At 45.5% G+C, this 144,179-nt stretch overlaps 8 protein-coding genes across 11 annotated transcripts in view; 4 read left to right on the top strand and 4 right to left on the bottom strand.

Annotated features, from left to right (window-relative positions):
* Window positions 1–12,514: 12,514 nt before the first annotated feature.
* On the top strand, window positions 12,515–28,079 carry pdgfba (platelet-derived growth factor beta polypeptide a). The gene is made up of 7 exons (XM_061231685.1): window positions 12,515–13,483; window positions 18,853–18,949; window positions 20,585–20,659; window positions 21,697–21,890; window positions 23,219–24,221; window positions 24,552–24,718; window positions 25,465–28,079. Exons 1-6 carry the CDS (start codon window positions 13,421–13,423, stop codon window positions 24,701–24,703), a joined length of 1,584 nt encoding a protein of 527 aa, XP_061087669.1. The 5' UTR covers window positions 12,515–13,420; the 3' UTR covers window positions 24,704–24,718; window positions 25,465–28,079.
* A 12,831-nt stretch (window positions 28,080–40,910) lies between these two features.
* LOC133122991 (cytokine receptor common subunit beta-like) lies at window positions 40,911–57,575 on the bottom strand. Its single transcript, XM_061233323.1, has 16 exons — window positions 57,422–57,575; window positions 54,394–54,580; window positions 53,117–53,246; window positions 52,623–52,798; window positions 52,263–52,417; window positions 50,670–50,817; window positions 49,704–49,839; window positions 48,978–49,126; window positions 48,441–48,571; window positions 47,785–47,959; window positions 47,234–47,324; window positions 46,883–46,952; window positions 46,495–46,598; window positions 43,571–43,640; window positions 43,173–43,276; window positions 40,911–41,848 (listed from the first exon to the last, which is right to left on the bottom strand). Exons 1-16 carry the CDS (start codon window positions 57,422–57,424, stop codon window positions 41,221–41,223), a joined length of 2,457 nt encoding a protein of 818 aa, XP_061089307.1. The 5' UTR covers window positions 57,425–57,575; the 3' UTR covers window positions 40,911–41,220.
* A 4,756-nt stretch (window positions 57,576–62,331) lies between these two features.
* ncf4 (neutrophil cytosolic factor 4) lies at window positions 62,332–84,445 on the bottom strand. The gene is made up of 10 exons (XM_061222985.1): window positions 84,097–84,445; window positions 83,518–83,602; window positions 82,916–83,069; window positions 78,334–78,404; window positions 77,421–77,548; window positions 76,457–76,505; window positions 66,394–66,492; window positions 64,870–65,033; window positions 64,221–64,286; window positions 62,332–63,690 (listed from the first exon to the last, which is right to left on the bottom strand). The coding sequence occupies exons 1-10, from the start codon at window positions 84,126–84,128 to the stop codon at window positions 63,483–63,485; spliced, it is 1,056 nt and encodes a 351-aa protein (XP_061078969.1). The 5' UTR covers window positions 84,129–84,445; the 3' UTR covers window positions 62,332–63,482.
* On the top strand, window positions 66,346–93,535 carry pvalb7 (parvalbumin 7). The gene is made up of 6 exons (XM_061222986.1): window positions 66,346–66,523; window positions 88,325–88,368; window positions 90,220–90,288; window positions 90,784–90,916; window positions 92,201–92,310; window positions 93,003–93,535. Exons 3-6 carry the CDS (start codon window positions 90,228–90,230, stop codon window positions 93,026–93,028), a joined length of 330 nt encoding a protein of 109 aa, XP_061078970.1. The 5' UTR covers window positions 66,346–66,523; window positions 88,325–88,368; window positions 90,220–90,227; the 3' UTR covers window positions 93,029–93,535.
* An 884-nt stretch (window positions 93,536–94,419) lies between these two features.
* baiap2l2b (BAR/IMD domain containing adaptor protein 2 like 2b) lies at window positions 94,420–105,438 on the bottom strand. Its single transcript, XM_061222983.1, has 16 exons — window positions 105,385–105,438; window positions 104,238–104,313; window positions 103,672–103,758; window positions 102,839–102,900; window positions 102,498–102,569; window positions 101,638–101,727; window positions 101,386–101,517; window positions 100,711–100,815; window positions 98,888–98,996; window positions 97,821–98,028; window positions 97,211–97,276; window positions 96,567–96,852; window positions 96,050–96,163; window positions 95,652–95,692; window positions 95,409–95,523; window positions 94,420–94,659 (listed from the first exon to the last, which is right to left on the bottom strand). The coding sequence occupies exons 1-15, from the start codon at window positions 105,436–105,438 to the stop codon at window positions 95,448–95,450; spliced, it is 1,578 nt and encodes a 525-aa protein (XP_061078967.1). The 3' UTR covers window positions 94,420–94,659; window positions 95,409–95,447.
* A 1,260-nt stretch (window positions 105,439–106,698) lies between these two features.
* Window positions 106,699–124,355, bottom strand: pla2g6 (phospholipase A2, group VI (cytosolic, calcium-independent)). 4 transcript variants are annotated; one of them, XM_061230916.1, is made up of 18 exons: window positions 124,275–124,355; window positions 122,847–123,053; window positions 121,861–122,076; window positions 121,263–121,443; window positions 120,008–120,195; window positions 119,625–119,721; window positions 118,351–118,533; window positions 118,042–118,150; window positions 116,239–116,355; window positions 114,950–115,040; window positions 114,413–114,576; window positions 113,249–113,399; window positions 111,447–111,583; window positions 110,867–110,944; window positions 110,160–110,314; window positions 109,456–109,623; window positions 108,928–109,001; window positions 106,699–107,823 (listed from the first exon to the last, which is right to left on the bottom strand). In XM_061230916.1, exons 1-18 carry the CDS (start codon window positions 124,331–124,333, stop codon window positions 107,679–107,681), a joined length of 2,520 nt encoding a protein of 839 aa, XP_061086900.1. In that variant the 5' UTR covers window positions 124,334–124,355; the 3' UTR covers window positions 106,699–107,678. The 4 variants fall into 4 exon arrangements, with proteins under 4 accessions (XP_061086900.1, XP_061086901.1, XP_061086902.1 ...); XM_061230917.1 differs by having other exon boundaries at window positions 122,847–123,049; window positions 124,275–124,323; XM_061230918.1 differs by lacking the exon at window positions 110,867–110,944.
* Window positions 124,356–125,016: 661 nt separating this feature from the next.
* On the top strand, window positions 125,017–130,702 carry cbx6a (chromobox homolog 6a). Its single transcript, XM_061232456.1, has 5 exons — window positions 125,017–125,185; window positions 125,918–125,961; window positions 126,093–126,158; window positions 127,637–127,703; window positions 128,207–130,702. The coding sequence occupies exons 1-5, from the start codon at window positions 125,117–125,119 to the stop codon at window positions 129,488–129,490; spliced, it is 1,530 nt and encodes a 509-aa protein (XP_061088440.1). The 5' UTR covers window positions 125,017–125,116; the 3' UTR covers window positions 129,491–130,702.
* Window positions 130,703–137,411: 6,709 nt separating this feature from the next.
* The window catches only part of nptxrb (neuronal pentraxin receptor b), an 8,606-nt gene continuing 1,838 nt past the window's right edge, over window positions 137,412–144,179 (top strand). Inside the window, exons 1-5 of the mRNA XM_061232454.1 lie at window positions 137,412–138,536; window positions 139,857–140,109; window positions 141,310–141,551; window positions 142,317–142,496; window positions 143,787–144,179. The exon at window positions 143,787–144,179 is cut by the window's right edge and continues 1,838 nt beyond it. Of these exons, the coding sequence (XP_061088438.1) occupies window positions 137,853–138,536; window positions 139,857–140,109; window positions 141,310–141,551; window positions 142,317–142,496; window positions 143,787–144,017 (1,590 nt within the window). The 5' untranslated portion in view covers window positions 137,412–137,852 and the 3' untranslated portion in view covers window positions 144,018–144,179. The remainder of the gene's footprint in view (window positions 138,537–139,856; window positions 140,110–141,309; window positions 141,552–142,316; window positions 142,497–143,786) is intronic.

Raw genomic sequence — 144,179 nt, 5'->3', positions numbered from 1 at the left:
ACAGCTACAGGGCGGAGAGGGAAGCAAGAGAAGCACAATACTGTCTGCATGGTTCCCCTGCGGCAGGATCACACGGGGAAGGAGACTCAATCTCGCTTCCAATATTTAAATCACTGCCACAAGGATGCCTTAACAAGGGATTTAGTCTTGTAACGAGACTTCAAATCTTCTTTTATTCTCTCAAGTGGAAAATATTCGCTTGTTTTAAGTTTTCTTGCCCCATTGGCAGATGTTGAAATGAGTCAAACTGTCTCACCTCATTCGTAATATTTTTGTCTTATTTAACAAAAAAAAGTGGTATGAATACAATTTTAAGTCTAAATATAAGACTAATATACTTGTTTAGATCGGGTTATTTATTAATATTTTTTGCAGTGCTTCCCCACATTGTTTATGAATAAAAGGATAAAAATTAGTCTGCTCCCTGATGACTGCACAGGGCCTTGTGTGACCAAGCCAAACCTCTCCCTGGACTTGGTTTCCTCACAAAACCACCCCGGGCACTTCATAAGTCACTTTCCTTCAGCCTAATATGTGCACCTTATTTACTATGTTTCTCAGTGTGTGTCTTTGTTTTTATCTGCCCTTCCTCCCACTGTCGCCAGCTCCCTGGGTCTACATTACTGAACACACGGCACATTCCAGGAATGCCTCTCCCTCTCCGTCGCTCCCTCCCTCTCCCTGTCGCTCCCTCTCTCCGGCCGTGATCTGAATTTGTTGACAGGGTCGCAGGGAAGCCCGAAGGGAGAACAGCGCTCACCGCGCACCTCACCCCTCACACCACTCACCGCACACAGCACACCTCACACAGCACACCTCACACAGCACACAGCACACCTCACACACCTCACACAGCACACCTCACACAGCACACACCTCACACAGCACACCTCACACACCTCACCTCACACACCTCACACAGCACACCCCTCACCGCACACAGCACACCTCACACACCTCACACAGCACACCTCACACCCCTCACACAGCACACAGCACACCTCACACAGCACACCTCACACACCTCACACAGCACACCCCTCACACCACTCACCGCACACCTCACACACAGCACACCTCACACAGCACACCTCACACACCTCACACAGCACACCCCTCACCGCACACAGCACACCTCACACAGCACACCTCACACACCACACCCCTCACCGCACACAGCACACCTCACACAGCACACCTCACACACCTCACACAGCACACCTCACAGCACACCTCGCACACCTCACACAGCACACACACCTCACACAGCACACACACCTCACACAGCACACCTCACACACCTCACACACCACACAGCACACCTCACACAGCACACACACCTCACACAGCACACACACCTCACACAGCACACCTCACACCCCTCACACAGCACACAGCACACACCTCACACAGCACACCTCACACACCTCACACAGCACACCTCACACAGCACACAGCACACACCTCACCTCACACACCTCACACAGCACACCTCACACACCTCACACAGCACACCTCACACACCTCACACAGCACACCTCACACAGCACACCTCACACACCTCACACAGCACACCTCACACACCTCACACAGCACACCTCACACAGCACACCTCACACCTCACACACCACACCTCACACACCTCACACAGCACACACACCTCACACAGCACACCTCACACCCCTCACACAGCACAAAGCACACACAGCACACACCTCACACACAACACACCGCACAGAGGCTGCTGCTCCTCCGCACTGCCATCACGCGGAGCCGGAGTCCAGCTCCTCGCTCTCCTCCCTGCTGCAGACTGGGTTAAAGGCTGCAGTCTCGCTCTCCTCTGGGTTAAACTCTGCTGTAAAATCCAGCTATGACCAGCTTAAATTACCAGCTACCAGCTGTTTCAAAACATAACGCTGGAGCTGGTCAAACCATTTGAGTATAGAGCTGGTCTGAACTGGTCAACCAGCTACCAGTTATTTCAAAAGCTGTTTTCTTCAGCAGGGAAGGACCAGGTTAAAACCTGCGTTTGGGAAGTGTGGTGCAGATTTTAATAATTTGGTCTTGCAAGGCAGTCGTTAAAGTGTACCGCTGTACTCAACCGACCAGCGTTATCCTGCAACATGTATATATAAGGTTAGATTGTACCTCAGCAAAACTGCTGCAATTACAATAATTTTCACACCTGTCTCAATACCATGTTCACTTTTTAAAAACTCTTCACACAGTGTGCTTTTGAAACACACAGCAAATCAGTTAACCTTTGGTGCAAAATGCACTTCAACCACCAAAACACTTAATATTTCACCCAAAAGTGACTCATGCTGCCATAACTATAGCATATGCTTTCTCCCATAAGACTACTTTGTCACTCAATGTTCAATGAACTACAAAACATCAACAACTTGGAGCATTGCTAAATACATATATTATGTGTTTCCCTTTCCTCTATTTTTGAGGTTTACAGTATTTTCACATTTGTTCTCACAGTGCAATATACTGTAATTCAGAAAAGAAAAATACAATACAATCAATTACTCAAAATACATTACAATCAATAACAAATACATCCCAAAAAGCAATGTTTTCACTATATACAGTAATTCGCACATATACTGTCTGCCTACCTGAATCAGAAGTCTACTGTTGGCCTGGCCCATCCATCCTCTGCATTTGGCCATAGATTTTCATCAACATCACTCCAAATGTTATCTCTTGCTATACACTGAGGAAAACATCTCTTTGTGTGCCTTTTCCAGCCCTGGATGTGTTCCACTGTTATGTCCATACACCCAGCAGCCATTGCATCTAGAAGTGACATCTGTTCATGTGGGTGGTGGTCCTAAACCTTCACATATACCTTCATAAACTTCATATTGGTATCTGGGTTCCTTGATACCCTCAGAGTTCCTGTCAAAGGGGACAGTGTACAACTGTTTCATCCTGATCTGATGTTTCTGTAGCACTCTTGAAATGGTTGTAGTGCTTACACTGTCAGTGTTTGAAAATGTGTTGTTGTCTGCGATTATGTTGTTGCATATTTCTCTTAGCCTGATGCTGTTGTTGACAATGACCATCCCAACTATTGTATCCTCCTGTTGAGGCGTAAACATTCTTCCCCTTCCCCCCTGTGTGACTGTATGAGGTAACCGCTGGGTCCTGTAGTGTGTCAAAGACAAATGTGCACTGATACATCTGCTTTTTCTGGAGACTTCTCAAATCACAGTACTGCTGTAATATACACATCAATTGAACTCCTTCAGTCAGAATGCTGCAAATACTGTATAGTACCTGTTAGTTTGCCTGAAAATCCTCACTATTGAAGCCACTGTGGATCTAGGCAAGTTTGGTTGAACCCTCAACCTGCTTGCCTCAGGGACAATCATGATTTACCAATGACTGTGGCTCTGATCTCATCAGACACAACTGTTCTTGCTCTTTCGCAAGGTCTTCTTCCTCTGCCTGCATCCATTTTCCCTACCAAGGCTAAAGAATTCAAATGCCAATCCAAAGATGGCCCCTTTTGTATATGTGGTAACGGGGCACAAACAACAAACACCTGGGCAGGTTGTTCACTGAAATGACAGCCAAGTGTTTCAGCAGTACATATACAGCAGTAATAGCGGAAAAATCTCTTCAGTGACAACTACATCTATATTTACCCTATATACGTGCACATTTCAATGCAAGTATGATCACTTTTGCATAGATGGTAACAAGGCTGCAAACAATTTTTCATTTTTCTGCCAAAATGCAGCATATTTCCTTCCACAATGATCAGAATTTTATTGGGTTTTGAACTGAAAGTTAACTGTTTTGAACAGAGTATCTAAATGTCTGCAAAATTTGCTGTATTTGTACAAACTTTTGCTGGTAGTGAATATTGACTGATTGAATTGATTGATTCAGTATGAAAGCAATGCAAAAATATCCACAGTTTAGTTCACATAGTCTAATGATATGGTGAATGTGTTAAGTGTTTTGAAAAAGTGGACATGGTATTGAGACAAGTGTGAAAACGATTGTGAAAAACTGTAAATGTCCCACATTTTTGGTGTGAACGCGCCTACACTTCCCATACCAGCATACGTAGAGGGAGAAATGACAAATGTGATGAAATAGAAGCACTATAAAAGGGCTTGGCTCACACACACATACGCCCTGTGCTTGTTTGTATTCACACTACCCACGCAGACAACTATCATTGGAAAATTAGTGGTCGCTAACACTGAACTCTAAATCATTCAAAATAACCACATTTCTTAGAATTCAACCATAACCCCATTTCCTGGAAGCGCGCTTAAGGAAGTAAGCATCACCAAAGAGGCAAAGCTGTGACCTGGTGATATTAGTTGTGAAACGCCCCTGCTCACTGCAAAAGTACCCTTTCGTCTCCATTTTGACAATTTTCAATTGTGTATATCAAAGGAGAATAAATATATGCAGTGATATGATATTAATCTCTCTTTTAAACCTCTCTTTGAGGACAGACAGCCTAGCTTTCCTCCCCAACCACAGGAGACACCTACTCTCCCTCTAATGGAGGAGTTTTGGATTCCTCATTTTCTGTATTTGTGGGATAATCTTTAATGAGGTGTACATGTTTTAGAACTCAATTTCCGAAGCAATGGCATGGCAGTCAGACCAGGAGCAGCTCTCTCTGTTGCCGGTGCCATCCACAGTAAAGTTTTACTGGAGGTCCACAGCCGGTGGTGGAAAGCGTGGAAAAGCTGGAGGGGCTTGTTGGAGGGCGGGCAGGGTTTCGAGGGCTGGGGGGAGGATCCAACACAGATGCTCGTACTGCAAGTAATAATTTGCGCTAACGACGGAAAGTGGCATAAAAGCGCACTAATTTGCGAGGGGACAGCCCCTCTTTCCTCAGCTTTCCCTCTCTTCCACTGGCACATGAAAGATCAGGGTGAAAGATGGAGGGATGGGGAGGAGAGGTGGGGGAAGAGAAGACGCATCCAGCGGTATGGAGCTAGATGTCCACAGAATCCAGAGTCGCTCTGGAAATAGACGAGCACAGTCACACACTACAAACAAAGTCTGTCTCACAAGTGTTTTAGTCACAGGCCAGTTTTGCAGACGCAGATTAGGCCTAGTTCTACACTAAATTCCATTTTGAAGATTCTCCATACAGAACTGGATTTAGTCCAGGACTAATCTTAATCTGTGTCTGTGAAATGGGCCCAAAATCTGAATTTTTCTGTTTTTTTCTTCATAAAGCACATTTAAGACAACAATAGTTGCACCAAAGTGCTGCACATGTATGTAAAAAATACATATATGCAAACATGAAATTTTACATTATGTAAAATTAAAGGTATTTAGCAGACGACGTACAATGAAGTGCAAATCAAACCCAGGGACAAGTACGTTGAGGACCTTAGAGGAAAGTACGGTTCCGAGTCTTAGCAGTTCCTAGCATGATCACATAGATACAACTTGAACCCTTGAAGAATACATCACCTTACCAATGCAATGAAATGCACTGAACAAATATAAACAATAAAACACCATAAAATTAGAAACACTCAGCCAAAGAGGTGTGTTTTGAGTCAAAGGGGAGATGGATGGGGAAACCCAATGTTCAATTGTAGGCCTTTCCCCAGCCTTGGGGCAAATTCCAAAAATGCAAGGCTGCCCTTTAACTTGAACCGGGACCGTCAGAGCGCCAGGAGTCAGAGAACACACGATTTCTACACCGTGTCACAAGCAACTACAATGCAGTACGTTCATTTTAAGTGGAGGAGCGCTTTTAAGAGCGCTGGCATGCCGGAAAAGGTGATCAGATGTGTGTGTATTTGTGTTGGTGGGAGATCAGTCTACTGCGGGACAGGCCACATGTGAACGCCTCGACACGAACCTTCCCGGGGTTCAGAAAAAAGAAAAGAAACGGATGCTTTCAAATTTTCTATTATTATTTCAGAGAGGGAATAAGAAAGAGAGGAACACTGCCGTGGCGTTCGGCGGGGAAATTCCCACAGAGTAGAGAAGGAGATCAAACGGGACCGCACGCTCGCCTCCCCTCCCGGGACACCTGCGACGGTAATGGCCTGTATCAAAACCGGGGGGAGAGGGGAATTAAAGCATAACCCATGAATCATTTCTCCATAAACCCGACGCACTAATGCTGCGATTCTCCACACATACACGCCACAGCATTCATCAAACAGTCGGGGCTTTATCTTCTGGCTCTTAAGGGAAGTCGAGAAAGAGATTCTCTATAAATCTGACAGAATCTTCAGCCTGACAGGGGCCTTTAGCTTTTAGAGGCCCTTTGTTCCATCCATTACAGTTTGATTTCGACTCTGGTGGGGCCAAAAACGTTCCCCATGATCTTAGACTCTGTGTTGATTCTTCTGGATTTTTAACAAATGCACCAACAAAGATAAGCCCTTTGCACCGTGTACCCTGGGTACCATCAAATGGCATTAAAAACCTAGAGATCTGCCTGTATCATATCCTAATCTTGTCTTAATATCAGACTTTTTTGGCATAACTCAAACGTTTGCGGGATATGAAGAGTGGTTAGATAGATAATGCCGCTGTATTAGAGGACGCAAAGCAGTAGACGGGTGGGTTATAAACCTTATAAAGACACTATTGTTCACCTCGCAAAGCAGTCAAAGGTTCAGGATCGAGTGTTAGCATGAATGCCTCATCTGCTCTGTTTGAAGAGTGCAGGTCTTCCAGAGGATCCATCATTGTGATCCATTTTTAAACAGCTTATGCAGTGGCTTACGCAGAAAATACTGTAAACAGTAGTTATTTAAAAAAAACCCACTTTGATGTATATAAAGTTTATACACGTAAATGAATAACCTGCTGGTTACTGTATGTGGTGGTCAGGCATGCCAGAGTGCTGAATTCCCAAAATGGTCAGTGTACAGGCTTTTTAGAATACCAATTCATTAATAATCAATTTAGTCATGAAGAGTGCAAGAAATTTCAAATGAAAATGGCTGCAATTGGCCACATTCACTTGACATGGGTTGACATTGTGAAGTATAATTGGGGTAACGATCTTTAGATCATTTTTATATAAACGAGACCCCAGTACTTACGGGCCCGGAACCTCCGTTCCTTTGCAAACAATGTTCCTTAGCCACTGAGCCACAATAACCTTCCAGTTTACTTACATTTCACATTTTTCAATAACCTTTTTCTCCATGGCCATATTTCACGACCGTCTTCTAGAATATTCTTCCAACAGCTGTCAGATGCAGACCCAGCTGTACCTTTGGCACACGCTCATGACACAAGGCCTCCCGTGAGCAGGTGAGGCTGTATCTGGCTATCGGCAGGACGGGGTTATAACTCTCAGGAAGGAGAAACCCAAGGTCACAGCGCTGCCTCGGAAAACAAGGTACTTTTAGTTTGTCATTGAATTTCCTGGCGAGTGCATGATTGTTTTTAGCTGGAAATGTTAATGCACCCAGCATAAGGGGAATCCAGTATTCAGTTAGCTGGAATGGAAAATGAGATTAATTCGATGACGTGGATCATAATTTATGTTCATGACCGTCCTAATTATATTTTTGCTAGTGGGTGTGTTGGGAGGGGTGGGAAGTGTTTGCCGATTATGTTTGTTTGAATAAAGATTAGAAAGACAGGGAGGGGGCTTGTTACCAACTGGTCTGGACAAAATTTAAAAGAGCACCCAGATCAATTACGGAAACCCGCGGTGGACGGATGTTGGTTAGTGGAAAAAGGGAGGCTATCTGATAAAACAGCGCAATATCTGATGGACAGGGAGGTGGCTGTGGTGTGAATCTGCGGGGGACTACTGAGCCGCAGTGGCAGGGGCCTCTAACAAGGCCATATGAAGTCATGATGACTGCATCCGCTACTGCTGCAAGGAAAACCTGCCACTACTTCCTGTTTTTGCCATTGAAACAAGTATTCCCCTGCGACTCCTCTGTTTCTCTATTCAAACTGAAACAAACACACACACACATAAACACACACACACACACACATACTGTACATACACATTTAAACAAACACACACACAAACATACGGTACATACACAAACACACGTACATACACACACAAACATATACACACACATGCGGACACACACACACACACATACACGACTGGGACAAGCAAGGTCGGTGGTTCAATCCCCGGAGTGGCCAGAATAAAATCCACACAGCCGTTGGGCACTTGAGCAAGGCCCTTAACCCTGCATTGCTCCAGGGGAGGATTGTCTCCTGCTTAGTCTAATCAACTGTACGTCGCTCTGGATAAGAGCATCTGCCAAATGCCATTAAAGTAATGTAATGTAAACGACAGGGAGTGGAAAGGAGTCACTGTCGCAGAGATTCCAGCCCTTACTTTGGTCAATGAGTCGACTTCGTAAGCCACGAACGAATCCTCTCCTGAACTTCCATTCCCTCCTCTCTCCCTGGCCGTCCGCCATTTTGTTTCCCGTTGTCTGCACACGTGATTCACTCCGGTTCCCTTCTCCCTTCCTCAGGACTCCCCCACATACTGTACCCGTGCCTCAGTATCCGCCGTAGCCGCCGCGCATTGTGTGAGTCCTCCACACCACCATCTGCCCCCCGTCCATCCATTGTACTGTATATATTTAGCGCAATGTCTTCATTTCCTCTGGTGTCGGCTCAGGAGCACAAACAATGCAGTTTCTGTTATTTTCCCCTTCACTGGCTTCAGCCCACCGCCCATGATACAGACCCCCCCATTCATCCGCGAGCGCTGGTGGAATGATGTCCAGTGATTCACGGCACGATAATATGGTCAAACCTGACTCTCGCCCCTTGACATTCCTGACCCTGACATGACCGAAACTTGTAACTCAGCGGCGTAGATTCCCCCTTCCCCTTTCCTAATAACTGGCGGGGCTGGTGGGGTTTCCATTCCCTGTTTGGCTTTCGCCATAGCAACAACTCCCGCTCCCACTGGAGTGCCAGCACAGGATCCCATTCACACATTTCCACACTCGTTCCCATTCCCCCAGAGTTCCTGCTCTCTCGGCTGTGTTTTACTTCCTCTGCCCTGTCTGATATGCTGCATAACTTCTGGGGAAACATGGCCTCCCCAAAAATCAAGCGCCAAATGTCAACCTTCTTTTTTTAACCCTTCATTTAACCAGGGGCGGTCCGTTGAGAACATTTCTCCTTTTCAAGAATGCCCTGGGAGAAATGGCAGAGAGAACAGTGGCAAAAGGGGAAAGTGAGAGAGAGAAATGGGTTAAGGGCTTTGCCATAGGCCCAATGGTGAAGCTCTTTCTGTTTTCGTTTAGGGACCCTGCTTCATTTCTTCAGATGCAAGTCTTGTCCGGCAGCCTGAATGGCTTCCTTTCTTGGTCAGGATTTGGATCCAGTGAAGCGATCTGAGAATGGGCGTGACTGAGAGCTGAGAAAAATCTCTTGCCCTAAACCAGGGTTCACCTGTAGCAGTGTTGACCTGACAGACAGGGGGTTGAGGTGGCAGTGTTTTAGGACTCTTTTTTCGAGGGGTCTTTTCTTGTTTCTTGGCAGTTTGTAAGCAGGATTGTTTTTGGCAGATGTTAAATGAGTGTGCAATGGAAACGCTGGCCAGGGTTTTGCTGTGAAAGACAGGCTTGGAGGGCTATGACGAAACTGTGCAGGAGTCCATTAATTAAAGTGCTTCATTTTGACCCCACGGCTTTCAGTGACCACATTAAGAGCCCACCTCTTCTCTCAGGGCCCACTGGCAGGAAAAACTGATTAAGTACACAGTGGGCGGGCGTGCGCTGAGGTGTGTATTCGCCTACTAGGGCCTACGCTGGCAATTGTCTGAATAAAGACCTTGGAGAAACGTTTGTAGTCATGCTAACACTGTAGGACACTGCCACAATTTCCATTCAGAGGGAGGTGAGGGGGTGACAGAGACGAATGGCGGAAGGAAGAGAGACGGAATGAAAGAGAAACGGAGGGGGGGGGGATCGGGGGTTGGCTTCAACCAGACTTGACCCCTTCTCAACTCTCCAGACTGCATACCTCATCTCTTCCTTGCTTTTGTACAGATTTAATTGTTGCAAATTCAAAGCCACCCATTGGCTGGTCCCGCGCACCAGCCCCGTATCTTAGGCGGGAAGCAGAGTAAATGCATTAAAGGGCTCAAGGACCGGATCACGTCTTTGACCACACCACCTCAATTATAGGACCCTGAAGAGTCCAGACGCCATTATGATGCACAATACAGCAGCACAACACAACACATACATACCACATACACACAACACATACACAACACATACACAACACACATCACAACACATACACAACGCATAGCACAGCATTACAACACAAAACATACACTAACTCCCACCAGACCCACTGGGAGTCGCTTCTATATGGAAACCTGAACACAGTTCATCGTAGCCAGACTGGAACGAGAACCCGGGTGTTGATCAACTGAACTGAAACGAACGCAACTGCAGATGCAGAAACGGCTGCATTGTAGCCTACTGTGATCCATTAGAATTAGTCTCAAAACCCATAAAGACAAGCGTGAATAAGTACGCTAATAAAACAGATAACAGAAAAGAGTGCGCCGATTGACGACCACCTGATCTCAACTGTACGACAAAAAGGAATTTGGCAGTTTACCTAGGCTACATTTTACTGTGTAATTGGGGAAAATCGTCATATTGAATTCTGCAATCCGGACTACTAATATTCGTCAAGTTCAACATAATTAAAGAAAAAAAAAATTTCTTTTTTTTTTTCTTTTCATAAAATTAAGCCGTTAATGAAGACCACGCTGTTGTATTTCTAAGACGCACATTCCGAAGAAAAGTAACAACATCCTCACAAAGTGGAACATTGGGCACTTTCGATAATGCATTTATAGTTCATTAGCAGAACGTAAATTAAGTCTTTACTGCAGGTGCAAAAATGACCCACCTTCATTAAACCCCTAAAATAAAGCAGTTTAATTTAATTTAATTCTATTTTCCATGAAGAAACAACCTGTCAAACTTTGTCATCAAATTTCAAATTGAAAAAAGATAATTTAGGTGGTTTCCTCTGCTGTTAAACATAGCCAACACAAGGGTTAATTAATCTTTGTTAATTAATCTTTGACTCCTTTCTTGTTTTAGACTTCAACCTGGCTGTACAGATGTACAGAGATGTATCATTCATGTCCCCATTTGATAACCTCCCCTGCTTTTCATATCCTTCTTTATAGCCCAGGTTTTTATACTTACACTGCAAATCCTACTACAGTCTAATTAGTCTTCATTCTTAATACACATCACAATTCGACTCATCTGCCATGTTGGAGGACAACTGGGTGTTTCCCCACATAATTATTTAATGTTATCTCGGTTCATCTATAGTATATAAATACAGCAATAACCTTGCATTTCCTTACACTGGGATATTTATCAACGTTTAACTTGTTCTGTCAACAATTGTTTTTTTCAGTATCTCTTTCATTTGCTTCACCCTCCAACATGGTAGAGAAGTTTGTTATCAAGGAAATTGTCACGTGATTAAGCATGAAGAATTGTCCCCATTTTTGACCTCAAGTGGGTGATGATGTTAAATATATTGTGCAGTAACAACCTTTCTTGCCGCATGTCAATAAAGCTTCAGTATGCTCAACCAGAGTTACTCAGAACAGCTACAAATCGGTCATATTTGCAGTTATTTGTAGTTAGATTATATAACTAGCTACATTTCCACAGGGCATCAAGGCCACTGGCCACAGGCATACAAGTGTAAGTGAGAATCATATTTCCCATCAAGCCAGATTTGGAAACATTAACAGGCTGAAAGCAAAAAAATGGTAGCAAGTCATACAAGAACACCACATGAAGCAAATGTAGGAACAAAGGGAGTCAAATGTGGTGTTTTCCTACAGAATTACTCACGCTAAGCCTATGCATTCCTTAAGATTGTATTTTACCCAAAGACACATTTTAAGCTGTTTAGTGGTTAGTCTGGATTCCATTCATTTTTTCCAAATTCAATTTCCACTGTCAAGGTCTCACTGTCAGCATTTCAGGTTCGCACGAGATTTCCTCGGCAACAATTTAAAGTGGAAATCATAAATCTTGTAATACTTATTTTACGCTTATGCTGGCAATTATTTTAGAGGGAAATTCCATGACATGATATCTTAGTGTGGTGATTCAATCGACCCCTCTTAATCTTAATTGCACAAAAAAGTTCTGGGCCAAATGACACACAGTTTGCATCACCCACCCAGTAGTACAAATTATAAACACTAAGTCACAGTGCGCTTTGCGTCGCCTACGCCTGTCCAAAAGTCCCAGTCGACCGCAAACGACGCTAAAGCGTAGATTCGTATCTTTTCAATGGTTATAATTGGGATATCATAGTAAATACCTTTCCACGGAGGCTGTCCTGCTGCCTTACAACCGCCCCCAAAGAGAATCCTAATATGGATACTGGCATCCAGCCTTGAAGGGGCGGGGTGAAAGGCCGAATACTAACTCCCACCAGACCCACTGGGAGTCGCTTCTATATGGAAACCTGAACACAGTTCATCGTAGCCAGACTGGAACGAGAACCCGGGTGTTGATCAACTGAACTGAAACGAACGCAACTGTCGCTCAGAGGAACGGCTGCATTGTAGCCTACTGTGATCCGTTAGAATTAGTCTCAAAACCCATAGAGACAATCGTGAATAAGTACGTTAATAAAACAGATAACAGAAAAGAGTGCGCCGATTGACGACCACCTGATCTCAACTGTACGACAAAAAGGAATTTGGCAGTTTACCTAGGCTACATTTTACTGTGTAATTGGAGAAAATCGTCATATTGAATTCTGCAATCCGGACTACTAATATTCAAGTTCAACATAATTAAAGAAAATTAATTTTTCTTTTTTTTTCTTTTCATAAAATGAAGCTGTAAATGAAGACCACGCTGTTGTATTTCTAAGACGCACATTCCGAAGAAAAGTAGCAACATCCTCACAAAGTGGAACATTGGGCACTTTCGATAATGCATTTATAGTTCATAAACTGAACGTAAATTAAGTCTTTACTGCATGTTAAACCTCGTTATCCAGTGTTTTTCTTCAATTTGAAGCTTTTGCAACGCCGGTAGTCCACTTGGTCGTTTATTTACGGAGGCTCGAAGAAAAAAAGGAGGTCAACAGGTTTCCCACGAAAACTGCGTCGAAATACTTTTTAACTACAGACGTGGATTTCCTGGAATTCTTCACGGATTAATTCCTAGGATATAAAAGACGGTTATTTTGAAAAGACACTTGCTAAAATTAAGCACATTATTTGGATGTTTGCAGGGGACTAACGCGCGCGTGCCTTTGCGTGAGAGGTCCGCAGAGCGCCGCTGTCCTCGTGCTGAAGTGCTGCGCAGCGCCCGCCTCGCGCCTCCATAAATGCACAGTCCGTCGCGGAGTCTCGAGGCTGGGCGGCACGATGAGCTCCTGGGTTCTGCTGCTCTGGACGCTTGCGGCATGTGTGCGGTTCGCTTGCACCGAGGTAAGAATACCTAAGCCATTGCTTATTTTTCTGACCGTTTCCGCTCAGTTCCAATTCACTTAAGTTTGTTTTTTGAACACTTTGAGTTGGCGCGTGCGATTCGAGTGTGCTCATTCTAAGAGGCGTTTCACCTGTTTGACATCAGGTTGGGTTTGATTCTGTCTCTTTCCTGGCTGAAGTTAAGACTGGACTTCAAGTGAAATATATGTGTGTGCTCTGTAAATAAAGGCGTGTGTAGTAGCCTACTCTGAGTGAGTTTACTTTGTGTTAATTGATTACATTAGCAAGAGTTTAGAAATGTGAATCACCTGTCACAGGTGTGTCAGTGCTGTATTTTGTCTACATTGCACAGCATGGTTGCTGACTGCTGTGCAATTGAGTCCCCACTCCCATATCCGTTGATTACTATTGTTGAGTGCTATAATTATGCATAATGGCGAAGAAAATGATGGTGGTTTTTCAGGGTAAGTTAAAGCCCTGCTGTGGGTAACTACAAACATCACACTTTGCCACAATGACTTGAAGAAGGTCCTATTTTTCTGTCTTAACAGTTTCACACCTGTTAAGCTGACTGCTTGGCTGAAAAGGTGACATTTTCATTTCATGTCAGCAGTTATATCAACTGTGACCCAATCTCACTTAGAAAATTATTATTAGGGTTTGCTCACAGAGGATACATATGGGTCATCATGGCAAAAGGGAAGTACGTTTCAAAGACGCATCGCTGATGACGTGACCTCCGTTTCATCCGTCATTGAATGATTGACCCCCCCTCCCCAATCATTAAGCAACCCCCCCCCCCCACACACACACACACACGTTATTGAATCTACACCAATATGTGAGATGTCACACAATGCATGCACAGAACCTGTTTTTAGTTTATAATGCTTGTTCTGCGATGCTTTTCTAATCAACCTTTTCACTGAGACATATGGAGCAATAATGGGTGTCGTGATCCCCGAATGATTAAATTGAATGTATTAAATAGGCTCAGATTTTGTTTGTTGAATGAGTTCTGCATTTAGGACTGTCATTTTATCCAGAGCAAGATTAATAAGCGATGTCCGTTATCACAGATGTTGGAGACAGAATGTAGGCACGAAGAGCAGTGGCTGGAGAGACAGTGGAAGGTACTTCCAGGAGTGACATAATGTGAGCCTCCATGTTAAACTGAGGCAGAACCGTGGAATAAAAGGAACTTTTCCCACGGGCCTCCCGGCCCCCTGCTGCGAGTGTTAGCTCTCCGCGCTGCTGCTGCTGAAAGCCGTGTGTGGGGACACAGTCTCCAGCTGACTGCAGCTGAATGCCCAAGCACGCAGTCTGTGTGTACCCGGGGTGAAAGTGCCCATCAACGACTCTCTTCAAGAACACCTTCATTAATAACCTAATCTTGAACTTGGTGTAATTATGACACAGAGGAGGCAGCTATCAACCGTCTTGTGACTGTCTCCCCAGAACAGGCCCAGTCAAAGAACGATCCCTACGTGTCCATCACAGGCTATGTAAAATAGTATCCTGGAGCGGTGTATTTTGTAATGTTATAGCTACAATGTCCGCCCATCTACTCACACATCTTTGAGTGAGGGGGCTGTAATATGTCTCCTTGTGCGATATAATCTTTCCACGGTTGTAAGAAGACTCAAAGCAGTGCATGGGAGTCCAAGGCCCAGCAGGTCTGAGAATTAAAATGATTAATGTTGAGCCAGAGGACTGAATTAGCACCGACTGCTGATGATGTCACACCCGTGTTAGAGCTCGGGTGATAAGTTCTTGGCGTGGCGCACATAATCAAGGCTAACCCGTGAGAAAGCAGCTATCCAACAAGTGAAACGCAGCTTCGCTATTTCTGAAAAGAGCGAGGTTGAACGGCGGTAAAAATCCAAAGTGTGTGTGCTCTGTGGCCCTCACTGCCTGTGGGGAGAACATACAGGGTGAAGTCAGAACAAGCTGTGACAGATGGCCCTGAGCAATGCATTAAATCAAAACCTTTCTGTTCGGCCCTCTTTCATTTAGCTACACATCCATCATCCGCCTATCTCTCCATGTGGCGTTTGGAATCTGTGCTTGTCGTGCGTGTTCTGTTTGTTTTCGCGAGTGCATGTCTGTATGTGCGCGCGTGTGTGCGTGTGTGTGTGTATGTGCGGGTGCGTGGGTATGCGCGTGCGTGTGTGCCAGTGCGTGTGTGTGTGTGCGCACGCGTGTCTGTGTGTGTCTGTACGGGTGCGCGTCTGTGTGTGCGCGAATGCGTGTGTGTATGTCTCTGTGGGTGTGTGTGTGCGTGCATGTCTGTGTGTATGTGTGTGTGCAGGTGTATGTGTCTGTGTGTGCGTGTCTGTGTGCGGGTGCGTGTCTGTCTGTGTGTGTGTGCATGTCTGTGTGTGCGTGCGCACGTGTGTGTGTCTATGTGTGCGCGTGCGTGCATGTCTGTATATGTGTTTGTGTGTGTGTATGTGTGTGTAGGCAGTGTGTGTGACTGTGTGTGTGTGCGTGCATGTCTGTATATGTGTTTCTGTGTGTGACAGTGTGTGTGTGTGTAGGCAGTGTGTGTGACTGTGTGTGTGTGCATACGTGCCTGTATATGCGTTTCTGTGTGTGTGTGTGTGTGTGTGTGTGTAGGCAGTGAGCCAGTCCTGTAATAGTGTATCATTACAGCTCACATTTCTGTCCTTCAAACCTGTACCTGACATTCCACAGCTGCTTCGTCTGCCAATAATCTGCTCTAACCCCGCCCACAGGCAGGGAGGAGGAAGTGATGTCAGCGCAGTGGAAGTTCTGTATCTGTGGAATCAGTGCACAGCACCTGACATCAGCTGACCCAGTCTGCATGGTTGACACACTAATTGCCAGGAACATTGATGTATTTTCTGGCTGGCCACCTGTCTCCTTGCCAGGGTGACCTGCCTTCTGGCACGCTGACTGACTGATCGGTCCGATGTTTCTGAGAAAATGCGGGAGGAATTCGGTCGTTTAAGCAGAGGCAGATGAAAGGGTGGAAGAAGGACCTTTCATTTAGAGGAAATTATTGCTTTTAATTATAAAAAAAGGTGCATTGAGGTTTGGCAAAGAAAAATAAGAAGGTATTTATCATCCCTTCCCTTCAGTGAGGAGTGGTGGCAGTGCAGACAGAAGAATGCAGACTGAGCAGTCAGATACAAACACAGGTGTCCAGTGTGCCTGACCACCTAGTGTACTAGACCAGAGCTTATCTAGGAGACGGAAGCTGAGCATGTGCTGACAGAAACTGAAGAGAGGGAAAACAGCACACTGTGTTCCCATAAGTATCTAATGTACACACACACACTCACACACACACGTAGACACACACATACAAACATGCTCACACATGCACACACACACACACACACGGGCACACACATGCACACACACGGACACACACAGACACACACACGGGCACACACATGCACACACACGGACGCACACATGCACACACACGGACACACACAGACACACACACGGACACACACATGCACACACACGGACACACACAGACACACACACGGACACACACATGCACACACACGGACGCACACATGCACACACACGGGGACACACAGACACACACACGGACACACACATGCACACACACGGACACACACAGACACACACACGGACACACACAGACACACGCAGGACGCACACATGCACACACACGGACACACACAGACACACACACGGACACACACATGCACACACACGGACACACACAGACACACACACATACACACATGCACACACACAGACACACACAGACACACACACGGACACACACATGCACACACACGGACACACGCAGACACACAGAAGCGGCACGCCGTTTTCTTTGAAAGCACAAGCCACAGGTCCCCAGGGCCTTCATGTGACTGCAGTAGCATGACTCTGACTGATACAGTCCCTCTGAAGTACCGATGTGTCACTGTGTCCCGGGGGAACAACGATAATGACTGACTACCACAAAGATAGCCTATAATAATATCTAATCAATCTGACCCAACTTTCTCGCACAGTAATTTCATCCTCCGCGTGTAAACGCGTTTGTCTGGGTGCACGCATGCTCGCATGCGTGTGTGTGTGTGAGTGCGTGTGCATGCACTGGTTTGTTGTGCGGACTTGCGTATTTGTGCCCGGAGTATTTACCGGTTGCTAGGGCCGCGTGTTTGTTGCATTGCTCCTGTGGAGACGCACAGACACATGATGATGAGCGCACAGTGAGGGGGACATCTTAGCGGGGAACAAACATCAAACGGTTTCTCTGAAAAGAGCTGGGACCGGGATGATCATGACTAACCCAGGGCATCGCGAACAGACGCCCTTTCACGGCCGTTCCTCTTTTCCTCAGTCCCTTTCTACTTTTCTATCCTTTCAGCTTGCCTTTGGGCTCATCCTTCTTTCTCAACTCGCCCGTTTCAGTCTCTCCTCCTCCAGCTCAGGCCACCTCTGTATGACCACTTCCTGTACACCACGGTAGCTCTTCCTGTTTGCTCTGTGCCTCGCTGGGCCCCTCGCTGTCTTCCCCGTCCTGCTGACGGACAGCGTCCATCATAGTTCCCCACCTGCCTCCCCCACACGTCTCTCTCTTCCTTCGTCCGCTCGGACACTGAAGATCTGTGTTGTGTGCTGGGCTGCAGCTGCCTGAATGGTGGTGATGGGCCCTGGTCAGTGTGGGGGCGGTGGGAGCCCTGCAGTAAGAGCCTGTCTGAACAAGCGTCTGAGTCTCATAATGATCTAGAGTAGAGAATATCAGCCTGCTTTAAGTTACGGTTAGCTTGATAACTGAAATGAGCGTACCCCGTTGGCAAATCTTTAAATGACTTGTTTATGTCTTATTTACCACAAAAAGTAATAAAAACAAGATTTTAAGTGTAATTACATGAGACTTGAGATTTACCTATTTCTTGCTTTTTGCTGTGTGAGTAAATAGCTCAATGGTGCAGTGTGTGCAGAGCAGCACAGTGTGGGTAATGCAGTGAATGGTGCAGTGTGTGCAGAGCAGCACAGTGTGGGTAATGCAGTGAATGGTGCAGTGTGTGCAGAGCAGCACAGTGTGAGAAGTGCAGTGAATGGTGCCGTGTGTATAGGAGCACATTGTGGGTAATGCAGTGAATGGTGCAGTGTGTGCAGAGCAGCACAGTGTGAGTAATGCAGTGAATGGTGCAGTGTGTGTAGAGCAGCACAGTGTGGGTAATGCAGTGAATGGTGCAGTGTGTGTAGAGCAGCACAGTGTGGGTAATGCAGTGAATGGTGCAGTGTGTGCAGAGCAGCACAGTGTGGGTAATGCAGTGAATGGTGTGTGAACAGTCAGTATAACAGCGGGGCTCTCTCTCTCTCTCTCTCTCTCTCTCTCTCAGGGGGACCCTCTGCCTCCTGCCCTGGTGGAACTGGTGAGGACCAGTTCCATCTCCTCCATTCAGGACCTGCAGCTGCTGCTGGAGCCTGACTCCGTAGGTAAATCTGCACCCCTACACTGCACTCATATGCACAGAGAGGCACCTGCCAGACTGCAGCACACACTGCTCCCACCAAAGTTAACACCTTCACACAACCGAAATACTCCACCTCCCTACAACGCACTAATCTGTACCGCTGAGCTACTGTTACACGCCCTGCGTAACGCGCGAAGGCGTTCTGCACTGTGGCCTAAATTTAACCGTCTGTGAGAAAGGATCTCACCGACCAACACGGATTCATGGGATTGATGGAAGCAGGAAGTGGCTTTGATTGGAAGGCTGTGGGAGGAGGCCGGGGCTGGGAGCCGTTCCCATGGCTACTGTACGTGGGAGAGAGTGGCACGAGGAAGCGCTGGCACAATGCGGCCAGCCTTGAGGACTCTCATGTGGAGCTTTTACAGAGAGGCGCAAGGCAAGGCCACGCCATTGTTCTCCCCCGAAGAACCACACCCCGCCCGCACAATGGCCAGCTCGGTCATATCCACGTCTTCACTGTCCCACAATGTACAGTGCGGGCATGGACAGACAGACAGACAGAGGGACTAATAGAGACGGACAAACTGACAGGGAATTCTGCGGTACGGACCTGCGGATACACGCACATTCTAACACAAGCATTACATTACATTACATTACATTACATTACATTACGACTTATATCCCGAGCGACGTACAATGAAGTGCCAATCAAACCCAGGGAGAAGTGCGATGAGGACCCTAGAGGAAAGCACAGTTCTGAGTCCTAGCGTGATCACACAGATACAACTTGAACCCTTGAGGAATACATCGACTTACCAGCTAGGCTACCACATCTGGCAGCTAGAATGAGAGCAGTGTGAGAAATGCAGTTAACGGTGCAGTGAGTTTTCTGTTGTACGTGTTTTCTGGTGGTAACTAGCTGTCTGTTGTACGTGTTTTCTGGTGGTAACTAGCTGTCTGTTGTACGTGTTTTCTGGTGGTAACTAGCTGTCTGTTGTACGTGTTTTCTGGTGGTAACTAGTCGACAAAAATTGTATAGCATCGGCAGCAAAGCTGTCCATTATGTTAGGACTGTCCTGAATTTACTTGCTCTGCACTACTACTGTACTTGTTCAGAACATATAAGTACGTACCACCCATTAGCAGATGACTCTATTTTTGAAAACTACAGCTGCCAATAAAAGTTTAATCCCTCCTTTGCTTTTAAAAAAAAATAATTGAATGCAGTCAGGGCCCTGACTTTTAATGAAAAGTTTTAATGAGAATTGCACAATGTTAATTTGGCCCTGTTGGACACCATTAAGGAAAAATGAATCAGCTGCTAATGGGTGAGTCACCGAAAGCAATTGAAACAGCCTCCCTGCCCTGTTTCTTTCTCATAGGGCCACGGCTACAATTATCCTCTCATTTATCCCCAGTCAGCCACGTTTCTGACGGCTCAGACAGAGGGCTAAAAATAGCACTGATTGTTCAAATAAGAGTTTCCTTTGTGTCCCGAACAATGTTTCAATGCCACTCACACTCACTGAACAAAAAGTAGTTTTTTTAGTGCTTGTTATTATGTTGATAGCCTTGTTTGAAATGAAGTTATCAGATAGTATATTAACGATATCTAAATGACACCACCCGCCCTGTCTCTCTCTGTTTCCTCCAGACGAGGACCCAGACAGTCAGACATCCAAGCGTCGCCACGCCAACGGCACTTCCAAGCGCCTTCCCAGAAGCCTCGGTGAGCCCTCCTTCCCCTACTCGCTCACTCTTTCCTTCTCTCTCTCTCTCTCCCCTCGTCTCTTCTTCCTCCCTCCCTCTGTCTCTCTCATGCCCCCCTTACTGTAATATTAATCAGTATGGAAATGACCTATCACGGTTCCTTCTGCTATAATATATCATGGTTACATACAGTATAAATATTACATGTACAGTGTTTATTTATTAACGATGGGTATGAGTAATTTGTCAATCGATTACTCAGCTTATTTTCTCCTCAGGCTTATCAATGTACTATAGGCCTATGTAAAAAAAAGAAAAAAGAAACACTAAAATACAGGATATTTCTTCATCCAATATGATTAGAAAAAGTACACTGTGTGTGTTCAGTGTGTGTAGTGTGTGTGTGTACAGTGTGCAGCGTGTATGTGTGCGCAGTGTGTGTGTAGTGTGTGTACAGCGTGCAGTGTGTGTAGTGTGTACAGAGTGTAGTGTCTGTGTGTACAGTGTGCAGTGTGTGTAGTGTGTAGTGTGTGTGTGTGTGTGTGTGTGTGTGTGTGTGTGTGCGCGCAATGTGTGCAGTGTGTGTGTGTGTGTGTGTGTGTAGTGTGTGTGTGTGTGTGCGCGCGCAGTGTGTGCAGTGTGTGTGTGTGTGTGTGTGTGTGTGTGCAGAGTGTGTGCAGAGTGTGTGTGTGTGTGCAGAGTGTGTGTGCGCTCAGTGTGTGCAGTGTGTGCAGTGTGTGTGTGTGTGTGTGTGTGTGTGTGTATAGTGTGCAGTGTGTGTGTGTGTGTGTGTGTGTGTAGTGTTCAGTGTGTGCAGTTTGTGTGTGTATAGTGTGCAGTGTGTGTGTGTGCGCAGTGTGTGTGTGTGTGTGTAGTGTTCAGTGTGTGTGTGTGTGTGTGTGTGTGTGTGTGTGTGTGACAGTGTGTGCAGTGTGTACAGTGTGTGTATAGTGTGTGTGTGTGTATAGTGTGCAGTGTGTGACAGTATGTGACAGTGTGTGACAGTATGTGACAGTGTGTGACAGTGTGTGACAGTATGTCTCTCCCCTCTCCCAGTGGCGGAGGAGGCGCAGCAGGCCCGCTGTAAGGTGCGCACGGAGGTGCTGGAGGTGACGCGGGACATGCTGGACCGGCGGAACGCTAACTTCATGCTGTGGCCCCCCTGCGTGGAGGTGCAGCGCTGCTCCGGCTGCTGCAACTCCAGGACCGTGCATTGTGTCCCCATCGTCACTCGCACCCGATACCTGCAGGTACACCCCTCTCCCACTGAACACGCACTCTCTATGGGTGCTGAACACACCCTCCCACTCTCTCTGTGGGTGCTGAACACACACCCTCCAGCACTCTCTATGGGTGCTGAACACACATCCTCCAGCTCTCTCTGTGGGTGCTGAACACACACTCTTCAGCTCTCTCTGTGGGTGCTGAACACACACCCTCCAGCACTCTCTATGGGTGCTGAACACACATCCTCCAGCTCTCTCTGTGGGTGCTGAACACACACTCTTCAGCTCTCTCTGTGGGTGCTGAACACACACCCTCCAGCTCTCTCTGTGGGTGCTGAACACACACTCTTCAGCTCTCTCTGTGGGTGCTGAACACACACCCTCCAGCTCTCTCTGTGGGTGCTGAACACACACCCTCCAGCTCTCTCTGTGGGTGCTGAACACACACCCTCCAGCTCTCTCTGTGGGTGCTGAACACACACTCTCCAGCTCTCTCTGTGGGTGCTGAACACACACCCTCCAGCACTCTCTGTGGGTGCTGAACACACACCCTCCAGCTCTCTCTATGGGTGCTGAACACACATCCTCCAGCTCTCTCTATGGGTGCTGAACATATACCCTCTGGCACTCTCTATGGGTGCTGAACACACACCCTCCAGCTCTCTCTATGGGTGCTGAACACACAGCCTCCAGCTCTCTCTATGGGTGCTGAACACACACCCTCTAGCTCTCTCTATGGGTGCTGAACATATACCCTCCGGCACTCTCTATAGGTAGAGGACATATACCACCGCTGTTGGTAGTAAGTGTATGCCATCACTCACATCAGATGCAAGCTGTAACAGCGGTGCTCAGTCGACCTGTATCTGTTGGTATATGGGCCATATAGTACACACAGCGCTTCCAGTTTGCTCGTCATTTTCATAATTTATTTTTCTTGGGCGGATGCCCTCTTTCTGGAATGCTGGCAGCGCATAGCAAGGATATTCCATATCGCCTATTTTTACCGGTGGTTATTTGACACTCAAAATCTGATATTTTGATGACAGTTCCAATCAGTCACTTCGCTCAAGTGTACGACAGCGAGGACCCTGCCGAATCCGACCTGTAGCTCCTTCTGCAGGGCTGCCAGACCCCGGTCCCGGAGGTCTACCGTCCTGTGGGTTTTCACTTCAACCCGAACAAAGCACACCTCATTCAACAGCTAGAGAATGAGTAGAATCGGGTGTGCCAAAATTAATGTCGAAATGAAAACCTACAGGACAGTAGATCAGTAGGTCTCCAGGAGCAGGGTTGGGCAGCCCTGCCCTCATGTAAGAAGCTGTACTAATGGCAGCTCTGTTGTCTGACAGGTGATGAAGATCCAGTACATCAATAGGAACCCTCACTACGAGAAGGCCATCATCTCCGTCCAGGACCACATGGACTGTCGCTGCCAGACCACGGCCCCGCCCCCGGCCCCGCGGACCACGCCCAGGAAGCCCCAGCATGCAGTGCAGCCCCAGCGGCCGGCCCCCAAAGCCCCGCCCCTCAAAACGCTCTCCAAGGAGGAGCTGCACCGGGAGGACGAGCTGAAACAGAACCAGAACCGCAACCAGAACCCCAGCCTCCGGCCGGCCAATCGCGTCCCGCCGCGCCCGCCCACCGCACAGACGCACGCGCACACCAGCCCCTCGCCCGTCAGCGAGGAGAGGGCCCCCACGGAGCCGCCGCGGGGCGAGGAGGGGAGGGAGCCCCGGCCCACACAGGACGCGCTCCAGGGGGACAGGACCCCGGGCCATCGCCGCGGAGACGGCAGCGCAGTGCGGCCCCACGGGGAGCACAGGCCACACACGCACCCCCACGGGCTGAACCCCCACGGGCTGAACCCCAATATCACCTCCCATCACAGCGCCCCACAGAGACCCACAGAGGGGGAGCACAGGCCACACACACACCACACACAGGCCGTGTCTCCTCCCCAGCAGGGCGGCGTGCCGCACAACCACGATAACAGCCATAATGATAGCCATAACCACAACCACAATCAAAACCACAACCACAATCATAGCCACAGCCACAGCCACAGTCACAGTCATGACCATAACCACGACTGCAAACACAACCAAACAGAGGCGACGGAGCAAAGGCAACCGGCAGTCGGGCCGCACAGAGACAGAGAGCTTCCTGGAACAGAGGGAGGCCGAGAACAGCGGCTGAACATACAGGAGGAACAAGAACTTTTACTGCTCCAAAGAAAACTGGACCAGGAAAAAGAACAATTAAAGCAACAAGAAGAGTTACAGCGACATCATCATCAACAACAACATCATTTACATCATCGAGGGCAGGTCCACACAACCACACAAAGACCAGGTGATTAGAAAATTCAGTATGAATATGTAATACTATGTGTATGTGTGTGCCCATGTCTTTGTCTGTGTGTGTGTGTGTGTGTGTGTGTGTGCATGCGTGTATATGTATGTGTGCATTTGTGCGTGCGTGTGTGTGTGTGTGTGTTTTCTTTCGGGGCTGCTTCCTCTCCGTTGATCATATAAACGTATGTGTCCTGCGATTCTTCTTCAGTTCCCCGGACATTAGAAAGGCACGGGAAATGGAAATGCATTGTCAGAGCCGCCGATGGGGAAACGGGCGAGCCGGTTCCGACACCGCTCTCTGACCCATGTGCTTTTCTCATCTTCCCAGTGACCACGACGGCGGCGCTGACCGCGGCGCTGACCACGGAGCGCCCGCCCCCGACCCGGCGGCCCCCCGCGCGCCGCGGAGGGACGCGCCGCAGGCCGCGCAAGAACCGCCGGAGGATCAGCAAGGCCACCATGAGGGCCATGCTGATGTAGAGAGGGCGGGCACGGGTGAGACGCGCGCAGGCACTTCTAATTCTCACGCGTGTAAATGGTTGCCAAATGGTTGGCGTGTGAGGAGCGGCCTGTAGCGTAGTGGTTAAGGTAAATGGCTGGGACACGCGAGGTCGGTGGTTCTAATACCCGGTGTAGCCACAATAGGATCTGCAAAGCCGTTGGGCCCTTGAGCAAGGTCCTTAACCCTGCATTGCTCCAGGGGAGGATTGTCTCCTGCTTAGTCTAATCAACCGTATGTCGCTCTGGATAAGAGCGTCTGCCAAATGCCAATAACGTAATGTAATGTAATGCATGTAATTATGATAATATAATTAGTTCAATGAGCTGACGCTTTTATCCAAAGCGACTTACAGTTGATTAGACGAAGCATGGGGACAATGCCCCCTGGGGCAATGTAGGGGTTAAAGGTCTTGCTCAAGGTTCCCAGCAGCTGGGCGGATGTTATCGTGGCTACACCAGGGCTGGAACCGCCAAGCTTCTGGGTCCCAGTCGTGTAACTTAGCAACTAGGCCACAGGCTGACCCGCAGCATGCATAAAGGATAATGGGCGGATGTCAATCTTCCTTAGCAAAGCACTGTGATTGGTTGAAATCACTCCAAAGGTAGTGGAAGATACTGTCGCTCCACTCTCATAAACCGTCATATTTACACAAAAGATCAAATTTACATAAACTAGCAGTTCATTTGTGTGCTTTAATTAACTGGATACATTTGTCTCTTTTTTCTCCTCTCTTCCATAGGGTGATAATATGGACCTTTCTCCTTGTTGCACATCCAAAAGTGACCCTGAAATATAAAAAAAAATTGTCTTGTGGATGGACAATAGCCTCTCCATTTCTCTGCAATTGCGGTTGTTGATATTCAGAACCTATTTTCAATGGTTTACATCTTCGGATTATAGATTGTACGCTCTGACACATGCGACGACAACAGCAATAAGAGCCCCAATAACTGTCTGACCAAGAAACAAGCGCGCCTGAGAGGAAAAATTGATTTTCAAACTGCACTAAAATACTGTCAATTAATGTAAGGCGCATGTCTTTGATAAAGGAGTAGCACAGAACTACAGCCCCCATCAGCCACTGCGCTTTTGAGCCGCTGGACTCTCGGAAGCTGATTGGACGCGGGGCTTTCGGACGTCCCGTAGGACTGGGCAGCCTGTGCTTTGCGGCCTTCACTGGAGGAAGAAATGAGGCGATGAGGAGAGGCTGATAAACTCATTGGGGGTTGTCCCACCCAGCTGCCGTCCTGATCCGACCCCCACGGAGGACCTCAGACTTCTATGGTGCCTGGATATGAAGCTCGCCGTTGTGCTGCAAACAAAGGAGGCCTCTAACTCCCACACCTCATGACTGTGCTGGCCTTTGACTGGGTTTGCAAAAGAGGTGGTTTCCTCAGCCCCCTACACGCCATACACTGAACAATCCGTCACTGAGCGATATCAGTTGGATGTGGAACATCGAGAGTCATGCGATGTCACGCGGGTGACCATGCATCCTTGTGGGACTTGCGTCAATCACAAGTGGCCGGACTGAACTGGACTGGACTGGTTTGGGCCGGATCGGGCTGGAATGAGCAGAACTGTCCTACTCACGGGTAGATGAGCTATGCCCATGTGGGGAGTCAGAGAAAGTCAAACCTGCTGAATCACAGGGCCTGGGAGCGAGAGTGACCCAGGCTAAAAGCACTGAAAACCAAAACTCAGGACTGAAAAGAGCAAGAGCCCACACATGTACATAACCACACGCATCATTTGCTCAATAATGTATAGTGATATATATATATTTTTTGGTTAATATATTTTTTATTTAATTTAAGCTCGACACTGGATCTCCCAAGGATTGCATTCTAACAGTTCAAAATGAGAGGAAAAAGAAGATTAGAGGGTGATTGCACTGGTCTAATTAGTGAACACGTTTGCCAAACTTTTAAAGTCGACACAGTATTAAATGCAGCACTGGATGCCACGGTGGACAGTGTGATTGAGGGCAAATCACAGGTGTGCGCTTAGTAAGAGTGCAACTGTACATTAGCATCTGCCTTCATCAGGGTCTTTGACCCATAACGTATTCGGAGAAGGAATGTCTCAGCTGAATTAAGCTTGAATATGCGTTTGAAATGACTGCACCTTTTTGCTGCTGACTATGCAGTACAATGTCTTTACATGAACCCCAATAAAACAAAAAAAGGAAGTAAGGAAGTTACAGCCGAAGAAGTAGTCACGATAGCAGTGCTTTCTGTAGAATTATTGATATTTCCTGGTTACCACAGAAGTAGGACAAAGCTCAGTGTTTTCCAAATCGACCCATTTTCTGAGGGACCAGGAAAGAGTCTAAAATTCAGCACACTGGATCCAACAGCAAAAGGCAGACTACTAATGTACAGCCCTGTGTCAGTGATGGCCATCGCCAAGCAACACACTTTACAGCAGGGATATTCAAACCTGACCCTTTAGGTCAGTAGTACGACTGGTTTCCTCATCTGCCTGATAGTCCTGTGATCCAATAATGCCACTGATTGGCCAGAGATTCAGATTACACGTACCTGCTGCATCAGGTTTAAATAAATCTGATAAGAGGAAAGAATGAAAACCAGCAGCACTACAGTTTTGAGTATGCCTGCTCTACAGCATCCGTGACAGTATGATGATATATTAATAAACTCACTGTTTAGAAGAGGGGGAAAAAAACACAGCTGGAAGCCGTGTAATATTCCTGCTGCTGTACACCGCAGTAAGGCAGGGACTGGAGCCCTGTCAGTTTTCAAACTGTGGGTCCAGTGCGGAAGCTCTCACCTAACGAGGCTGCGATGTTCTGTCCTGCGCTGCCGTAAACGCCGTGAGAGAACTGGGAATGAGCCGATTTATATTTTTAAACTCCGCGAAAGGTCACATACTACTGAAGCGCCGCTGCGGTACCGCGGCAGTAGCACTCGGAGTCTCGCGCGACTCTTTCCCGTCCTTTACGGGTTTCTGCTCGGGGAAGACGGAGGCGCCGGGGCAACCAGTTGGAACTAAACACCAGACAGTGCTGATTGTCTGAAATCGCCACGGCGGTTAGTGTCTTACCGCCGGGTTGGGAGCCCTCTCTAAGCCGATCAGAAAAGCAAGGGGGCTGGAATCTCAACCGTTTGAGCTGAGAGCAACCATAAGGTCAAAACAGTTAGCTAGCCTAGCACTGTATGTAAATGTTACAGAATATTTTCTCTGCATATTTTCTTAAGTTATTTAAAAGGTGGTCACTGTATCTCCTGTCGCGACTGTAATTAATTGTTGTCTTTTGATTAATGTATTGTTTTTATTACAATGAATGATATTTTTAATGTTATCATAAAGCCAGACAAATATTAATATAAATATGTTGTGTCAGATGTCTTTATTTAAATTGCCAGTCCGGGTTTTGTAACACTGAAGTCTAAACTCCCATACCCGGAGCATACACACAATTTTTACATTTACACCACACACAGACCTACAAATACACAAAGACTAGATGTATGTACTGTTCTTGTTCACATTCAGAATTTATTTCACACACGTATATTTCTTTGTGGGAGATTTTCAACTACCCTGCTCTTGCCGAAAAAGTTCCACTTCTTTAAGAGTTAATGTACAAGTCCCTCTGATTTCATACATATTTAAAAACATAATTAAGCCATTTTTAAAAATGTGGTTAGCCATGTGCAAAAAGAGATAGCGATAAAAATAGCAGCCAAAAAAAAAAGATGACAGGCCCGAGGTCTTTATCGGGATATTAATTATTAATGGAACCATGTTGTGTAGACCTGTTTCCTTCCTTTTCATGAAGTATTTCCTGTTTTGAGTCTGGATGGAGGCTGCTGATAGGATGTTTTTACTCCAAATTATGACCATAGATAGGTCTACTCAGCTGTGTGTACATGACCTGTTTGTATGCTGTACATGGGACAATTTACCAGGGCATTAGGTTATAAAATGTCTCCATATTCATATAGAGTATGCACATAAACAACTACTGTATGATATATGTGGATGGGAGTCTGTGTTTGTGTATGTGTGTGTGTGTGTGTGTGTGTGTTCTGCTCTAGTTGCTGTCTCTGAGCATGGCTGTTGTTGCTACTTCACTGTAGGTTGTTGTGTAGCCCCATTACATACAGCTATGAAGTCATGGTCGGTTGCCACAGCACAAGCTGGGCCTTCAGCACACAGACCTATCGGGTGGTGAAACGGAAAAAGAGAGATGGAGGGATAGGAGTGGAAGCCAAAACTTGTGGAGGGTGGGGTGTGACGATCTCATCAAGGAATGATAGAAGTGCATGTACTAACAGAGAGATAGTGAGAGATAGAGAGCGGAGGGGGAGAGAGGGTGATACAGAATCCACAGAGCTGTAAATGGTTTACCCGTGGTGTTTACTGTACTGTATAAATTGCACTCAGATTTTTTGGCTGGGTTACACAGTGAGTTCAGTGCTCATTCAGGCTTGAAACTGGAGCAGAGGCCTGGAATTCAGACACAGCTGGTGAGCGGATCGTTACTGCTCAGCAAGCAAAACCCTTCTCCAAACGAAACGAACCGGCTTCAACTCGACCAAACCCGGGTAAAATATGTAGTTCTTTTGGATTCAAATACCTTTCTCTGCTCGAGGGTCTGTCTTGAGGGTGATGACTTTTTCAAAAACATTTTCCCAGATGAAAACAAATTCTCAGACGAAAAGTATTTCTGAGTCATTTGAGCCTTATTTGAAAACTAACCCTGAATATTGCACTTGTGTTTGAAAAGGGACTTTTATTAACCACATAAACCATTGTGTTTTATTATCAGACCTATAAACCCAACTCTCACGCAGGGATTGGACCAGGGAGGACACTGAAATGCTTGATAGGCCCAAGCAGTTTTCCATGAAACTTAACTTTGGAATGGGCCCGCCCTATTTACACCGCAAGGACGTTGCGTAATGTTTGGAAAGCAAGGTTTATTTGTGAGCTTTATTTTGATCACACAGTGGCTATGGGTCTAATACTGCATGACTGAACAAGTCCACGCATTTTCTCTCAAGGATTTTTGATCATGCAGAAATTCTGATAGAAACAACTAGTGCAGGGAACATTCTCTGCCGACCTCACACACCAGTGCAAAATCTGAAAAACACGCTCACTCCGAATTCAGCACGGGACTGGCATACGGGAAAGGGAAGCTTTTCTGTCTGCCCTCCAAAATAAAATGGTCGAAAATTTCAAACAAAATGTTACATTTTAGTAGACGCTCTTATTCAGCTTCATTATTTGTCTTTACTTATAATCCAAAGAAAGCAGGTGGAAACAAACTGAAGAAATCCAGGTTATGAACCTTGCTCTGGGGTACACCTGGGAATTGAACCTGTAATCGCTGAAGTACAAGCTTCACCCCATTCCACCCCATTTTTGTCTGTTGCCAGCTCAGCGAATCACTGTGAGACAGGTGAGTCTACGGCTGCATCTGAAACCGCACACTACTCATACTAAATCTCTGATTTTGGATGGAGCCTAGGTCTGTGCTCAGGTGTGGACCCACGCATTCCTCAGTGCGGTGGGGGGGGGGGGGGGGGTTAAGTAATCAGGGTTTAGGTCATCAGTGAATTAGTACAAGACGACCCCAGACTGCCCAGGACTCACTGAAAGTGACTCAGCGACTCAGCGACTCAGTGACTCAGTGTCAGGTCAGAGCACCTGTGCAGCCTGTCCTAGTTACCACACGCACACTCACACACACACACACACACACACACACACACTCTCCTTACGTCACCTTATATCTCTTTCTCACTGTCTCTTAGCTTTTCAGTCTCCTTGTGTGTCTGAAAATAGGCTTTCTCTCTTTCTAATGGAATGCACCCTTCATTACTCCCTCTCTCTCTCCCTCCCTCTCTCTCTCCTGCTCTCTCTCCCTCTCGTTCTCTTTCCCTCTCTCCTGCTCTCTCTCCCTCTCTTTCCCTCTCTCTCCTGCTCTCTCTCTCCCTCTCTTTTTTCTCTCTCTCTCCTGCTCTCTCCCTCTCTCTGTCCTGCTCTCTCCCTCTATCTCTCCTGCTCTCTCTCCCTCTCTCTCTCCTGCTCTCTCTCACTCTCCCTCTCTTTCTCCTGCTCTCTCTCCCTCTCTCTCTACTGCTCTCTCTCTCACTCTCTCCCTCTCTACTGCTCTCCCTCTCCCTTTCCCTCTCTCTCCTGCTCTCTCTCCCTCTCTCTCTCTCTCTCTCTCTCTCTCTCTCTCTCTCTCTCTCTTCTCTCAGTTTGGAGGTAATCCTTAGGCTGGGTTGATTGCGTACAGAGATCATCAAACCTGCGGCCCTTTGAGGCTTATTCTCCCAGTTTTCAGCGCTGCCTTTGTCTCTAAGCGTCTTTGTTGTGTCAATATCATCTGTCTCTGTTTGTCTCTGACCCTGCAGCAGTTTCTGTCTCTTTCTTTGGAGCAAAACTTGAGCTACACCCAGTTGTGACAAAAGCAACAACATTGATTTTGTTTAGGGGGATTCCTCCTCTTCAGTGACATTGTCTTCTGGATTGTGATTGCCAAAATTGGGATAGTCTTAATTTTGGCAGTGCATCTGATATTCCAATTGCAATCCCCCCCCCCCCCCCCCCCCTCTCTGCTGGGTGCCTGTCCCAGAAATACACTCTCTATCACTGTCTGCACATTTTCAGCAGTGTAGACAGTGTAGCAGTGTTAGTCTGTTACAAAACAATCTGGTCCCATTCTTTCTCTCATTCCCACTCCCATTCGCTCTCTCTCTTTGTCTTACACCCAGACACACACACACACACACACCAAATGTATGATCTCTATCTCTCCTAGAAGCATACAGAATGTTTTCCTGTTATGATATTTTTGATTTGATTCATCTCTCACTGTGTGTAGTATGTGGGAGAGGGAGAGGGAGAGAGAGAAAGAGAGACCGACAGAAAGAGAGAGAAAGATAGAGAGAAGGGGGGCAAGTCAAGGGCCGATTTGAAACTTATTAATCGGTGTTGATCATTACATTATTATATTACATTATTGGCATTTGGCAGACGCTCTTATCCAGAGCAATATGCAGTTGGTTAGAATAAGCAGGAGACAATCCTCCCCTGGAGCAATGCAGGGTTAAGGGCCTTGCTCAAGGGCCCAACGGCTGTGCGGATGTTATTGTGGCTACACCGGGATTAGAACCACCGACCTTGCATGTCCCAGTCATTTACCTTAACCACTACACTACAGGCCACCCACTGATCAGGGGGAAAACCCATGGCGAAACATCACTCTTGTGTTCTCATCCAAGATGTGCTGAGCTTGCAGCGCGGAGGGTGATGCAAGGCTGGAAACAGAACATGCATGGGCCTTCTGTGTGGCTCTCCTGCAGAACCACCACCTCTCAAAGTGCTTAGCTCATATAAATGTGTTTTGCGCACAACATTAGGCAAGCGCGCCATTCGAGAAACGAAAGCAGAAACCAGTGTCACTCATTTCCTCAATGTTTTGGTTTGGAGAAATGAGAAGTTTCTACGCTCCACCCCTTTCCGAGAAATCCGGAGTGACAATCACATAACTGTCCTCTTCTGCTTCACAAAAAAGCGGCAGGCTGACAACAAACACGATGAGCACGAGTGGCCTGGTTCCCCTTTTCCTGCGTCTAAATTTACACCCACTGCCATATTGAAAAGGGACACCGAAATTGCGAAAGATTTCCGCTCTTGTCCCTCACTCGTCTCCCCACATCCGCTCTCCTCCACCACGGACCGGACTGTTCTTCTCATCCCTCAATAACAGCAGCGAGTGTTGGTGTATACAGCCAATTACTTACTCAGGTATCTGGAGTAAATAAAAAACCTGTGTATACACCAACCCTCCAGGATCAGAAATGCCCATCTCTGGCTTAAAGGTATCCAAATGTGTTATGTCAAGCAAATGACAACATGTCCCTTTCGGCTAGATGACAGAATGCCAGGGGCAGGTTTGAGTTCCTGAAATGAGAGGATACCGTGCTGATATTAAAAAAAGCTGAAGCTAGGTGAAAAAGCTGGTGGCTGGTTGACCAGTTCAGACCGGCTCAAGCTATGTTTTGAACAGACACGCTACCAGCACTAGCTGGTTGACAAGCTCATACCCAGCTTGACCAGCTTTATGACCACCTTGGCCGTGCTGGTTGACCAGCTCATAACCAACGAGACCAGCTTATGACCAGCTTGACCAGCTAAATTTTCTAGCAGGTCAAGCTGCCATAGCTGGATTTTACACCAGGGTGTGCTGTATTTAAACATTGTTATTAGTATTAATCATTTGTTCTAGAATGTCAGTTGCATTTAAACTGAGGACTGCTGACCAGTGAGGAGAATCACAAATTCAAAATGGGCGTCAGTGTGATTTACTCTCCGCCTGCCCCTGGTGAGTTATGGGGGAAGTGGGCATTTGGGGGAAGGAAAGCAGGCACACATCATGCCTCCACATCCCCTCCCTGACGTTTCAGATCCCTGGAAAAGCAAAAACCCCTGAGGGGTTATAGTATATAATTAGTTGATCTTCTCACAAGGTGCGTAAGATGCACAGGAGATATAAATATGAGTTCCATTTTCCTGTACCTTTCATTCCAGGATTGCTGCTTGCACTAGATCGGGTCAAAGCCATGCTATTGTTAACCCAAAACCTATTGTAAATAGGGGGGAAAACTGTATGTGTTGCATAAGTATTCTGTGTTTTATAATCCCATTCAATGTGACAATGTGTCCACAAATAGCAGCAGGACTGTGTTCAGCAATTAGTGGGTGGTTTTATTTTTAAATTCATTTCAGCCTTGGCCAAAATAACCTTGACTGAGGTCACTGAACAGAAACAATGTGAGTTACAGTCTGTCATGCTGGAGTCGCCAGTATGCTATTGCAGACGTCCAGCTGCAGTTCTCTTTCAATGTATGACTCAGTCTTCTCTCCTTATTTCTCACTCAATCACTCCATCATTGGTGATGGTGGCTGAACCCCTGCTCTGTGTCTTTCATCACGGACAGACTGGACAGTGCTCCTGCATCTCGCCCTCACTCTCGCTCTTAAACCCTGTCTCACCACTTTCTCCAGTCCTCCAGTAACCCATCTGCCCAAGGCCCATGACACCATTACAACCCCCTCTCCCTCTATGGTTTTCCCATCTTCTGCTGAGCTTATTCACTCCAATTCAACCTCCTAGCCAGATTTAACTCTTTCCACAATTCAGTCCACCACATCACTCTCTGCATTCCTTTCATCTCTCCTCCTCTCTGTGCCCCTCGCTCTACTTCATTTTTAATGCCCCTCCATCTACAACTCCTTCCCTCCTTTCTTTAACTCTATCCGTTTCTCTCCCTCCCTTTCTGTACCATAAGACTAATTCAGATGGTACGCCCTGGCCAATAGAAATATTTAATTCTGTATCCACTAATTTCTGTCTGCTATGGCACACAGACTACACTCACGCATGTACAGTAATGCTAACAGCTCTACACTCACGCATGTACAATAATGCTAAATAATGCTAACAGCGCTACACTCACGCATGTACAATGATGCTAACAGCTCTACACTCACGTATGTACAGCAATGCTAACAGTTCTCTACAGTGTCCCAGATTAGTGTAGCTCTCCATTTACATCATCAGTCTATCCATCTACATTACCTTCAAATGCAGATCCATCCGTTCCTTTCCTTGATCCACATGTCGGTGAGTTAATATTGGGGCGGCCTGTAGCATAGTGGTTAAGGTAAATGACTGGGAGACACATGGTCAGTGGTTCTAATCCCGGCGTAGCCACAATAAGATCCGCACAGCCGTTGGGCCCTTGACAAAGGCCCTTAACCCTGCATTGCTCCAGGGGAGGATTGTCTCCAGCTTAATCTAATCAACTGTATATTGCTCTGGATAAGAGCATCTGCCAAATGGCAATAATGTAATGTAATGTAATGTAATGGGGCAGGTAGGTACACAATGTAATGGTATGAGGCTACACATTTACCCTTGGGTACTACTAAAGAAACCGCAAAGGTTCAGGATTCGATATTACATATTTTTGTATTGCATATGCACAATACTTTGGCAGCTTTGGCAGTATTTTCTTGCCAAACACGTTGAGAACTGTTGCACAACCTTATGGGTAGAGCGGTGTGCAAACAATTAAATTACATTTTAATAATTGGACTCACATCCGAAAGTATTAATTTATAAAATAAAAATCCGTGCATTGCTGGGGCAAATAATACGTCAGCGGCTAATCTTGCTGATGAAGGACAAACAGTAAGTCACGGAAAATGTTACATAAGCTCCAGGTGTTACTGCGTACTGTTTTTCCCCTTTAATGTTCACCTTTTTAATTTATTTATTTACCACAGACCGAAGGGACAGCCTGTCCACAATAGCCCCGACTTGCCCCCCTGTCCCACCACGAACAATGGCATTTCTGCAAGTGAGTAAGAGGTCAGGAATGCAAGTGTTGTTGGGCAGTGTGTCAGTATTCTGAGATTCTAAGGGCTGAAGATCAAGGGCAGAGAAGAAAAGGGGCCTTTTCACTGTGTCCGTCGAGCTCGTGTTGTTAGTCATGAAAAATGCTGAACCGAGCGTGTTTGTGTGCAATTGGCCACGTCTGTCTCCTCGTGCAGCGGACGTCGCTGATGTGCGGCAGAGCTGCCTGTTTTCAGACAGGAAGTGGTACCTAGCAACGGGATGAAAACACAGGAAGTCCAAGCTGCGTGCTTGGAATTCCAGCATTGTCTTGCCGCACTGACACACACGCTATGGTGGACAATGACCGGCACACACTCTGACACTGCGCTGACACAGACACACACACATACACAAACTCACACAATAACATGCGCACATTCTCTCCCTCTCTCACACACACTGGCACACACACACACACTTCTGTGATCCTAATTGGTGAGGAGTGAACAGATGACAGCTGTGAGCCGTAATACTCGACAACAACTTCTGAACAATAACACTCTCTCAACCTCTTAAAAAGATCCTTTTATTCTTCTTAAACAATTTCTGAACAATAACACATCCTGTAAGGGTGTGGCACTTCTGAGTTTGTCAATAAATATGTGTAGGCCAGACTGTATCAACAAACCTGTGTTACTTGTCAAAATGCCATGTCCTGTACCTAAATTACAATTACTAATCATAATGGTTTTGAAACTACTAATAATCCACTGGATCATAGTGTGTCCTGCATTTTAACCTCTCATTGACTTAAGCATTTCTTTGGCAAGTTTTACAAAGACACTATTTCTGGCCCATGCATTCAGTCACTTCATCAACACACATTGTGTTTCAGTCCCACAGAAGGATGTCAGGTTTCTGCGTGAACATTACGATGCATATTGTAAAATGCGCTATAACACAAGCTTTGTATGTGAGAATGTGACTCCTCCTGGAGAGTATTATAAAGATGAATTCTAAAGCAGGTAGTTACTGTCATTCTTTTATTCCTGGGCATATTCATTTATTATTCTGTCACGTCATAACGCCCTCCTTCCAAAAAAAGGTACTGAACCACTATCTCACCCAATATGGACCTTCATTCTTTCTTGCAAAATGTCATAATACCATATGTCTGCCCCCCCCCCCGAACACAACCTCTCTCCTCTCCAAAGATGAATCTCCATTACCCTACCGGTTTTTACTTAGTCACTGTGACACCAGCCTGAGCCCCAGACTGATTAATGTGCCATTACCAGAGCAGCCCTATAACCACACCACGGGCAGTGTCGCTCCGATGATCAACCACACCACCAGAATCTCTGAGGACTCTGCTCTGCTCACCGAGACTACATCTAGGGCAGCGGTGGGTGAACCTATGCGATACGAGCTCCTGTCGTCGCTATTGCTGTTCCGCTCATGTTATCCGTCAACGTGACGATTTGATTTGTAAATTACATTACATTACATTACATTATTGGCATTTGGCAGACGCTCTTATCCAGAGCGACGTACAACAAAGTGCATACCCATAACCAGGGATAAGTTCGCTGAAAGACACTAGAGGTAAGTACAATTTCAACTGCTACCTGTACAACAAAGATAAGGACAAGGGCCATTTTTTTTTTTTTTTTTTTTTTTTTTTTTTTTTGAACAAACAAACAAACAGAGCAAAAGTCACCAAAGTTAACTATCCAAACACTGCTTACCTAGCCAACTAAAATACTGATACACAAGTCACAGAGACAACAATTAAGGTTCACAGGGAGGTAGGGAGGGATGGGGAGAGGTGCTGTTTGAAGAGGTGTGTCTTCAGCTTGCGCTTGAAGGTGGGGAGGGATTCTATAGTTCTGACCTCAACGGGGAGTTCGTTCCACCACCGTGGAGCCAGAACAGACAGTAGTCGTGAGCGTGAGGTGGAGGTTCTGAGAGGGGGAGGTGCCAAGCGGCCTGTGGAGGCTGAACGAAGAGGTCTGGCAGGGGTGTAGGGTCTGATGATTTTTTGCAGATAAGCTGGGGAAGACCCTTTAACTGCTTGGAAGGCTAGCACCAATGTTTTGAATTTGATGCGAGCCATGACAGGCAGCCAGTGGAGGGAAGTAAGCAGGGGGGTGACGTGTGAGTATTTGGGAAGGTTGAAGACCAGACGAGCTGCTGCATTCTGGATGAGTTGGAGGGGTCTGATGGCAGACGCTGGGAGGCCAGCCAAGAGGGAATTGCAGTAGTCCAGGCGGGACAGAACCATCGCTTGGACCAGGAGCTGGGTCGAGTAGGGGGTGAGAAAGGGGCGGATTCTCCGTATGTTGTATAGGAAGAACCTGCAAGACCGGGTCACCGCCGCAATGTTCTCGGAAAGGGACAGTCTGCTGTCCATCACCACGCCGAGGTTCCTTGCACTGGGTGACGGCGTGAGTGTGGTATCCCCGAGGGAAATGGAGAGATCCAGATGGGGAGAGGTATTAGCAGGGATGAATATCATTTCAGTTTTACCTGGGTTGAGCTTTAGATGGTGGTTGTCCATCCAGCTCTGGATGTCCCTCAGGCAAGCAGAGATACGGGCTGAAACCTGCGTATCAGACGGCGGGAACGAGACGAAGAGTTGGGTATCGTCCGCATAGCAGTGGTAGGATAGCCCATGTGCAGTGATCACAGGGCCAAGGGAGCGAGTGTAGAGAGAAAAAAGAAGCGGGCCAAGGACTGAGCCCTGGGGAACTCCTGTGGCGAGGGGCCGAGGTGTCGATACCGAACCAGCCCAGGCAACCTGGAAGGAGCGACCAGAGAGGTAGGACTCAATCCAGTCCAGGGCTGTGCCACAGATGCCCGTTGCTGACAGGGCAGACAGGAGGATGGAGTGATCCACAGTGTCGAAGGCAGCAGAGAGATCTAGAAGAATGAGGACAGAGGAGAGGGAGGCTGCTCGTGCGGCATGAAGTGACTCACTGACGGAGAGGAGCGCAGTCTCTGTCGAGTGGCCCGATCTGAAGCCAGACTGATGGGGGTCTAGCAGGTTGTTGTTAGAAAAGAAGGAAGAAAGTTGAGTAGAAGCGGCTCGTTCTATAGTTTTAGAAAGGAAAGGAAGAAGAGATACCGGGCGGTAGTTCTGGATGATGGAGGGATCCAGGGTAGGCTTTTTTAGCAGCGGAGTGATGTGGGCCCTCTTGGAGGATGCCGGAAAACAGCCGGAAGACAGGGAGGAGTTGACAAGGGAGGTGACAAATGGGAGAATGTCAGGTGTGATAGTTTGGAGAAGAGAAGAGGGGATAGGGTCAAGGGCACAGGTTGTAGGGCGGTGGCAGAGCAGGAGTTGAGAAACAATCTTGCTGACACAAGGAGAAAAGTATTACAATAATTTCATTTTTCTTCCTGAATGTTTTCGTGTTTCCGCCTAAACCCTGGAAATAAAAAGACAAACAGGAAAAGCTGAGGGGCTTCTGTGTTCGGAATCTTAATGCCGTTAATCCCACAGAAAGCTCAGCCACAAAGCCCTGTTATGACAGACACACCCCTCCTCCCCCTGAAAAAGACAGTAAGACCCCCGGTTCCCTCTGTCACACCTCTCTTAAGAGCTCGATCCCCCAAGCAATTCCTTGAGAAAACAGTGAGGAGATTACAGCACTCAGCTCTGACTTGTTGCCAGGGCAGTGGGTAGAGGTTTGGGGGGGGGGGGGGGGGGGGTACCTCAGCCCTGGCCCTGGGCGCTGCCCTTCCCTCCCACACGGGCGGGATTGCACACTGGATGTCCCCCAGTGCCAGCGAGGCTCTGCCTAAGGGGACGTATCGGAGAGGCGGTATACCCCGAGGCAGTCGAGCAGCTGTTTGCTCCCGCGCCAGATGTGGGCGTGCGGAGAGCAGCCCAGCGCACGCAGGCATGCACAGACACACACAGCCGGTTAAACACAACGCCACATTCAGGGGAAAACACACACGTTCTCATGGGGAGAGACGCACAGTGCCACAGGCACAAATGCGCGCAAGAATACACACACGCTCACACACACACACACAGAACCGGCCTTTTTTTTTTTTTTTCAAAGAGCAAAACAGCCATAAAGATGTCAAATTCTTTCTGAGCAAAAAGTCATGAATGCATAACACATTACACAGTTGATGGAAAAAGGGAAAGTCACAATGAGATCACATTCACTGAGAAATGCAGAGAGATGAAGACACACAAGTGGTCCAAACTCCGAAGAATATATTCTCTGTCTGCTCCTTTCTCTGTTCTTCCCTTTTTCCCTCTCTCCCATCTCTGTTGGAGCTGGAAAAGCAACCACACAGCTCACACACAGTCACGCACACACATACGCACATGTGGCAATATGCACACACACACACACACACACACACACACACACACACAGTGGGGTCCAAAGGTCTGAGACCATTAGTGAAAATGCTTCTATTTAGCATTGTTTTCTAATTTAATACAACATTTTCATTACTAATTATAATATCAGTATAACAATGAAAAGTTGAATCTTGAAAAGATTTAATAATTTCTTAGTATTTGGTATGTCTATCTTTTGCTTTAATGGCAACATGCATTCAAGCTGGCATGGACTCCACAAATTTGTGCAAAACCTGATTATTATCCCAGCATTATTTGACAATATTCCAAAGAGCATTTTGTGATGTTCCTGAATGCTTGGCTTTTGTCAGTCTTCAGTCTCCCATAAATGTTCAATGCGGTTGAGTTCATGTGGTTGTGAATTCTGCAGTACTCCCAGCTCTTCTTTGGTCTTTGAGTAGTTCTTCCAAAGCTTTGCAGTGACTTTATGACTTTTAGGACAGTTTTAAAATGCAAAAACTTTCTGTTTATTTCCAGGATTACATGGACCCCACTGTACTTGCGCACACACATACATATGCAGACACACGTGCATGCACACACACATTCAGGTGAATGTGCACACAACACACACTGAAATAAGCTAATTTGGAGTTTATTGTAATAGAGTCTAGCACTGGTATTAAGTTCTACCAGTACACAGAGCTCAGACCAATATAGTGAAGTAACACCACCAGCTTCTACAGACGGAACAGCGAGTCTTGTGACATTGTCCAGGCAATAATGACACCTGGAAAGTGTAAGCTGCCAATTTGACACATACTACTCCCATCTAGGGGTAATGGTTTACGTTTAAATACACTAAATACATTCACTGAGGAACAGCGCCACCTGCAGACACAGCTTTGTAATTACCCAACATTCCAATGGAGTGCCTGAGAGCACCAAGTGACACTGAGAGCAACAAGTGACACAACTGCGGCTAAATAAGGTTCAGCCAACACTGTTTTTACTTAAAAATATATATATATAAGTTTGGCCGGCTCATGTGGAGCAGCATAATTGGCTCGCTGCTCCAGGGGGAGGGACTTGGCAGGGTTAGTAGATCGCCGCACAAAAAGCACCTCGGGCGCCTCGGAATCACGGTTACCAGCATGTGGCGAGACGGCTTGAAGAAGGTGTGTCGCTCTTGTAGGGCCGCCGAGGGACGGGGGGTGGGCGGTGTATCTAATACTAGCTCTAATTGAATTAGACGGGGTACAATTGGCTACCAAATTTGGAGAAAAAAAGGAAAAAAATCAGAAAAAAAAAATATATATATATATATTAGCGATAGCATTTTGTGAAAGAAAAAAACAGAAACTATGACAGTCATACTTATCAATTTTTCATTTCTTTTTGTAAAATCTGTTCAAGTATAAAATGTATGTTTGTTACTGGGTGCTTCTTTTTATTTTATTTTTATTTTACCTTTATTTTACCACAAAGTAGTCCCATTGAGATTTACATATTTTTTATAAGGGAGTCCTGGCCAAAATGGCTTAAAATATAACAAATAATCACAAATTTATGTCTGTCATCATCACGTAATTTAAAGAAACTTAGTGGTTTTGCTGAGCACATACGGAAGTATATTCCTCAGGAAGTAAACAACCATTTTAGTCCCATAAATCAATTGACTAGCCAGGATGGTTCACCCACACTGTTCTGTACTGCCCTCTTCAGGCGAGGAGGTGACTGACAGCTCTCTGTGTGCCATAGCACAGGAAGTTCCATCCAAGTTACACCTGAGAGAGGTTCGCATAGGTGTAATCCTCTTTCATGTACTCCATCCAGCCCTCTCCATTCTCTCCCAGACCCCCAGGACAGCACCATGCAGGGGGCTCAGTGGTGGTCGCAGTGCCCCTATCGTCCGTCCCTACATCTGGTAGTGGGCAGCAGTCGGGACTTTGCTGGATAACCATGGAGTGAATCTTAAAGGGGATGGGTATATATGCGTAAGGGTCCAGATCCAGTGACTCGGGGGCTGAACGCAGCTCTGTCTCTGAGTCAGCAGGTCCCAACAGAGGACACTCATGAACAATGTCCTGTACCTCCATTCCCCCCTTCCACCACATCGAGGATACGTCCCGGAGCAATGTGCCTTCAGGGGGAGGTACCTCCACGTACTCGAGAGCCATTTCCTGGTTAGTGGGCAAAGACGAGAGGGAGGCGGTATCCGGCATGCAGGGTCCACTGACAGCACCCGCATTCTGGGGCCCCAAAGCAGCAGAGTGTGAAAGGCTAGGGCCACTCAAGCTAGCATTAGCGGCTACTCCTGAGCCCCGCTCGGGAACCTGTTGGTACGGTCCAACTTCCTGGGAGGCAGTCAGCAATAGTCGGTGCCTGGGGTCTTCTGATGCACTGAACCTGAAATACATCGAGTAAAAACACCCGGCCATTATACAGGTAGTAATTATTAATTTGTCTGTATTATTTACTTTTACATTTTAATGAATTGATTACTAGAAGTACCATGAACTTTCTGATTCTCACTCACTCACAGAAGTGAGTTTTACTGGGGTTACTGTGGTAAAAGGGTGGAGTATGCAGACATTTTCTGTTTGAACCCACAAATCATAATACATCACAACATACTGTATGACAGCATGCATCCAGATTAAAAAGCTCCCTCTGTTTTAGTTATTAGAGTGGAAATCAAAAAAAATTTCATATGAACAAATACCATATTCCCACAATGACCAATGTGGACATTTACATTCTTGAATTTCATTCCTAGATATAAAAATCTGAAGTTGGTGGCAGACGCTCCACTCCCGCCCTGTATGCAAATATATGCATGGAAACCACGGAAACGCATCCACGGGAGGGAGGAGTTTGACCAAAGTTGACGTAGTTTGCCGTAACTGTACGACAATGGATGAAAGTACAGTGACTTAAAAAAGGAAACCGAAGAAAGAAAAGGTATGAGAAAGCTGCATGTCACCGGGAACTATGTGAACTAAGTGAAGTGCAGAATAGACCTGTTATGACTGCCAGTCACCACGGGTGGCCGCTAAAACCACTCAAACTGAGGACATCGTAGACTGACACCTTAAGAACTGTTAAGAAAGACCTCTCGGTTCTTAAACCTCCTACAAATCCCAGAATGCACTGTACCTCCTCTCCTTCTCACCGTAAATCACATTTGTCACTGTTCATTGTTTTAAACAAAAGTTGATCTGTTAAATGCCCACAAAATAACTGATTTTTACATCAGTCAGTGAATTCATTGGTTGTTTTGAGATGAAGCATACTGCACTTGTAAGTCGCTTTGGATTAAAAGCGTCTGCCAAATGACTAAAATGTAAAATGTACACGATTGTGTCTTAACTGTGAACGGTGGTCTTTAACCGAGCAGCCAAACGGGGGAAAACAGAGTTTCTGAAAACCATGGGCAAGCTCAACTGCACATCTTTGAGTTGCTCACTAACTTCATCTTCTTTGAGCGCTAGTGTCCAACCATCCTTTAGGGAGTGAAAATAATAGTGGGAGACATTCAAGTGGACAGGACTTCTCCATTGTTAACCAAATTCTAGATTTGATTTTCCTATGTTTCTTTTCAGGATGTATGCCTGCTAAGCGGAATAAAACGGAATATCACATAAAGCATATCGAAGATTAGACTTTTAGTCAAGCTTCATCCACACAGGCCAACAGTACAAACAGAGTATATATGAACTCAGAAGCTTACTGTGGAAAGTACTGAACTTCCTGGACCATGTCCAGCACTTCAGTCTCACTGACAGGAGCTCTCTCAACCTCATTCTCATAGGCGGAGCTGTCATTCGTAGACTTCTGCAAAGAGAGCCACACACATAACAAGACATGCCCACAAACACTATACAGGGTTTTCATGATTATTTTAATTGTTGTGAATGTTTTGCAGTCCATTCCCAATGGTAATTTCCAGTGGAAATACAGTGTTGAATTATATTCTGTCATTGGCAGTCTCATATAGTCTCATGTTCAGAAAAGACAGGGAGTAGAAGAAAGGATGAGGGCAGAAGAAATAAACATGGAGGGGGAAGGAGAGAAGTTAAAAATGATTTGGATAGCGAGGTGGAGCAGCAGCAGAGAAGCAAAACTCACCTTCCTGAACTCCTCCAGCACCTTACTCTTGAAAGGGGAAAGACTGGACATCTTCCACATGCTCACCCCCCTGAGAGGTGAGATAAAAGCTCATTTGTGGCTAATCGTCACAATCACCCTGCTCTCAGTGAAGGCTAACGTGTGGCTAATTAACGTGTGGCTAATCGTCACAATCACCCCGCTCTCAGTGAAGGCTACCGTGTGGCTAATTAACGTGTGGCTAATCGTCACAATTAGCCCGCTCTCAGTGAAGGCTAACGTGTGGGTAATCATCACAATCACCCTGCTCTCAGTGAAGGCTAACATGTGGCTAATTAACGTGTGGCTAATCGTCACAATCACCCTGCTCTCAGTGAAGGCTAACATGTGGCTAATTAACGTGTGGCTAATCGTCACAATCACCCTGCTCTCAGTGAAGGCTAACGTGTGGCTAATTAACGTGTGGCTAATCGTCACAATTAGCCCGCTCTCAGTGAAGGCTAACGTGTGGGTAATCATCACAATCACCCTGCTCTCAGTGAAGGCTAACATGTGGCTAATTAACGTGTGGCTAATCGTCACAATCACCCTGCTCTCAGTGAAGGCTAACGTGTCGCTAATTAACGTGTGGCTAATCATCACAATCACCCTGCTCTCAGTGAAGGCTACCGTGTGGCTAATTAACGTGTGGCTAATCGTCACAATCACCCTGCTCTCAGTGAAGGCTACCGTGTGGCTAATTAACGTGTGACTAATCGTCACAATGACCCTGCTCTCAGTGAAGGCTACCGTGTGGCTAATTAACGTGTGGCTAATCGTCACAATCACCCCGCTCTCAGTGAAGGCTACCGTGTGGCTAATTAACGTGTGGCTAATCGTCACAATCACCCTGCTCTCAGTGAAGGCTACCGTGTGGCTAATTAATGTGTGGCTAATCGTCACAATTAGCCCGCTCTCATTGAAGGCTAACGTGTGGGTAATCATCACAATCACCCTGCTCTCAGTGAAGGCTAACGTGTGGCTAATTAACGTGTGGCTAATTGTCACAATTACCCCGCTCTCATTGAAGGCTAACGTGTGGCTAATCATCACAATCACCCCACTCTCAGTGAAGGCTAACGTGTGGGTAATCATCACAATCACCCCACTCTCAGTGAAGGCTAACGTGTGGGTAAACATCACAATTACCCCACTCTCAGTGATAGTTCTCATAATCACCCTGCTCTCAGTGAAGGTTAACATGTGGCTAATCATCACAGTCACCCAGCTGTTAGTGCAGGCCAACATGTGGCTAATCACATGTGAAGCTTACGGTGGAAAGTACTGAACTGCCTGGACCATGTCCAGCACTTCAGTCTCACTGACAGGAGCTCTCCCAACCTCATTCTCATAGGCGGAGCTGTCATTCGTAGACTTCTGCAAAGAGATCCACACACATAACAAGACATGCCCACAAACACTATACAGGGTTTTCATGATTATTTTAATTGTTGCGAATGTTTTGCAGTCCATTTCCAATGGTAATTTCCAGTGGAAATACAGTGTTGAATTATATTCTGTCATTGGCAGTCTCATGTTCAGAAAAGACAGGGAGTAGAAGAATGGATGAGGGCAGAATAAATAAACATGGAGGGGGAGGAGAGAAGTTAAAAATTATTTGGATAGCGAGGTGGAGCAGCAGCAGAGAAGCAAAACGCACCTTCCTGAACTCCTCCAGCACCGTACTCTTGAAAGGGGAAGGAATGGACATCTTCCACATGTTCACCCGCCTGAGAGGTGAGATAAAAGCTAATTTGTGGCTAATCGTCACAATCACTCCGCTCTCAGTGAAGGCTACCGTGTGGCTAATTAACGTGTGGCTAATCGTCACAATTAGCCCGCTCTCAGTGAAGGCTAACGTGTGGGTAATCATCACAATCACCCTGCTCTCAGTGAAGGCTAACATGTGGCTAATTAACGTGTGGCTAATCGTCACAATCACCCTGCTCTCAGTGAAGGCTAACGTGTGGCTAATTAACGTGTGGCTAATCGTCACAATTAGCCCGCTCTCAGTGAAGGCTAACGTGTGGGTAATCATCACAATCACCCTGCTCTCAGTGAAGGCTAACATGTGGCTAATTAACGTGTGGCTAATCGTCACAATCACCCTGCTCTCAGTGAAGGCTAATGTGTGGCTAATTAACGTGTGGCTAATCGTCACAATTAGCCCGCTCTCAGTGAAGGCTAACGTGTGGGTAATCATCACAATCACCCTGCTCTCAGTGAAGGCTAACATGTGGCTAATTAACGTGTGGCTAATCGTCACAATCACCCTGCTCTCAGTGAAGGCTAACGTGTGGCTAATTAACGTGTGGCTAATCATCACAATCACCCTGCTCTCAGTGAAGGCTACCGTGTGGCTAATTAACGTGTGGCTAATCGTCACAATCACCCTGCTCTCAGTGAAGGCTACCGTGTGGCTAATTAACGTGTGACTAATCGTCACAATGACCCCGCTCTCAGTGAAGGCTACCGTGTGGCTAATTAACGTGTTGGTAATCGTCACAATCACCCCGCTCTCAGTGAAGGCTACCGTGTGGCTAATTAACGTGTGGCTAATCGTCACAATCACCCTGCTCTCAGTGAAGGCTACCGTGTGGCTAATTAACGTGTGGCTAATCGTCACAATCACCCTGCTCTCAGTGAAGGCTAACGTGTGGCTAATTAACGTGTGGCTAATTGTCACAATCACCCCACTCTCAGTGAAGGCTAACGTGTGGGTAATCATCACAATCACCCCACTCTCAGTGAAGGCTAACGTGTGGGTAAACATCACAATTACCCCACTCTCAGTGATAGTTCTCATAATCACCCTGCTCTCAGTGAAGGTTAACATGTGGCTAATCATCACAGTCACCCAACTGTTAGTGCAGGCCAACATGTGGCTAATCACATGTGAAGCTTACGGTGGAAAGTACTGAACTGCCTGGACCATGTCCAGCACTTCAGTCTCACTGACAGGAGCTCTCTCAACCTCATTCTCATAGGCGGAGCTGTCATTCGTAGACTTCTGCAAAGAGATCCACACACATAACAAGACATGCCCACAAACACTATACAGGGTTTTCATGATTATTTTAATTGTTGCGAATGTTTTGCAGTCCATTCCCAATGGTAATTTCCAGTGGAAATACAGTGTTGAATTATATTCTGTCATTGGCAGTCTCATGTTCAGAAAAGACAGGGAGTAGAAGAATGGATGAGGGCAGAATAAATAAACATGGAGGGGGGAGGAGAGAAGTTAAAAATTATTTGGATAGCGAGGTGGAGCAGCAGCAGAGAAGCAAAACACACCTTCCTGAACTCCTCCAGCACCTTACTCTTGAAAGGGGAAGGAATGGACATCTTCCACATGTTCACCCGCCTGAGAGGTGAGATAAAAGCTAATTTGTGGCTAATCGTCACAATCACCCTGCTCTCAGTGAAGGCTAACGTGTGGCTAATTAACGTTTGGCTAATCGTCACAATCACCCTGCTCTCAGTGAAGGCTAACGTGTGGCTAATTAACGTGTGGCTAATCGTCACAATTACCCCACTCTCAGTGAGGGCTAACGTGTGGGTAATCACACAGTCACAATTACCCCACTGTGAGTAAATGACTGCAAAGGTAACGGGAACATATGTTAGCCGTGGTGGGCCGGGTACCTTCGACATGCAGGAATGGCGAACCACAGGAAGAGGACTGCCACACACACCGATATGACAGGGACCAGGATATTGACGAGGGACCAGCGAGCTGTCAGACAGACAAGCACACATTAGCATATGCCACATTCCACTGCTACACAATGCTACACAATGACACACACACACACACACACACACACACACACAGAATATTGTGACTGATAGGAGCCTGGACACGAGAGCATTACTTGTGCTCACCTGCAGATGCCGCGGACTCAGATCTGGGCCGTTTCCCAAAGCAAGATCACTAAGTCAGCTGGATGACCCAGAACAGCTCTTTTTACTTTAGTCCATGCTCCAGATTTGGGAGGGGCCCGGGTTAGGGTTAGGCAGTTATCCAGAGAACTCAGTAATCCTGCTTTGTGGAACAGGCCCCTGGTTCCTTTGGTTGGACTTTTGGACTTTTACGGTGAGAACAAACCCCTGTGGCCATGCAGGACGAGAGTTCTCTTCTGACTTTTCACCGTAAAAACCCAGACAGACCAAGCAGACTGGGGGCGGGACGTCACCTGGTGGGGTGGTCCAGTGCACGTGCTCTGTCCAGTCGGAGGGGAGTCCATCATACGTGCTCCTGTTGGGGGTGATCACGGAACACACCTGGGCTGTGTATCTCGTGAATGGGAGCAGAGAAGATTCACGGATGAGGTGCGACAAACCACTTTCAGAAATATTGATCTTCTCCTCCTGTATTGGGGGGGGGGAATAAAGAATTTCATAAGTAATATGGAGAGGAAAAGTGTTTTATCTCTCCATCTCTCACTCTTTTTCAGAGCTGTCATGCCGGTTTTCACCACAACCCTAACAAAGCTCACCTCATTCATCAGCTAGAGCAGGGCTGCCCAACCCTGTTCCTGGAGATCTACCATCCTGAAGGTTTTCACCACAACCCTAACAAAGCTCACCTCATTCAACAGCTAGAGTAGGGCTGCCCAATGAGGTGAGCTTTGTTAGGGTTGGAGTATAACATATATTTGCCATAAATAATAATAATAATAATAATAATAATAATGAGGGTTATTATTACTTAGGGGCTTGTGTGAGGCAGAGTAAATCTGAGGAAAGTGGGCAGTGATTGGTTGGACTGAGGAATAAACTTTAACCTGACAGACTGACATTTAGTTCTGAATTTAGTCCAAAAGGTAGGAGGGGCAGACAGATCACTCACCGGTGACTGTGACCTCCAGTACTGAACCTCGAAGGAGATTGGAACTGTGGAGGATTTTTGGGCGGTCCAGCTCAGCACCCAGTTTCCCTCCTTCTCCTGGACTTTAATATTGCCCGGGGGGGTTGGGCGGACTGGTTGAAATCGAGAAAAAAGGTGACACTTCAGAAAGTCCTCTCCCCTGACCACACAGTTCTTCCTTTAGCCATACTAACACTAACACAGCTGGACACTAGGTGGCAGCACTGATACGTCGCTAAATCTTCATGCAGGGTGGAGAAGTGGATGCTGCTCGCAAGACTAACACCCTACAGCTATAGCATCTCTTGCATACTGCTCTTCAAAATGCAGATAATGTCTTCCGTTCCACTATTTCTTGCCTTCAGGGGAAATAAATGCAATACTGCACCTGAAATGAGCCAGTAAAGAGCCGTGACCATCTCCCTACAGGACCACAAGCGAACACAGCCCCGGGGCGAGGGCAGGAGGGAGGGAGGGAGGGAGAGGGTGAATGACGGATGAGGAAAGTGCAGCACTCACTGTGTTTAGACGACTGGATCTGTCTGGTGTTGCGAGAGGGAACGAGCTCAACCACCACCTGCTCTTGCTGCGAGATGGAGAAATTACAGTTTTGCACCAAGACACTGGTATCTACCCTGACAGGAGTGTCGAAACAGCACCTTATAGCCCTGAGAGAGAGACGGAGCGGGAGAGAGAGGGAGAGAGACAGCTGTAATGGTTGGGTGGACGGACACACTAAATAATAAAATATTTGATATTTTACATAGCTAACATAACATAATATAATGCTGAAAACAGGCCATTCAGCCCAGCGACACTCACCATTTCTTGCCACTATGGTCTACCCACTGCTTAGTTTACATAAAAACTAGATAGTATTTAGTATTGTATCAAGCTTGGTCTTGAAAACCTCCAGCATTTCTGCCAGACATAACCTCTTATGCCATCTTGTGCCATATGCTATGTCATGTGTATGACAGTGTTATGTCAGCCTCATGGCACGGGGTTTAAGTAAAGTGTTGCCGTGATTTCCAATTATAACCCCTTGTTAACCTGCTAACAAAACTCAACCTGAAGAATCTCCAGTAGTTAACGTTGCTAGTCCCTTATTAAATAATTAATTTAAAAACCTCAATAAAATCTCCCCTGCTGTACTCTTTTATACCAGAAACCTCCAGTATACTTCAAACAATGCACACATGCACACAAGCCCACACACACACACACACTGACAGTTAGACTTACGGTGCAGTGGGAGGGGAGCGGTAAAAGAGGTTGTAGGTGACAAACTGGGCGAGCTCTGACTTCACCTCCCAACTGCAGTTCATCGTTGCCACTCCATCAAACACACACTGCAGGTTATAGGGACCTGGCACTGAGACTGAAACACACACACACTGCAGGTTATAGGCACTGAGACTGAAACACAGACTGCAGGTTATAGGCACTGAGACTGAAACACACACTGCAGGTTATAGGCACTGAGACTGAAACACAGACTGCAGGTTATAGGCACTGAGACTGAAACACACACTGCAGGCTATAGGCACTGAGACTGAAACACACACTGCAGGCTATAGGCACTGAGACTGAAACACACACTGTAGGCTCTAGGCACTGAAACAAAATTATATTATTATATCATTCCAGTTCACAGACCATTGGACCCCGCCCCCCACCCCACCCCCACCCCCCCAGACGCAGGGTCTGACTAAAATACAAAGCACACTGGAGAGGCTCTAATGGTCTTGGACCAAAGACCATTCAGTCACTGATGTGGAAGCACATCAGCGTGTAAATGTCATGAGCTAAGGAACGGGAGGCACCCATTGATGGACTCCATCAGAGGGGGAGGCACTGTCACAAGAGGATGTGCACTCATTTGCCAAGATAAGGGGTACAGGAATCAAAGCAAGGCTGCACAGCAGGGACACAAACACTGCTGTGGAATTACCCAAAAGTCGGCATCCACCACAAAGCGACCTCAAATGACGGCTGTGTCGAGTGAAAAAATGAGGAAACGTGAACTAGATACGTGATTTCAACCATATATGTGGTGTGACACAGCAGCCGCAGGGTGTAACTCTTAAAGTGTCACCAACTTCCTCCTTCTGTCTCCCATTCCCTCCATTCCACGAAATGGTAATGAATAACAGACAGCAGGTATTGGCACGGTATTGCCTGTATTTGACGTTCATGAAATGAGCTCACCCTCTTCAGTCCTCCAAGTCACCAGGGGGCTCCAGTCACTCCACAGCCCCCGTCCACCTCTGCACCTCACCCTGGCCTCATACACACAGCCAGGCACCAACCGGTCCCATTCAATGACCCAAGATTCGTTCTGAGAGACCTCCAAAACCTGACGAGAGATTACAGACAAACAAACAGACAGACAGACAGACCGACCGACAGACGGATACTGTCAGCTCCACAATTATTGGCACCCATGATAAAAATGAAGAAAAAAGGCTGCATATAATAATTAATACCGATAATGATCTATATGCGTGTTATGTTCAAGCATACGGGAAACCTATATGCTTTTATTTAAATGTTTTTTATTTATTCATTAAGTATTCCCATTTTTTTCTGAAAACCGTAGGTATCAAAATGATTGGCAACAAGTATGGCAAATAAAATCAAACAAAGTTAAATTGGCAGCAGTGTACCTGCATGGTGTAATCACAATAGCATGCTAAAACCCCGTGTCATCCATCAGCTTGAGAAAAGAGACAGATGGTAGTTCCCAAGTCTAATAATAGGAACAAAATCACAAGCACTGTAAGCAATAATAAAAAATGTAACGCATAACTTGCCAGAAGAGGACTTGTGACAATCCTTGTGACAAGTGCACTTGTGACAGTGGGGAAGATAGTGAAAACCTATCGTCAGAAATGGAGGTGGGTCATTCAAGTTTTTGGGATGTTTTTCAGTGGTCCAGGGGCACTATTTACAGTTTTATACAATCACTTTGACCCTAATCTCGCAGGCTTGAGCCCAATTTTCAAAACCGTAGACACAACACTCAAAATGGTAAGCACTTGTAACACAGCCTGTTCGCCTGTCCAAAACATGCATTGTGCATTCATATCTTTGAAGAAATCTTGCACTTCCAAACTCATTGGTTCAAATTCCTAATTTTTCATGAAATACTACAGGAACATTTGTTTAGATCGGCCAAACAAAAGATACCTATAGATTCACTGTTTAGTTGTTTTTACAATACTTTACTATAGCATGACAAAATACTTGATACATGTTTCAATATGGTCTTTTTCTGGTTCTAAAAAAAGGGAATAGTGGAAACAGTGGAATCATTGAAAAAAATCTGAATACTGTGAAAAAAAAAAATATATATAATTATAATATACTGTGCGTTTGTTTCACTTTCTTTTTTTACAATAGCAAACAAGAATTTTTTTATATTGTATTTTATGTATATTGTATTTTGTGTATATTGTATCCAAGAAACTGAAAAAACTTTTTTGGAAAATGCATTTTGATTATCCGTTTTGAGTTTTATCTCTACGGTTTAGAAAAATTACCTCAAGGTTCTGAAATGAGTGTCCAAGTTATTGAAAAAAAAAAACTGTAATTTGCAGGGTTTTTGTGCATATTCATCAAGGATGCCAATAATTCTGGACCTGAGGATGGAGGCATAGATAAATGGATAGAGAGATAGATAGATAGAGAGAGATAGAGATCGATAGATCGATAGATAGATAGATAGATAGAGATAGAGATCGATAGATCGATAGATAGATAGATAGATAGATAGATAGATAGACCAATCATAATATTTACCACCCAGTCCTGGTCCAGCCTCCTGTAGGCCAGTTCGTAGTTGAGCGTTGGGTAGATGGGCGAGGTGGGGTGGTAGTAGCTCCTCCAGCGTAACTCCCTGCCCCCTCCCTTCGTAAGTCCTTGGGACAGGCTCTTGGGGGGGCGCACTCTCACTGCTGCACAAAGAGCAAAACCCAGAGAGCTGATGACAGCAGCAAGGGCACTTTAGCCAAGGAGCCAGTCTCAATGACACGTACATCACATCAACCCTCTCCAATGCCACGTCTTTATGCTTCCCAACAAAGGCCGGATTAGTCACAGGGCGAAAGCACGTAAGGGAGCGGGACAATGGAAATTTCCGCGGAGCCGTCCGGCACTGACCGAGCTGGGACACGTTGAGTGTTTTGGAGAGGCCAGGGGAGTGAGGGGTCTTGAAGAAGTAGCTGTCCTTATTTAGGACGAAGAAGGCCGTGGTGTTGTATTGACATTGACGGCGGACCTCCAGCCCGCCCGCAGGCGGCGAATCGGTGGGGCCAATGGGCTTGCACTGCGACTCGCTGAGGATGAAATTTTACACAAAAGGTTCAGTGTCGAGCTTTCAGGTCTAATCTGAGTGTTCTGCCTTGATGAGCACCCACCTCCCCCCAAATCCACTCTTTACTTCTGCCCTCCTCTTCATCTCATCTTTTTCTTTTCAGCCCTTAAGACCCTGTCTTCCATTAACTGCCCCCGCCTTTCAAACCCATAAACCAAACGAGCCGATTGTTTCTATTCTTGCCTCTGAGTAACACACACACACACACACACACACACTGCCACTCAACCCCTCCAAAACTCCACAACTATATCCGCTAAACACTATATCTTCCCCCCACCTGTCATTCACACCCAGGTGAAAGAGAGACAGAGGGGCTTGTGAGAGATTCAGCTTGCTCTCTCTCCAGCTGCAGCGAATGTGGGTACTGTAGTCATTGTAGCACTCCAAGGACTCCAGCGCAGAGGAATCTACACAGGAAAAATGATCAGCATTAACCCTTTGTTAAATCAGCATTAGAATGTTCAGTTAAGAGCAAGAACCTTCTCTTCACATTATTTGGGATCTTCAATTAATTAAATCAATTAAGTACAATGAACTTAATTACATTCGAGTACATTTCACTCCAGTCTGTACATTTTATACTGCTTGCCTGGAGTAGATTGAACTTGTGAACATATGATCCCTGACTAATATAGCCTTCGTCAGAGTTGAGTCAAAGGAAAACACCAACATTTTGGGAAATATACCTTTTTTTCCGACTTACCCAGAATAAGACGAGATGTTCGAATTAAAATTTTTGTGCATTCACTGCCTCAATTTCCATGTTAGCAAAACGTGTTAGCATGAAGACTTGAAGCCTATCAGTCAGAAGCCAAATCCATTTTACAGAAACTCCACAGCTGTCTTATTTACACAAGGTATTGTGTATTTGAAATACACATGCCGGAAAAAATGGTAAAAACGAGAGACGTTTGTAGTTCTACCTTTAAAAACTACCTCACTGGACTCAACCAGCAGGAGACAGAAGAGGATATGAATTCAGTGTGTTCAGTGGTTATAGTTCCAACCGTCTAACTTCTCTGAAAAACGTCTCTTGTTTAAATTTTTTCCCCACGAGTGTATTTCAAATATAAGGTGTATTTCTTCACTTTGACTCCGATAGGCTTCAAGTCTTCGTGCTAAGCCAGGGGTCGGCAACCCTGGTCCTGGAGAGCCGCAGAGTGTGCTGGCTTTTGTTGTTACTTGGCATTAATTGATCAATGAAAGCCGTTGATTGCACAGTTAACTCACCTCACCTGGTTTCTAGGGTCTGAATCGGTTGCTTATTTTAAGGTGGACACGAAAGCCAGCACACCCTGCGGCTCTCCGGGACCAGGGTTGCCGACCCCTGTGCTAAGCTAACACGTTTTGCTCACATGGAAATTGAGCCAGTGAATGCACAAAAATGAAAATTAAATCGCTACGGCTGGGTAAGTCAGAGAAATTGAATATTTCCCAAAATGTTTGTGTTTTCCTTTAACAGTGAATACACTTTACTGTACAGAGAGATGAGGACGGGGTGGGGAGGTTGGTGTGGTGGGGATCTGAGTGGCAGTACGTGGTGAGAATCCTCACAGTGCGCGGCAGGGCAGGGCTGTGATCCAGAGGCCAGCACCAGGGCGGGGAGAAGAGAGGCAGAAAGGGCCCAGAAGATCAGCATCCCGTCTGGGGACAAGGTGGGAGCCCGACCCCTCTGGGGACAGAGCTCCAGCCGAGGCCTGGAATGTTCTGTGGGACCAAGCCCGCAGGACAGGCGCGCCGCCTGGAAGACAACACCTTTGATCACTTCTCTGCCTGCCGTGTATTGTTTGTTTAAGCCTGCAGGACTTAAAAGGTACATAAGGTACAATATGACCCATGCAGCTGTGGGGCCCTTGAGCAAGGCCTTTAACCTCAGGGGGGGATAAAGTCTAATATACAGTCTAATCAACTGTAAGTCACTTTGGAATAAAAGCGTCAGCGAAATAAGTGTAATGTATTGTACCGTAAACAGTCCTGGGATTGTAAATAAACAGCAGAATGCAGTGTGAAATGGGCTTTGACACGATGACATTTTATTGATAATGACTGCAGCACTATGTACTCAAAACACGCTGCAAATTTTTTTACAAATATTTTCACTGCAACATGTTTTTTATTAATTAATTTGACACTTGTACGATGTCAAATTAATAATTTAGGCAGTGTCACGACTACCTAGCTCACAGTAGCAATGAATGAGAGAGAGCCATGGAGGAACTGGTATTAAACTCCCCCCCAATCATTAGTCAATTAGCCACAATGGCTATCCAGCACAGCTCCCCCTGCAGACCGGTAGGGAGAGACTCCGAAATGTATTATGTGAAGTCAGGTAGAGTGAGGCGGACCCAGCATGGCAAAGCCGGGCGTGACAGCAGGAACAGTACATTAGCTATAATTTCCCCAAATAAGTCAGGTGTTTTTCATGTTTTCGTATTTTGCACAGCACTTTGGTACAACTATTGATGTTTTCAACGTGCTTTTATAAATAAAATATACTTACTGCTTAGTTTTTACTTTTTAGTTTTTTTTCTGATTTTTCCCTTTTTCGTAGCCAATTGTACCCCCCTCTAATTCAATTCGAATTAGTATTAGACACACCGTGGCGGGTGTGTCTAACACCCTGGCGGGGCGAGGAAGAGCGACACGCCTTCTTCAAGACGTCTTATCTCTCTAATCGTGTCCGTGGTTCCAAGGTGTCCGAGGCGCTTATTGTGCGGCGATCAGCTAACCCTGCCAAGACCCTCCCTCTGGAGCGCCGAGCCAATTATGGCGCTCCACGTGAGCCGGCCAAACTTGGCTTTTGGGAATCGAACCCCGGTCCCCGGTCTGCAACTGCAGCGACCTGCAACTGCAAGTCTTAGCCTGAACCAAATCATTTCTTCACAATGACACCGAAGTATTCCCATTTCAAAATGAAATACATACATTACATTTGGAAATACTGTGTTTTCATTCATTACAACGCATCTAACTATAAATGTATCCCACTACTCAAGATGGTAAGTAACTGCAACATTACTCCTAAAGCATACTTTTATGGAAATTGAATACTTGTAACAACATTCCAACATTTTTAGATCATGAATGTTTTAGGATACATAAATCAATTGACATCAATTACTGTGGAACAGGATCAATTTTTACCACCCTATGACTATAACTGTTTTCTCACTATCCTTTGTCACAGCACAGGCCCCCTAGTTTGGTGCTCAAATAACTAATGATTGATTTGACATGGCGCTCAGAGCAGTGGTAGGGACGTGTATCCACCTGCAACAACAACATAGCAACAACATGGAGCGGTCAGATGATGCAGATTCTGGTGGTTCAGAAGTGTACAGATTTTGGTGGTTCAGCCTGATATTTTGTAAACGCAATGAAAAAATCATTCACACATAATCATCCACATGAGTAAACTCTGTATCAAAAAATGCTTGTTTGCAACTGTAAACAAAAACTTTGAACTTTTTTACAGTATTCTGATTTTGTTCAATGATTCCACTTCTACTATTCCCTTTATTTATAACCACAAGAATAACCATTTTCAAGCATGTATCAAGTATTTTTTCCTGCTGTAGTAAAGTATTGTAAAAACAACTAAACAGTGAAGCTATATGTATCTTTTGTGTGGGCGATCTAAACAAATATTCCTATAGTATTTCATGAAAAACTAGGACTTTGAACCAATGAGTTTGGAAGTGCAAGATTTCTTCAATGATATGAATGCACAATGCAGGCTGTGTTACAAGTGCTTACCAATTTGAGTGTTGTGTCTAAGGTTTTGAAAATTTAGCACAAGCTTGCGAGATTAGCGTCGAAGTGATTGTAAAAAAAAACTGCAAAATAGATAAAAACATTTGTAATTTTACAGTTTCCTTGATTGCAAAAACATTGAAGCTCAATCAAACCACTGTTTATGCTTATGTAATGCATTATATGAATGTCTATTAATGTAGACATACATATAGCTGACATGTGAGACACTTAATTTGTATTGAACTGTATATCGACCTATAAAGTCGCAATTTCAAATATTTCATAAAATTCGGCGGTACTGCAGGACAATGGACGGGAAAGGGAAATAACAAGATGAGTTGAGCGTCCCCTGTGTATTTTCTTTCCCCTTTGTTTATTCCTATTCAATGAATCACCAGACGAGCGGCGCACAAGAAAAAATGCCGTCGAAAAAGTTACATGTATTTGTAATGTGAACAACAACCGCGAAGAGCTATCAGAAATTTTCACCAAAATTAGGCTGCAGCCTACAAATTGTGTTTACGGTCAAGTTACTGTTAACTTGTCGACGGACCCGATAGTGTAGTTAAATACAGTGATGAATAGCCTATACATGCGATATTCAAAGGCAACACTACGTAGCCTACTGTAGCAGAATGCCATAAATATAGCCAATTGGTAAAATAATAATAATAATAATAATAATAATAATAATAATAATAATAATAATAGCCTCAAGTTTTAAATAGTACCGTACCCATTGTTGCATTTTGACAGTGATTTCTAAAACAGTCAGTTGACAGCAATAGACTATGTTCAAAGAAATCTCGCAAGACGGTATACTAACCATGCCACACGGCGATGTCCAAAAGTGACCGTCTTCTCCGGTTCCTCCACTTGTCTTGTTTTTTGTTTTTTGTTTTTTTAATTCACCAACAACCCCATGCTATGTGTCTTAATGATGAACTCGTTAAAACTGAGTGTTCATAGACAACGCGTTAGCTGACATTGGCTGAAATGCTACTTCCGGACTTTCTTTAAACCTCCTGACTCGACCGTTTTTTTTCCTTTTATTTTTGGTTTCGAAAATAGTTTCAACACTGTTGCAAAAATAGGCTTATTTACACGAAATCAAATTGAACAACAAGGATAGGGGTAATGTGATCACCTTTGTCTAGACTCTAGACACATTCCGCTTTCAGCGGAAAGGTTTTACTTTTTATTAGTTTTATTGAAGATAATGTACTTTAAAGTTCTTGTGTAAATGTAATAATGTGGGTCTGGAACTCCTTGTATTTGGGTAGCTTATATCAAAGTTTGAGAGCTCCAGTGTAAACACTCATTGAGTAATACATGTTGGAGCAAAACCTGTTACAATCGTCCCTGGCCTCCCCTATAGCACTTCTGTAAGGGATGTGACAGAAAGAAACTCGGCATATTGGTTTCTCTGCAGTCTAATGCAGATACTGTAAAACAGGCTATATGATCAGTGTTGTAGCCTAGCCTATATGAGGGTCCTGTTGGATACAAATCCAATTATACTTTGTTACAGCTTATATACACATTCTGTTGCTGGAGGGAGTGGGGCAGTCCCTGTCTCCCTCCAGTCAGTAGTCAACACATGCACCAAGAAAAACAATTCTAAGCTCTGGGGTCAATCCAGTGTTGCCCCCGCCTTCGTGGTTAGGTGGGCTCCTGTTTTTCTGCAAGCTCATGATGATATTTGAAACACATGTTTCTGATTTCTTATCTTACTAGTATTCATGCCCTATGACACACATTTGCTCACGTTGCTACAGTTCAGTGGAAATTTTCACTTCTCTCTACACATTAGTAGAAGTTGGCACATATTAATGCTTTGCTCAAATTACACAGTCAATGCCATATCAGCAATATTTCGTGAGGCAATTAAAATTTTCCTACAGTCCTTGTGTGCCAACTTCTCAAATAAGAAAATCCAGCATCAAAGATATTTATATAAATACACATGCATTCATTTGAACAAATAATGAAATGGACACAAATAAATACATCCATCCATCCATCCATTATCTTAACCCGCTTATCCTGAACAGGGTCGCAGGGGGGCTGGAGCCTATCCCAGCATACATTGGGCGAAAGGCAGGAATACACCCTGGACAGGTCGCCAGTCCATCGCAGGGCACACACACCATTCACTCACACACTCATACCTACGGGCAATTTAGACTCTCCAATCAGCCTAACCTGCATGTCTTTGGACTGTGGGAGGAAACCGGAGTTCCCGGAGGAAACCCACGCAGACACAGGGAGAACATGCAAACTCCACACAGAGAGGCCCCGGCCGACAGGGATTCGAACCCAGGACCTCCTTGCTGTGAGGCGGCAGTGCTACCCACTGCACCATTCGTGCCGCCACCAAATAAATACATGTTCATATAATTTACATTTTATACAGCGAGCTCCACAAGTCTTATACAGTGGTGTGAAAAAGTGTTTGCCCCCTTCCTGATTTCTTATTTTTTTGCATGTTTGTCACACTTAAATGTTTCAGATCATCAAGTAAATTTAAATATTAGTCAAAGACAAGACAAGTAAACACAAAATGCAGTTTTTAAATGAAGGTTTTTATTATTAAGGGAGAAAAAAAACCAAACCTACATGGCCCTGTGTGAAAAAGTGATTGCCCCCTAAACCTAATAACTGGTTGGGCCACCCTTAGCAGCAACAACTGCAATCAAGCGTTTGCGATAACTTGCAATGAGTCTCTTACAGCGCTGTGGAGGAATTTTGGCCCACTCATCTTTGCAGAATTGTTGTAATTCAGCCACATTGGAGGGTTTTCGAGCATGAACCGCCTTTTTAAGGTCATGCCACAGCATCTCAATAGGATGCAGGTCAGGACTTTGACTAGGCCACTCCAAAGTCTTTATTTTGTTTTTCTTCAGCCATTCAGAGGTGGACTTGCTGGTGTGTTTTGGATCATTGTCCTGCTGCAGAACCCAAGTTGAGGTCACGAACAGATGGCCGGACATTCTCCTTCAGGATTTTTTTGTAGACAGCAGAATTCATGGTTCCATTTATCACAGCAAGTCTTCCAGGTCCTGAAGCAGCAAAACAGCCCCAGACCGTCACACTACCACCACCATATTTTACTGTTGGTATGATGTTCTTTTTCTGAAATGTGGTGTTACTTTTACGCCAGATGTAATGGGACACACACCTTTTTGAGACGAAAATCGAGACGAGCCTTAATGTTCTTTTTGCTCAGCAGTGGTTTTCGTCTTGGAACTCTGCCATGCAGGCCATTTTTGCCCAGTCTCTTTCTTATGGTGGAGTCATGAACACTGACCTTAACTGAGGCAAGTGAGGCCTGCAGTTCTTTGGATGTTGTTGTGGGGTCTTTTGTGACCTCTTGGATGAGTCGTCGCTGCGCTCTTGGGGTAATTTTGGTCGGCCGGCCACTCCTGGGAAGGTTCGCTGGAGTCCCAAAGCTTTAGAAATGGCTTTATAACCTTTTCCAGACTGATAGATCTCAATTACTTTCTTTCTCATTTGTTCCTGAATTTCTTTAGATCTCGGCATGATGTGTAACTTTTGAGGATCATTTGGTCTACTTCACTTTGTCAGGCAGGTCCTATTTAAGTGATTTCTTGATTGAGAACATGTATGGCAGTAATCAGGCCTGGGTGTGGCTAGAGAAATTGAACTCAGGTTTGATAAACCACAGTTATGTTTTAACAGGGGGGGCAATCACTTTTTCACACAGGGCCATGTAGGTTTGGATTTTTTTTCTCCCTTAATAATAAAAACCTTCATTTAAAAACTGCATTTTGTGTTTACTTGTGTTGTCTTTGACTAATATTTAAATTTGTTTGATGATCTGAAACATTTAAGTGTGACAAACATGCAAAAAAATAAGAAATCAGGAAGGGGGCAAACACTTTTTCATACCACTGTAAATACATATTGCAGCACTGCGCCTGAATATTAGGCAATAATTCCCAGAATTGCACTATTGTCAATGGACTTTTCTACTGTAAATATTTAATGTACCCGTGGTTATTCTGTTGTGTGATTGTGTTGTGTAAGTTATTCAGTTTAATTCCATGCGTCATTTGTTAGTGTTTTTGGGAAACCATTCTGGTGCTTGCTGTCTCTGTTCATATCCTCCTGTTCTGTTCCCCCTTTGAAATACACTTTCCAGCACTTGCTCTGCAGGCTGATTTGAGAATGGCATTAAGGCCAGTGTATTGTAATAAAAAATAAAGAAATCACTAAACTCTTCCAACTATTTGTTCATTGTGGCTTTGGGTTTCATCATGTAGAAATTACAACACTTTTTATCCATACATTATACTTTCAGGGCACAATAATATTTTGGACAAATGGCTTTCTGATTAGTAAGATCTGTTCAATTGTACTCTTAGTGCAGATACAAGAGAGCATCCAGTATCTCGTCTTGATTCTAGGTCATTATTGGTGTTTGTCACATAAACCATCAGGAAGGGGAAAAGATGTGATCCAAGTAACTTTGACTGTGGAATGATTGTTGATGCCAGAGAGGGTGGTTTGAGTATCTCAGAAACTGCTGATCACCTAGGATATTCACATCAGTCTCTAGAGTTTGCTGTTTTTTTTGTATATATAAAAATGTTAAAAATCCAGTGAGCAGCACAAATGCCTTGTTAATGAGAAAGGTCAGAGGAGAATGGCCAGACTAGTTCAAACTGACAGGAAGGCTACAGCTCAACTAACCATGTTACAACAGTGGTATGCAGAAGAGCATCTCTGAACACACAACATGTCAACCTTGAAGTGGATGGGCTATAGAAGCAAAAGACCATGGCTTTTACCTAGGTTTTATAGCACTGCTTTTATCCGTATTTTATTTTATACGCATGCATATATATTTATTTTATTTATTTTAATTATTACTATTACCACTTGTATTATTACTTTTATTATTGTTGTTATTTATTTTATTTCTTTACAATTATTGGTCTTTACCTGGTTTTAGCCTTGTGCTTACCCTCCTTGATTTAACTTTTATACGTATTTGTGCTACTTCAGCTTTAATACATTTGAATTTTATTTTAACTATTTTCACTGCTATGTATCCGATCTTGTTTGTCGGCTGTGTTTGTTATTGAACCACTTTTTCAGTGTAAATTTGTTGCAAGTGTAAGTACAGAAAAAAAGGAGTGGGAACGCCTTTAAATCACCTCGATCACTGTTTCCTGTGGTTAGTGGTGGGAAAGTGTTTTTAATCTTTACACCATAAAGAGGTTTACCTTAACCTTAATAGCACATCAGCTTGAATCTAATAACCCAGCTAAAAGACCAGTTAGTAAACATTGCATGTGGGCTATCGACAATTTGAATAACAAGCTCTGCCTGTCAGGCTACAGCAACTGGCTGCCATGCAAGGCACTGGCCAACTCATCAGGAGCATTAGGTGTCTTGCTCACGGACACTTCCACACACCCAGGGTGGAAACGAACCAGCGATCCTACGACTGCTCCTACCGCCTGAGCCAATGTCGCCCCACCGACCTTGCAGGTCCAAGTCATGTACCTTAACCGCTACGCTACAGGCCGTTCATAATTTACCCCCTTAAGTAACCCCCTTCTACAGAACTACATGCATAATATTCAGCATATTCTGCAGAGGTCTATTCTGAGGGGTAATCATTGGGTGTTTGTTTTTCAAGAGACAATTACTCTAAATAATACTGAAGCAAAGTTACAGAAGCTCAAAAGCAGTGGAAGTGGAAGCTTTTTTTCAAACCGGTAATATTTTATTGTTTTTGAGGGCTGGACACATGCCAGGTGGGCTTAGAAACACAATGGAACCACAACATGAACCAAATCCATTTGATGACATTATCACCAAAAGTGAGCATTCTCCATTGCTTTTTCTAAGCTAAGCTTGGCGGGTTTCCAAAAAGGCCATTTGAAGACTCCAAAAGGACACATGGTATTATGGTGTAACGTACAATATATAGTACACAAAATTATACGGGAAGTACTTCAGCATTTTCCTGAAATACTCCTGAATCAGTCATAAAAAAACAGAGAAAAAATGACTACTTTGAACAGTGACCTGATTTATATTGCTGAAGTAGCTGTAATGGTTGTGTTCAGAGCAGATGGCCGAGGGCACTACAAATTGTGATGCAAATGTGCAAAAGTGATTTGCCTTCATATCTTGAGCAACTGTGGACTTACATACAGTGGGGTGCAAAAATGCAGGCACTCGTTTAAATGTCTGTTACAATGAATCTGTATGTGATCAAAAGAAAACCTGAACTCTAATGGTAGGACAACAAACAAGAGACCTTTCTGCAAATTTTAAAGCAAGATTGTAAAAAGTGTGCAATCACAGGTCTAGCTGTTCACATGACAGCAATACAACATACTTTAAACAACAAAGACCTACATGACATCGCCATAGGTCAGTCCAGACACTGAAGTTGCAGAGAGGTTGGATATTCCAGCAAGACAATGATCCAAAGCACAACTCAAAATCAACCATGAAGTACCTCCAGGAAAGATGGATGAAGGTCTTGGAATGGCTTAAATACTATTGAAAATCTTTGGCGAGATCTCAAACCTGCCATACATGCAAGGAGGCCGAAGAATATTTCTGAGCGAGAGTTCCGCCAGGAAGCCAAAAGCGAGAATTTAAAGACTCTTAGCTGGCTACAGGAAGTGTCAGAAATGTGTCATGTTTAACACTGTACTAGCTAGATGTCAGGTTTTCTTCTCTTCACTTAAATATTAATTGTAAAAGGCTTTTTGAGCAGTGGTTCTCACATTTTTGCACGGTACTGTATGGTTACCGTAAAATGTGAATACTGTGAAGTTGAAGTCTCACTGAGAGCAGTGTGGGGTCCACCTTTCTCCCACAGTCATTTAGGTGTACACTTAGAATTCTGTATTATACACAGACAGGTCAGAGGCCAGCGTGATGTACAGTTCCCATGGGAACTGGTTGACAGGCCGCTTAACCGCCATTCCGTGGAGCCTGCCTTCCGTTAACATCAGTCCGATGTCCACGTCATCCAAAATACGAATGAGGTCTCCTTCCGGGTCGCGATAGTTCAGCGCTATGTCTTCCAACTTGAACACCTCCCTGAGAGAGAGAGAGAGAGAGAGAGAGAGAGAGGGAGAGAGATGGGAATGAAAGGGGAACCCAGGACACTAATGTGTGTAGAAGACACAGCTGATTAACAAAGCGTTCTTCCTTCAGAAACATAACAACAGCTTTATGAGAGAGAGAGAGAGAGAGAGAGAGAGAGAGAGCGATGATAACTGACAGTGGCTTTCCATAGCATAATAGTTACTTATTCTATACTGTGGACCAGGAACTCCAGGAAGCACCAGTGCTTTTCCACTGCATTTTTAAGGCAGGAACTCTGCACTGTCGTCACTCTCGATCCCGGCTCCTCAAATCAAGGTCCTCAAGGGCAGTGGAGTGGAGGCACCTTGGATTCGCAAGCCCTATTTCCCTACCCATAGCGCCAGTCCGTCATGGAACAGTAATTTCAGTGGGGTGTGGAAACCGTTGATGGTGGTGCATTGTGGGAAAAGGTTCCAGTAGTGAGCAGAGCAGCCAGCAATGGCAGCGCTGGGGCGAAGATATTGGACAAAGTCGTTCTGTACCTCATAAGAGTGAGGAGCTCGCTGTAGGCAGGCTGGGTGGAGAGGTCTTCTTCTACACAGACGTCCCTGTGGCAAAACACAAACCTCTTCTTCAATGGTTTCACGCGCCTCTAAACATTTCTGTGTAAACCCGGGGCACTTTGAGCTAAGGAACCACACAAGATGTATTGTTATATAGGCCGTATTTCAGGATGGCCAAAAGTAACCAACCCTGTTACTGGAGATCTACCATCCCATACAGTATGGTAAGGATGTGAAAATTCATTCCAACCCCAATTTGCTACTCCTGACTAGCAGCTCAACACAGCCTCTAGCTCAGGGGTGGCCAACCTGGTCCTGGTGAGCCACAGGGACTGCTGGTTTTTGTTGTTTCCCAGCACTAATCGATCCATTAAAGCAGTCCATTGCACGGTTAACTCGGCTCACCTGGTTTCTTGGGGCTAAAGTGTTTTTTGTTGTTCAGGTGGAAACAAAAGCCAGCAGCCCCCCCAGGACCAGGATTGGCCACCTCTGCTCTAGCTGTTGAATGAGGTCTTGGGAGTGAAAACCTACAGGATGTTAGATCACTGCAGCCACTGCTGTAGAGGAAGACTAAAGGTTGAGAGCAGGTCCATCCATTGGCCTACCTCTCTGTGTTTGCCACACTCACCTGGTCTCCACGTCCGGGCCCTGTTGGAGGTAGCAGCGGAGGCAGCTGTAGGAGCCTGCCGCGCCCTTCTCCTGCCCCTCCCCTTCAGAGTCACTGTCTGGGAGGGGCTTAATGATCTTCACAAAGGACTTAGGGAAAATGCCTGTCCTGTCCCTCACAGTCCCCTGCGGGTAAGAATGGGGGGGGGGGGGGGGTCTTTATAGCTCCATTATAATCATTCCTAAGGCTCTGCAACATAGCAAACAGTCAAACGAGGAAGTGCAAATAACACAAAAACAGTAACATAAAAACACACACACACCGCACATGCACACACACGCACACAACACACACACAAACACATTTGAGAACAATTTCAAATAGGCTAATGGATTTTAAAACATTACGAACAAAACGACACACGAATCAGTAACTTCAAAAGATGAAATGTACCGAGAGTGTTGCCTGCCTGATGCTATATTTATGCACGAGCATGACTGCATCAACACTGGCCTCTAGTATTTGTGTGCAATCCCCCATCTCCTCCACCCTGGAGTATATTACCCTGTTACCCTGCTGTAATGTGCCACAGCTGAGCCAGAGCAAGCCAACCATACCACTCCTAGGTGGAGAAAATGGACACTGTTCGCTGTGAAACATGTTCCCCCCCTTCCCATCCCTCCCCGGATGCCTCACCTTCATTCTTTCCCATCCTCCTTTCTGCCTTTTTTGCTTTTGTACTTTTTTGTAAAAATTTTGTGCAGCATGAAACCAGGGCAGCCTTGATGAGTTTTTTTGGATATGATTGACTGGCCCTGCTAGAGTTGTGGGCACACCATATTTCTATTCCCCACCCTTTCACTTTTCTCTGCCTTCCATTCCACACTGGTCTCACCTCATCTCCATCTAATTCTCCCTCCTTCCTTTTTGACCCATTACTCTTATCTCTTCTTCTACCACTTCTTGACTTTTGATTCATTTGTGTCCCATACCCTTTTGGCAAGAGTACGGCATAACCGTTTCACTACTTATTAGTTGACAGGGAGGTTAAACTAGAATGCGATTTAACGGTCAAATTGAAAGAGCCAGATTAAAATTTTTACCAGGACACCAGGAAACCCTATTTTCAAAATCCCAGAGCATCCTTTTTTAGCCCGGTGAATGATGACACAGATTTAACAAGACAGCATCTCCTACAGCACAGTGTCCCCATCACTGCACTAAGACAAGTACTGTTACACTTGGTCCAGAGGGAAGACAGGCGAAACAACATGTCTTATGTTTAGAATAGAGGGTGGTTTGGCTTCTGGCTGCTTCTTTGCTCCATCTGTTCTCTACCTTCACTCTCTCCATTTCTCCCTCCCTCTTCATCCTCCACTTCTCCCACTTGCATCTCCTCCTCCTGTGTCCTGCAATCCCTCCCACTCTACATCACTGCATCCCTTCCTATCCCAGCCCAGTGGCCCTCCCTCCCTCCCTCCCTCCCTCTATCCATCTCTCCCTTTCATTCTTCTCTCCATCCCTCTCTCTTTCTCCCTCTCTCACCTCCAGCCAGTCGGCGTTGACTCTCTTGAGCAGAAAGATCACCTCTCCGGCCCGCAGGCTGAGCTCCAGCTTCCCGCTCCCGCTGAAGTCGAACATCGCCTGGGACACACACACACAGACGCGCACGCAGGTAAGAGACGCGCTCCGCAGGGCAGGGGGGGAGAGCGGGCAGGCACCGCGGGGGGAGAGCAGGAGAACAGTGAGGCAGTGAGGAGGTGGTGCTGTTAGCAGGAGAGAGATAGGCTCCCAGGAACTAAGGAAGGACAGAGAGAGAGAGCGAGAGAGAGAGAAAAAAAAGAGCAAAAACTGCTTAATACAGCAACAGAGATGCTGCAGACCAGAGAGAGAGTGAGAGAGGTAAAAGTTTGGTCTTCCATCAACAGAAATAACAGTCTGTTGCCTGGTTATTGATATTATTGCCATTGCTTCGCCACAAAATCTAAGTGCTAACAGCGTGCAAGTGAGAGAAAGAGAGACAGGGAGAAGGGGGGGGAGGGAGAGAGAAAGAGAGAGAGAGAGAGAGAGTTGTGCTGAAACACAGCTGAGCTAGTCACTGCTTGGAGCATGGGATTTAAAGTACAGGGAAGACAGAGTGAGTGGGATGTTACAGCTATTCTTACAGTAAGTGAGGGGAAATGCGTGACAGAGCAAAAAGAAAGTAGAAAATGTGAACGCTTCATCGAAATGCGGTTCGCTAATGGAGTTTGAAAATGACAGCTCTTGTGTCAATTATTGTCCTTCCATGAAATTCCCCTTTCCTAATGCTACATTACTGCTTAACGCTGCATTTTAAGTACAACTGTGAAAACATTAAGGAACCATAAACCCTTACGAATATGCATGTTGAGTCTCAGACAGGTATTGTGTGTGAGGGAGATTTTGAAGGAAGGTTTGTGTGTGTGTGTGTGTGTGTGTGTGTGTGGGAGGGTAGGGGGACATAAGGCACCGGGACAAGAGTTGGTGAGACAGTTTAGCATTAAAAACGCATGACAGAGAGATATGGGGGCAGACATAGACCCTGTTAAAAAGAGCACAGTAATGTAGCCTAGAGGAACAGTGAAGAACCCCAAGCTGCACACTCCACACACACAGGCTTCACTGTGACTCATTAGTTACTAGTACGATAGCATGACGTGCATGTGCGTGTGTGTGAGAGAGAGAGATGGAGATGGAGATAGAGATTAAGAGAAACTGACAGAGTGTGCTGGACGTGTTGTTCTGTGGTATACTTCATGTACATACACGTATGAAGTAACAAGCCCAGTGGTGAGCGTGAAACCGCACGGAACATCGCTCTATGTAGACCTTCAATGAGGACAGAACTTTAGGCAGTTTCTCTTCTAATCTGGTGCCTCTCTCTCTCTCTCTTCTCTCTCCGCCCTCTCTCCACCCCCTTTCTCTCACTCACTCTCTCTTGCTCACTCCCCCCCCACTCTAGCTCTCTTGCTCACTCTCTGTCTCTCTCCCCCCCACTCCAGCTCTCTCGCTCTCTAGCTCCCCCCTCTCTCTCTCTGTGATTGTGCGCGTGGGTGCTTCTGTGCTGCCTCTATTCAGCATCTCTGTCCATCCCCCCACACACACGCACACACCCCCCTCACATATGCACATAGACAGACTCACACTCACTCTCTCTTTCACACACACACACACACACACACACTCACACTCACACTGTCACACACCCACACACACTCACACTGTCACACACCCACACACACTCATACTGTCACACACACACACACACACTCACACTGTCACACCGTCACACACACACTCACACTGTCACACACACGCACACACACTCACACTGTCACACACACACAACCCTGCCCCTCGGAGCCACTGTGTCCCTGCAGCCCTTCCTGGCTGGAGTTAATGAAGCGAGTCCCAGCCTGCAGTCAGATGGGGCAGGTTAATGAGAGCAGGAACAGGGGGAACTGACTGGATTACCAGTCCCAGTCCACCAGAGATCAGCCCGAGATCCTCAGAGCTGCCCACCCAGTGCTACCTCAGCAGGCCCCGATGTATCTGGACCAGTGTGTGTGTGTGTGTGTGTGTGTGTGTACACATGTGGGAGGGACGTATTGCTACAGTATGTACAGAGGATAGTTTGTACGAACTCATGTGTGTGTGTGTGTGTATGTGTGTGTGCACATGTGTGGGAGGGACGTATTGCGACAGTATGTACAGAGGATAGTTTGTACGTACTTGTGTCTGTGTGTGTGTGTGTGTGTGTGTGTAGGTGTACGCACATGTGGGAGGCATGCATCGTGACAGTATGTACAGAGGATAGTTTAAGTACTGTGTGTGTGTGTGTGTGTGCCCATGTGTTGGATGGATGCACCACTATGTACAGAGCATAGTTTGTAAGTAGGCAACTGTGCATGTATGTGTATGTGTAGATGCATTATTTCCATGTGTGGGATGCATAGCTTTGGGCAGATGATAGTACTGTGTGTATGTGTGTGTGTGTGTGTGTGCATGCATATGCCTGTGCGAGCGTGCAGTTTTTTTTTGTACGTTCGTGTGCCCTGTGTGTAGGTATAATCATGCATTTGGAAAGAGTTCACTTGTTTGTGTGGGAGTGTGTAGGTGAGATAGTGAGATGCTATCTAATTATGGTGTGGGAGATGCGATGTGTGTATTTGAATGTGATGCCTTGTGGGCAGCCCTTTTAATAAAGCAAAAGAAAGCACCGCTCTCCTCCTGACGAAAAGGCTACACCAGCAAGGTGAAAAGACTTATTTTCCTGGAGATCAAAAAGATAAGAAGTCAGGACGGAGATGGGCTGGGCTGCATACTGTAATTCCGATTTCAGAGTATGAGTCCTGTCCAACTAACTAGTGGTGTGTGTGTGTGTGTGTGTGTGTGTGTGTGTGTGTGTGTGTGTGTGTGTGTAAACGTGCACTGCAGTGTGTGTGCTGGTGTGTGTTTGTCTGCGTGTAAGCCTATGCGTGTCTGTGTGAGAGAATGTGTGTGTACGTGTGTGTGTGTGTTGATTATAAAAGAATAAAAGCATTTTTAAATGCTAACAACTTTGGCAGAGCAACTGCAACCTCCCAACTCATTTTCATTAAAGTGCAGGTCAGAGTGCAAAAGCACAAGACACCATCTCTACACCCCCACCACATTCCAGCAAGAGTCAGGCCCCTGCAAAAAGACACAATCTCTACACCCCCACCACATTTCAGCAAGTCAGGCCCCTGCAAAAAGACACCATCTCTACACTCCCACCACATTTCAGCAAGAGTCAGGCCCCTGCAAAAAGACACCATCTCTAAACCCCCACCACATTTCAGCAAGAGTCAGGCCCCTGGAAAAAGACACCATCTCTAAACCCCCACCACATTTCAGCAAGAGTCAGTGGGAGGGGACCTGACCATCTCTACACTCCCACCACATTTCAGCAAGAGTCAGTGGGAGGGGACCTGACCATCGCTACACCCCCACCACATTTCAAGAGTCAAGCCCCTGCAAAAACATTCAACGACAAACACATATTTTACAGTCAACTTGATTTTTATACATGCAGCAAACACGTGCGCATGCACACACGTGCACACACAGACACACACACGTGTGTGCACACATAATGCAGAAATAGAACTCTCTACATACTGTATGATCAATACTGGTAGCTTTTACAATATGACAATTAATCCCTCAATAAAAATATTTTCCGAGTACTTAAATCCATTTAGAATAAATTGACAGTGAATTTAGCCAAACTTCTAGCCTCTAGCCATGAGTAGTGCATATATTTTCCCACAATGGCTTCTCAAAAAGGTGAGCTTTAGTTTAAACTGGGTAATTTTCCATGTGGAACTTTATTTCTGCAAATTCTCTGCTAGTGTGGGTTTGTGTGTTTTTATTCACCTTTCGGCCAACTGATAAGCCCCAGTGCTGAGGAAGGGCCTGCCTGGGGAGGCTCTTCAGCTGATAAGGCTCTTGCTGTTTTCTTGTATAGCACATTTTCATACAATGAACGTCAGCCCACATGCCTGAGGAAGGACACTGGCACTTAAAGTCTAGGTGCAACGGTTCCAAGCAGCAGAACAAAGGCCAAGGCAAATTGGTGGTGGTGGAACTTCAGAACTTTGACATTAAACCTTTCACTGCGCATAGCCGCCACAGTGCTAAATAATGCAGGATCTTTTGCAAGACCTTTCGTAACCTATTTCAGCGAAGCATGAGCAATATTGGCACATGCATACGCTTTATCTGAAGATCAAAAATGGCCCTGGTCCTATGGCTATACACTTTGCCCTGGATAAGAGCGTCTACCAAATGCCATTAATGTAACGCAATGTAATTGGGCTGTTAAACACAAAGGTAACGAATAACACTATTGTGTTCATTTAAACATAAAATGCTCATTCAGAAGCTGATTCTAAGTTAACTAAAATGGCGTCCACGCCATTGGAGCTCCACTGCTGAGAGAGGGTGTGGTAAATTCCACCTTCATGCCAGATCTGCAGGTCAGGCTTAGAAACCCCCTGCATTGCTGCCTGATGTCAAATTGGGCACAAGTTACTCTCTTTTCACAAATAAAACACACAACTTTACCTCTACAAAATCCCACGTTTTCACTAATTATCAACATTAAAACATATATATTTGAAACTTTATTCCATAGCAGTATCACTGCCCACCGCTCTGTTGCGTAATTAACCTTGTGTAATAATCCTTCATTAGTCAACACCATTACTGAAACTACTACACTGGTTCCTTTTAACCCTGGCGCTGGAATAATCCTGTGTGCGTTGATTTTTGTTCCAACTAATCTCATGTTATTGAGAACTGGTGTCATGCACACAGATTAAGTTTAGTGCCAGGCTAAACTACACTTTTTCAAAATCATTCTTTTACCGCAGCACGTAATAGAAAGCTGTCCTTAAATTAATATAATTATATACTTATTTTAAGATGTCGTAATAATAATATTTATATAATATAATATATAATATTGCGTAACATGTGGTGGGGGACCTCAACTACTCTATATTTTGGAAATCTACTACAAGAAATAAGGTTTCCATTTTATTTTGGATATGTAATACTTCAGCTAATGTCAAGAAAAGGAAACTCTTGGAATAAAGGTTTGATCAAAAACCAGCATAAGAAGAGGTACTCCAGGACCAGGCTAGAAACCCACTGAGTGAGACCATATACCCCTCTGTGCCATACAAACATACGCGAATATACACAGGCATGAACAACAAGCATGCATGAGAGCATGCCTGCAAAACCCAAACACACGCACACGCACACGCACAGACATGCTTGCTTTCCAGAAAAAATGAATAGAAATAGTCACTAAACTGAAAGTAAAAAGTTCACTAATCTACGCATCTATATACGTTTTGAGGCCAGGTATTTTAAGCCAGGACCAGAAGTCAGAAAGAGTAAACCTAAGTATAGACCGACTCCAGGTCACGTAACTGCAGCAAGAGCCAGAGATTCCAATTAGAGAGTAAACGACCTCTTAAATGAGATTGTTCGCGTACAGTAAGTCAATTGGGAAGCCCAAGAAAGTGGATTGAGACTTCTTTTTTTGTTCATTAAAGTTTTTTAAATGGGATAAAGTGACCCACTTCAGAAGAAGGCTTGTTCTGAGTCTTTAGGGACAAATTACACATGGATAGATTACAGGGATGACAGGCCCCATCTGCTAGAGATGAGCACCTATCTGCAGTATGAGCACCTATGCTGCCACTTATAATGAGCGAACCACAGATATGTGGACAATTCAGGGTCCAGGGCAGGAATACATTGCGATTTTAGCATGCGTGAGATGCAAATGACATAGTTCAGCCTCAATGATCGATTCATGGGAACTCGATGGGCGGGCTTTTCCCAATGGCTCATTTTTACCTCCTTGCTCCTTTCCTTGCTCCACCCACGGAGGACGGAAGAATGGAGGAAACGCTCGTCAGGCAAACGGAATGTCCTTGCCCTTCCAGGCAGCAGGCAGAAGGGAAGAGGTGGATCTACAGGTCGATCGTTTTTATACGTCATTTCTGAAACAATACCTCTGTTTCCTCTGAGCTCACCGCTCCATCAAGGAGAATTTAACGGGTTGGAACGCCCTTAGAGAGACGGCCGACCTCGATGGATTACTGGGTCAGTTGAGGAACGAGGAGACCAGGAAGGGTAAAACAAGCGAGTGGAATAAGCTCAGAATCGCTTGTGAAGGCTTCATTACAGAGGGTCCACTCTAGAGCACCCCCTGGTGGTGGTTCTGTTTGACACACAAAAGAGCCGCACTATGGATATAATACGCGCCTCTGCAGCAGAGAATTGGACCATCTCGCACAGGAAAAGGCCCTATGACAAGCTTATTCACAGTTTGTTTATGGTCAGATGTCAATGGGTAGCGATTCCTCTCCAGAAAATCTTTAATGGTCTTTTTTTCAGATAATGACTTTGCAGTTTGTAACGACTGAAGCCATAATGAAGAATTTACTCTACATTAGGCTTCTTTACTTTCGGCTGTGTGCAGTCAGGCATGCACTGCAAATGGATGAGTTCACTGAATTAGGCCAGAGTAGATTTTTCTGATAATCTTACATTACATTATGGGCCATCTTTAATGTTTTCTTCTTTTACAGAACCTCTACTAACTGAGAGAGCTAGGGTGCAGCCCATGTTACAGTCCCTTAATGAAATGTGTTTCCTGTATATGGCCATATTTCCCTGCACAATATTAATGGTCTAAATTGAATCAAAGCCACTTCCTTTCCATAAAGCCTCTCTTGAAACACCTTTAGTAGATGTCCATGCTCTGCCAAGTATTTTAGGCTGTTCCGGGAAGCACAAATATTCTCAATTTTCTTTTTCTTTTGTAGTCAGGCAGAGACATCAATCCCAAAGACAGCCTGCATGTAATTTGGCGGCATTCCACATGAACCGTTCTTGCACTTCACGCAGTAAAACATAAGATATATAGACGCAAATTAAAGGAAAATCCTGAATAAACGAGTGGAGAAACCTAATGAATGCAGATGCTTCCATACATCATCCACGTGATTCACTCTGGCCTGATCCACAGCACCATGTGAGACCACGGTGTAATGTCACGTACAAGCACTGAGCTCACACATACATAAATACGCCTCCTGAACGCCAATCATTTCAAGCTGAATCCAGCTATTCCAGAATGAGACATCTTTATTTACACTTGCTGACAAAGAACAATGAAAAATGAGAAAAAAGGAAGAAGGTGAAATAAAAGAACAAGAAGTAACGCAGCCGGCTTGCTACAGTTCTTTTCTGGACGTGTGAATAAAATAGTTTGGATTCCAACCAACAACAAGTAACAATACTGCCTTTTTCGTGATGCTGCTGAGCTGGGCCCAAAGACCTACCCAGCAAGCTAAAGCTGTCCTGCATAGACACACCTTCACACAGGCAGACCAGCCGCAATCATCCGTAACACTATAATGAGCTCGCTACTTATGCTACAGCACTCTCTGAGCCACACAGTTCTCTGACAGACTCCTCCCAGCTGGACTCAGTTTCACACTGTGAAATGGGAGACCAAATCAGGCCATCGTACTCTAGTCACTGGCTTCATATGGAAGTATTGCGTGTGTGTGTGTGTGTGTTTGTTTGTTTGCGTGTGTGTGTGTCTTGTGTGTCTGTGCATGCATGAGTGAAATACATGAGTGTATGTGTCTATTTATTTGTGTATTTGTGTATGTGTGTGTGTGTGTGTGAGAGAGAGAGTATATTGTGAGTATATTAGTATGTGTGAGCATGTAATTATTACTCGAAGGCACCATCATGCGCACTTGGTTGGTGTGTGTCGGCGTGTATACAAGCACAGGGGCTGTGTGTGTGTGTGTGTGTGTGTGTGTGCGTGTGTGTGAGAATGAGCAGTGAGGCAGTGCGCATGTCTGTGTGTGTGAGTAGATCCCCTGAGCAGGTGCAAGCAGTCGGTTCCGCTCTGTGTAACTGCAGGCGTGGGGAGAGGCAGACGGCACGATTCCTCTTTATGCTGCAAGGTCACCGCAGGTTTATGTACTGCTGCAGGACGACCTGTCCAACTACTGCGAGTCTGAGTCTGCCACTTCTGTGAGTGGGGTACACCAACTCCCTCTCACAGCACACATATACAACTGCACACACACACAGTCACAAATGCACTCACACACACACACACACACACACACACACAGGCATACACACAGTCACAAACGCACCCACACATACAGTGGAAAAGAGATTTGTCTTTAGCCAAAAACAATAACATTTCTTCATCTTTAAAGCAGTGTTAGCTGTGGGTGATTTTAGTACCTTTAAAAGCAATAGAATTCACACTTACAGTGTGAATTAAAGGTATGCCAATTCACAGGCGTTAGACTACTCTTAGAAATTAGCTTTAATTGATGTGCTTTGTGTCTAAATGGCAAGCAAGAGCAAGTTGCTTCTAAAACACACAAACTCTGCTGACACTGCAAAAGCAAAATACATTTTCGTTTCAAGGATTTTTTTAAATGGCCAATGACCATGGCTTTAAAACTGGTCTCCAACATTCCACTCCCACCCCAACCCCCAAACCCCCCATTCCAGCAAGAACACCTTGAGAATACAAATGGTCTTTCTCCTCTATTTTTATGCAGAGAGCGGTAACTGCGAAAAGCCGACACCAGGAAGAGAGGAATGCACAGTATAGACAGTAGAATACAGTAGAAAATACGGAGAAAAAAAAAGGAAGGGAATAGGTCAAGGCAGCATATTGCCTAATGTCACAGAAAGAAAGGGAGATACTGTTAAAGAAGACGTGTCCCATTAAGAAGCAGGCAGAACAGGAACCTGTAACAGGAAAGTGTCCACATTTCGGGCCTCATTCATCGGAAATTCGTGCGCAAATTTATGTGTGACTGGAAACAAACTAACAACTTCCGCCAGGTTTATGAAACACGACTTTTCTTTGTACCCACGTGTGTATGTTGACAAATACCATAAAAAAAAAAAAAAACATATCTGAAGTGGAGATTTAAGTTCTGTTAATAGAAGTACAACAAGCCAAAAACATACACTGATCAGCCACAACATTAAAACCACCTGCTTAAACCAGTTTTTTCACGATTAAAAATGTCTATCTTAACAGGTGCTCCAGGACCTGTAGAATCTTTCATATAAAGAAATGTCAGATTTGTCATATTTAAAAATGCATGAGATCTAATCCAACATAAATTTAATCACATGCAGTATAATGTAATTTCAATGGCGAGAAGAAGGGTGAAACTGGTGTAGGCGTATGGTGATGCCATGTATTTTTAAATATGGCGGGTGGTCTTTATTTCTTGTTAAAGATGAAAAATTCTACAGGTCCTGGAGTGTCTATTATTAAGATAGACGTCATCATGAACACCAGTCCTTACCAAGATATTAAAATAACAAAACACTGCACCACCCCCCCCCCCCCCCCCCGAACTTGAACTCGCCATTATTGTTTGTTGCTTCTTTTGTGAGCCTCACCAAATAAATCGGCTAGGTCTTTGAAGATGTGCTCTTTCCGAAGTAGGCTACGCCATGCCCCATACGTGTTTTTTGGAATTTATATTCAACTCCACTTAAGCATGAATTAATCAGGATTACCGGAATAAAACATCCTGTTGCGTTTTTATAGGATACGAATAATTGTAATATCCAATTGGCATATTAAAATTATTTATTTTACTGAAAATTAAATATTAATTAATGGAATTATGAAATAACAAAACACGCTTTACAACCATGCGCTTTCATCTTAGCGCACAATACGAACAGCTGAGACCACTCGTGATGTTCAGTCGGCTTCTACAAAAAAACTGACACCTGAAAACTTTGATAAATCCCACATTATTTGTGCAAATGTATTTCCGATTGATTTACGTAGTATTTCATTCGGCTCACGTTTGATATATGACTCCACTCGTGTTTAAGCGCAGTCAGCAGGCGTTTGACAGCCCCCTGCTGGTCACACTGTGTCACTGCACCCATTAGCACTAACTCTAGCTGAGATCGGAAACCATCTAAGCCGGCATAGGTCAGGCTGTCACGTGGAACCGTTTACCTCAGCTCTGGGGGAGGAGAGCAGGTCAGGCTTGGTTTTGACAGTCTTCCTGTGGAGAGAGAGAGAGGAGGGAAGATGGGCGCTTCACAAGCAGATGAGGAAGTTGCGGAAGGCACCAGGACCTCCCAGCACTTCCTGTGGAGAATGGCAGTGCAGAAACCAGGGGAACTCTCAAGTCTGCAACATCAGCTTTCAACGTCAGGGCAGTGCACAGCGGTATACGCTATTTTTAACACAGGGAAGGGCAGGTGCCCTGGAAGTAGTATGCAGATAGAGAGAGTGTGTGGAGCATGCAGGGTGGGGTTGTGCAGTAGTAGAGTGTGATTGGTGGAGAGCAGTGTGGGGGCTGTGCAGTAGTAGAGTGTGATTGGTGGAGAGCAGTGTGGGGGTTGTGCAGTAGTAGAGTGTGATTGGTGGAGAGCAGTGTGGGGGTTGTGCAGTAGTAGAGTGTGATTGGTGGAGAGCAGTGTGGGGGTTGTGCAGTAGTAGAGTGTGATTGGTGGAGAGCAGTGTGGGGTTGTGCAGTAGTAGAGTGTGATTGGTGGAGAGCAGTGGGTTTGTGCAGTAGTAGAATGTGATTGGTGGAGAGCACAGTGTGGGGTTGTGCAGTAGTAGAATGTGATTGGTGGAGAGCAGTGTGGGGTTGTGCAGTAGTAGAGTGTGATTGGTGGAGAGCAGTGGGGTTGTGCAGTAGTAGAATGTGATTGGTGGAGAACAGTGGGGTTGTGCAGTAGTAGAGTGTGATTGGTGGAGAACAGTGTGGGGTCGTGCAGTAGAAGAATGTGATTGGTAGAGAGCAGTGGGGTTGTGCAGTAGTAGAGTGTGATTGGTAGAGAGCAGTGGGGTTGTGCAGTAGTAGAATGTGATTGGTGGAGAGCAGTGGGGTCGAGCAATAGTAGAACGTGATTGGTGTAGAGCAGTGTCAGGTCGAGCAGTAGTAGAATGTGATTGGCAGATGGCCTACACTCTGCGTGTGGGGGGGCGGAGCCGGCGTAGGGTCCTGGGGATCTGCTTGCTGTCTGAATTGCTCTGGTAGAAGAACATCCGCACCACGTCCTCCAGTAGAACATACGTGGGGAGGCTCAACAGCTTCTGCCTCAGCGAGAGAGAGACAGAGATAGAGAGAGATAGAGACAGAGAGAGACAGAGAGAGACAGAAAGAGAGATAGAGAGAGGGAGAGACAGAGAGAGAGTGAGAGAGCCGTCAGCATACAAGTTGCAATGCTCTTATTTACACACACACAATACAAGACTGAAATACTTGTGGAAACTGACATTTATTGGATTTTGCAGTGCAGACACACAAGCCCACACAATCAGACACAAATACACATGCACATAATCTCAGTAAAGTGCATGCAGACGCACACCCAATATCGTACACCCTCCGTGACTCTAGAAACATGTATGTTACTGCACCATCTTCCATTAGCAGGAAGGTGGCTGGCTGCCCACAGACTTACACAAGCAGAGAGAAAGCGCGTCCGCGGGCAGGCCCAGGGAGGGGAGACGCAGTGAGGAAAGTAACAGAGAAAAGAGAAGTGAGAGAGAACTCACAGCAGCTGCTGTCAAACTCAAGAGTTTCAGCACCAGGGCCGCTGGCACACAGGCATGATGCAGATAATTTATCTCTATTTATCTTTAACACGCTACTTTTTCTGCCTTTTGAAATATTCTCAATTACACTTCAGTGAAGTGCGATACACACATCAGTGTAATGGCAGCCTGGGAAGAACACGTTATGGTCTTGGACTTGGTTAAGATGAGGAACTGACTGTGCAGCCCTGACCACAATGGCAGAAAGGCAGAAGAGGAACGAGAATGATCAATGGCGAAATCAACAAGACACACATTTAACTTTTCCTCTTTTGCCTTACCTTCATGTAGACGTTGAGTTCTGGGATTCTGCTTTCTGCTATCTCCTGTTTTTTCCCCATAAACACCTTGCCTATAAAAAAGAACACACATATGCTGACCCGTTTTCTCTCCTGTTTGGCAGAGCAGCTGTAGAACAGATGGTCTTGTTTTAGGATACAGTTTTTTTCATAAGAAAGGTCAAAAAGCATGGGTTCATGCCTACTCGCGTCCGGTTTGTCCTTTCGTGAAAGGCTGAACTAATTAAAACAGGCAGATATAGACGAATACAATGCAGTACACTATAATAGCAAAGTCTCATATGTAAAGAAAAGACTTGCTACATGTAGTTGAATTTGTTTGTTTGTGCATACATTTATTGTGGTACTGCATAAAGGGGAGACCAGGGAACAACCAAACACTTGTAGGTTTCCGCTTAATTAATTAAAAAGATATATAAACAAATATTTTTAATCCAGAAAGAAGATACATGTCTTTGCTATGACTACAGACCACCGGTACACTAGTTCTCGGACATTCCTGCCAATTACAGCCCAGTTGAAAGCAGCGGGAGTCAAACTGCAGCAACATGGCCATGGCGCAAGTTGAAGCGGCTCTGGGGCACATTGAAACAGCATACGAAATGTCAGAAAATTGACTGGAAAATGCTTCGTTTTACTGAGTAAAAGGCAGTGATTTAAATTACATATTTCAAGTCTGTGGCGTTCACACGTCGTCAGTTAGTCTAAAAATATTTTGGTGCAAAAACATTTCATGGTGCAATAAAGCAGAGATTTAATAACTCTTAATAACTCTTCACAAACTTGTCCTGCCACTCACACGAGAAGCCCAATGCAACCTACCTGAAAAATACCGATGTTTCAACATGCCCCGTGTCAGTTTGTGGCCCAGTCTCCCCTAAAAGTCTCAACATGAATCACCGTATTTAAAATACACTGCTGGCGGGGCACACACATGAGACACTGTGAATATGGACCTTATTAACTGCCAAGAGATTCAAACCTCAAGCCAGTTACTAGTTACTATGGCAAGTTCTTTTCTGGTTACAAAACTCCACGGCCAAAATGTGCGTGATATTTAAGAAAGTAGCTTTATTCACACCTTTTTTGTTTCACATTCTTCACTCCAGCCCGTTAAACAGCATTCGCCACAAATGACTGTGCAAGTAGATTTATAGCAGTTTAAATGTTGCTGCATTGTTGGTAGCCACCAGCTGTTACTTTCTGCATCATTCCAACACATTTCTCCAGTGTTGCTGTAGGTACATCACTACAATGTACTGTAAACTGACACTGTAGGAGCACCAGCACTAGAAAATAAAGTTGTAGGTACTGTACTAAAATGTACTGTAAAATAACACTCATTGCTTAGACTTCTGCTACTGTAGCTCATCCACTTCAAGGTTCAACATGTTGTGTTTTCAGAGTGAAGAACAATTTTGTAATGCGTGATTATTTGAGTTACTGTCGCCTTCCTGTCTGCTTGAACCAGTCTGGTTATGCTCCTCTGGCCTTTTTCCTTAACAAGGCATTTTTACCCACAGACAGTAGATGTTTTTCGTTTTTAACACCATTCTCTGTAAATTGTACATTCTCGTGTCAGTAGATCTGTGTTTCGAGATACTCAAACCACCCTGTCTGGTCCCAATAATGGTCAAAGTTATGCATAGAGTTGCTCCCACATGCTAAGCGGATTAGTTACTTGCATTAAGAAGCTGATGTACAGGTCTACATAGTACAGCCGTCTCAGAGTGTATTTTTTAAATGTTGCCAATTACAGTTCAGTTGAAACCAGCGGGAGTAAAACTGCAGCAACCTGGCCACGGCGCAAGTTGAAGCAGCTCTGGGGCACATTGAAACAGCATCCGAAATGTCAGAAAATTGACTGGAAAATGCTTTGTTTTAATGAGTAAAAGGCAGCCATTATGTTGAGTAGCCTTGAACAGCCTCAGTTCACTTAATGCAATACAAAGGCTTACAACTTTATATCTTTATATTCCATCCATCCATCATCTTAACCCGCTTATACTGAACAAGGTCGCAAGGGGGCTGGAGCCTATCCCAGCATACATTGGGTGAAAGGACAGGTCGCCAGTCCGTCGCAGGGCACACACACCATTCACTCACACACTCATACCCATGGGCAATTTAGACTCTTTGGACTGTGGGAGGAAACCGGAGTACCCGGAGGAAACCCACACGAACACAGGGAGAACATGAAGCCGACCAGGCTTCGAACCCAGGACCTCCTTGCTGTGAGGCGGCAGTGCTACCCACTGCACCAGCCGTGCCGCCCAACTTTATATTCTAAGATTATATTCAATACTACGATCGGCTGCGATCGCTCATCGCTCCACAGCGCCTCCTCTGGCGAGCTGAGTCCCTGCGATTTGCTTATGTAAGCTGTACCAGCAACTCGCAGTGGCAAAACGGGCTGATTGCGAGCTTTCCTGCTTGCTTGCTGCATTCGCCCTCGTAAACTGACAGAGGACACTGCGGCGTTGGGACGGCCTGCAGTAACACAGGGCCTGAGGAGGACCCATGGGCTCCTAACGCGTCCGCTATTCCCACTTCATCTCATTTTAATATTCCAGCGTGTTCCTGTGCCTTTTAAGTGTCCTTGGACACCTAGAAAACAAGTTCTATCATTCGAATCTTTTTCACATTTTTTTTTTCTTTTTTTTTTTTTTTTCTACCGGTGAGTTCCGGACTCCCCCTCACTTGCTTTTGCCTACAGTAAGAACCGGGCAGTCGAAAACAGAGGAAGATTCCTCAGGCGCTGTGTCACAACTCAGAAGGACGAGGCAGCACCGCGCCAGAAGCGGTCCTCATTATTCTGCTACTGCTGAATCTGCCGTTCCGAGACTGCCAGGGACATGACAGGGACGAAACGAGAAGAGAGAGAGAGAGAGAGAGAGGAAGACTCAGTGGGGAAGATAGAGGCGTATGGCTGGTGCGGTCAGGTCAGACGGCTAAATTACACGTAAACGACGTTTATTTGATGAAGTTTGGTGAGCCCTTTCACAGGAGGCGCGCCATAACTTCTGTTCCTTGGCGGGCCTTCTGTGAACGGAAGTTATGGCGGAAAAAAGTCAAAGACAACACACAAGGGAGCACAATGCAAATAGACTGCCATGAGACAGGGGAGAGAGACAGAGAGAGAGAGACAGAGAGAGAGAAAGAGAGAGAGAAAGGGGGAGAGTAAGAGCGAGAACAGCCCTCTGTCGGGTTTTTTGGCAGTCTTGGTGGTGGAAATGCACCTGTTCGCTGTGTCCTGTGGTCTGAATAGCAGGTATGCAGGACTGTAGTGCAGCATTCCACCTGCACTGAATGGGGGGGGGGGGGGGGGTCCAAAGAACCACACCACTCCCTGACTCCATTAAACCAGTTCCTTTCATATTTGTTGAATGGGGCGGCACGGATGGTACAGTGGGTAGCACTGCCGCCTCACAGCAAGGAGGTCCTGGGTTTGAATCTTGGTCAGCCGGGGCCTCTCTGTGTGGAGTTTGCATGTTCTCCCCGTGTCTGCGTGGGTTTCCTCCGGGTACTCCGGTTTCCTCCCACAGTCCAAAGACAGGCTGATTGGAGAGTCTAAATTGCCCGTGGGTATGAGTGTGTGAGTGAATGGTGTGTGTGTGCCCTGCGATGGACTGGCGACCTGTCCAGGGTGTATTCCTGCCTTTCGCCCAATGTATGCTGGGATAGGCTCCAGCCCCCCTGCGACCCTGTTCAGGATAAGCAGGTTAAGCAGGAATGAATGTATTTCTTGAATGTGCTCACAACACACAAACACATGTAGGCAAATACCATTTACGCACATACTGCATACACATACACAAGTACAAACATACACACCAAGCACTTTATTAGGTATTTTAGACTTATTTTTTATTTGCTGTGGTTATTTGCTACTGGCACCTTCCGGTCAGCTTTGACCAGTCTGGCCATTCTCCTCTGATGTCTAATTAACGAGGCGTTTCGGTCTACAGAACTGGGTTTTTCGTTTTGTTTTTGCACTAGTCCCTAGAGACTAGTGTTCGTGAAAATCCCAGGAGATCAGCAGTTTCTGAGATACTCAAACCACCCTGTCTGCCAGCAACAATCATAACACGATCCAAGTCACTTCGATAAAAAATGTTCCCCATTCTGATGGTTCATGTGAACATTAACTGAAGCTCCTGACCTATATCTACGTGATTGTATGCATTGCACTGCTTGCTACACAATTGGATGATTAGATAATCACATGAATAAGTAGGTGCAATAAAGTAAAAATGTTCATAATAAAGTGCTCAGTGAGTATATATGCGTGAACTTATACACACATACACACACATACCATTTATGCACAATCACATGTGCACACATATGCATGGACTTATGCACGTAGCCACACATATGTGCACACACACACATACATACATACAAACAAAAACATACACATAGGCGCGCTCACACAAACACACACGAACACAAACACACACACGCGTACACACAACACAGACAAACAAACAGAAACACACACACACACACACACACACACGAACACAAACACACACAGAAAGCCTGTCCCAGGGATGCTCACCCGGTAGTGAGGGTAAGGTGCAGGAGTAGGTGGCGGTCTGAGTCTCAGGGGAGAACTTGTGCTCCAAGCTCTGATGAAGTGCGAGGAACTGTCGGTAACGCCGGTATATGAGGTATTTAGAGCCGCCTTTGGTCTTCACTTCGATCACAAACCGCTACAAGGCAGAGAAGCACATGCCATTTTCACTCCGCTTCACCGGCACCAGTGCATTTTACTCAGCTTGTCCTCCATTTCCAAACGTATTCATTAGCTGCGCCATTCTAACATTCAAATTAGCCATATAAACAGCACTGAGCCATCAATTTATTCAAGCACTGTGCACCACGTGATCGTTGCGCAGTGTTCGTTTACATTATTGTAAATCGCCAGGGCGGATTCTCTTATCACAAACGATAGAAAGGTTGCGCACACGTGTACATAGTACGTATAGATTGATACAGTAATATTTTCACGGGGCACCTGTTCCCCGGGATCGGGGGCCCTATGTCAAATTACCTCTCCAGTACCGCTGTCACTAATGTAATTACCTACTACGGTTGTGTATATGCAGTTATTCAATCCTTTTTTTGATGATGATTTTGGAAGTATGCAGTGCATCTCACATAATAGACGATGAACCCTTTCTTCTCCTCGATGTCAGCAATGGTGGCCGATATTGGGATATCGTCGGGAAGCTGGTCAAAGTCACTGAGAGACAGAGTGAGATCAAAAGGGTTAATGCATTGCCCAAAGTCGAATCATGCATGAACTCGTAAGCCCTGATGCCCACAAAGAGAACACACGCTGAAAGGCTGCACGCTGCTAATGCCAATGAAACGCCACAACAGCGACAGGCGTTTGAACGGTCAAGCACAATAAGACTGATTGAATCTTATTTCACTGCAGGACGAGGCAATACTGTCAGAACAACATAAACTAAAAATTAACGTATGGGGTTTGCATTCGATCATACAAGTAAATAGCCTACTTTTTCTAGCACGTGCGAACAGTTTTAATTCGACTCGTTTTGTATCAAATTTCACGACGCGATTAAGTTACAAGCTTAGATAAAGCAATGTAGCAACCTGTGAGTATACAGCAGTTTTTGAAGATCAGTATGAATTCTCGTGTAAATTTAGTTTTAACTTGGCTGCTTTCCACATTTCCCTCCATTAAGTAAACCAAGTAACGTCTCGTTTTACCTCTCGTCTCTCAGCTGTCTTGGCAGCGACATCCTGCAGACCAGCAAGTCGATGAGCAATATTAGGCAGCTGTAGTTATCTTGAAGAGTAGCCTACAGTAGAGTCTTCAGTGATCCGTAACGAAGATCTAAAACTCGAGAGACAGTTTGGGGCGGTAACCAGGGTGTTACTAACTTTCAGAACACAGGAAGCAAGATTCTTTCTTTCCCAAGAGTCGGACAAAATGTTAATAATTAAACCTGCTCTTTCATCAGATTGTGGTTTCCATTTATTCAGAATTTATACTCCACACCAAACTCTTCCTCCCGGCTGTGAGATGGTTAAGGGGCATGTCTCTGACAGTATCTGGGTGGGGCGAGTCCTTCCAACGCCACTTAATAGGATATAATTGTATAGTGTGCCTCCGTTTGTGTTCAAACTATTCCCTGGTCTAAAGTCCAGTTATGACCATCTTGAAATTACCAGCTACCAGCTGTTTAAAAAACAAGCTTGAGGTGTTTGTGTTCAGCAGGGTTTTGTATTTTTTTTATGGTCGAGTCATTTTGACTCTCAAAAAAGAGGAAGCTTAAAGTCGGCCTACACATCTGAAAAAAGTTTACACACACGCACAACTGTACATCTGTAACCCAACCCAACCCAGAGTTCAAATCGGATACCAACACCAATGCTCTTGCGTGACCAGCAAGCTGCAGTAATAAAATTCGGTTTTAAATGTATGGTTAAAATTCTTTTCATCCCCAAACTAACCCAGCACTTTGACTAAAAAAGCTTTCGGCTACCCATACAGCTAATCACTTAAATAATGTGCGGTTGGTAACATTCATGTGATACCTATACAGCTAGGCCAGGGGAGACCGGGGCATTACATTTTCGCTTAATTAAAATATATATACACATATTAGAGAAAATAATGGGGCTATGGGGCCAATTTAAACAACTCTGGGGCAAGTTTAAACGGCTTCCGAAGTCGGAAAACGGACTGGGAAATAATACGAGTCAAAGGTTGGTGAATCCAACATTTCTTACCGTTTACATTTTTCTATAGATATGGTCTATACTTTGTGTAGACTAACCGCATATGGCAACATTAATATGCAATTAATGCCTGGGTATGGATAAGTGCGATTGTCCCGGTCTTCCCTACCTTAAAAAATACCAAATTAAGAATTAGATCGAATTATAATATATATCATATCAACACTTAAATAATAATATGCTATTGAGTGGTTGGAACCTTCAAACTATGTCTATGTCTACTGTAATCCCACCAGTTCTAATTGTCACAGTGAAATCCCCTGCAATTTGTCCGAGGACATATTTCGCCTCACTGCAGAGCGACTCTGTCGCCACAAGATGTCGCCACACTAATTTAACGATGGCCTTTCACTTGAGTGCTTGCCACTAATCTTTACTGAATGTGTGATGTCGCTTGAAAGCTGACAGAACATCAGCTGACAGAACCATCTCTCTAGCACGTTTTACAATAGGCAGTCCATCGCAATATTTGATGAATGGAACCTTACGCCAAGATAGTGCAGCATGAGATAGCACACCTGTATAATAGTTAAGCAAACGTTTGTTACTGTGTCACTTGAAAATGCATTCCACTGTTAATTGCCGTCTGCGTGCCGTCAACGAACCATTCAGCCAGCCTGTCTGACTGGCTTCAAAGTGAACACATGACGCAACACAAAGTACGCTGTTCCTCAGGTTAAGCACCCTTTTTGAGTAAAATGAGTGTGACTCATGCGGCCGCGCGCACGGGCACCTCTAAAAGTCATAACATTCGGCTGTTACGTGTGTATATGCCAGATTGATGATGTCGATTGGAGCGACTTGCGCATCTGAGGGAAAAAAACCAAAACTGAACTTCATTTATTCATCCACTTTTAATCAATGAATGCAGCCTTATGTAACGTTATTCTTTTGGCAGTCCATACCATGTGCAACCCTTAACCCCTTGAAGAGTAGGCCTTTTGGAATGTTTTTTTCCCCAACGTTCTAGGCCAGTGTTCTAGAACTCCACTGCTACAGTACAGTATTGATTGTTACATCAGCATTAGAATGATGCGTTAAGAACACAATAATCACATATTTGATGTAGAAATGCAGATGTGTTCTCTAACATGCTCAAAAATTCTCCTCCTCTCTCCTCCAGTACTGTGAAAGTATTTTGTTCTACAGGGCCCCAAGAGATAACATCTATTTCAGCCCAGCTCAGAGGCTTATTATATCACTTTTTTTCATGCCCTCGCTCTTATTCACCATTCTCCTTTATTTTTTCTATACCTCCACCCCTGCCCCCCCAACAAAGTAGAATTAAATGCTGCTGCTGACATTTTGGACTGAAACAATTACTATTTCAGAGCTGATCAACAAGATTAACCCATAAATAATACATAACACCTTTATTATACAGTACTGCATTAAAAATGGCCACAGAAATGGTTTTGTTGGTGTGATGTACTGGTAGCAGACCTGTTCCTGTGAATGAATGTTATACATAGAGAACAGCCCTTCTTATTACACCTAATTCTGTGCACATCATATAATATAACAGCCCTGAAGGTGTGCTAATTCTCTGTTTTACTTTTGACTGTATTTTTTAAACGTGGAGCAGAACTCTCTGGGTGACCCTCACACTTTTGTCTAATCAGAAACTGAAGCAGAAATAAAGTGTAAAAGGTGCTGGCCTGGATTACGAGCTCAATGTGCATATTATCACCTCCGCTGCATGTCACACACACACACACACACACACACACACATACACACACACACACACAAACACACAGACACATACACACACACACACAGACACATACACATACACACAGACACATACACATACACACATACACACACACACACACACACACAGAGACACACACACAGACACATACACATACACATACACACAGACACATACACACACACACACACATACACATACACATACACATACACACAGACACATACACATACACATACACACATACACACACACAGAGAGACACACATGCTCACACACACACACACACACACAAACACACACATACACACACACACACGCACACACACACACATACACTTACACACAGACACAGACACACACACATACACTTACACACAGACACATACACACACAGACACACACACACATACACACACAAACACACACACACACACACACATACACTTACACACAGACACGTACACACACGCACACACACACACATACACTTACACACAGACACACACACACAAACACACACATACACACACACACACATTCACACACATACACACACACAGACACACACACACACACACATACACTTACACACAGACACATACACACACGCACACACACACACACACACACACATACTTACACACAGAGACACACATGCACACACATCTGTAACAGGAGCCTTTATTGGTAGGAGAATGAAAAGCAAGAGGAGTAAAGCAGGAATGGGAGACGGCCATAAAAGGAGGCTCCTGGCTCTTCTGACAGAGACTATACGAGAGGGAGGGGGAGAACAGAATTAGAGGTGGATCGAGGGGCGAGATCATGAGATTAGGCAGGAGAACGATCTCAAGATCTAAAGGGAGGGGCTCCTGCAGCATGTGTGTGTGTGTGTGTGTGTGTGCGCACGTGTGTGTGTGTGTGTGTGTGTGTGTGTGTGTGTGTGTGTGTGTGTCTGTGTGTTTGCGCACATGTGTGTGTGTGCCTGAGGCACCGAGCATAAGGGCTTTCAGCCTGATTGTGTTTTTGTAAGGTGCTCTGCAGTAGATTGCCTGTGAATGAGTAAATGTAGGTATGGATGGCTGTGGTAGGTGCAGACCTTACACAGTGTGTGAGCACCCTGCTTTGAGTGCACACAGAGAGTGGGAGGGAGCAGAACTGATGCTGCCAAGATGAAAGGGGGGGAAGAGAATGAGATAAGTAATGGATAGGTGGGGGTGGCCATGAGAGAGAGAGAGAGAGAAAGAGAGAGAGCGAGAGAGATGGAAAGAGATGGACAGCATAAATGAATGACAACAGAGAGGGGTTTGATTATTAATAGTGCTGGATGATTAGCTTGTGCAGTGGAGTTAGTGATACGACATTTGGGCCACATAGCAGCCTGCCACTGTAAACCGGGTTCCCATTTGCTGTCCTAATATAGACTATAAAACAGAGACAGTGACATCTCTTCTGCTCACCTTTCGTCTCCTCCAGCTACCCGCTCCCCCTCGTCTGACGGATACCTCAGCACCGCACAGGTAAGACCACATCCATTCCAGGGGCAGACGGGAAAGAAACAACTCATAAAATGAGCTCTGTTTTTGAAATGTGATAGACAGCCACAGAATGCTAAAGAAATGAAATGCAATTGAACACTCCAGCTTGCTGCTGGCTGAATCAGGTATCTGCCATTTAGGAGAAAGTGCTGGGAGTCATAAAGTTGCCTGAGAAGTTGAGGGGAGTGGGAGATGTTTTCGGGGGGGAGCTTAGGAACAGCGAATATTGAAAACACATTTCTGCACCAATCGATTCACGGAGAATCCGGACGCATCACTGCAATTTAGAATGAAATTCAATATAAATTGGCTGTGGTGTCTTGGTGATAGATTGGTAGAAACAAAGATGCTGACATTTAGACCATTTTTGTTTCTAAGTCACCGGGGAGTTAACATGGCCACATCAGGGACCAAACCACCAACCTTGCGGGGCCCAGTCATGTACCTTAACACGAGTAACGTGTGTGTGGAGTGATGGGCATCTGCAGATCTTATTGGTGGAGGATTGACCATGATGAGGACGATTGTATGGCTGAATGGACTACCTCTAGGTGGTGCTTGGTTACAGTGCAATGCAACGCAGTCTAAAGTCGACACGTTAGCAATGATGGGACAGCTCTGTGGGATACCTGCCTTGGTCATGCTTCAGTTTTTGAAAGTTTGATTTGTCAGTTTGTTAGTTCTGGGTTGTTTGCAGTAGTCACACCATCCAACCTTCGCAGCTGTATTTTTCTAGCATAATATCAGTATATGGACACTTCTTTCCTGAAGTGAGGATATTCATAAGCAGCACAAATGATATCTATAACTATGTTGTATGCTTCATGCCTATATTATGCATTATAGTTACAAAAAAAATAAAGAACAAACATAGAGAGTTATCACTGTTGTCCCTAAAATAAAATGAATCATACAAACTTGTCTTAACATGTGCTCATGTATTTTAGTATGCACAGTTGTATTATAGTATGTACAGACGTTTATAAAAAAAAGATTGCAACTTCATTTTGCCTCACTGAGCTGGCAGCATGGTCCATGCCTCATTAGTTTGGTATGTAACACATAGAACCGTAAGCCAAATTGAATGCATCTAATAAAAATATGCTTCAATACTGAATATGACCAGCGAGGTTTATATGCTGTATTGGTGTCCAATGACTCAGTCCTGTTCCCTACCGTATTGGATTTATCCTCAAGCTTACAAACTACAAAGTGCATCACATACAGTCTCTCACATGGCTGAAACAGCTCACAGAGGGCAGGAAAACCTGAAAATCACCTTGATTACTGACTGGTGGGCCGATTTTGGCAGCAGAACCAGGTGTTGATTGTGTCCAATATGTTGCCAAGATACTCAGGGTGGCTTGCGTTAGCGCCATGTTTTAGGTAATGCATGTGCGTTCTGAGCCAAGTTAACCTGGCAAGACAAACAGGATCATGGCATCACCTATGTAACAAACAGAGTGAAAGATTATACTCTCCAAGAGAACATAGCAGGCTGTAGCTTGAACAGTGGCCACATACTCACACACACACATACACATACATGCATGCACACGCACACACACACACATACACACACACGCAGTCACACACACACACACGTTCCTGTAGCCTATAGTAGATCTCGTATACTCTGTTACCCATTATCTGACCTCTGCTAGTACACTTTCTAACATTTGCAGGAACCTTCAACCATTTCATCTGATTGTGATGTTTTTCTCTTTGCTTTCTTTCTTTTCTCTCCCTCCTCACCACCACTCATGCTCATTCAATCCTCTCCTTCCTTTTCTTCACCTTCAACTTTCTCTCCATTTTTCTTCATCCATACAGCTGCCAAGATGGCAATGAAAGACATTCTCAAAGCTGATGACATCAAGAAGGCCCTGGATGCTTTCAAAGGTGAGGAGGAGGATTCTTCCCTTGCTTTTTCCCACAGACAATTTAGCAATGGTAGCAGTGTAGTACAATGATTAAGGAGCTGTGTTTATAAAGGTTGCCAGTCCAGCAAGCACACTGCTGTTATACTCTAGAATATGGCACTTAAAAGCATCTGCTTCAGTGTATGTCCAGCTATATAAATGGGTATTATATTTAAAAAATGTAGCCGCTCTGTAATTTGCTCTGGATAAGAGCATCCGCCCTCATAACACCTGTAATGCAAAGAGGGTAATGTACTCTTATGTAAAGTAAATTGACCAGTGTAGTATAATGCTTATTAAATCAAGGTGCAAAATAAAATGTTATTTTAACATATGAGTTGCCAAAATCAAAGCCTATTTGAAATTTCTTCATGAAGCACCTTGTTTGTTAGTTTGTTTTTGAATGAAAATACTGCAGTGTGTGGGTCGGTTTGATATTCCCAGCGCCTTACTGCTGTCCATGTCCTCTCCACAGCTGCCGACTCCTTTAACCACAAGAAGTTCTTTGAGATGACTGGTCTGAAAGCAAAGTCAGCTGAAGACGTGAAGAAGGTTTTCAAAGTTCTGGACGTAGACAATAGTGGCTACATCGAGGAGGAAGAACTCAAGTGAGAGGCGCGCCAAGCATGTAGATCTCCCACAGCAGGACTAACCACCATAGACACACACCATCACCATGACTAACCACCATAGACACACACCATCACCATGACTAACCACCATAGACAGACACCATCACCATTACTAACCACCATAGACACACACCATCACCATGACTGACATAGATACACACCATCAACATGACTGGCCACCATAGATACACACCATCACCATCACCATGACTGACCACCATAGATACACACCATTACCATGACTGACCACCATAGACACACACCATCACCATGACTAACCACCATAGACAGACACCATCACCATTACTAACCACCATAGACACACACCATCACCATGACTAACCACCATAGACAGACACCATCACCATTACTAACCACCATAGACACACACCATCACCATGACTGACCATCATAGATACACACCATCACCATGACTGACCACCATAGATACACACCATCACCATGACTGACCACCATACATATACACTATCACCTCCAACACAATCACAAATAGCCATACATACACTCCAAAACATCCCAGAGAACAACAAACCACCATACATAACCACAATTTCACAAAATTATCGCCCCATACAAACCATCAGCTATCAAAGGATAACTTTAATACACACCAATTCCTCCCACACTATGACTAATGTTCTCACACACTATAACCTCCCACTGCATTACTGTCATATTTACACATTCTTTTACACAGCACCTCAAGCAAAAATAGACACAAAATCCTCACACAGCATGACTACCCTCCTTACACTCTATAGCAGAACACAGTACCTATATGCAACATACATACCAATCCCAGAGAGCATAGCTAACCATCATACAGGGCAACCTTTACGGAGCATGAATAACTCGCCTATGAACCAAACCCCGACACAACAAGAGTAAATAGTTCTGATAATGTTTGACAGACATACCAGTGCAATTCGATTCATGTTCCAAATGATCCTGTGCAATAGAAATGAAGTGCTTGAAGTGAATTGTTTAATTGAATTGAGATTGCCCTGACTTGCAGGGTAATCATATTAGCCCCACTGTCTGAAGATGAAATATTTTATGTTCAAGGCACTCACACACTCAGTCTATTCAAACAATTCCCGGTTGACCAGCTACAAGCTCAGACAAGCTGCCAGCACTAGCTGGTTAACCAGCTCATATTCCGATATACCAGCTTGAAAATGGATCTGGCCAAGCTGCCATAGCCGGGTTTCACAGCAGAGTCCTCTCCCCTCCTGTCAGATTCGTGTTGAAAGGGTTCGCCTCGGACGGCAGGGACCTCACAGATACAGAAACCAAAGCGTTCCTGGCAGCGGCAGACAGGGATGGAGATGGGAAAATCGGGATGGACGGTAAGAGTGTGCCGGAAGCCGACTGCAGGGAAACTCTGATCCGGCCCACAGGCCTGCAGACCTGCTGGTTCTCACTCCTCCCCACTAATCAGGGACCGGGTTAACCCGGACACAGCAGCCGAGTGTAATCTCTGGTCAATAAGTAACATTACTGGTGTATGTACTATGTACAGCAGTACGACTGACCTTGGGGAAGGGATTTGGGCATCTCCTGCCTACGGGTTCCCACGGTAGTGGGTGGTGCATTTGGAAAGGGACCAAGACACACATCTTAGTGTTTCCTTTACACACTAAGTCACTATGCCAAAACATACACTCAAAACATACAATCCAAAAAGATACATGATCTACCAGTATTTTAATAACACACATAGTATATACATAGTATAGTTTTCTTTATTTAACATTCTGGGTGACAGATTGAAGGCGGGACACTCATTTGCAGTGGTGCTGAGGTACAATACAATCAGTGACATTGTAGTAGCGCCAGAGATCCTCGGGGTGTTGAAGTACAGGTTTGATGCAGTCCAGGCTCGATACAGTACAGGACTCATTTCTCAGTAAATAGTGAGTGCAAATAGGATGAATGACATGTTCTCCTCATTATCGTTAAGTGTTCTTACAAATACTGAAAATATGAATCCAGTTTTGCACACATTTTGGAACCTACTTGTGACTGTGTTTCCTTTCAGAATTTGAAGCCTTGGTCCATGAATAAATAGCTACGCCTGTGACTAGATCCTGGTCTGCCGTCTCCTCCTCCTTGCGCCCCCATCTTTGACTGCAGCACTCCGTACTCCCCACCGCCACCCCACCCCCAGTACCCCCCTCCCACCAAAGCCAGGCTCTCTCCACCCGAACACACTAGACTAGAGGTAGGATCTCATAGAGAGGGGGGGGAACCCAGAGGGGGCACCCACCATGGTAGCACACCAACACTATTTATTTTCCTTTTTTATACCAATATAGTGTGCTGTATATGTTTCTGTTTACTTTTAAATATCAATTCATATTAAGATCATTGTAGATATGTAAACAGCACTTCCATCACCTCTATTTATTTTACATTTAATATCTCTTTATCATCCATACTTAGTTTACCCCCACCATTCCTGCTCCCTCCCTCCTCTCCTAATGAGTCATGAAAAACACTGAAAGAGGAATCATGTCAAGCTGTGAAGAGAGAAAGCAACAAAACAAAGAAATAAAAAACATATTACATTTAGGTTGCAATTTCTTTCTGTCGCCTCAGTTACTTGTGTTTGTGGCATTTACCTTCAACACAAATATATAGTTTATATATACATACTGTACTCACGTATATACAGTCAGCTCCAGAATTATTGGCACCCTTAATGAAAAATTAAGAAGAAAGGCTGTATATAATAAACGACACACATAATAATCTATATGTTGTGTCCAAACATATGGGGAAAATTTTATTTCAATACATTTACTCTCATTACATTATTATTTTTCCCATCCGACTCTTCGCAAAGAGTAGGGGGTTCCCCAATGTCCTCGCTACATTCCCAACCTGGCTCTTTTCAACCTGCCACTAAAATCATCCTGGTTTCGAAATGGTTCTCTCCCTCTCCACCACAGCTAATGTGTGGTGAGCATTCTGGTGCAAAATGGCTGCCGTTGCATCACCCAGGTGGGTGTTGCACATTGGTGGTGGTTGAGGTGAGTTATGATGAGAAAAGTGCTAAAATAAATAAATATTATAAATGTAAGAATCTATCTATCAATCTATATCTATCTGTATGTTGCGTTCAAACATATGGGGAAACTACTTTATTTCAATAAATTTACTCTCATTACAGAATTACCTACACATATTTATCAAGGATGCCAATAATTTGGGACCTGTCCGTATACACTCCAGAAATATGGTTGTGAAACTTGTCATTTTTGCTATATACTTAAGGCATTTGGATTTGAGATCAAAAGATGCAGATGACACAAATGAACGGACTATCAGCTATTATTTAATGGTACTTACATGTGTATATGTTTTACCATTTTGCAGAAACCATTTTAAGTTGAGTCCCCCCATTTTCAAAATGAAGTTAACAGATGACTAACAGGTGTTATCTGTTGCTCTTGTGTTTCCTTTTGCATGGACTGTTCACACATAAAATAACACTGAATGTATAGTCATGGTTTTACTCTGTTTTCATCTGTGGATGAAACACAACACACATAGAGAAGTGCCTTTTCACTAGAGGCAGAGAAAAAAGCAGTTCAGAAAATCAGTAAGTTTGTACAGTTGTAAGTTTGTCCACATCCAAGCGCTTGATGTAGCCAGGTAAGAGCAGGACTGTCCCAGAGATGAAAACACACAACCTGAGAAAGAAAGCAGAGTGTGGTCACTCAAAAGAGGTCCCGTTTCCCAGCGTGAAAGATGTGCTGGCCTGCAAGAAGGCTGGAGCCACTGCAGTAATACGCCTAAAATGAATGACAACATCAAATTGCAGTCATGAAAGCCCTCAAAAGTGATACACAAAAATGACTACGGTAAAAAAGCCAAAATACAAATAAGAATGCCATTTCCAGTGAAACACTGTAATACAGTTTAACATTGTTAGATAGACAGCCTGCTACGGTATGCTTAACATATTGTCACCAGTATGCATATGCTTGCTAGTATTTTATTATTTTGTTACAGTGTGCGCTCATTTAGACAAGGTTGCCTATTTATGTACATTCACAAAAAAGTGCAATTCTTTTTTAAAAAGTGTGGTCTTAAAAAAAACCCTATTGTTCTCATTCATTTTGTTGATGAGATTCAATAAGACAATTTTTTTTTTAAATGAGCCAGTTTCGCTGACACAGATTAAGCCCAGTGCTAGACTAAATTCAATTTAGATTCTTCACATAAAACTGAATTTAATCCAGGACTAAACCTAATCTGTGTCTGTGAAACCAGCCCAATATAATTTTTTGTTGCTCAAGTTATTAAATATGTTCATATGTGAGCCGACAGGACTACACCAGTACAATCATGGTAATCCAGAAAAATGATATGTGTTTGAATATCTAATTCAGCTTCAAGGTTATCCAGACTCTATACCTTTCTAAGAATACGACCTTACTATTTTAACAGCACAGCAATGTTGTGGCTGTGGCCAACGTCAGTGAATCCGAGGGGCTGATCTGTCATTGGTTGTCGTAGGCCGAAGTTTCACTGTCGCAAAAGGATTCGTCCCCCTGTAAAGCAGAGGGGGGCGGAGTTTAAGTTCACTGACTGTTGCATAACATTCATAAATTATAAAAGGCCGGTAATTATATTGAATAACAGAAGGAATGGCTGCACTCTTTAAAGACTGCGTCCGTACCTCGGGAAGAGTTCTGGTCGGCCGTCCAGATGCATCATGGACTGGAAAGGACATAAAAACACAGCATATGAACATTTGCTCAGAAGAGATATGATCACCAGACTTAACTTCATTATCCCTCGCACAGAGAGGGCAGTAAATCCACCACGGTGGTGTCCTCTGGAAGACCCTATGACCGCGTATCTCACTCTGCAGATGGTGCATTTACAGCTGTTTGCTCAAGACCTCTATACCCAAGCAAGGGCACACAGCCCTCTTGGAGGCAACAAAAACTACCCTCCATACATTCCTGCCTCTCCATCTATGGAGAATACCATGCACATGGGTAACGGTCAAATAACACCGATGGGCTCAAAAGAACTTGCGATCTTTTACCCATCATGCACCACCCTGCCCACCTTGCTGTCAGCGGACCCAGGGGTGGGCGTGATTGGACGGAGATCTGCCGATCCCCTCCTCAAGGGCGGAGCCGGGGGCGGGATCTCGCTGTAGCTCTTGCTGTCAGACTGCGGCTGTGAGAACATCGTTTTTATTACATGGAGAAAACACAGAATTTAGATGGAAACTGATTTTTCTATTGTTATATTCAGAAAACAACTGAATTTTCATTATAGAAATAGCTGTTCAGGCCATTCTGCATGGCTTACGACCGGTGGAATTGACACCACAGTGACTGGCCAATTCCGGACAACTTATTTAGACTGTAGCATCGCAGACTCCAAATCAGGTAAAAACCTGCTGTTACATCCGTCGTGAGGGATTGAAGTCAATCTATAAAACAGGATTGTGGTCATAGGTAGGAACTGTTTTCACTCTATGCCCCCTGGCTGGAAATGTACTTCCTGTTTGACACAAATGCTGGGCTTTACCTTTAATAAATATTTTCCCTTTTTACCAACAATGCACTCTGCCCACCTTGCTGTCAGCGGAAGATTCTGTTCGTCTCTCCGGGGTGGGCGTGATTGGACGGAAATCAGTCGATGCCCTGCGTGCGGGCGGGGTCTCGTTGTAGCCATACTGCACATTGGCCACTTTGCCATTGGAGGAAGATTCGGTCCGTCTCTCTGGGGTGGGTGTGATTGGACGCAGGTCAGCCGACCCCCGACGAGAGGCCGGAGCTGGGGGAGGGATCTCGCTGTAGCCTCTGCTGTCCAGCTTGTTTAGCCGCTCCGTGAGTTCGGGCTCCAGGAGGTTGTTTGTGCTGAGGGTGAGAACAGGGGAGCAGGGATTGACATTCTCCCAGAAGCTCGCGGACTCCAGTGGTTACCGGAGGTATTGCAGCTCATTAAGCCTCTGGTGCCAAAACGCAAGTTTCCCCATTGAAGTTACCCTGGCAAATTAATACTATTTTGGACAGTGCTATTTGGACAGAAACAGTCTCCAGGTCTTTTACATCTTGATGTGGCAAACCACTATGAGCTTAAATGTCATTGGTGCAAAGATGAAGAATAACAGAAATCCACTTTATTTTATTTGCAGTAGATTTAATGCAATTCAATACTTTTCCTTAAGGGACACCTGCATGCTGACACTAGTGGCCTTGTGCTATTATGTGTTACCTGGGTACAGTGGATCTAGGGGGGTCCTCTATGGGTCCGACATAAGCAGCAGGGAACCAGCCGTGACTGTGGAGACCAGCACAGAAGAGAAAAGAGAGAGAGAGAGAAAGAAGAGTTATGGAGGAAAAAAGATCCTTTACACGACAACAGTAAAGGCACACAAACACAAGCACACGCACACACACACACACACACACCGGCGCACACAGAGACACACACATGCACACACACGCACACAGACACACACACACACACACACACACACACGCGCACACGCACACACAGACACACACAGACACGCACACACACACACACACACACACGCAGACACACACAGACACACACACACACACACACACACGCACACACACAGACACACACACACACGCACACACATGCACACACACGCACACAGACACACACACACACACACACACACACACACACACACACGCGCACACGCACACACAGACACACACAGACACGCACACACACACACACACACACACGCAGACACACACAGACACACACACACACACACACACACACATCGGTGCACACACACACACAGACACAGACAGACACACACACACACACACACACCGCTCACCGCGAGCTGCCCTCCACGCTGCCGTAGAGCCAGCCGTTGCGCGGCTCCTGCAGCTGCACGCTCAGCACCTCGTCGCGGGAGAAGGGCAGCAGGGTGGGGCTGGAGGTGGCGGGGTGGGACACCAGCGCCCGCATGTGCCTGACCCCACCCAGCCCCAGAGACTCGCCCACAGAGCTAGAGCGCGAACGAGCCGGGAGGGGAGAGGGAGCTGCAGCGAGAGAGAGAGAGAGAGAGAGAGAGAGAGAGAGAGAGAGAGAGAGAGAGAGAGAGAGAGAGAGAGAGAGAGAGCGGGAGAGAGAGGGAGAGAGAGGGAGGGAGAGAGAGAGAGGGAGAGTGGGAGAGAGGGAGAGAGAGGGTGGGGGGAGAGAGAGGGAGAGAGAGAGAGAAGAGAGAGAGAGAGAGAAGAGAGAGAGAGAGAGAGAGAGAGAGGGAGAGTGGGAGAGAGAGAGAGAGAGAGCGGGAGAGAGAGGGAGAGAGAGGGAGGGAGAGAGAGAGGGAGAGGGAGGGAGGGAGAGAGAGGGGGAGAGAGAGATAGAGAGGGAGAGAGAGAGAGAGAGAGCAGGAGAAAGAGAGGGAGAGTGAGAGAGAGAGCAGGAGAGAGAGAGATAGAGGGAGAGAGAGCGGGAGAGAGAAGGAGAGAGAGGGAGAGGGAGGGAGGGAGAGAGAGAGAGAGAGAGAGAGAGAGAGAGAGAGAGAGAGGGAGAGAGAGAGAGACGGGGGATGGAGGAAGAGAGAGAGGGTGGGGGAGAGAGATGGACAGAGAGAGATGGAGGGGGGGAGAAAGAGAGATGAGAGGGGGAACGGAGAGGGAGAGAGAGAGATGGGGAGGAAGAGAGATGGAGAGGGGGGACGGAGAGGAGAGGGACAGAAGATAGAGAGGGAAATTAAGAATATGCAGTGGTTCAGCAGTGGTCGTTTGTCAAATATGCAAGGATTAAGGGTGCATTAAGTTCACTGCTATAAACGTAACAAAATAATTACTCCTGTCATGTACTTTCCGTTCTATTGCAACCGTCTATGTTATAATAATATAGTTAGTATGACAACTTCATAAATAGTCTTCCCACCTCTGGAGGGCACTTTTCCCAGTTGCTGATGCTCTCTGCCAGCCCAGCTGTAGTCTCTGTCCTCCTCCCTCCCTCCTGTCTGCAGGAGGGCGCCCACAGATGCTCGGCGCTGAGGAGAGACCAGACATTCACAGTACAGTCATGTGATGCGGATGCACTCTATGCTCCTTTGCATTGTAAGTCGCTCTGGATAAGACCTCTTTCAAGCGCAGACTGAAGACTCATCTCTTCAGGCTACACCTTTCCCTCCCTAACTCACCACCATGATTAGCCGTATATATGCCATAGACTGTAATGGCACTTATATAGTTGTCTAGATATTGTTGTTTTTTGTATTAGCTATTGTATTGTTGTACTCTGCCAACTGTGGTATGCTAGTTTGGAAGTTGATGTACTCTTCAAGGGTTCCGATTGTATCTGTATGTTTACGCTAGGACTCGGAACTGTACTGTCCTCTCAGGTCCTCTTCGCACCTGTACTTGTGTTTGATCTGCACTTCGTTGTACGTCGCTCTGGATAAGAGCGTCCGCTAAATGCCTTGTAATGAAATGCGATGTAAAAGACGGCCTGCTAAAGGACGGCCATGCAATAAAGCGGAGGGCTCTTTCCAATCGCTTATTGTTCACCTCTTCCTGCTCCCAGCTCCACCCATTGGGAGAGGCAAGAAAAAGAGGAGAGGAAGTGAAGAAGGGGAAATTGTGAAATTAAATAGGTTAATTTTCCTTCTCCTTCAACCGTCGGTTTGAAGCCACGTCAGTTGCAGACGTTGCATATGCGTGGCAGGTGGGGAGAGGTGGATCCACAGGTGGATCATTTATCCGTCACGCATTTCTAAAAAAAATACTTCCACAAAGGACGCGATCAGGTGCCTCCTAACTTCTACTTCTAGCTCCGAAAAAGGAGCATTTACTGGGTTGGAATGTCGGAACACTGTCATGCTAGAAAGATGGCGGACCATGATCGATTTCCAGGTCAGGCAAAGTGAAAAATAAGCGATTGAAAACAGCCCTTAGTGTTTGTCCTATACGCTCCCTGACACTATCTCCAGATGGTAATGCGCTGGAGAGCTACTGGGTCTTCTGGTTTTTGGTTTCAGTTACAGCAGGTGAATCAACTGCTGTAACTGATTAACTAAGTGGAGGATAACAATGAAAACCAGCAGACCACATAACTCTCCAGGACCAGGGTTGGAGACAACTGTTTCATTTCTCCACACAGGCCTCCTTTCTCCCCCTTGCTCCTGCTCTCCCCTCTTCCTGCTCTCCCCCACACTCCTCCTGCTCTCCCCCACACTCCTCCTGCTCTCCCCCACACTGCTCCTGCTCTCCCCCCACACTGCTCCTGCTCTCCCCCCACACTCCTCCTGCTCTCTCCCCCCTCCTTCTGCTCTCCCCCCACACTGCTCCTGCTCTCCCCCCACACTGCTCATGCTCTTCCCCTCCTCCTGCTCTCCCCCCACACTGCTCATGCTCTTCCCCTCCTCCTGCTCTCCCCCCACACTGCTCCTGCTCTCCCCCACACTCCTCCTGCTCTCCCCCCACACTGCTCCTGCTCTCCCCCCACACTGCTCATGCTCTTCCCCTCCTCCTGCTCTCCCCCCACACTGCTCCTGCTCTCCCCCCACACTGCTCCTGCTTTCCCCCACACTCCTCCTGCTCTCCCCCCACACTCCTCCTGCTCTCCCCCCACACTGCTCCTGCTCTCCCCCACACTCCTCCTGCTCTCCCACTCCTCCTGCTCTCCCCCACACTCCTCCTGCTCTCCCCCACACTGCTCCTGCTCTCCCCCACACTGCTCCTGCTCTCCCCCACACTGCTCCTCACCGCAGGGCCCTGCTCGGGCAGGAGCGGGCTGCGGGCTCTGGGGATCTTCGTCTCGCTCACTTTCTCCTTCCACCCGTCCGCCTTCTGCTGCACGGCAGCTCCCGTCTGCGACACAGTAAACCCCGCGCACCGCCGGTGAGGAGACATGGCACATGATCGGTGAATATAGCAGAATAAGGACAGAGATGTTCATTCACTTTGTGACAGGGCAATCTGGTATACTGTGGTATGGTCGGATAGGGACTAAGAGTGTCTTCTGAGCCTTTTAATGAGTTACATCACAGACTGAGTGAGATGTACTATAAAGAGTGCACTGTCAGAAATAAAGGAACAAAACATGCATAAAACGGTATAAATACTTGTTGCTGGGGTGATATGAATAATGAGGTATAATATAGACTGTGTGAGATGTACCATAGAGAGTGTGTGTTGTACCTTATTGATGAGGTATATTATAGACTGAGTGAGATGTACCATAGAGAGTGTGTGTTGTACCTTATTGATGAGGTATATTATAGACTGCGTGAGAGGTACCATAGAGAGTGTGTGTTGTACCTTATCGATGAGGTATATTATAGACTGCGTGAGATGTACCATAGAGAGTGTGTGTTGTACCTTATTGACGAGGTATATTATAGATTGCGTGAGATGTACCATAGAGAGTGTGTGTTGTACCTTATTGATGAGGTATATTATAGACTGCGTGAGGCCACAGTGTTTCTCGGCCAGGAAGCGATACCTCCTCTCCTCCTCTATCATCACCTCACGCTGACTCTGCCGGAGAAACTGCATATACTCACTGCTCTCCTGAAAATACAAAGCGTAAACACACACACACACACACACACACACATAAACCAGTTACCATTGTAAAGAAGCATTTACAGTTCACGTGGTGCCGTGCAGATAATCTCCCCCGTGGCTCACCAGTGTGTCTCTGTAAGCCCCCCTCCTGAGCTGTCTCTCCAGAGCTGCGGCCTGGTTTCTCACCTCCACCTCATACTGCCTCCTGCTGCCCTGGAGGACACATGACAGTGGGAACTTAGACAGAAATGCATGCGCACACACACCTCCACACACCTGCACACACACACACACACACACACACACACACACCTACACACACACACCGCCACACACACCTACACACACCTACACACACACACACACACACACACCTACACACACACACCGTCACACACACACACACACATACACACCTACACACAGGTACACACACCTACATACACACACATACACACCTCCACACACATACACACCCTCACACAAACACACATACACACACACAAACACATACACACACACCAGGGCTGAGGTCCATGATTTCAATATAAATTGATTTAATTCCTGAAGAAAATCCCTAAAGTAAATTATGGAGTATTTTCTAATTATTTCCCCAACTGAAATTGAATTGACCCTAGCACTGACACACATGCATACTCATATAGTGCCCTATTTCACATATCATTACTCTGCATGGCATGTAATCATCCACTTACTTCCTTGGCTCATGTACATTACGTGAACAGCATGTAGCTTATGTGAAAAATGAATGGTCTACTATACTGAACAGTAAACATGGTGATAGTTTACTACTATCACAAAAATACAACTAAGTGAATACATCATAATAACACACCCACACACAAAATCAAGATTTATCATGAAATAAAATCAACCAATACACCCACTGAAGACCTCTCCATCTCTCTGAACTGAATAAGAGAAAGCCTTGCTCTGAAGAGGAGAAATAAAATGGAACTCACTGATATGTAGTCTTCATCCAACATGACGTTATTGTCCATCATCTGCAGCACTTCAGCATGGAACCACTGAAACTGCAGAGAAAAAAAAGGATAAACTTAGCTTTACAACTCAAATGAACAGCTACCTTACAAGAGCTTTATGGCAAGACTGATGACTAAAATGCTGTCCAAGTTAATTTTATAGTCATGCTCAACAACTAATGTACATCTCTTGTGAAAACTACAATGACAAGTACTACTACCACATCAGAAAAATACTAATAATAATAAAAAATAAAAAATACTATTATTGTTGTTACTATTATTAAACGATCAGAATGTAAGAGAATAAATAAACTCACGACTCCGCCCAGTTCAGCAGTAAGTCTTCTTTGACTATCGGAGATCTGAATCAAGACGTCCCCTGACGACAAAAAAAATACAGCCCCATATTCCACATATAATTACACACAGATATTAGGAAGCATTTTTTCACAAAGAGAGTGCATGGAATAGCTTGGAATTGGAAGCAGAACTACTTTCAGGTGAACTACGTGAGCAGCAGGTACACTTCAGCGGCAGGAAAAGGCGAGCATTGCTGGGCTGAATAGCCAGTTCTCACCGTTATGTTACGTTATATTATTCATTTCAGAGGACTTGTCCATACTAGGTTTAAGTAAACACTACTATATGAAGTCGGACAGGAAAATCAACAGCACATTCCCTTGAGAATGTGACAGCTGCTGGGCCCTTAAGTGACACAAAATTCCCTTACAATTTGGCAATCTAGGTTAATGCATGGAACAAGGCTGAAACCGGTCTCAATACATTATTTAGAGACTTCAGCCACCCGATCTCTAGCCTGTCATACCCCGGGCCCTCCCTCACACACAAACACACACACACACACACACACAAACATACACTGTCATGCTACCTCATATGACTGCTCTGAGCAGGTAAACACCAGTGCACCCCAGTTATACATGTGTTCCAATTCCAGACACACTCAAACAGACACACATATGAATATATGTGCTCACATGCGCACACTCACACACGCACACACATCCACGCATTCACAAACACACACACATACACAAAAACACATACACAAGCACAAACACACACATAAATGCATACACAAACACGAACACAAACGCACAAGCGTGGTACTGAAGGACACACTACTCACCCAATGGGCCAGAAGACATGGTGTACAGAGCCTGCTCACCAATCTTAGCCAGCGCACAGAAGTAGGCCTCGCCTGTCACAGCCAAGGCTGAAACACACACAAAAGCATTGGCTTCAAACTTTTTATTTCAGCGAAAACCCTCTATTCAAATTCAACCCACACCTGCCCCAGCTGATCATTCAGGGTTTCACATGTGGCTCCGAATTAAATTAGCAACTGGCTAAAGAGGGGAACAAGGACTTCCCATCTAACCCAAGTATTTAGACAGGGCCGAAGAGCTACAGTGTCATTACTTGCTGATCGGACCAAGGCCTTCACACATTTTAATTTGTGCCTGAGGGAAACCACACTTGGCTTTAAAAAAAACAAAAACAGCAGACTGTTGTCACGTTACAGCAAGCCGTGGACGGCACATAAACAAGCCGTGTAATGTTTATACAAAGCACCACTGACATGAAAGATTAATGTCTACTCATTACTAGTTAAGACTTGCTTTAACTCAGTGCCTTTATGGAGTTAGCACACTCACCTGAGTACACCACACTCAACACACAAACTCCTCTCACCTTGGAAAGCCTGGACGTAACTGTTTCCCAGAGACACTAGCTTCTCCAGGCCAGGGTTGAACTGTTCCATCAGGTTCTGTGTGTGTGAAGCATGAGCACATGATCTTACTGATCAATTACAGTCACTTTAAACACGACCTCTCTCTATCAGAGTAACAAATTACATTACCTAAAACCAAAAAATTATTTGCCATCTCTATATTTTAACATACCAATTACAATTGCTCTTGCCTTTTATGTATTGTTATTCATTTTCATCTATCCACTCAGGTATTGACAAAGAAAAATGAACAAATACCCAACATTTCTTTCTAAAATGATACTGGATGTTTGACTGAGCTTCATATGGTGAAACCCCCAGTGGCATCAAACCACAGAGAGATTAACACCTCCACACTAAGATACGTCACTTAACATGAGAGGGAAGAAGGATATTTTAAGTGTTGCTCTGGGAAATCACGGACCACAGTGGTACAGCGCTATAAAAAGCTAATTTCTTCTAGATCAAAGTGTGCAACAGTTGTGGAAAGTATGGATGAGAGGATTATATCACAACGCAAATAAAATTGCATTCATTTTCCATCGTTACAGTCAGAATGAGTGAATGCCTTTTAATGATATATTTTGATATTGTTTTTCACCTGTGTGAAAGAGTATTCAGGAAACATCTGACAGAAACAGGCTGCTATCAACCATCTTAGTTTAGTATTACCTACTGTGAAGTGAACATAATACTCTACAGCAAAGCTCTCAGTTACTTAATAATAAAGTAGTGATGCTATTTATAGCTATCTAAGAATAGACAGTTCCACATTTTTTTAAATGGTGTACAGAATATATATAGAAATGTGTTATTCTGTTTTGCATTGAAATGTTATGTTTTCAATATCTCGATCCTGAATCTTGACCAATTATGATACGTCAACCTATACGAATATCGGCCTTGGCTAAGGACCACAGAACTGTTCTTATATAGTGCTACGTAAGGTATTCGAGATCAAAATATCACAATATTACACTTTTCAGGTAATTCAGTTAAACTAAATAAAGTCAATACGAAGAAAGTATTGTAAACTGCATATGTAACCAGTATATTAAAAAACATTCTTTATTCTCAAATCAAATAAAACAAAATATACAGACTCACCGAGTACATTTTTAATGTGGATCTATGCAGTTGATCACTATTGGGTCCCGACATTGTGACGTCCAGCGGTCAGGTAAACACTTCTAAAACCAAGATGACAAAATGGGCTACGTTCATTAAAATGTTAATAAATAGACTATAGCTACGATAAAAGTATACTATGTTACAAACTATTGTGAGACGGTCACATATTTGAAAACAGCAGGCTACCTGAATAGCCTACCCGAAAATTGTAATTACCTGATGCTGATAGTGAAAGTCGCGGTCGCAATTATTCTTGCGCTTTACCCGGTCTTATTGTTTGCCTGCTACTGATAACTGTTGTCTGCGCACAACTGTCCAATAATAAGGCTTTTCAGCAACCTGTTATCGGAGAGAGGGTTTTAAAAAGAGTGAATGCTATCGATAGGCTACTGACCGATGCCGTGAATTATTTAGCGACGGCATGAAAGCTGAAGAAGGAAAACTGCTCAACCAGGACCGTAGCCACACATGCGAAGACGCCGCTGTCTCGTAGACAAGATACAAATGACTTCAATTAAGCACAATAATACGTGCTGAACTCCTCCAAGTGATGATCTAAGATCAGTTCCCAGAGCTCAATTAAAGCCACCATTTCTGTCGCTAGTCCGGACATTGTTGTGCATCTGGTTTGTGTCTTCCTATTTTAGGGAATTTGATCTTATCTAAAGGCCTCGATGCACAACTGCCCAAATAGCACGTGGCTTAGTCCTGCTGTATGTAGCTCGCTGATCTGCACCTTCTGCTCCGCAAGGTTCGCCAAAAGGCCGAAGTCGTCAACGCAATCATGTCAACGACTTTCCTACCAGTAATGTGCACCGTAACCTGAACACCAGTCCTAAACAAGGGTACATTATTTGAAGTCATGCGACTTTGATAGAGCCTGAAATACTACGCATCAGTATTACATCGCGTCCTTATATTAATATTAGTATCAGCTGCAGCATTAGGCTGTATAGCACTGACTACGACTAGTAGTAACATTGAGGTCACTCTGGGCCTGTCATCAGCTCCGCTCTGAAACAGGCTAGGGAATCCCTTCGGTGTTCCATGTACTTATACATTCTATGTAAATACAGTGAGTACCGTTATTCAATTTATAGTGCTCACTGTAAGGCTTCTTTATCGTTTTAATCTTTTCTACAACTAAAATATATTGTGCCCAGATTTTCAAAAGTACGGGTGGCAAAATGTAGTGGTTCACTTTTGATGCTTTTTTGTTGTAGCTTACCTGCATGCACGCACACACACACACACACACACACACACACACACACACACAACAAACACACATTTTGATTTCACATACATATATTTAATGCATATATTAATTTATTATTCACTTCATTACAGCAGCTCAGCTAAAACAATAAAAAAATTGTATTCCAAGAACACATTGTATCAAAGTTGAAGTGGTTTACCTTCACTTTACGAAACAGAAATGACACACAAATCCACCCCAAAACAGAGCATAAAAACATGGTTTCTGGATTTACATTTACATGAGTACAAGGCAGCCTTCGGGTTTATCCTGTGTAATTAACAGATGTATCCATGTTAAATGTAATGCTTTGATACGCAACAGCTTAGTCAAAGTAAAATAAAAATAAAAAGTACATATGAAAGATGGGTTTCAAGTAAGAGGTTACATGGAAGAAAATAACCTGACACACAAACAGGTGTAAATACAGAGTACAGAGGGCAATAATAAATACCACAGTCATAAATCAACGATCAGGGCGATGAGTGTAAGGGTTTGAACCACCTCACATTTGACCTACAGTATGTGCATGCTAGCAAACATCTCTGCGCTCGTAAACAGGGGAGTTAGATAAGTATGATAATGATTATGCACAGTTCGTGTATTACCGCTATAAACCTGCGCAAAGACAGAGGGGCGTCAATAATAGACATTTTTAATGAAAATTCCTGTTTCTTTGCGTGGCTGTGCATGTTTGTGTCATTGTACTGTCACAAACTAATCGCGACCGTCTCTTATTGACGTCCATCCCCTCCCTCTTTTTCAGTTTCAGTTTCAGTTTCAGTTTGTTTTTGTCTCCTTCACTTTGCCTCCTCGTCTGTCTGTCAGCATATCTGTCTGACTGTCTGTCAGCCTGTCTGTCTGTCTGTCTGTCTGTCAGTCAGTCTGCCTGCCTGCCTGCCTTTCTGTCTGTCTGTCAGTCTGCCTGCCTGGCTGGTTGTCTGTCTGTCTGTCAGTCTGGCTGTCAGTCTGGCTGTCTGTCAGTCAGTCTGTCTGTCTGTCAGTAGGTCAGTCAGTCCTGCAGCAGCTGTTGAGCCAGGGCCTGGATCTGCTCCCTCTGCTTGTAAAGGTACATCTGGGTCTCCCACAGCATGTTGACCAGCACGGCATCGCTCACCTCATCCAGCAACACCTCCATGGACAGCTGGGGACTCAGTCTGGGGGGGTAGAAAGAACAGTGTATAATCTATAGTATAATCTCTGTTTATATGGCAGGCTTCCAGTATTTACATTCTTTGCATCATAAGAGCTGCATTCCTGTAATGCTATTAAGCAGATCTGGATTAGAACTATGTAATATCACTTGACTGAATACTTCAACAAAAAAAAAACAACAACACTAGACACAGTACAGGTGAAACATTCATTCACTTATTCATTATCCTAACCCACTTATCCTGAACAGGGTTGCAGGGGGGCTGGAGCCTATCCCAGCATACATTGGGCGAAAGGCAGGAATACACCCTGGACAGGTCGCCAGTCCATCGCAGGGCACACACACAATTCAGTCACACCTATGGGCAATTTAGACTCTGCAATCAGGCTGACCTGCATGTCTTTGGACTGTGGGAGGAAACCGGAGTACCCGGAGGAAACCCATGCGAACACGGGGAGAACATGCAAACTCCGCACAGAGAGGCCCCGGCCGACGGGGATTCGAACCCAGGACCTCCTTGCTGTGAGGCGGCAGTGCTACCCACTGCACCATCCGTGCCGCCCCAGATGAAACAATGGAAATTAATTTGGGGGTCTCTTCATTGACAAAGGCTATTTTAGTTTGATTGATACTTCCTCCAAGAGAGGTCAGTACCCTACAAACACACTTGCTGAAAAATAGACAATATTACCAAGAAACCTAGCAGGAGGCTGAAGCACTCAGTTAAATTATGTTTCCTTTTAGAGAGATATAAAAAGGGGCATACCCTCTACTAAGATAGATGGTATCAGGGTGGCATTCTCTGGACTATCATGATTAATACATTACATTACATTATTGGCATTTGGCAGACGCTCTTATCCAGAGCGACGTACAGTTGATTAGACTAAGCAGGAGACAATCCTCCCCTGGAGCAATGCAGGGTTAAGGGCCTCGCTCAAGGGCCCAAGGGCCCAACGGCCCAATGGCTACGGATCTTATTGTGGCTACACCGGGATTAGAACCACCGACCTGAGGGGTCCCAGTCCTTTACCTTAACCACTACGCTACAGGCCGCTAGAAGCGATAGGGGTCAGGCCATCTGTTGCATGAGCCGGGGACTGACCTGTGGTAGCCGGTATCAGTCATCTCACACCAGGACCTGGCCCGGTCCACTGCACAACCGTCAGAGTCCGTGCACTGAGAGAAAGAGAGGGAGGGACACAGAAAAGGAGAGAAAGAGAGGGAGCACCAGAGAGAAGGAGAGGAAAATGGGTCAGGCTTCCCCAGGTCTACACAGACACATCACGCTCATAGTGGCAGTGACAAAACAAACAGTGTTATATCAATATATCAGGGAGACGCATCACCTTTCAAGCGTTCGCACGCCATAGAATATCAGTTTCACGCACAGCGACACCTCCTACTCCGCGCAGAAGAGCGACCTGACAGCATGCACTTGACTGTATACAACAGCTGCACTGGTCTTATTACGGCTACACTGGGGCTTGAACCACCAACCAACCTTCCAGGCCCCAGTCCTCCTCAGCCACTAGGCCATCGGCTGCCCTAGAAGATGACCACCGGAGCTCACTGACAGGACAGCCTGTATGCACTGGGTCTGCCCACAGCAGGAGAAGGACAGCGCACTCACACAGTCCACCAGCATCTTCCCCAGCTCCTTGGCCCCCACAAAGGACTTGGCCAGCTCCAGCGGGTTGGTAGGCCGGAAGACGTCCACTGAGCTCACCGCCACCTGCGGGGGCTTCCCTGTGCCCAGGGAGATCACCATCCCCAGCCGCTGGGCCTCAGCTCCCCTGCCCTGCCAGACAGACAGGCAGGCAGGCAGACAGACAGACAGGTTCGGACCAGCAAGATGGAACTAATTTGTGAAATTCAAGTCACGCAACTTTCTTTCACCCATGAACTCAGCCATGGCATGGCAGGACTTTTACTTTCTGACCCCTGGACTTTTCACCTCTATCACAAGAGTCAGCAAGACAGAGGTCAAAGACATCAATGTAACGGTCTGTAGAGAGTAAACACCAAAACTGTACCGGCCTGTACCTTAAGACAGAAACAAGGATACATAGTTCTTATGGTCAGAGCTCATAGCTCAGTGGTTCCTAACCCTGTTCCTGGAGAGCTACAATCCTGTAGGTTTTCACTCCAACCCTAAGTAAGCTAGAGCTAGAAATCTTATTGAGTCACTAATTACTAGAATCCGGTGCACCAAATTAGGGTTGAAATGAAAACCTAAATGACAGTAGATCTCCAGGAGCAGGGTTGGGAGCCACAGCTGAAGCCGGGACTGACAGACCCTGTGCAGTAAGTGTGGATGGCCAGGTGGGGGCAGACCTGAGCTCTCAGGGCCTTGTTGAAGTGGTGTATCTCCGTCATGGCGTCCAGCGTTGGGTTGTTGGCCAGCAGCCCCCCGTCCAGGAAGCGTCCCATTGGTCGGAAATAGGTGGGGGCGGCGCCGCTTGACCGGGCTGCACGCCAGACACACTGCTCTGAGAGAGAAGGACAACAGGAAATGCCTCACAAATGGACGCCAGACGAAAGGGCAAATATGAGTCATGATAACTGTACTTAGTTTGAGTCCAGTTTTAGAGGTAGGGTTGGAAATGGGGAAAAGGTAGAGAGCAGGAGCAGGAATTTGTGTTTGGCAGGTGAGTGTGAGACCGCTGTCACAAGGCCCTGTTAGGTGCAGTAATGAAAAGTGTTGACTGATCACCAGGTGCTGCACTGTTCTCATTCACAGTGGTTATCTCTGAACAGTCTGTCCTGGCACACCCCTGTACAGTCAGACACATACTCGCATACACATACACACACACACACACACACACACACACACACACACACACACACACACACAGACACACACAGACACAGACACAGACACACTCACACTCACATACATAGACACTCACATACATACACACACTCATATACATACACGCACGCGTGCGCACACACACACACACACACACACACACACACACACACACACACACACACACACACATACACACACATACATACATACATGCGCTAGTCACCTTCATCTGTCACCTTCCTACGCTTTTTGGGAGGTTCCTGCGAATAGCCCACTATCAACACATCCTCATCCTCCCATCCTGAAAAACAACACTGACACTGGAATACCAAGCTGTGTACATCAGTACAACCATTTCTCTCTCTCACACACACACACACACACACACACACACACCCCTCTACCGCAGGACTGTCTCCCAGGTGCACATAGCATGTCAAATAAATGTTAAAAACAAGGAGCAGGACAGGGCAGTGGAAGGCTGGGCCACCACAAACAGATAGAGAGAGACACACACAGACAGAGAGAGAGTGAGAGAGTGAGAGAGAGAGACACACACAGACAGGGAGAGAGAGAGAGACACACACAGACAGAGAGAGTGAGAGAGAGACAGAGAGAGAGAGGGGGAGAGAGGAAGAGACACACAGAGACAGAGAGACAGACAGAGAGAGAGGGGGAGAGAGAGAGACACACAGACAGAGAGAGAGTGAGAGAGACAGAGAGAGAGGGGGGAGAGAGGAAGAGACACACAGAGACAGAGAAAGAGCGAGAGAGAGAGAGCGCAGAAGAGGCAGCAGCATTACCCTGGGGAATGGTTATGGGTTTGAATGTGGCAGTGGAGGCGTAAGGGGGTTCCCGGGGGAGGGCGGGGGGGTCGTAGTTTCGGAAAAGGTGCAGCTCTCCTGGGTGCCTATCTGCAAGGACACTGGTCACCATGACCCTGTGCAGTACAGAGGAGAGAGAGAGATCCAGTACAGAGAAAAGAGAGATCCAGTACAGAGGAGAGAGAGATCCAGTACAGAGGAAAGAGAGAGATCCAGTACAGAGGAGAGAGATCCAGTACAGAGGAAAGAGAGAGAGAGATCCAGTACAGAAGAAAGAGAGAGATCCAGTACAGAGGAAAGAGAGAGATCCAGTACAGAGGAAAGAGAGAGGATTCAGAACATGGTTACGAGGTGCACAGGCATCACACAATGTACACGCCCCACATGTAGAGGCAGTCTTTACCCTAATGCAGGGGTCGGCAACCCTGGTCCTGGAGAGCCGCAGGGTGTGCTGGCTTTCGTTGTTACTTGGCATTAATTGATCAATGAAAGCCGTTGATTACACAGTTAACTCACCTCACCTGGTTTCTTGGGTCTGAATCGGTTGCTTATTTTAAGGTGGAGACGAAAGCCAGCACACCCTGCGGCTCTCCAGTACCAGGGTTGCCGACCCCTGCCCTAATGCGACCCACACAACTGCATGGCGCCACAAGCAGGGTGGGGCACCCCCTGCTGGCTGAATGCAAACTTTAGACCAGAGATTCCCAAACTCAGTCCTGGAATACCCCTGTGTATGCTGGTTTCCGTTCCAACTACAAGTGGAATCCAATCATTTTAAGTGGTTAATCTTTCTTAATTGGGTGCTTTTCATGTTTAGAGGGAGTACTTACCCTCTTAAACCACATTTTGTCAGATGCTATGCATACCATAAATACGAGACTATTAATTAACCTCAGGCTTTTATGCGTCACCTCTTCTTGAGTAATTGTTGGCACGATGGTGCAATAAGCACAATATGAACATTTCAATCTTATTCTTCATGTCACTGCAAAGCTATTGCTGGCATAATGTGGTTAAAGGTAAATGATCCCTCTGAAGATTAAAAGTACCTAATTAAGGTTAACAGCTTGTTAAAATTCTTAGATGACAATTGTGGTGACAAGTTGGAACAAAAAACCAGCATATACAGGGGAACTGCAGGACTGAGTTTGGGAAACACTGCATTAGACGACGAAATGGAGACATATTAGAGCAGAGGTGTCCAATCTTATCCTAAAAGGGCGTGGGAGCAGGTTTTTGTTTTAACCCAGCAGTAACACACCTGATTATGCTAATGAACTAATCGTGGTCTTTAATCAAGACCTTGATAAGTAGAATCAGCTGTCTTAGTCCTGTGCTAAAACAACAACCTGCACACACCGGCCCTTTCTGGATAAGATTGGACACCCCTGTATCAGAGAGTTGTTTTTATAGTGTGTCATTTGGTAGTGAGCAAAGCTGTTCAAAGGGCACTCTGAGAAAATTCATGACCCATACAATTAAACAAGTGAACCAGAGAGTGCGTAGACAAAATGAAAAGGCATTTGGCAGAACATGGTTAAGAAAATATCATGTGAAGCATTTTATAGCAAATATAAGAAAAGTGCTATTAAAATACTACTTCATTTTCTTTGTCTTGTTGTAAGAAACAATAGCTCTAGATGGGCTCCAAAAGAGACAAGCATGCCCCTACCCACATGTCACATACAGAAACAGAATGTACAACCACACACACACACACACACACACACACACACCAATCACACAGACTAAGACCTTGTGTAGTCATCGTGTGCTGGTACCTGGGGTGCCTGACGTCGGTCATCTTCGTGTTCTCCCCAAATTCCTTCTTTAGGAATTCTTCCAAGGGGCCGGACTCGTAGGGGCGGGACCCTCGGAACACCTGCTCCTTCATCCGAAAGTACAGGCAGCGCAGGTACTCCATGGACTTCCCTGTGCAGCACAGAGACGACAGCCAGACCAGCATTCACTTCCCTGTGCAGCACAGAGACGACAGCCAGACCAGCATTCACTTCCCTGTGCAGCACAGAGACGACAGCCAGACCAGCATTCACTTCCCTGTGCAGCACAGAGACGACAGCCAGACCGGCATTCACTTCCCTGTGCAGCACAGAGACGACAGCCAGACCAGCATTCACTTCCCTGTGCAGCACAGAGACGACAGTCAGACCAGCATTCACTTCCCTGTGCAGCACAGAGACGACAGCCAGACCAGCATTCACTTCCCTGTGCAGCACAGAGACGACAGCCAGACCAGCATTCACTTCCCTGTGCAGCACAGAGACGAGGCCAGACCAGCATTCACTTCCCTGTGTAGCACAGAGACGACAGCCAGACCAGCATTCACTTCCCTGTGCAGCACAGAGACGAGGCCAGACCAGCATTCACTTCCCTGTGCAGCACAGAGACGACAGCCAGACCAGCATTCACTTCCCTGTGCAGCACAGAGACGACAGCCAGACCAGCATTCACTTCCCTGTGCAGCACAGAGACGACAGCCAGACCAGCATTCACTTCCCTGTGCAGCACAGAGACGACAGCCAGACGAGATCCGCTCATGTGGCTAAAGAGTACTGCAATCCTTACAGCAGCAGCCCACCAAAAGCCAGAGTCACCCATAGCTGTCACTCAACTACTGCACAGACGTCAGAAAGAGTAACACATTTAGCTCTGTACATTAAAGCGGATGGACAGCAAACACATTTAGCTCTGTACATTAAAGCAATACACATTAAACACATTTAGCTCTGTACATTAAAGCAATAGACATTAAACACATTTAGCTCTGCACATTAAAGCAATAGACATTAAACACATTTAGCTCTGCACATGAAAGCGGATGGACATTAAACACATTTAGCTCTTGACATTAAAGCGATGGACATTAAACACATTTAGCGGATGGACAGTAAAGGATGGGACAGGGGGGATGTGGAGACCCTCACCGTGCACTATGGCCAGAGCCAGGATACCCCCTGTGCTGGTGCCAGAGACCCAGTCAAAGAGCTCTCTCACCGGCCGACCCGCTGCCCTCTCCAGGGCGATCAGCATCTGGATCAGAACCAGGCCCTTAATGCCTCCCCCATCCAGACACAGCAGTCTGTCCGTCCTGCAGACAGACAGACAGCAGAGAGATGGTATAAATGGAGAGAGAGATGGAGAGATAGTATAAATGGAGAGCTTGTATACATGGAGAGAGATGGCTGCTCTTTTGACTCTACAAATATCCAAACGCCTGATTACACTGTGAGATTCTAGTAGTTGCATTCTTTGCATCATAAGAGCTGAACTCCTGTCATGCTATTAAGCAGATCTGTAAAATGTATTTTTTTTAAAACATGACTGCAAACCTGAGAACAAAACAACAGTAGATGCAGAACAGATCAAACGGCCATAATACATTCTGAGAAATTAGCTCTCTTCATTCAGTACTGCATTATATGGGTCAGGACCCTACAGTGTGAGAAATGATGGACACGTACTTCCTGCTTCCACCGTTGAAGCCATCCACCTGTGATTTGCCCCGAGACATAGCCCCGACTGTGGCAGCCACATGCATGATGTCCTCAAACCCTGCCAGCCAATCAGGGAAGAGAGAATTAAACCAATGGAATGAGTCTGATTTGAGCTGTACACCCATTCATGAAAAAAAAAAAACCAGAATATAAATTAGAATGCAATTCAGGGATGCGGTACTAGAACTGTATTATAACATAAAATATTCTACTCAACTGTATTCAGTTATTGTAATGTCTACATGCTTATGGGTTTTAACTTGAGCACTTATTAACGGATGCACATTGAATGCATTGTTTTATTTGTGAGTATGAAACCAGCATGCTGCCTTGTACTGTACTAACCACCAAGACCACTATGTGTTTTGCCCCTCAGAAAACAATACTGCAAATGGTGTATGAATGAGACTGGCTCAGCTAAGGCTAAAAGTAACCACTATAAAATGTCAGTAAGCACAAAGACACATCCCCTTTACTTTTTCCGAAGGGTATTTAAGGACATCCAAAGAGGGACGGGTCCAGAGTGATAGGACGGAGGGAAGAATGACTGCAGATTTGGGCTAAGCAAGGTTCAGGCTGGAGCACCAAGCCCAGCCCAGCTCAGCCCAGCCCAGCCCAGCCCAGCCCAGCTCAGTCCAGCCCAGGCAAGGCAAGCCCAGCCCAGCCCAGCCCAGCCCAGCTCAGCCCAGCCCAGGCAAGCCCAGCCCAGCTCAGCCCAGCCCAGGCAAGCCCAGTCCAGCCCAGCCCAGCTCAGTCCAGGCAAGCCCAGCCCAGCTCAGCTCAGCCCAGCCCAGCCCAGCCCAGCTCAGGCAAGGCAAGCCCAGCCCAGCCCAGCCCAGCCAAACCCAGCCCAGCCAAACCCAGCCCAGCCCAGCTTAGGCAAGCCCAGCCCAACCCAGCCCAGCCCAGCCCAGCCCAGCCCAGCCAAACCCAGCCCAGCCCAGCTTAGGCAAGCCCAGCCCAACCCAGCCCAGCCCAGCCCAGGCAAGCCCAGCTCAGCCCAGCTCAGCCTCAGCCCAGCTCAGGGATCGAACCTTGCGGGTCCCAGGCATGTACCTTACACAGTACGCTACAGGCCGTTCCAAATTGGGAGGAAAATATAAAATGGATTGAAAAAAAAAAAGAAAAAGAAAAGAAGGTTTGTGGCAGAATGAAAGCCAGCAGCCCATGTGTGACACCAGAGGGAGAAATGGAGAAGGAGGCAGAGAGAGGGGAGCTGGAGAGGAGAACGGGGGCGCAGTGGAATGGGATGTTACCTATGCCTGGCTGTGGAGGTCTCTTGGTGACCGGGGGAGGGGTGTCGGGGGAGGGGGGGTGACACCGCTCCGCCCCTACACTACACAGCATGTTGAGCAGAACTTTTCTGTTGGGGCCTTCAAACACAAGCCTGGGGTTAGACACGTGCACTCACAACATGCGGTGAGAGAAACACACCACACGTACACACACACATGCACTCACCAAGTCTGTTCAAAGGAGCTCCTTCCCTTCCCCTGATACATATGGTTGGTTTGTCCTTGTTGTAAATAACACTATCTAATAAGAGTATCTATGTACATTTGCAAACTTGTTACATGTTTGATGAAGGCTTTGCGGATACATATCTTGTGAAAAGCATAACCATAAATAGTGTATAGTATTTATTATTTAATACAGGTATGTATGACTTTCATTTTACTTGGTCATACATGCTGACAGAGATTTGCGTAACACTTACACATAAAGTTAGAAAAGCGGCCATCTATGCTCACCTTTAACCCTCTGAGTACAGCTTCCGATATTATGATGTAAGTGAGCGTGTTGACAGAAGTCAAACGACTGATAATCATTTAGCTACTCAAATTCAGCAACGGAGCAACCAAAACCATATCAGGTCATTGGCATGTATAGTATGGTCTACAATCCTGAGCAACTTACCAAAATAGAGTGGAACGAAGTACATTAAAGATCGTTTCACCTTACTCTAGTTTGATGTGAAGTGCTTCAGCCATTTAAAGGTTTTACATTTTATATTTTAGGCATTCCCCAGAGTGACTGACGCAGCTGCAGTCAACCTATACAACAGGATACATACTCAAGCAATTCATGCTAAACACCTTGCTCAAGGGTTGAACAGTAATGCCTGACCTTGAACCAAATCTACAAGCCCTGATCCCTTAACCATTATATTACACTACTGCCCTGTTAAACACCGCTGCCTTGTTAGGGGACTGCTACAGAAGTCTCCAGGGAACAGACACACTGGCATAGAAATCTGTCCATGCGTCACACAGAAACTCAGGTACTTCACAAATGTAACATGGAATCATGCAATGAGTATTTTTTATATCAAATGTTTCATTTGTATAAACACGTTAAATGTGAATTCCCACAAAAGCCTGGTTTGCTCGTGCACACACTTCAATCGAAAATGTACAAAAACACACACTTAAGAGTGGACACGCTGTTGAATGACTGCTCATTCTTCCAAGTTTCAAGTGTTATTCACCGACCCACTGTTGGATTTTTAGCTCATATGATGCTACATTGCCATCTAATTATCATAAACTCTCTCACACCTTATCTTCCCAGCAGTAACAGGGAATATGGACTGAAATTCCTAAATGGGGTTGCGATAGCACCAGGGTAGAGCTGTCCACTGAGAACATATTGGGTGACATTACTTGACCTTTCTTCACACATGAACATGTCTATGAATGCAATTCCAGTGCAGTATCGACTTATGTTAACACACATACACCCACATACTTGCAATCAACTTCCATTAATGTTGACTGGTACTATTACAAGATACAGGAAAAGACCGAAATATACTTTATACATTTATATATTTGTGTAAATATATACATATATTTACACAAATACATAAACACACTTAATTCAGTCGCTCACAACTAGCAGTTTTAACCATGGAAATATGAGTAAGTGCTTATCTCACATTGGGGAAATGGAACATACAAGCTATAGCGTGAGGTATTCTGTTGAAATTTCAGTGCCTTTACACTCCTCCTCCATTGTCATCATTTGTGCATTTGTTTTGCCTGGTATTCGGCAGTCACCTTTGCTTGTCCGTGCCGCGATCAGCCCAGGAGTCTCTCCAAGGTCGTTGGGGACTTCCACATCGGCCCCGAACACAATGAGAGCCTTTATCAGCTCCATGTGATCCATCTGTGAGGCAGAGGGGAGGGGAGGGGAGGGGAGGGCCAGGCAGGAACAGAGGACCGTTTGATACAAAAAAGTTGGTAGGAGCTCAGTCAACACAACAAGCCTGTGACAGGAGGGTAGGGTCACACAAATAGGCAAACAGAGAGAGGCCATAATACTGCATTTGTGCGGCATGTTAAAAACAAGGTTATTAGATACTGTGCCTTCATGGCAAGGTGCAGGGCTGTGTTCCCATCTTGCCCCCGGAGGTTGGCATCGCCCCCGTGCGTCAGCAGCACCATCGCGGCCTCAAAGCGCCCCCTCTTGGTCAGTATGTGAAGCGCGCTCTCCCCGGTTTTGCTCAGGTAGTTGACGGTGCAGCCCCTCTCCAGGAGCATGTTAGCCATCTGCTCAGGGAGAGAGAGCGGCTGAGTTAGGTCACACCGCGTGACCGGGGCCTCTCCTGTTACACAGGCATCCTTCATACGGCGTCACGTGTTTAGAAATGCACGGGATCCATTCCTACATGAGTTTCACCACATGCGGTACCATGCAATTCCAATGGAGGGAAGAAGGGTGAAACTGGTGTAGGATTAGATGCCATGCATTTATAAATATGGCGGGTCTTTATTTTTTTTAAGTATGAAAAATTCTGCAGGTCCTGGAGCATGTGTTATGATACACCAGTACGTACCAAGCTGTTTAAATAACAATGCATCTCCCCCCTCCCAAAGAGCTTACAAGATCCATCCATCCATCCATTATCTGAACCTGCTTATCCTGATCAGGGTCGCAGGGGGCTGGAGCCTATCCCAGCATACATCGGGCGAAAGGCAGGAATACACCCTGGACAGGTCGCCAGTCCATCACAGGGCACACACACCACCCACTCACACACTCATACCTACAGGCAATTTAGACTCTCCAATCAGCCTAACGTGCATGTCTTTGGACTGTGGGAGGAAACCGGAGTACCCGGAGGAAACCCACGCAGACACGGGGAGAACATGCAAACTCCGCACAGAGAGGCCCCGGCCGACGGGGATTCGAACCCAGGACCTCCTTGCTGTGAGGCGGCAGTGCTACCCACTGCACCATCCGTGCCGCCGAGCTTACAAGATTTCCATTTTAATTTAATGTTACTTTTGAATGTAATTAACTTACGATTATTGGCTCAAATAAGTATATGATACAATGAAGTATTAACTCTTTATAGACAAGTTTATACAGTTTAAAGCATTTTTTTAATCATGGAAAAACTGGTTTAAGCAGGTGGTTTTAATGTTGTGGCTGATGGGTGTATATTACAGTGCATTGCATTTGGTGGCAGTAAGCCATTTCAGACATTGGAAGACATTATTTACAATATTTAGGGCATTTAACATTTAACTACTATATAACATTTTCACAACTCATTTGAATAAGGCATCACACTCCAGGGAGCAGTGCACAGTAATGATGTGAAAGAGGGCGTGTTCTCAGTGGTGAGACGGCTCACCTCCGCAGACTTGGCCCAGTGTAGCGGGGTTCCTCCGTACAGAGCGTCCTCAGCCTGCAGCTGCGCAGGCTCTGCAGTCAGAATGGCCTCTGCGCAGCTGTGAGGTCACAGCAGGAGGGGAAAGCACAATGACCACACAGACGCGTAAGGAGAATTCCGGAAGAAACAAGAGACTCCGAGACAAATGGCCTAATCCACGGGAATCAAACTGAGCAGGTTTTATAACAGAACACGTGTATGAGATGTTTTATGAATACAGTCAACATAAGAACCTGAGATAATGGCTGAAAAACGAGAGTATAAGAACAACAACAAAACAAATAATTTTAGAAACAAAAATATGAACGCAACTTCAGGGCCAGGCAGTGGGGCCAGTGCCTCACCTCTTCTCACTGTACTTCATAGCAGAGTGGATGGGGTAGCCGTGCCCTCCGATGACATCACACCGGGCGCCACCTCGAATCAGAGCGCTCAGTGACTCCGGCTTCCCGAGCCGGCAGGCCACATGCAGAGGCGTTTCCCCGGCAGCGTTCCGCTCATTCACACCTGCGCAGGGGCGGGCACACAGGGCCTGGAGGAGTCAGGTGGAAAAGGATGGATATGAACAGGGGCGGCCAGTAGCGTAGTGGTTAAGTTACATGACACGGGCCCGCAAGTTCGGTGGTTCGATCCCCGGTGTAGCCACAATAAGATCCGCATCTGGATAAGAGCGTCTGCCAAATGCCATCAATGCAATGTCATGTAAATTAATGATACCATTAATTTCACCATGCACGCCCTGGGGTCCACATGGCTCTGTTATACAGCATTTTTCTCCCTCCTTACCCATCAGATCTTCATCTTCATCTTCATCTTCAGGGACTTACATGTTTTACATGTATGGTCAGACGGTCTGAATAAGACCATCATATATATTCTTCTGTAGGATAAGAATGTATGGGAGGTGAGGGCTGTTCTGACTATAAATATAAATAAGGTTTCTGGTGATGCTTTCAAGAGATAATCGTATACTGTTCTGCTTCCTGGCTTGCGTTGGACTCAAGCAATCTGGTTGAATGGTTCTTTACATCTCGACAGTCATCAAAATGTAAGAAAATCCTACAACACCAAACAAAAGGTCTGCTTGAGTACAGAATTCATCAAATAAGAAATGTGCATGCAAATTGCTTCTTCAAGCTGACTGAACATCATTGACTCCCAACATTAATGTAAATATAAAGAGCACTTGGAACATCTTGATCCTCGGTCACTACCTACAGTATAAGTTTCTGTGCTGGTTTTGACAAAGGCAGTGGCATCTGAGGACCAACAGGTGAGACGAAGAAGCAAGAGGTGCAGAGACAGTATAACTTTGCTCCTTGCGGTGAGCAGTCCTGCATGTTTTATGTGTTTCTTCACACATTAAAATTTCAGGAGGTGTGTAAATGGTCCTGAAGCCCACACAATTGCAAGTCGCCTCACTGCGACAGAAGCTTTAACTCCCATTTAACTCCCATTAAAAACTGCTGCCGCATTCTGAGTCTGGAGCAATAAACAAGTGACACTGCGTTTCTAAAGTTACAGCGGTTTACTTCAGACATCGTGACGTCAGTCGGTGCGTGTGCACGCTGTAAGGGAGAAGTGCCACGCCTCACTGACCTGGATGATGGCTGCAGAGTCCTGTTTGGCAGCACAGTGCATGGGCGTGTCCCCCTGGTGGTCTTTAATGTCGGTGCGCGCCTGGCAGTCGTGCAGAAGCTCCCGGACACAGGCCAAATCCCCCCGCTCACAGGCCAGGTGCAGGGGTGTCTGCCCAGTCCCGTCCTTGCTGTTGATCTGGCTGGAGTAACATACGGTTGCAGGGCGAGTGAGAGATTTACCTGAGATTTGGGATTTCTTAGACAAATGCGTTACCAGTCAGATAAAGGTGAAACCACCCCCAGCCAAGGGCAACAACATTTTATTTATTTACAGTTTATTATTCTTTTTAATTTGGGTTACATCATCATAGTGTTGTCACGGTAACACGCAATGAGGCCTTCGCTTTGCTGCACCTCACTGTGCTTCACAAACTAGCCGAGCTACACCTGCTACTGTTCCAGATTAGGAGTTTGGGACAGTTAAAACTGTTTTTACCGTTCCTCCAGAAATGAGCAGTAACAATGTAAAATACCCATAGTTCCCTGCTCTCCTAATTCACATAACTCAACCCTCTTTGCTGAGACCCCCCCAGCCTGCTTCCTCCTTTGGGCCTGACCTCAGGACATAGTTGTGCTTCAGGCAGTCCCTCAGGCCCGTCTCCACGGCAATGTGGGCGGAGCTCCAGTCTGAATGGTTGCGCAGGCTGTCCGTGATGGTCTGCAGCGTCTCAGCTTTGAGCTGGGGGCGGGCCGTCTCGTAGAACGGGCGCAGCTTGAGGGCGTACTGCGGGAACCAGTTCAGAGCATCTTCCTCAGAGGGCACCTGGAACAATCTGGAAGAAAAACGGGGAGTCACTCACTGAGACACTGATTACAGCATGAAGTCACATGACATCACATAATAATGCGAAACAACAAGTCACCTTCTGCCTGGTGGAAACACCCCAATTATTAGCCAATTTGGAATGCCCAATCACAAGTGTCAGCCCATCCGAACACTGCAATCTTTTCTGTAAATTCAGGATGAACATCTGGACACACAGCAACAGTCTCACTCACACCTACAGTTTGACACACACCTACAGCCTGACACACACACAGCTACAGCCTGACACACAGCTACAGTCTGACACATACCTACAGCCTGACACACACACAGCAACAGCCTGACACACAGTGACACGGATGCATTACCTTTCAGGACTCCCGTTAAAAGGCAACAAAGACATGATCCATATTTGATCAAGGTAATAGGGCTCGCCACTACAATAAGCACAAGCGCTAAGTGCCTTAGGGCTATCCCCCATGCTTATATATGTGGATTCATAGGTGGTATTTGGCATAAAGCAGCAGCAGTGTTGATTTGTAGCCACCATGTGGATTATATTACAACACTGTATTACAACAGTACGGCAAGGTAACTGAGGTCACAAACATGTTATCAGTATGTTGGAGATGAGCCCATAACACAGTGACTCACTGATAACCACACAGTGTCCGACTGGAACAGCCCTGGAACAGGAACTCTGACGGCACCAGCTCCATCACACTGGACACTGGAGCAGAAACTCTGACCACATCAGCTCCTTCCTGCGTCACTCACCTCAGGGCAACACTGGGCGTTTCGGGGCACAGCAGTATGCAGTCCCAGGACTGACAGGAGGAGTTTTTGTACAGCACCATCCGGCCTTCCTCCCTCAATCTCACTTTACCCCCAGTGCCGTACTCGGAGAGCTGCACCTCCTTCACCCGGTACGGGCTAGAGAACAAGTTGGACACAAATCGCCCCAAAAACTGCATGATGGCCTGCCTAAAACAGAAGGGAACAGGGCAAAGCTGTGAAAGAGGAATAAGAAAAGCTACCAAAGAAACTATAAAAGTGGGGACATACATTCAGGGCTATAAATACGGAGAACATTTAGATGTGGATTTATGTCAATCACTTTATGATAGCTTTCGCTGATTTAAGGAACAGAAGACGAGTGAGACTATACGCTAATGGCATTAATGCGAACTGAGAGACCGTGTCAGCTCCGTCACACCAGACACTAGAAATGACTATGTATTACTTATAAAAACTTACTTCAAATTATTATTAAATATAAATTACGTATTTAAATGTATCAACAGTCTAAACTGGTAGCAAGGTAGAATGCAGGTTTTTGGGGTTATTTCATCGAAGGGAAGAAAAGTGGATCTTGCATTGCAACACACATGTATGAATGGTAAATGGCAGGCATTTATACAGCGCCTTTATCCAAAGCACTGTACAATTGATGCTTCTCCATTCACCCATTCATTCACACACCGACGGCGATTGGCTGCCATGCAGGGCCCCGACCAGCTTTGGGGGTGAGGTGTCTTGCTCAGGGACGCTTCGACACAGCCCGGGCGGGGGATCGAACCGGCAACCCTCCGACTGCCAGACGACTGCTCTTACTGCCTGAGCCATGTCGCCCCCCGAGATAAGAGTGTGTGTTCAACGTCATTTTCTGGGGTATTGATTAAGTTGTTGATCACGACAAATGTTACCCACGAAAAGCTAATGATGCACCTTAATGGAGGGCTATGCCTAATCATATTTTAACGAAGTGCAGAGCTCTGCATAACCCTTAGACATTAATCGAGTTGTATGCGAAATTAGATGAAGAATCTCTTTTGGGAGGGCTGATTTGATGACGCAGAAACACATCGACGAGTAAAAAAATGCTTGATCGGATGAATCAAAAGTGTCACAAATGAAAGTGAAACGAAAGGTCGAAGAAATCCGCCGTTACGAGCGCTCTACTTCGAATGTAATACGCATCTCGCTAAGCCGAACAAGAAGTTCCATTCACGAGGTTTACCAGTTTCTCTCTTCTAACTTCAAACATTCACTATAGCAACTACATGGGATTTGCATCTATCGTTGTAAATGCCTGAGATAAATATGTGCCACTGTTATCCGTGTGCACGATATTTGCATAATCGCTAAAGCTTTATACTGTCTTCCTAATCACCTTAGTACTGGATTGGACTCCCAAAGACTTACCGTATCGCTCTATCTCTCTCACTCCGAATAATTTGACTCTTTGCTTTTTGACACCACATCAACAGCCGGGTGACTGCAACCAACCGTGATAACAGTTACACCAATAAGAGAGAGGTATAGTTAACTGGTGCATACTTCTACACCAATCACAGAGACGTTGAGCCGAGAGGGAAGGCTTTACGTAAAACAAAGTAACACAGACTGAATGACGTTCATGTATGGAATGGCGTAGTAGCGTATCACAACCAGCGGGTGGTGTAAAGGATAAAGATGTGTTGGAAACTCCATACTAAGCATACTACTAGTAGCTTTGTACGTTTCAATGCAAATCATGAACGCAATATCAACAGCCAAACTGATAAACGAATTCGACAAAGTTATAAGACTAAATGAAACAAGCTATGTGTTCCGTTTTGCTACCTTCAACATTCTGTAATTTCCACCCTTTACAATACCCCTTCCAAGTTTCTGTTTTTATTTAGGCTACGTACACAGCCAACTTTCTGGTGCATTTTATAGTTTCTGTTCACTTTATCTGTACAACTTTCTACGCATGTGCCATTAATATAAAACATATGTTATGCTGCTTGTTTGTGAAGCAAACCCTGTTCTGTTCCCAAACGATAGCTATCTCTTGTATTGCACTGCTAGTTTACAGACCCGTGCGCATCATCCCTGCCGCGTTGCCAGGGGCGACCAAAAAGGGGCCTATTCGGACCACGTCATTGCTGCTCTGGCTGTGTGTGTTGCTTTTGTTGGATGCGCGCTCTGAACTCGCCGCCAGCGAAGGCTAGCTAGCTCGCTACAAATACGGTAGTTCACCTGGGGTGTCGTTCTAAAAGATGGAGCTCTCTGCGGTCGGGGAGCGCGTATTCGCCGCTGAATGCATCCTCAAACGTCGCATTCGCAAGGTGAATGGCCATTTCGTTGCTACTGGTTCTGTGGTGGGACGAGGGTCATTGTGGCCTACTTTGGCTACGAAGACCTCAAATAGAATGCGGGTTCATGTTGTAACGAGAAACGGGACTCGGGCAGACGACAGTTGTTGTCGCTAGCTGTCTTGCAAGCTACCTAATAATAGTTTAGCAGCGGTCAAATAAATGCTCATTTGTATGTGCCTGTAGTATTAGTTAGTTAGCAGGGTTGCTTTCTAGTTAGCATTATATGCATAGATCCTGGTAACGTTAGCTAACGTTAGTCATATTTTGTGTTTACTGGCTAACGTTAGAGCTAGCTCACTATGGCAAAGGTAACGTTAGGGGAAGCTCATAAAATGGGGATGGGGAACAACAACAGAAAGACATAATAGTAACTAGATTAGCGAAGAAAACGTTAGGTAATGTTACTCAAAATATCTGTTTATAGCGTAATACAAGGTTCATGCAGTCTGCATAAACTGAAACAAGTTAACGTTAGTTACCACTAGACACAGACTTGTGGCCACAACAATGTCACTTCATACAGACCAGTCTTGCTGGGCGGCCATGCCAGCGAATCGCAAAGTAATGTCTCAATTCAAAAACCACTTTATTACGAAAAGCAGTTTTTGTTCATATTCAGAATATGGGTTACACAATTATATGTTTTTATTTTGCATCTAATCAATTACACATTATCGGTTCCTAACCATTTTTTAATTGCAGGGCCAAATTGAGTATCTTGTTAAATGGAGAGGATGGGCCATTAAGTAAGTTCACTGCGTTTCTACGTTTTCTACTCTGGGTTTTCTATATATTTTGGGAAGAATTGATGTGAGATATTGGGATGGTAATACTACATGTGAAAGACGTCTCTAATTGAAGAATTGCTTAATTCCAGGTATAGCACATGGGAGCCAGAAGAGAATATTTTGGACAGCCGACTGATTGCAGGATTTGAACAGAAGTGAGTCGTTTTGTGGATGGTTTTAGTAATTGGTCTATGACCCATTAATTGGCTTGTTACTGGTGTTTGAGTATTTAAGGTATTTTGTTGTTTTTTCACATTCATTTCCTGCAAAAGTAATTGTTAACTGTCATTACATCAAGTAATGGAACAGTATGTCTGTTGCATGATTTAAATAAAAACAATTAAAACGTTTAAACACAACAGAGGAATGCATGACTTGCTGGTCCTCATCATCGTGTGTTTATATTTATGGTGTTCTTTATTTCGTATTTTAGTTATTGTAAATTCTGTCTCATAGACTGTGTTTTCACACTCTGAACAATGTGTTACTTTTGACTTTATTGAGCTCTTCTCACCAGCATTATTTGTGGTTCGGCTGTCTGTTCTGCTTTTTCTCAGAGCTTTTCAAACATCTTGTTTGTGTGTTTTGCAGGAAATGACTAGATACAGAAGCAGACAGTTTTCTCAAACTCTTTCTCTTTATACTAAAGTGCAAATTTTTTCAGACAGTTATTCTCCCTGCTGTAGTTGCTAGTTTAATCCCGAAATGTTAGTGGACAGTTTTTCTTTAAACAGGAATGATGTGCAAAATGCCGGATAGCAGCAAAATCTCTTATTGTGCACGGTTTATATAGTGGCCATATATCCTGTCCTTACTAGATTGTTCCCTTTATGTTTTTTGGGGGGGTTTTTTTGGTTTAATTGCAGTGTTTGTTCCCCCTTTTCCACTGAAAGTCACTCCAGAGCAGATTGTACCCTGACATTATGGCTTTACATATGAGCAGATACTCTTCATAGTGTACACTGACATTATAGCTTTACATATGAACAGATACACTTCATAGTGTACACTGACATTATGGCTTTACATATGAGCAGATACACTTCATAGTGTACACTGACATTATGGCTTTACATATGAGCAGATACACTTCATAGTGTACACTGACATTATGGCTTTACATATGAGCAGATACACTTCATAGTGTATTCACAATTACAAACAAAATAGCTGTGGTTTTTTTTACGATCATCAGCACCCTGATGGCAGACACTTTCTTGCTGAAACCACAAACCACTCAACGCCATTGTAAAGCAGGAAAGGTCTGCAGAAACTTACATATGTCAAATACCCTTCCTTCTCCCAGAAACTATCTGGGCAAATTTAAATAAACACAAAAGTATAGGAAGAAACAAAGAAACAAAGAAGATGAAATATCCTGACAGAAAAAAAAAGTGGGGGAAAAAAAGTGATAGCCTGACAGAATTTTGTTTTTCGTGTTCACAAATATGATACTCTAGAAATGTACTTTTTAAATCCATTTGTATTCAGTGATTTTAAGGATATTTGTTAAGTGATTTGGTCTTAAGAGTAAGAATACTGGATGAGTGATGTGGTCATTAGAGTAAGAACAGTGTTTGAATAATTTGGTCATTATAGCCAAATGCAATTTTCTTTTTTCTTCTTTTTCCAGGGAGAGAGAGAGGGAACTTTATGGGCCAAAGAAAAGAGGACCTAAACCCAAGAATTTCCTCCTTAAGGTTTGATTCTGAAATGTAGTCTTTGTGTGTGTCTGCCAAATAAAACTTGGACTGTTGAAAGATCAAGGAATAGCTACATTTGGTTAATGGTGAATCATGTAGAACTGAAGGGAAAAAAATAACATTCCTCTTCTGCTGGGCGTTGGCTCTGCACAGGAAATGGCTGCACATTTTATAGTATAAACACACATGAGTATGTATTCTGTATTGATGAAGTTTTTAAAATATTTTTTGCAGCTTGCCTTTACTGCTGTAAATATCAAGTGTTTTGTTTCAGTCATTAGATGTCATGACATCATCGTATTATATTCCTTTCTAATTGGCCACTCTCAATTCCTCCACGAATATTTCCTCTCTCCAAGATCTCTTCCTGTTATTCTGAGTGTCGCAGCTTTCCTACACCACAGTGATCCTCTCTTTCCCATTCTTCCCTCCTTCTTTATTTCCCCCTTTTTTTCTTGCCTTTCTGTTTCCCCCCTCCCTCCTGACCTCCTCTTTCACAGGCTCGAACCCATGGCTCCGAGCCCTCTGTGCAGGGCCCCGCCTCTCGTCGCTGTCACTCCCAGCGCGCCCCCTCCAGCCCCTCACCTTCCTCCGCCCCTTCCTCCTCCTCCTCCTCCTCCTCCTCCTCTTCCTCCGTGTCCATTCCCAAGCTCCAGTCCAGAGCCACGTCCCACAAACTGAAGAAGGACATCCGTCGCTGCCACCGGCTGTCCCGGCGCCCCCTGCCCCGCCCGGACCCCCTGGCCCCGCCGCACGGCGCCCGCCCGCCCGCCTCCCCGTTTTCGGAGACGGTGACCATCCTGAACCGGCGGGTGAAGCCGCGGGAGAACAAGCGCAGCCGCATCATCCTCAACCTGAAGGTGATCGACGGGGGCGGGACCCGCCGCGTGCCCCTGTCCGCCCCGGCCGGCCGGCCCGGCCCCGCCCGCCGGAACATCCCCTCCCGAAACCGCATCATCGGGAGGCGGCTGAGCGACGGGCCCTGCCGGGGCCCCCCGCCGCCCCTCCGGATGCCGGGGTTCCCCATGTACGGGAAGCCCTTCGGGGTGCAGCAGGTTTCGCCGGGCGCGGCCGGCGCTCAGTCCGGGACGGGGTGCAGTACGGAGGGGAGCAGTGACTCGACGGCGTCCTCTCTCCGCCCCGCCGGAGGAAAGGCGGGCGCGGCTCAGCCCGCTCCTCGGTACCAGCCGCCCCCCTCCCCCACCAGCTCCAGCGGCTCTCAGAGTGGGCCGCCCTCCCCTCCTCACATCCAGGCCCCGGCCCCACAGGCCTCCCCTCCCAAACTCAGCCCCCAGGCCCCGCCTCAAGCCAGCCGCCCCGCCTCTGCCCCCGGGTCCTTCCTCCCATCCTCCCCCTCCCTGTCTTCATCGTCCGCCTCGTCCTCCTCTTCCTCTTCTGAGGACGAGGAGAATATTCTGGATCTCTCCGTGCCGCCCGGGGGCGAACGGAATCCCAGGCGCCGCCGCGGTCGCCACGGAGCCCAAACCGACGAGCCGCCCACGTGTCAGAGCGTCGACCCCCTGCCCCTGCCCCTCCAGGGCCCCTCGGACCCCCCTCTCCTCTCCCTGGAGAACCCGAGGGGGCTCTGCGAGGGGGACCCCGACTGGCGGCCGGAGATGGCCCCCTGCTGCACCAACGTGGTGGTGACCGACGTGACCACGAACCTGCTCACTGTCACCATCAAGGAGTTCTGCTCACCGCCAGAACTGGACCAGTCCGCCCCTCCCAGCCCCGCCTCCCAGACCACCGACACCGCCACGCTGACCCCCCAGCCCAAACCATGAACCGCACAAACGCCCGCAAAAAGCAAAAAAAACCTCAATAAATAGGCTTCTGTTGGCTTCATATAGTCCCCCCAAAATATGCACAAGTGCAGAGAAAAGTACTGTATTTATTTTTTTCATGTATTGATACACAGTAAGCTCTTATGCAGGGTGCTTCTGTTTTCACATTTATTACATGTGCAGTGCTTGTGATTTGCACGTGCTGCACTTGTTTATTACATGTACTGAACTTGTTTATTACCTGTACTGAACTTGTTTATTACATGTGCAGTTCTCGGTTATTACACGTTCAGTACTTGTTTATTACACGTGCAGCACTTGTTTGTTACACGTACCAAACTTGTTTTTTACACGTACAGTACTGCATGTTGAATCATGACAGACTCACCTTGTGTTCCTACTGTTGAAATGCGTTCACACGTAACAATAGGATGGCACTTTAAAGTCCAGTGCATGCACGTGTATTATTGTATGAATATTTTCACTTATTGTGCTCAATTGAATTTGACTCACCAGTATGCATAAGACTTGCATCGAAACTTGCAAAGATAGTTTTTCATTCTAATACGTAATGGGGATCCCTTCTCCCCACACATACATGCAAAGGACTATATAGCTAGCTATATATTTATATGCACGCACAATGTATAAGCCGGGACAGGTTTCATCAGTCAGACCATTAAGCTGCAGCTATGCTCTTTCTTAGCTCTTCTCTAGCTGTCTCTCCTTGTCTGTTCTTTCTATACTCGTTCTGAAGTCTGACACGACTCTAAACTGATCCTTTTTGTACATATGGCTGTGGACTGCATGTGTAATACTCTGCCATATTCTTTCAAAGACTACCGACTTTGTATCCCAGAAACGATTTTTTTTTAATGACCATGTCTGTCTTGAGTGTGTTATTTTAATCTTGCTCACATTGCCCCTCCCCCTAACATACACCTGTTTGAAGTGTGGTTAGGAGCTGCTACCTGTTGAGAGGTCGTCACAGCTAACGAAAGTCCGGTCCTCGTTGAAAGACGGTCTGTTTTGTGGTGAACAGTGATTGTATGAAGAATTGCCATTGTAGGGCTGTGCAGAGTGAAAGTCCTGTGTTTCATTTTGTAATCTGTGTGAAATCCCTGGTCCGTATTGTGTTTGCAGTATAATATGTGGTTGTGTAATAGATGTGGAAATGTATAGATGAAATAAAAAGAAAGTTAGACTCCCGTAGCGCACGCCAGAGCCTGATTCATGTCAAGATTTACTCTCTCAGTTTCTCTCTGAGCCAGCACAAACACTGTCAGATAATGGATTATTTACAGAACCAGCACAAACACATGTCAGATAACGGATTATTTACAGAACCAGCACAAACACTGTCAGATAACGGATTATTTACAGCACCAGCACAAACACTGTCAGATAACTGATTATTTACAGAACCAACAGGAACACTCAGATAACGGATTATTTAAAGAACCAGCACAAACACTCAGATAATGGATTATTTACAGAACCAGCACAAACACTGTCAGATAACGGATTTTTTACAGCACCAGCACAAACACTGTCAGATAACGGATTATTTACAGAACCAGCACAAACACTGTCAGATAACAGATTATTTACCGCACCTGCACAAACACTGTCAGATAACGGATTATTTACAGCCCCAGCCTGGAAACTGTTGTAGCAGCCAGTTTGATAATCACAAGGGTGAGTGACCTGCTTTGCTCCTGTCAGATCTATTGCTGTTACTCATCAATGCAGGATCATTTGTGTGGCGTGTTCGACTCTAGAGCTGTAAATTAATAAACCCAACCTTAAGTCTACACTATAAGAACCAGGTGCTTGTGGGAAGCCAACGGGGTGTTCTCTTTTCTCCCCGAATGGAATTTGAAATGCCAGTGTTGACAAAACGTGTGGAGGAGGAACATTTATTGTATATTTAGCCATTTAGCAGACGCTTTTATCCAGAGCAACTGCACAGAAGTGCAGACATGAAGGCTTATGGACACCGCTGATAGCAAGTCGTCAATGTTACAACCTGCAGCAGCCTGTGCATAAACCTGGAACATAAACGCTAAGTGCCACGGTAGGTCTAGGATGGAGGTGGAGAGCATTCTGCTTAACAAAATGTGTTTGAAACGGCATATAATGTTATGTGAAGTCTTAAGTGGGGACCGAAGATTAATGTTCAGCGCTGTTGGTGGAGCATGGGCAGTGTGCATAGAGGTGTTTTTCCCATAGGGTAAAAGACGGACTGTGACTCTTAACATTGTGACGAATGGGGAGCTAATGCCAATGGGTTTTCTAATTAGAATGTGGATAATGGAGTTTGGCATTTTGGAATGATGATATCCATACTTGAATCTGTTTTTAAACCACTTTCAAAAAATTGGTGTGTGCCAATTTATTTCTGAGATAGTCTTTTTTTTAAGTCTCCAGACTGACGTCCCGTGAAAAGGCTGTGGTCTGAACTACCAGGGGTGGGAGGGGTATCCCAAGGATATATGATTCTGCATGGAGGAATGGTCAAAAATCCCTCCAAATGTGGGAATCATCTGCCCTTATCACAAATTATCGGAAGAGATTAATGGTTGTCATCTTTGCCATGTGTCTTTGCACAAAGTATTAAACCAGGGGTGCCAATAATTGTGGAACCTCTTTTTTGGGGGGGAAATATTATTTATTTGAAAAATGTAAGACTTTGGTTGATTCCATTACAGTTTTCAAGCTTTCAATCTCGCAAGCTTGTGCAAAATTTTCAAAACCTTTGACACAACACTCACAATGGTAAGCACTTGTAACACAGCCCATTTGCCTGTTGAAAACATGCATTGTGCATTCATATCTTTGAAGAAATCTTGCACTTCCAAACTCAAATTCCAAATTTTTCATGAAATACTATTGGAATATTTGTTTAGATCACCCACACAAAAGTTGTTTTTACAATACTATAGCATGAAAAAATACTTGATACATGTTTCAATATGGTCTTTTTATGGTTCTAAATAAAGGGAATAGTGGAAACAGTAGAAGAGTGGAATCATTGAAAATGTAAAAAATATATATAATTATACTGTGGGTTTGATTCTTTTTTTTTTTTACAATTGCAAACAAGCATTTTTTAATACTTTTTAGAACTTTTCACAGTTATCACAAGAGCACTGTATCTGGACTAAACTAAACCTGAAAAAATCAGGCTGAACCACCCAAAACTATACATTTCTACAGTCGTATTTCAAAATCACTAACAGAAAATAATGCATCGAATGTAATGCCACTGGTTGTTAATGTTTTATGTTAGATCATTGTTCTATGATTAACACAAACAATTCTAGTGCTGGTGCTTTTCCTTTTAGACATGTTTGCAGTGGTTTGGTAGTTTTTTATCCATTTTTTTTATCCATTTTGTACTTGTCGACTGCCATTCGATTGATCACCTCTACCTCTTCCACCTCCTCTCACTGCTTGACTCTATTCTAACATGCATCATCTGACTGCTCCATGCTGTCGCTATGTAGGTGTAGGTGGATACGTATCCTTACTCCTGCTCTGAACACAGTGTAAAATCAATCATCAGTCATTTGACCACCAGCTCAAACGTGCGTGTCAAAAAAGGTTTTTTTTTTTCAAAAGGATGGTGATGCAATATTACATTCAATGATAATGTAGTAAAATTGATCCTGTACCAAAGTAATTGGTGTCAATCGATTTATTTATCCAAAAACATTCATGATCATGGAATGTTGTTACAAGTAATCTATTTCCATCAATGTTTTAGGAGTAATGTTACAGTTATTTATCATTTTGAGTAGTTGGATACATTGGTAGCTGGATGCATTGTAATGAATGAAAAGACAAATGTAATGTGAATTGTAATTCTAATACTTTGAAAGTTAAGTTGAGTCATTGTGAATCAAATGATTTTTGGTTTATGTATATTGTATCCAGGGCGGCATGGATGGTGTAGTGGGTAGCACTGCCGCCTCACAGCAAGGTGGGCCTGGGTTCGAATCCCGGTCGGCCGGGGCCTCTCTGTGTGGAGTTTGCATGTTCTCCCTGTGTTTCCTCTGGGTACTCTGCTTTCCTCCCGCAGTCCAAAGACATGCATGTTAGGCTGATTGGAGAGCCTAAATTGCCTGTAGGTGTGTGTGCCCTGCGATGTACTGGCGACCTGTCCAGGGTGTATTCCTGCCTTTTGCCCAATGTATGCTGGGATAGGCTCCAGCCCCCCTGCAACCCTGTTCAGGATAAGCGGGTTCAGATAATGGATGGATGGATCACGTTTTGTGCATATTTATCAAGGGTGCCAATAATTCTTGAGCCCACTGTATACTTGAATGAATTTTTAAACCACAGAAAAATTGGCAGGTGCTTTTGGAAGGGTTTTTTGTATTTTTTATATATAAAATCATGCACTAATATGGATTCTTTTTACTTGAGCAAAAATGGCAGACTTGAATCATCTCCCTGCGGCTGAAGGTGCTCTAAGGCTGAGATCAATATCCCACTCTCTTACTGACGGTGCCCCCTTTGGCCTGTCATCTGGGCCTTTGAAGAAAAATGCATCTGAGAGTCCCTGGAGTCTGCAAGCTCTCTAACTCTCTTTCAGAATCACCTTGCATTTCTGTTGCTCTTTTTCTGTAGTCGCTTCGATGTTTGAGGTTTATGGCCTATCTACTGAGGGCGGGTTTCCCAGTGGGTGGATAATTGTATGGAGTGAAGATCAATAGCTGCCCTCTTCCACGCTGTTGCACAGGAGCCAGGCAGCTGTGTCGGGCACAGAACAGCACTGCAGGAAGCTGTGACCTCACAACACGTCTGCTGTTGGCCTGGTAACAGGAAGGTGAGGGGGAGGGGTTAATAAGCAGTTATGACACGGCCAAAGCTGTGTTCAGTGGAACGCCGACAGGACGTTTTATAAGCAAGCTGTGGTGGTCATTTTAACAATCAATACATTGCGCTGTATTCCTGTAGCTCTGTAACAAAGCTATCAGGAGCAATTCTAAATTACATTTTTAATAAAAAGCAAGGCTAGATGTAGACTGACTAATTGCAGCAATCTAACAAAGATTGAAATCATTTTTAATGGTCTGCCAGTCCTTCAGTTCAAAGCAGCATCAACAAATCTAATATATATACATACATACATGCATACATACATACACACCTTGAGCTTTAGACTACAGAAACAAGAATAGTAGTAATACAGGAAAAAAATATAATAAGACAAAACACTATTATGTGGATGGGGGCAAAAGTGAAAGGTTTCTGCCCAAAGCATGCACACTCATATTTAATATCTAAATGTGGTGTCTGCCTGTTTAGTCATGTCGACAACTAAAGAGGTGAGCTGAGATCAAAGATACAAGAAATGTTCCATTCAGATGGGTCCAAGTGCTGCCTGCGTCACAATTCTTCCTGTGCACACCAGGTGTCACTGTAATCCCAATTAAGGCTCATTCATTATGATAAACAAACTGCATATTTCTGCTCTCTTTAATACGAATGAAGGGAACAACCTTCTTAATAATACTCTTTAATGGTGCCAGAAGAGCATGTGCAGCAATGTTTTCAGTTTCCAGTTTTCAGTCAATTTAAAAAAACATCAAAGCAACCAGTCAAAGCACCATGTACACTGTCAGAGTTGATTCAACACTCGATATTTTGCTGTATGTGGAAGAGAGGCATATAAAACTAAAAAAGAATTGTTATTTACATACTGTAAGCTTCATTTTCCAACATGTGTACAGGTCTGTGCTTGTAATGATCAATGGAATCAACCGAATAATCTTTCTAATAATTAACAATTAATGGTTTAATACTTTGTGCAAACATCCCTGGCAAATCTGGGAGATATGGGCTAACAAAGTTTGCTCTAATTTGCTTGACTCCATGACTTTGACCTACCATATATCCATTACTGAAATGGTTCACTCATCACTCTGTTACATGAAATGAAAGGTAACAGAGTTATGAGTGATTATAATCTTGAAATCTCCAAAGTAATAATGGCAACACCATCTCCAGAATTCAATTGTGGATATTTGTGTCACTGTCGAGACATCATTGCTTTTCTGAAGTAGCATCGCATAGTTTTGTATGACTAATTCCTGGTTTTCCACCCTCCCTTTACGTGGAAGTCCATTGTGAAGACTGGCCAATCAGTGGCACTACTTAAAATAAGAAAATAAAACTGGGCTGAGTACTGAGTCCAAAGAATTGTATCACTGTCCAAATACTTATTACATTACATTATATTACATTAATGGCATTTGGCAGACGCTCTTATCCAGAGCGACGTACAGTTGATTAGACTAAGCAGGAGACAATCCTCCCCTGGAGCAATGCAGGGTTAAGGGCCTTGCTCGAGGGCTGTGCAGATCTTATTGTGGCTACACCGGGATTAGAACCACCGACCTTGTGTGTCCCGTCATTTACCATAGCCACTACGCTACAGGCCGCCCACAGCAGTAAGGTCCTTATGGACTGCAATGTATATTGTTTTACCATATTTACCATATGTTTGAACATAACATATAGATTATTATCTGTGTTGTTGTTTTATTACTGTATGTCAGCACTGTGTCTAAGCAGCCAACAGGATGGAGGGTGATGGGAAGTGTGGGTAGCAGAATTGTAGTGCACGATTGGTACTAAATGCACTTTTATGCTCTCTGCATTTTTATTATATTGCCTTGTAAATACAGACTTTGCACGTCTTTATTAATGTTGTCATTTCCCGCTCTGCTGAGCCGCAATATACGTTTACTTGTGAATGAATGAATGAATAATCGTATTCTCTTTCCTGCGCCTGATGTGATAAGCATCGGATAATACTATTCAAAATCTGAGGTAAGCATTATTAATAGATGCCAAGGTCAGCTGGAAGTGGTATTGATGGGCCAGTGCGGGGCAGCCCCCCCCCCCCTCTGGAAGCTGAAAAATGAAACCGCCAGCACAGCGAGCCGGGGGGGGGGAGGGTGTGTGTGTGTGTGTGAGGGGCGGGGGGGGGGGAGCATTATAGGAGACAATCCTTTCTCGTGAGATAGCAGGTGCACCAAATCCTGACTCACTACGTAGTTATTTAAGATCCTGGAATGCCTAATGGAAAGAGCAGGGGGGAGTTTCCTTGTGCCCTGGAAAAAAAAAATCTTAACCCATTCCTCAAATGAAATCCCCCAGCTCAGCTAATGAGTGGTGAGTGCTGCAGTTACAAAATGGCCGCCGTGTGAATCACCCAAGTGAGCGATGGCAGAAGAGACGTCCGCAAACATCTGCAAAGCCCTTCGTCACCCCGGGAGACTGATGAGAGATGCAAATGCATTTCTCTTATGATTATGTCATTAAGTGGAGCGCGCTGCGGGGTGATGTCATTTATTAGTTGTGCCAAACGATGTGAAGCTGGCCAGTCTGTGTGACATCATTATGGCAGTGTTGATGGCCTGTGCTTGCAAGTACAAGAGGAAATGTGAATGCAGACAAATACTGTAGATATAGATGGATAGATTGATACTGATCAAGGTAGATATTTCAACAAAACTCCACATTATGAAACAAAACTCCATGATCAATACCTTCTCTCTTACTGAATTCAGAATGTTTCTTTTTTTTGTAGTAGTAGTAGTAAAGACTAGTATAATGAATCAATCGATTCACTTTTATATTGACTCCTTCTCAAGAAAAGTCCAAGTATTGTTCAAGTTTTTGCAGCGGAAAAAAATATATAATATTTGTATTTTTTATCTGAACTGAACCAGGATGTTGCCCATGGTTCCCGTAAATCAGATTGTAGTAGAAGTATAAATTCCCTCTCTGTTGCTTGTGCCCCCCCTCCCTTCCTCTCTCTCTCTCTCTCTCTCTCTCTCTCTCTTTCTCTCTCTCACACATACTGCACCTTCTCTCCTGGTCCCCACAGTAACTACACAGGCGTAGCAGCTTAGCAACAGAGAGCGAGAGGACGTTTGCAGTCGAAAGAATACAACATAACAGCTCTGCATTATTTCTATTTTTGAACGAAGAAGGGACGGAAAACAACAGGAAGCTACGGCACGAGGAAGCTACATTTATAACATTGTGTATCCAAAATAATTATTCTAGGCTAGTTGGTTTAAAAGGCGTCAAATGTAGGCTACACTTTTTCGATTTAAAAGCAGGTAATGGATAGCTATGTGGCATGATAGCGCATCGTAGCGCTATCTAGTTTCTCGTATAAATCAGAGACACCCGACAACCAACTGAGTGCGGTTTGTTCGTGCCTGTTTCTCCAACCAGGAAAGTTGTTTTTTTTAATAACAAGCGCTCCAATTTCTCTTTTATATCGACCTCTCTCACCGCCACCCTGAAGTTCGTCGCGGTTTTGTTGGCCGCCGGGATGCTGGCCTTTCTCGGCGCGGTCATATGCATCATTGCCAGCGTCTACCCGGGGTCTTCTACCCCAGCTCATCTCCCACTGGCGGACAACCAGTCGCTGGCTCCGGATGCACCGTTGCAGTCCCTCTCTCCGGGTTCTGTTGCACACGCTGGTTCTCTGGGCGCTCTCCACGGTTCTGAATCAACAGAGTCTGGAGGTGTGGGGGTCAGCCTGGAGGCGCCTACATTAAACGAACTGAGCAATTCGGGCGGGATCGGGTCAGGAGGCAGGAAACAGTTTAGTTTTAGTCGCCTCATCTGCACCCCTATTCCTGTTGGAGAATGCAAAACAAATAACCTTCAGCAACAAGCCGACGAGCCGTCTTCGTACTCGGCCGAGGACCTGGGATACTTCCGCACCACCGCTGAGCAACTGCGGCAGACCGTGCTGCAGCAGAAAGACCAGATCCTAATGGACCAGCGAACAATAAGGGAACTAACAGGGAAGCTGTCTGAATGTGAAAGCGGGTTGGAGGAGCGCAGCGCAGAGGTCGAAAGAAGCGTGGGTATGTGGGGAGATAACCGCCGTCTCATGGCTGGCGACGATGTGCATTCTCTGGCTTTGGCTCAGATGCAAACTGCCCGTGCTGTGGAGGAACTAGAACGAGCCATTCTTCAGTTGAAGGACCGCATCGAGAAACTGGAGGTAATTGAAGAGCTAGACCGGTGAAGCAATGACGTGCTGTGTTTTGGCGTGCTTTTCTCTGGAACATATTGTCCTCAGTGATTAGTGTATACTCGTTTGGAAAGCGTTGTCAGTTTGTGCTGTTTTGTCTCTCCTGTTGATCGTCATCATTGAGAGGTTTAGCGATAGACGGAATGGTCTGTCATAAGATGTACTGGTGTGTTTAAATTGTTTGTCTGATATGTTATAGCGTAAATTACATAATTGAGGAAGAGCCACATTATTGGCTGACGTTCAGTGAAAATTGATTATCTTCCCTGCTTCACTCTCACTTAGTTTGTGTGCTCATGAGTCAATAAAAAAAAAAGATCCAAGACAGCGTTGATTCTGAGTGACGAACTGTGGTGTGAGAAATTCAATTAAGAGGTCGCTCTATTCACTCTATTAACTCCCCACTGCAGTTCAGTCTGCATTCTGAAAATCTATTAATTTCCCCTGGATTTATAATATCTTTCTGCCATTTGATGCATGATGTGTGTGCCATTTTAAACAGCAAATCCTAAGTCACTATTTTTCAAACAATATTTTAAATCGTTTCAAATATTCAAGAACTGTGATAAATGTCTAAATGTTCTTAAAATGTATGTGTATCCGCACGAGATTCTAGCCTGTGCAGGCTATGAAAACGAACGTAGAGTGTACTCATTGGTATAACAAGGTTTAACAGTTTAACTGTATGGAGGATTTTAGTGATTACACCAAGGCTTATTTTCAAGCTCTCAATCCCTCTATAGTAATATGTCGCTGTGTTTACACCGTAACTGGCAGGTTTAATTTGCTACAATGTGGCCCCCAGAGCCAGTGAGGGGGAGAGGAGGCAGATTTTATTGGCCTCGTTCTGCATCTGTCCTCATGGACAGTATTACAGTATAAATATATTCACACAAGCCTAACCTCAGTCTAAATCTGTCTCTCATTTACTGCCTCCTATTATCTCTGCTTCTAGTCTGTATCTCTCAATTTGTCTCTGTCTCTTTCTCTCACACACACACACACACACACAGACGCACACTCATAAACACATGCGCACACACATGCAAACACACACATTATGCTTGCATGCACGCACACGTACACACCGCTGAAAGAAACACACATATGCTGCAGTGTGGCATATTGTCCACCCTGTATACTCCCTTCTCTACAGTACTAATGTGTGATGCTAGAGCCATATAGAACTCACAAAGCCGTATATTAAGTAGTTATGAAATATTTTATACGCACAAAATGACCAGTGAATAACATTAGGCATCTATTCTCTCTTGTGTCTCCATGTTGCAGTCAGAGTTAGGCCCGTTGGCCCATAACCTGTCAGAGATGAGTTTAAAGGGGCTGGTGGGCATCTCTGGGGCCCCGCGGAGGCTGGGCGAGACTGCGCCCTGGCGGGTGGAGGACCTGGAGGGCGAGCTGGAGCGCAAGATCGATCAGCTGGAGAAGGAAAGGGCCACGCTCCGCAAGCAGTCGCAGAGCCACCACCAGGAGATCGACCAGGGCATCAGCACCCTGCACCACCGCATCGCCCAGCTGGAGCAGAGTGAGCCCAGAGAGGAGCGCAAAACGCCTCGTACACCTGCACAGACAGAGAGAAATAGGCTGAGGTGCCCTGTACAAACAGAGAGAAATAGGCTGAGATTTCCTGTTCAAACAGAGAGAAATGCTGTGAGATTTCCTGTACAAACAGAGAGAAATGGTGTGAAATGCTATGTACAAACAGGTGGAAATAGTCTGAGATGCCCTGTACAAACAGGTGGAAATAGGCTGAGATGCCCTGTACAAACAGAGAGAAATAGGCTGAGATTTCCTGTACAAACAGAGATAAATCCTGTGAGATTTCCTGTACAAACAGAGAGAAATGGTGTGAAATGCTATGTACAAACAGGTGGAAATAGTCTGAGATACCCTGTACAAACAGGTGGAAATAGTCTGAGATGCCCTGTACAAACAGGTGGAAATAGTGAGATGCCCTGTACAAACAGGTGGAAATAGTCTGAGATGCCCCGTACAAACAGGTGTGAATAGTCTGAGATGCTATGTACAAACACGTGGAAATAGTGTGGGATGCCCTGTACAAACAGGTGTGAATAGTCTGAGATGCTTTGTACAAACACATGGAAATAGTGTGAGATGCCCTGTACAAACAGGTGGAAGTAGTGAAATGCCCTGTACAAACAGGTGTGAATAGTCTGAGATGCCCTGGACAAACAGGTGGAAATAGTCTGAGATGCCCTGTACAAACAGGTGGAAATAGTCTGAGATGCCCTGTACAAACAGGTGGAAATAGTCTGAGATGCCCTGTACAAACAGGTGGAAATAGTCTGAGATGCCCTGTACAAACAGAGAGAAATGCTGTGAGATTTCCTGAACAAACAGGTGAAACAGTGTGAGATGCCCTGTACAAATAGTCTGGCAAAAAAGAAAGAACATGACAGAAGTGAACAGAGGCTAGTTTGGATGGGTGGACAAAGCGGAGAAGAAGAGTGAGGGAAGGGAGAGAGTGAGGGGCAGACATTGAGACCTTGACTGCTTTAATGAATACACAAAAACCACTATCAGAGAGAGGGGGGGTTCTCAGTTAAATGTTAAATGAGTCCAGTCTTTGGGTGGAGATCTCTGTCTCTGTGCCGCACTCGTCCCTCTACGGTCGCCTACAGCACTAACCCTTCATGGAGTCACTTCCATGCTAACGCTAACGCTTTCCTGACCTGGCGGCCTCGCCCGCTTTCGCTCCTTCCAGGCCTGTCGGAGTACGACTACCCCGACGGCTTCAAGCTGTCCTTCCCGCTGCGGACCAACTACATGTACGGCAAGGTGAAGCGGGCGGTGCCGGAGATGCACGCGCTGACGGCCTGCCTGTGGCTGCGGGCCCGGGAGGGGGGCATCGGCACGCCCTTCTCCTACTCCGTGGCCGAGCAGCCCAACGAGCTGGTGCTCCTGCAGGGCCTGCACAGCCCCGTGGAGCTGCTCATCAGCGACAAGGTAGAGCCGTGACCGCGCCCAGCCCTTCTGTTCCGTCACACGCCCACATTCCCGTTAACACGTGTCGCTGCGTACTGCTCAGTTCTGTATTTTTCATTACAGTTCTGTGTCGTTTTTCACGGGTTTACTGGGGGGGGGGGACTTTTACAATTGTATTTCCTGGTTGTAGGCTGTGCTCGGATGTTTTTGTGCTTTCGTTGAGTGATAATTAATTTGTCCTGCCATTTGAAAGCTTTTTTGTGCTCTTCAGCGAGGGAGAGTGTGCGTTCTGTGTTTGGGTTGGAATATCAGATGAAGCGCTGAAGTACTGGATCTGACTCTGTGGGTTATTACTGGAGGCTGTGTTATTGCATCAGTCTCTTCTGGCTTTGATGGACATATCCTCCTGAGACTGAGCAAAAAAAAGTTGAAGTACTTCATTTATTTGACTAAAAACATGATTATGTCTCGGATGACAAAAAAGAGGTTGCAGTGAAAATATATATATTGTGAAAAATATCATTTATTTTATGCTTATTTAATGTCCCTTGTCATATTGGTTTCAGAATAGTATAATATATATTATGGTTCTTGAGATCAAGGTGAGAGACTCATGTCGCTTACAGGGAACAAAAATGAAATGACAGGTTTCAGGATGTTATTATCCAGGCAGTTGCAACGGCCATGTTCTCCTGAACCTTCCCACAGTGTTTCTACTGTAAATAGACACTGAAGACATACAGCCAGACCTCATCAGCCGCTGTCTTTACCCTGCTCCTCCTGTAGGTGGCGCAGCTGCCCCTGTCCTTGCCTCCAGACAGCTGGCAGCACGTGTGCATCAGCTGGACTCTGCGGGACGGGGTGTGGAAGGCCTACCAGGGGGGCCTGCTGAAGGGCGGGGGGGAGGGCCTGGCTGCCTGGCACCCGATTCGGGCTGGAGGGGTGCTCATTCTGGGGCAGGAGCAGGTAAGCAATGACAGCAGCAGTCTTCCCCAATTTCACTGCCATGATGCAAATGGACTGCATGTGGAAATGCAACACGAAAGCACAAAGATGACCACCGTGTGTACAGTGCTTATATTCTTCACCTTGCAGTCCAGATAGAGTGCACAGAATCATATCAGTGGCCGAATGCTCTGACTACTTCTGTAATGCCATGGCGAGACATACAAAACATTTATAAAATTGCAATCATACTATCAGATTGGTACTAATGCAGCATCTAAACGGTGTTTTAAGTCAGCATTTAGAACTAATTCATGCAGAGCGATGCACTCACATGTATTATTTGTTTTACACCCAATCAATGTATACACTATGCTGCCATTACACTGCGGAGCCCAGGACTCGCTGGTTAATTGAGTGCGTATACGCACGTGCAGTATGTGAGCTGAGCTACAGGAAGTGGGTGTAACATATTCTCCTGAAATACAGAATGACATTGCCTTACATTAGAGCCAGGCTGGCTGCTAAAACTTGTTCCTGGAGGGCCGCAGCTCCTGTGGGCTTCCATTACCGCCAGGCAATTAGGGCCGTGATTGGACTGAGTGCTGGCATGTACTCTCCCTCCCCAGCCCCACGTCGGAGAATGCCATAAGTGATTAATAAAGAGCTGCAGCCCTGTCTGAGGACTGTATTACATTAAAGCTACTGTAGGGCTGTGTTGTCTTTCACACCCATGGGAAATGGACATTTCTCATCGTTCGCCTCGACGCCAATCCAACCTGATCCCCACGCCCGTTTACCGCTACCCTGCTGTGATCCTTCCTTCACTGCACACTCATCCTGTCTCACCTGTCATCCTGTCACGCCTGTCTTTTAATGACTAATACCTTGATTGATTGGCCTTGTATAGGCCATAGATTATAATAGCACTTGTGTATAGTTATTGTTGTACTCAGGGTATTCTAGCTGCCAACCGTGGTGTGCTAGTTTGTTAGTTGATGTATTCTTCATGGGTTCAAATTGTATCAATGTGGTCACTCTAGGACTCGGAACCGACCTCTAGGGTCCTCAACGCACTTGTCCCTGGGTTCGATTTGCACTTCATTGTAGGTCGCTCTGGGTAAGAGTGTCTGCTAGATGCCTGTAATGTAATGTAATACCTTGGTTAGATAATCAGTTGAATCGAAAAAAAACCTGCGCCCACGCCTGATTTGACACCCCAGCTCCATACTGATCCATCCTCTTCCACTGCCATCTCCAGTCTCACCTTCCCTATTTCCGTCTCTCTGTCTCTCTCGGCTGCGGGGGTAGGACACTCTTGGGGGCCGCTTCGACGCCTCCCAGGCCCTGGTGGGGGCGCTGTCCCAGTTCAACCTGTGGGACCGGGTCCTGACTCCGGCCGAGGTCTCGGGCCTGGCGCAGTGCAGCAGGGCCTCCCTGGGCAACGTGGTGCCCTGGACGAACAGAGACGTTGAGGTTCACGGAGGGGCCATCAAGGAGCCTCGCGACCCCTGCGCTGAGCGTGCCAACACCCAGCCCTGAGGAAGAGGAGGAGGAGGAGGAGGAAGAGCAGGAGGTGCTGTGCAGCAGAATATCGGGCGTCTGATTGGCTGTTGTATTTCTACACAGAAGTGTGTCCATGCAGTCCCACAGGACGCTACAGGCTTACGCCATTGCTAGCCTGTGCGTTGCTAGCGCGTGCTG

The sequence above is a fragment of the Conger conger genome, chromosome 2 (assembly GCF_963514075.1).
Source record: "Conger conger chromosome 2, fConCon1.1, whole genome shotgun sequence".
Lineage (NCBI taxonomy): Eukaryota > Metazoa > Chordata > Actinopteri > Anguilliformes > Congridae > Conger > Conger conger.
Note: the sequence above shows the minus strand (reverse complement) of the source record. Positions and strands in the feature narration are given on the sequence as shown.

Coding starts and splice junctions, on each gene's coding strand:
- pla2g6 (XM_061230916.1), bottom strand. CDS start 124,333: ATGTGGTGTCAAAAAGCAAAGAGTCAAATTATTCGGAGTGAGAGAGAT. Junction 114,577..114,949: donor TTCAACGGTGGAAGCAGGAA/GTACGTGTCCAT, acceptor GTCTGTCTGCAG/GACGGACAGACTGCTGTGTC. Junction 111,584..113,248: donor ACCGACGTCAGGCACCCCAG/GTACCAGCACAC, acceptor TGTACTGCACAG/GGTCATGGTGACCAGTGTCC.
- pvalb7 (XM_061222986.1), top strand. CDS start 90,228: ATGGCAATGAAAGACATTCTCAAAGCTGATGACATCAAGAAGGCCCTG. Junction 90,917..92,200: donor ATCGAGGAGGAAGAACTCAA/GTGAGAGGCGCG, acceptor CCCTCCTGTCAG/ATTCGTGTTGAAAGGGTTCG. Junction 92,311..93,002: donor TGGGAAAATCGGGATGGACG/GTAAGAGTGTGC, acceptor GTTTCCTTTCAG/AATTTGAAGCCTTGGTCCAT.
- cbx6a (XM_061232456.1), top strand. CDS start 125,117: ATGGAGCTCTCTGCGGTCGGGGAGCGCGTATTCGCCGCTGAATGCATC. Junction 126,159..127,636: donor ATTGCAGGATTTGAACAGAA/GTGAGTCGTTTT, acceptor TTCTTTTTCCAG/GGAGAGAGAGAGGGAACTTT. Junction 127,704..128,206: donor CCAAGAATTTCCTCCTTAAG/GTTTGATTCTGA, acceptor CCTCTTTCACAG/GCTCGAACCCATGGCTCCGA.
- baiap2l2b (XM_061222983.1), bottom strand. CDS start 105,438: ATGTCGGGACCCAATAGTGATCAACTGCATAGATCCACATTAAAAATG. Junction 100,816..101,385: donor TAATATACCTCATCAATAAG/GTACAACACACA, acceptor ACTGTGTCGCAG/ACGGGAGCTGCCGTGCAGCA. Junction 98,029..98,887: donor GGGAAAAGTGCCCTCCAGAG/GTGGGAAGACTA, acceptor CTCTCGCTGCAG/CTCCCTCTCCCCTCCCGGCT.
- pdgfba (XM_061231685.1), top strand. CDS start 13,421: ATGAGCTCCTGGGTTCTGCTGCTCTGGACGCTTGCGGCATGTGTGCGG. Junction 13,484..18,852: donor TGCGGTTCGCTTGCACCGAG/GTAAGAATACCT, acceptor TCTCTCTCTCAG/GGGGACCCTCTGCCTCCTGC. Junction 20,660..21,696: donor GCGCCTTCCCAGAAGCCTCG/GTGAGCCCTCCT, acceptor CCCCTCTCCCAG/TGGCGGAGGAGGCGCAGCAG.
- ncf4 (XM_061222985.1), bottom strand. CDS start 84,128: ATGTCGCTGCCAAGACAGCTGAGAGACGAGAG. Junction 76,506..77,420: donor CGCCCCCCCACACGCAGAGT/GTAGGCCATCTG, acceptor CTCTCTCCACAG/GAAGACTGTCAAAACCAAGC. Junction 66,493..76,456: donor TCTCCTCCCCCAGAGCTGAG/GTAAACGGTTCC, acceptor TGTGTGTCCCAG/GCGATGTTCGACTTCAGCGG.
- LOC133122991 (XM_061233323.1), bottom strand. Junction 43,641..46,494: donor GCAGTTCAGTACTTTCCACC/GTAAGCTTCACA, acceptor CTCACCTCTCAG/GGGGGTGAGCATGTGGAAGA. Junction 41,849..43,172: donor GAAGTTCAGTACTTTCCACA/GTAAGCTTCTGA, acceptor GATGTATTTCAG/GTTCAGTGCATCAGAAGACC.